The sequence below is a fragment of the Panthera uncia genome (assembly GCF_023721935.1).
Source record: "Panthera uncia isolate 11264 chromosome A1 unlocalized genomic scaffold, Puncia_PCG_1.0 HiC_scaffold_16, whole genome shotgun sequence".
In the NCBI taxonomy this organism is placed as follows: domain Eukaryota; kingdom Metazoa; phylum Chordata; class Mammalia; order Carnivora; family Felidae; genus Panthera; species Panthera uncia.
Window position 1 is genome coordinate 6,909,838 of NW_026057576.1, and position 144,179 is coordinate 7,054,016.

General features: G+C 44.5%; 3 protein-coding genes and 1 pseudogene across 5 annotated transcripts in view; 2 read left to right on the forward strand and 2 right to left on the reverse strand.

Moving 5' to 3' along the window:
- Nucleotides 1–29,928: 29,928 nt before the first annotated feature.
- LNX2 (ligand of numb-protein X 2) lies at nucleotides 29,929–110,019 on the reverse strand. 3 transcript variants are annotated; one of them, XM_049647368.1, is made up of 10 exons: nucleotides 109,937–110,019; nucleotides 66,931–67,443; nucleotides 56,190–56,437; nucleotides 54,800–54,999; nucleotides 49,155–49,523; nucleotides 45,193–45,333; nucleotides 41,658–41,835; nucleotides 38,375–38,606; nucleotides 34,704–34,862; nucleotides 29,929–32,887 (listed from the first exon to the last, which is right to left on the reverse strand). In XM_049647368.1, exons 2-10 carry the CDS (start codon nucleotides 67,335–67,337, stop codon nucleotides 32,752–32,754), a joined length of 2,070 nt encoding a protein of 689 aa, XP_049503325.1. In that variant the 5' UTR covers nucleotides 67,338–67,443; nucleotides 109,937–110,019; the 3' UTR covers nucleotides 29,929–32,751. The 3 variants fall into 3 exon arrangements, with proteins under 3 accessions (XP_049503325.1, XP_049503326.1, XP_049503327.1); XM_049647369.1 differs by lacking the exon at nucleotides 109,937–110,019 and adding an exon at nucleotides 109,589–109,674; XM_049647370.1 differs by lacking the exon at nucleotides 45,193–45,333.
- LOC125934231 (uncharacterized) lies at nucleotides 57,540–57,643 on the reverse strand (annotated as a pseudogene).
- A 1,518-nt stretch (nucleotides 110,020–111,537) lies between the features above and the next one.
- LOC125934078 (protein POLR1D-like) overlaps nucleotides 111,538–144,179 on the forward strand; it is a 48,662-nt gene continuing 16,020 nt past the window's right edge. The window contains exons 1-2 of the mRNA XM_049647385.1: nucleotides 111,538–111,621; nucleotides 140,317–140,391. Coding sequence (XP_049503342.1) covers nucleotides 111,596–111,621; nucleotides 140,317–140,391 — 101 coding nt within the window. The 5' untranslated portion in view covers nucleotides 111,538–111,595. The remainder of the gene's footprint in view (nucleotides 111,622–140,316; nucleotides 140,392–144,179) is intronic.
- Nucleotides 111,539–113,159, forward strand: POLR1D (RNA polymerase I and III subunit D). Its single transcript, XM_049647386.1, has 2 exons — nucleotides 111,539–111,621; nucleotides 112,585–113,159. The coding sequence occupies exons 1-2, from the start codon at nucleotides 111,596–111,598 to the stop codon at nucleotides 112,958–112,960; spliced, it is 402 nt and encodes a 133-aa protein (XP_049503343.1). The 5' UTR covers nucleotides 111,539–111,595; the 3' UTR covers nucleotides 112,961–113,159.

The following is a 144,179-nucleotide window of genomic DNA, read 5'->3' on the forward strand; positions in this document are numbered from 1 at the left end:
AAATGTACTCCTGAGTGTCTGCCCAGGCCCTTCAAACCTTGGGGAGGGATGGAGGATAATGTACTAATAATGTGATGTATCAGAGGGGCAATTCATAAAATATTTATCCTAAAGCAGAAAATGTGTCTGTCTGCCTTGTTCATTTATGAAATAATAGTTTGGGGGAATTAGGTACCAGCTAAATCCCTTAGTCAATGTGGTTGATTTCACCCAGAGTCCATTAGACTAGGTTATGTATCTGCTAAGGAAGACGCAGCCTGTCAGTGATGCATAATGGATCATGAAAGATAAATGGAATTAGGCAATTGAATAATTAGAGTAGTGCCCACTGGAGAGGCTCTAAGTAAAGGGCTGCCCGGATTTCCATTAGAAACCTCCATTTCCATGGTTAGAAATCCATCTGGGAAAATTTGGCTGGTGCTGAAAGTTAGCGCCTGGTGGGGGAATGAAGGGGAAAGAATCTACCCCGGGGGGCATGCTGGCACCCAAGAGCCAATGTTGGGTGATTCCGGAAGGACTTGAGCCCTGCACCCTCCCCCGACTACACTGAGTCTCCCAAGCGCCACATTTGATGGAATCGAGCATTTCCCTGGACAGGTTGAGATCTGATCTGCTCCTCTGTCCTCAAGCTCGGAGCACTCAGCGATGCCTGCGGGGAAGGCTGCGCCGTGAAGGGTGTACCCTCAGATTGTGCAGTATACAACCTGCACAACTGCTCAGGCCACCTTTCAAGGGCCACATCTCTTAACACAGCACACAGCACCTGGCGATCGGAAGCTGCTTACCGGTGTCTGATAAGTGAACAAACGAACTACTGTGACCTTCACTGAGTCCAATGAGAAGCAAGAGAAGGTAAATTGCAAACGAAGTTGGCCCCCGGCTCGACCGAGGGTGCAGCTTTCTACAGATGCATTAGGAGAAGAGAATCAAGCCTCTGGGCCGGTTTTACGAAAGCCAGGATGCATTTCCTCACTCTGCAAGTGTGCACTGAGCAGCTACCTTGTGCACAAGCATCGAAGCGCCTGTTTGAACTCCACAGGATCTAGCTCTGTCCTGAACACCGCTGCTGGACAGAAAAAAGGTTTCTGTTAAAGGGGTCACTGCACGGAGTGGGAAAGGCAAAGTCGCCCGAGTCCGAGCGTGGCGTAACCTTGGGCAACGCTGAACGCCTTGAAGCCCGTGTTTTGTGGAACAAAGCCTGTGCGGCTTTCTTTCGTGAACGCGTATCTTACCAATCATCACACCCATCTCAAGTCCGTCGCCTTGGCCCTATTTGACAGGGGAGGGGAGCGTGACTTCAGAGTGCTCGGGAGTTTGCTCTAATTCGACGGCTGGTGGCTAGTGACACGGGCAGGGCTCAAACTCCGGTCTGCCCAGCACACGGGCCCTGGGACAGAAGGCTTGGCTCTTCCTGCACAGGAGGGAGGGCTCGACACGCCAGGAACACGCTGGCCACACGCACGTGGACACAGTCTCCCATGCACGTCCCTGCCTTGTAGAGCTACCCCGGGGGACAGACACTCCTGAGGAGATTCTGCCGGGGCAGCTGTGTGACGAGGCATAGCTCCAAGGAGCACGTCCTGCTCCCGGCTTCCTGGGAGGGCCGGATGCCCCCCGCCTGCTATCCCAGTATTTGCTTTATAGATATGTATAGATATGTTTGCCCAGAATGTTCCTTCTGCGGGCCGCCCCCTCCGCCAGGAAACATGGGATCCCCGAACCTGTGGAAGCCTCCTCACTCCCCACCTGTCGCTCGCACACCTCCTCTCCTCCACACCAAGCCCATTCGGCCTGATTTCGGAGGCTTGTGCTCTTCCCTCTGTCATTGCCCCGGTGCCTCCCTCCCGTATCCCCCCAATCCGGGGCTCCTGCAAAGTCTCCCCACTGGTGTCTCTGCCCCAGCTTCACCCTTCGTTCTGTTTTCCACACTCCGTCCCCTCAAAAAAAACTTGCTCAAATGCAAAGCGCATGATTTGTTCTTTCGAACCTTTTTTTGCGCACCTGCTCCCTGCCAGACATTGTGCTCGAGACGACGCGGGGGAGAAGCAGGCGGAGTGCCTGCCCTCCCGGTGCTTTCAGTCTGGGGGGAGAGGACAGACGTCGTAGTGGTGACGGATTTCACAAGCGAGAAGTGCCCTGAGCCACGCTCTTGTCCGGGAGCCGGGAGCCAGCTGCGGCTCTGCTCCGTTCGAGCCCGAACTGCTTCCACGACAGTCCAGAGGCTTCGCCATCCGGCTCCCGCCTACATTAGCGGGGCTCATGGGCTCCCATCCGTCACTTGTGTCCTTTGCACTCCCCCCACACCGCGTGTCACCATTCCCCGAAGACACCAGGCTCTTCCGAGTTTCTGAGCTCAGGTATGCCCTTTGCCGCCAGGAAAGTCACTACTCCTTTTATTTCACCTGTCGCGAAATACACCTAACGTATAGCTGACCATCTTCAAGCTTTTTAAGCGTACAGTTCAAGAGTGCTAAACACACCCCCGTTGTTGTGCAGCCAAACGCCAGAAATCTTTTCCTCCCGCGAACCTGAAACTCTGTGTCCGTTAGACCACACCCCTACTCCCCTCTCCCCGCAGCCCTTGGCCGCCACCATTGGGCTTTCCGTCTCTGTGAACTTGACTCCTTGAGGTACCTCGTGTCGGTGGAAATCATACGGTATTTGTCATTTGATGCCTGGCTTATTTCTCGAAGTATGATGTCCTCATGGCTTATTCACGGTGTAGGCAGTGTTGGCATTTTCCTTCATTTTAAGACTGAATAACATTGCGTTGTACGGATATACCTTAGTTTGTTTATCCGTTCGTCTGTGGACCCTCGCGCTCCTTCTGCCTCTTGGATATTGTGCATGATGTTGCTATGAATGTGGGTGTACAAATACCTCTTCAAGAACCTGCTTTCGATCGTTTTGGGTATATACCCAGCAGTAGCATTGCCGGATCTGGTTGTATTTCTATTTTCAATTTTTTGAAGAAATTCCACACTGCTTTCCATACGGCTGCACCATTTTAGATTTCTACCAGCAGTGCGCAATGGTCCCAATCTTTCCGCATCCTTACCAATGCTTGCTATTTTCTGTTTGTTTGGGTTTTTCTTGATAGTGGCCATCCTAACGGGTAGGCGGTTGTATCTCACTGTGCTTCTACTCATCTTTTAAGACCTAGCTTAAACCTCTTCTCTCCTGCCAAAATTTCTCTAATTTCCCCAAACAGAGTTAGCATCCTGTGTGCATCGTGACCCCTTTTCCCCACTCTTTACGCTTTAGGAGACTCGGTATTTATTTGCGTATCTGTGTCCCCTGCAGCATTTGAGTTCCTAGACGGTGGTCCTGTTCGGTCAGTGAGGTGTCCTTAGCTCCCGGCTCACGATAGGTACTTCACAAATGTTTGGTGAATTAAAAGAAAGTTCTGTCATTCATATTTAGCTTAACATCGTTCTCGATTTACTAGCTGTACTTGTTGTAGAGCTGTGACTTACCTAAATGGTGCAGGTCTGAAGTGTGCAGCTCAGTGAAATGCAAGTTTATACTCGTGTAACGACAATCCGGGTTAAGACAGAACATTTCCAGGACCCTAAGAATCCCTTTGGGTCTCCTACCAAACACCCACTCCCCAAAGTGACTCTGTAGCCTTTTTTTAACCACCAGTTGCCTTGCCCGTTCTTGCACGTCATATAAATGCAATCACACAGTAGTTATTCTTCAGAGTCTTACTTCTTTCTTTTCACCGGGTATCCGGAGATGCACCCACGTTACTGCATATGTCCGTGATTCATTCCTTTTTCTTGCTGAGTGGTATCTCATCGTCTGAATACGTTACAGTTCACTTAACCATTTCCCCGCTGAGGGACATTTGCGTGGTTTCCAGCTTTTGGTTATCGTGATTAAAGCTGTTAAGGATATTCCTGGCCGCTGCAAATAAAGAGGCTGTGTCCCGTACATGTCTTCGGAGGGATAGAAGCCTTTCATTTTTTGCTGGGTCACGTTCTACGCGCCTGTGTGGCTTGAGCAGTTAGTACCAAACGGTTTTTCACAGCGGGTGAATGAATCTGCGCCCTCACTGAACAATGTGTGAGAGTTCCAGGTGCTCCCTGGCCTCACCCACACTTGATATTGTCAGTCTTCTGATTTCAGGCGTTCGGGTGGTTGAGGAGAGCTTCTTCGTGATCTTTTACCTGATTTCAACGTTTTTTTTTTTTTTATTTTTTTATTTTTGGGACAGAGAGAGACAGAGCATGAACGGGGGAGGGGCAGAGAGAGAGGGAGACACAGAATCGGAAACAGGCTCCAGGCTCCGAGCCATCAGCCCAGAGCCTGACGCGGGGCTCGAACTCACGGACCGCGAGATCGTGACCTGGCTGAAGTCGGACGCTTAACCGACTGCGCCACCCAGGCGCCCCTTTTTACCTGATTTCAAATGTTTCCTCTGCAGCAAAATTTTATTTTTACACAGATATTTTAAAATGTATGCCTCGCGGTTTTTTCCTTTTATTGTCAATGTATTTACTTCCTTCTGCGTTCGAGATAGGTATTTAATTTTTTTTTTTTTTTAAGCAGGGCTTTTCAAACATAAAGATTTGAGCAGTTAGGGTAAAGCTCAGTCTTTGTAATGTGAGGGGAGCGGGGGGGGGGGGGGGTCGGGAGGGCTGACCCAAGTCTGTGCCTTGACCCTGTGACCCCGTGAACCCGTGACCCCGGGTCTGCGACTTCAGCTGCTTTCCAGCTTTGGGCAAGTTCATACAGGCTCTTGGTAACTCAGTTTCTTCATCCATGCAATTGGAATAATCATAGAACATGCCTCATGACGTCGTTAAGTAAATTCTTGCTTAGAATAACCCCTGGCACAGAGTTAATACTCGTTAAATAGTAGAGGTAATTGTCACTCAGTTTCTTCAGTGACGCTTGTTAAAAGTTATTTCCTTTCCCATTTTTTTCTTGTTCCAGGTTAATCCCGGGAATAGCTCTCGTGAAATTTAGGATACACCTGGAAGCTATGCTTCATTTTCTTGACTATTTTTTCTTGTTCTTTTTTTTTTTAAACATATATTTTTTTATGTTTTATTTATTTATTTTTAAGTTAAAAAAAATTTTTTTAATGTTTATTTATTTTTGAGAGAGACAGAGACAGAACGTGAGTGGGTTGGGGCAGAGAGAGAGGGAGGCACAGAATCTGAAGCAGGCTCCAGGCTCTGAGCTGTCAGCACAGAGCCCGGCGAGGGCTCGAACTCAGGAACCGTGAGATCATGACCTGAGCCGAAGTCGGACACTTAACCGACCGAGCCACCCAGGTGCCCCTATTTTTCCCTGTTCTTAAGCCAATGTCAGACATCCCTATTGATTATCATTTGATAATATATTTTATAATGATCTGCGAAGTGAGTTCTCCTGATCTGTTTTATTCTCTTCCCCCAGTGCAGTACTCTCGCCTATTTATTTATCTGTCCACGTGGATTATTAGTATAATTTTTGTGAAAATCTTAGTTTTTGAGCTCTATCTCTAATGAACTGAAGAAGTTTTCTGAGCTTTACCATTCCAAATCTTACTAGCCTGAAACAGAGCCCCAACTCCCAAATTTCAATTCTTCCTTTATTTCTCTGATAAGAATTCTATAATTTTCTTCAACAGATCTTATACCAGGTTGCTTCCCAAGCACATTTTTTACAGCTTCGGTGAATGGAACTTCTTCATTCACTCTGTTTTCTGTTTTGTCCCTCGTGCATGAGAAAGTGATGGATTTTGTGGATTCGTGTTATGCACATGCCTTTTGGGGACCCACTGATTATCCCCAGTAATTTTCTGTTTGGGGACAGAGATCGCAAATGTCAGTGGGAAGAACGTGGGCCCGGAAGCAGATGGGCCACGCTGTAGGTACATCTTGTCTCGTGATCTGTGTGGGACACTTTGGGCAAACTGCCGTCTTCCCGGAGCCCCAGCGCCTTCACTGGTGATAATACCATGCGGTAATAATCCTCGGGAGGGCTCGTGCTGGAATTCTAGAAACTTCTTTCTTTCTTAACGATCGTAGGAGCTGGGGCGCCTGGTGGCTCCATTGGTTAAGCGTCTGACTCTTGGTTTTGGCTTAGGTCGTGATCTCACTGTTTGTGAGATCCAGTCCTGTAGGGGGCTCTGTGCTGACAGAGAGGAGTCTGGGACTCCCTCTCCCCGCAACCCCCCCACCCCACTCTCTGCCCCTGCCCCGCTCACGCCTGCACCCCGCCCACCTCCTCTCTCTCAAAACCTCTTATGAGCCACTGGCTATATACTCAAAAGAATTGAAAGCAGGGTCACGGAGAGCTCTTTGTAAGCCCGCGTGCATAGCAGCCCTATTCACATCAGCCGAGAGGTGGAAACAACCCAAGTGTCCACAGATGAACGGAGAAGCAAACTGTGGCACATCCATTCAATGGAACGGTACTCAGACTTCGAAAGGAGTGAAGTTCTTGACATGTTCTATAACATGGGTGAACCCGGAGGACATCATGCTAAGTGAAATAAGCCAATCACAGACAAATCCTGTATGATGCCACTTATGTGAGGTACCTACGGCAGTCAGACTCATAGAGGCAAAAAGTGGAAAGGTGGCTGCCAAGGGCTGAGGGAGGCAGAATGGACAACTGTTGTTGGATAGGGACAGAGTTGCAGTTTGGCAAGATGGAAAGTTCTGGATAGGGATGTTGGCAACGGTTGCACAACCATGTGAGTATACTTAATGCCAGTGAAAACTCTACACTCAAAGACGGTGAATATGGTCAATTTCATCTGTTTTATCACAATTTAAAAAATAATTATATTTTAGGGGCACCTGGGGGGCTCAGTCGATGAAGCGTCTGTCTCTTGATATCGGCTCAGGTCATGATCTCGTGGCAGTGGGACTGAGCCCCGGGTCAGGCTCTGTGCTGAGTGTGGAAACTGCTTGGGATGCTCTCTATCCCCCTCTCTCTACCTCTCCCTCTCAAAATAAATAAATAAATAAACATCTGGCGTGTCTGGGTGGCTCAGTTTGTTAAGTGTCTGACTTCGGCTCAGGTGAGGATCTCACCGTTTGCGGGTTCGAACCCCGCGTCGGGCTCTGTGCTGACAGCTCAGAGCCTGGAGCCCGCTTTGGATTCTGTGTTTCCCTTTCTCTCTGCCCCTCCCCTGCTTGTGCTCTGTATGTTTCTCTCTCTCAAAAAGGAACATTAAACACTTAAAAACAAATAAACATTAAAAAAATAATTACGTTTTCAAAACATTCAAGATGGAGTTGGCATTCCGGAAACACCCTTAGCAGGTGGGAATTATCGGTGCAAACGAAACGTACACCATGTGCCCAAAACCGCTAGGGTTCAAAGGCACTGAGAAATGCTGCATTGTACGTGTTTTGTATCTCTTGGCATGCAGTAAAGGGAATCGTATTTGCTCCCTTCTTTTTGTAAAATCTTTTAAAAATGTTTATTTAGTCTTGAGAGAGAGAGAGAGAGAGAGACAGAATGTGAGCCGGGGAAAGGCAGAGAGAGAGAGGGAGACACAGGATCCGAAGCAGGCTCCAGGCTCCGAGCTGTCGGCACAGAGCCCCACGCGGGGCTCGAACTCAGGAACTGTGACATCATGACCCGAGCTGAAGTGAGACGCTCAACCGACTGAGCCATCCAGGGGCCCCTGATTTGCTCCTTTCTCAAGTTAGCATGTTGGAGGGAGAATGAGTCCTTCCACAATCTCCATGGGTGGTTGTGGGGGTAGGAACTGCACAGCTGCAAACGCAGAATAATCTTGCAAGTCTAGCAAAATTGACAGGGAGGGTCTAGTGAGGCTTGGTGCTAATTCTGTAATCATTATTTTATTTAATACTCGTAGCCACCCATGAGGTAAGAATTATTCCAGTTTTCCCAGCAGGAAAACTGAGGCTTAGGGAGGTCAGAGAAGAGAGAAGAAGCAGGAGATTTTGCCGTTCCTGCCAATAAGCTTCTTCACTCCCTAGGGGAGCCGGGGTGGTTATTTCTGGGTGAATTTTTGTATTTTTCCAAAGAGGAGAGACGGGGTTCTTGTCTCCCAGGTTCGGGTGGACAGATGCCACTGAAGAGGCCGGGTGGACTTGGCGTGGGTCACATGTTTTCTCATGAAGCAACCGCTAAGGTCGGTGGAGGTGAAGCAAGATGTGAGCTCCTTAAATCAAACACACACCTTGTCTTGTTCCTGATTTTAAGGGACATGTGTCTTTTCTGCCACCGTTAAAAAGCAAGAGTGACAAAAGAAAAAAAAAAAACAGATCAACTGAACTTCATCACGGTGAAAATCTTGTGCTTTACTATAAAAAAAAAAATAAGAAGGCAACCCATAGAATAGAGGACAGATAGTTGCAAATCATACATCTGATAAGGCACTTTTTTCCAGAATATATAAAGAACGTTCACAACTCCACAATGAAAAGACACACAACCCGATTTAAAAATGGGCAAAGGATTTGAATACACGTTTGTCTGAGAAAGGTATACAAATGGCCAATAAACACATAAAAAGGTGTTCAGCACCTGGGTATAGCTCACTCTGTTGAGTCGGTTGACTCTTTTTTTCCCCTAATTTTTAAAAATGTTTATTTATTTTTGAGAAAGAAAGAGAGACACGGAGTGTGAGTGGGGGAGGGGCAGAGAGAGGGAGACACAAAATCGGAAGCAGGTTCCAGGCTCTGAGCTGTCAGCACAGAGCCCGAGGCGGGGTTAGAACTTACCAACGGTGAGATCATGACCTGAGTCAAAGTGGGACACTCAACCAGACTGAGCCACCTAGGTACCCTGAGTCGGTTGACTCTTGATTTTGGCTCAGGTGATGATCTCACGGTTGGTGGGTTCAAACCCTGCACTGGGCTCCGTGTCGATATCTCGGAGCCTGCTTGGGATTCTCTCTCCTGCTCTCTCTGCCCCTCCCCTGCTTGTGCTTTCTTTCTCTCTCTCTCAAAATAAATAAATAAATTATATATATATATATAAGTTTATATATATATTATATATTATAAGTTTATGTATATATAGTTTATATATAAGCTATATATATAACCTTATATATATAAAACCTTATATATATATATATGTATATATATATATATATATAAACATTATATATAGAGAGAGAGAGAAAAACAGTTTGACAGTTTGTCTAGAAGTTAAACACGGAATTGCCATATGACCCAGCAATTATACTCCTGAGTATGCATCCAGAAGAATTGAACGCACATGTTTATACAAAAATTTGTACATGAAGGTTCATAGCATTCTTCATAACAGCTAAAGTGGAAACCATCTAATGGCCATCAACTGACGACCAGATAAACAAAGTATAGGATGTCCCTACAGTGGAATATTATTCAGCTATAAAAAGGAATAATGTACTGATACATGCTAAATGTAGATGAACCTTGAAAATGTAATGTTAAGTGCAAGGATCCAGTCATAAGAGACTGCATGTTGCAGGATTCCAGTTATACGAAGTGTCCAGGATAGGCAAATCCTTAGAGATAGAAAGTAAATTAGTTGTCTGGGGAAGGAGAATTAGGGATTGATTGTTCATAGGTACAGGGGCTCTCTTCGGGGTGATGAAAACGTTCTGGATTTAGTGGTGATGGTTGCACAACTTTGTGAACGCACTAAATGGGACACTTTAAAAGGACAACTTCTACGATTTGTGAGTTTCCTCAATGTAAAGAATTAAAAAAAAACCCAGTGGGACTTCTATGCAATAGCAATAAACTTAGAAAATGTAATATAAACATATATTATTTACGATAACAGCAAAAGCATCAAATGTGTAGGTATAAATCTAACATCAAATTTCTTTCTTTTTAGAGAAAAAATTAAAAGCCATTGAAACATTTATTTATTACAAAAAAGGAAGACTTGGAGCATATTTTACAAGACCAAAATCAATGTAGAGAACAAGAAGTTCACGGATAGAAGATACTGACATTGTAAATGTAATATTGCGAAGACGTCAGTTCTCTCTGAGTAATTTCAGTGCAATTCCAATCCAAATCCCAACAGGCTTATTTAAGGAATAAGGATTATTCAAGGAATTTAGCAAGCTGAATCTAAAATTTTATGTAAGGGTAAAGAACCAAGAATAGACAAGGAATTCTTAAAGAAGAAAAAAGCGGAGGGACTTTCATATTACATATAAAGTCTCGTTATGCAGCTATTATTATAGGAGGGAAAATGAAATTGGGTCTCTGTCTGACATGATGCACAAAGATGGGTTCTGACAGAAGAAAGACTAATGTGAAAAGCAAAACCTAAATATAGAAGAAAATCATCATGATGTAGACACAAGGAAGAACTTCTTAAGCAAGTTCCCCAAAGTACTAATTATAAATGAAACAAGCAACTACATTACAATTAAAGATTCTATTCATCAAAAGACGAGATAAAGGGAATTAAGATAACTTACATGAAATGCACAGTGGTATCCTGGATTGGCTCCTGAAACAGCAAAAAGATATTGCTGGAAAAACTGGTGAAATCTGAAGAAAGTCTAGAGGTTAGTTAATAGTAACAGATACCAATGTTGGTTTCTTGGTTATGACAAAGGCACCTTGGGGGTGTAAGATGTCAACACTGGGGAGAACTGAGCGATGAGTAGGTGGTAATTCTCTGTACTATCTTTGCAACTCGTTTGTAAATCTATATTATTCCAAATTAAATGTTTATTTTGAGAGAGAGAGAGAGCCCATGCATGTGTGTGTGTGTGTGTGTGTGTGCGCACACACAAGTGGGAGAGGGGCAGAGAGAGAGGGAGAGAGAGAATCCCAACCAGGCTCCACATTCAGCGCAGAGCCTGACACGGGGCTCGATCCCATGAAGCATGAGCATGGCCTGAGCTGAAATCAAGAGTGGGACACTTAACTGAATGAGCCTCCCTGGTGCCCCCAAAATAGAGAGTTTATTCATAAGCTGGGAATTGGTTTTTTAGAATATATGTAATCAATTAAGAATTATTTTTAAAGAACAATAAAAAGTCGATAAGAAATAGTCATACCAGGGCACTTGGGTGGTTCAGTTGGTCGAGCGTCCGGCTTCGGCTCAGGTCATGATCTATCAGTTTGTGAGTTTGAGCCCCGCGTCAGGCTCTGTGCCGACAGCTCGGAGCCTGGAGCCTGCTTCGGAGCCTGGTGTCTCCTTCTCTCTCTGCCCTTCCCCCACTTGTGTTCTGTCTGTCTCTATCAAAAATAAATAAATGTAAAAAAAATTAAAAAAAAGAAGAGTATTCACAGTAGCACAGTTCAGGGTAGACAAAAACTCGTAACAACTGCAATGTCCATCGTGGGAGAATGGGTAAGTATATCATGATGAGATTACCCAGTGGAATATTATACAGCAGTGAAAATGGATGACTGTTAGCAACATGCAAAAGTAAGGATGAGTCTTAAAAGAAATGTGAATCAAAAGAAGTCTCAGAAAAGCCAACGTAGAGTATAATACTTTATAGAGTTCAAATTAAGCAAAACGAAGCCTCATGTTATAAAACTACAGATAAAAAAGCAAGGAGTTGATAAAGAGAAAATTTCGAAAAGTGGTTATCCCAGGGTTGAGGATGAGGCACGGGGGTGCATTCATGGAGGGACCTTCTTGTTCTTGTGACCTTGGTGACCTTCTTGGTGACCTTGGTGACCTTCTCGTTCTCAGGCCAGGTGGTGGGTTCATGGTGTTCATTGTATTATTATGCCTCAATCTTATAGGTATTATTTTGTTTCTATTACATATTCTAGAATCTTTAAAAACTGAAAGATAGGTTAAAAAACAAGTCACAGGCAGAGTAAGCATGTTTCCAAAATTTATGAGAGCATTTAAAAAAATTTTTTTAATGTTTATTTAGTTTTGAGAGACAGGGGGTGGGGTAGGGGCAGAGAGAGAGGGAGACGCAGAATCCGAAGCAGGTCCCAGACCCCGAGCTGTCGGCACAGAGCCCGATGTGGGACTCGAGCCCGCGAACCGTGAGATCGTGACCCGAGCCCAAGTCGGACGCTCAACCGACTGAGCCACCCAGGCGTCCTGAGAGCATTTTCTTTTTTTAAAGCTCTAGTCTTGCTGGAGGAAAATGGAATCTTTGAAGGTTTTCAAGAGACAGTGGGAGCATCCACATGCCTTCTCAGCTGGAATTTATGCCAAAACTGGAGCAAAGGCTGCTGGCCTCCGCTTGTCCAGAGGGCGTGGGGGGGTGAATTACACGTGCGATGCGGCTCAGGTCCCCAGCAGACCTCCACTAAGCGTCCACAGGGCGGGGGGACCCCGCCCCGCCCACGAGGAGCTTACAGCAAGTAGGGGGGCGTTGCTGCGCTGAGAAGGGATCCCAGAGGGCCCCAAATGATCTGCTGGGAACACAAGCAGAGCCTGTCATGCCCTGCGCTTACTTGCTCCAAGGGCTGCCCCTGAGCCCGGGGGTGAAGCTCCACCTGGTTTCGCGCAGGAGCCTCCCTCCTCTGGTCCCAGCCCTTCGCAGCCGCAGGTGGCCGCACGGTTCTCCCGGCCACTCTCTTACCGAGGTCCTTGCCTTCTGGAACATACCTGAGCTTTTCCGCACTCTCTCTGGACTGTCTCCAGCCATTTGCTCTCACCCACCGAGGCCCACGGACCCACGCAGTCTCCTCAAAGAAGCGTCCTGCGGACCCTGGGCTCCAGTAACCCCTGGCTGCAGGCGTCTGTGGAGCCCCGTACCCCCTCAGCTCCGGGGTGACGGCGTCAGTCTCGTTCACCCCGGGAACGGCAGCCGCGCCCCTCGAGGTTTGCCGGATTGGCCGCGTGTATCGCAAGCGTCCCGTGCAGATCACAGAGGAGGAAGCGACCATTTGGGCGCGGAGGGAGGAGACAGAAGGCGTTCGGGATCCAGGGTCACGTCCGTGACTTGCATCAGCTCCCAGTTCCTGGGCTTTGGCTGCACCGCCGGGTGTCCCCAGTGGGCGGGCTGAGTCTCCCTCAGGTGCTGGGGAGCCACGGGCTCAGTTCTCCAGCTCCCTGTCTGTGCCGCTGGGAGGTGGGAGCCGTCGTGGGCTCCGTGCTTCCCTGGTTCCGGCACAAGGTCACCCCACCCAAGGCGGTCTTCCGGTCTGGAAGAGACTCTGCGTCAGCCTGGGAGGGCTACCGGCCACCCTGTGCCCAAATTGCAGGGCGCCGTCAACCCCACCCCGGGGCTGGAGTTTCTCCTCTTAGCCCAGTCAGGCCTGGCCTGTTCACAGTGGCAAGTCCCCGGCTGCAAAACCCATCTGGTGCAGAGATCTCCTTGCTCAGGAAGAAAAGGGACACAGGTGCGTGGGAAGTCCGCAAACTCCGTAGCTCAGCACCTGCAAATATGAGAGAAAGACCAGTCGTGGCAATGCCTTTGGGCGTGGTCTTTTTGAAATTCATCAAGGGGCACATTCATGGTCTGTGCATTTTTACTGTACGTACGTTATGTTTACATTTTTTGAAGTTTATTTTGTGTGTGAGAGAGAGGGCGTGAGCAGGGGAGGGGCAGAGAGAGAGGGAGAGAGAGAATCCCAAGCAGGCTCCTCGTTATCACCACGGAGACCGACCTGGAGCTTGAACCCAGGAACCGTGAGATCACCACCTGAGCTGAAACCAAGAGTCAGACGCTTGACTGACCCAGGTGCCCCGGTCATGTTTACATTTTTGGAATGTTAGGAAAACGTCATGGGCAATTGCTAATCCCCTTTCTAACTTAAAACACGTTTAAGAAGTTGGATCCGGGCACGGTCTGGCTGAAGGTCCTAGACTTCACTGTTGCTGAGGGCTGATGGGCTCCTGTGGTTGAGCCACAGGCTGGCACCTTCCTTGCTCACGGCCAGGAGACATTCTCCCTCCGGGGAGGGGCCCACTCCCCAGTCAGTGGCAAAAGCAAAGAAGCTTGACCTTTTTCTGTCAACCCCAGGCCAAGGAACGAAGTGTGAAGAGGGTCCCAAAGCCCTTCCGTGCGTGTCTTTGTCCAGCATCGAGTCTTTCAAGCTCTGGAAAACGTTCGTTGTTGGGTAAAACGAGTAAGGAGGTTCCTGCATGTGGACCGCCTGTCCATCCACGCGCATTCTCTCAGAGGCCCCTCCGGTCCTTGGGACTGTTTTGTAGCGCCCAACTGAGCTGAATCACCGTGCTTACGCTGCTTTAAAATCGGAGGACGAGCGAGTGCCAGAGCCGCGTGGTTTCCTGGAGAACATTCTGCCTGAGAAACTATCATGGACATTAGTCTGAATCTCAAGCAGCGTTGAGTTGGAGCCGGGTCCTACCAGCCCCCAACAGCCACCGCTGCATTCAGTGACACCACGTTGATGGCCTGAAAGTGGCCGCAATGGGAGTGTTCAGACCAGGGGGCAGCGGGAGACGCTCCCCATCAGGACTTCCCCTCGGCTCCCCCACCGGACGCAGTTTAGCGGCACAGCACTGGCAAGTCGAGTTCGATGTGTGAGTCAGAAATCGGTGAGCCTTGGTGGGTTGCCACTGGCTTGCTTTTAAAGCAAGCTGTGGCTCCGGAAGCTGTCGCACGGACGCGTCCTCACGGGGCGCTCGGAAGGCGGTGTTCTCTGGGTGTCTGTTTCAGCGAAGTAACAGGAGACACGCTGGCCCAGAACTGGAGGACAGTTTGCAGGCTGTCACGAGAGACTCTTTGCTCAGTCACGCTGGCACAGTCTGCCGGCCACCCAGAGCCCCAGGTGAGGGAGGGGAGCATTGCTATGGGGAGACAGCCAGGCAGACTCCCCAAGACGACCCGGCATCCCCAGAGTGCTTGTGGGTGTCACTTGCCGACCTCCGTCAGGGGCAAACAGCAGGTGACCTTCTACCGGGAGGAAATCCCATCATGCCTTTGGCCACAAAGCTTTCCACAATCCTGGTTTGGCTCGTGGGATTCCAACACCGGACCTTGAAGCAGGTGCCGTTACCGGGCAAGGAAACAGGCTGAGTGTGGAAAATGGCTGCCACAGTGTAGAAAATGGCTGCCACAGGTCACATCTGGCTCCAGATTCCCCTTTTCCAGCTCCACACCATGCCCAGCCCGTCTGGGGCTCTGCTCATGTTTCCCCCTGAGCAGCAGCAATGCTTACAACGTGGGACCAACCGCAGTGCAGGGAAAGGAGGGCAGGTAACCGGCCCTGTGGCAAGGAGACAGCGATGGTCGTGACCGAAATGGTGGCTGTTCCTCTGAACCCCCAACAAGGCTCCCCGCCCTGCAGGAGCCGAAATCAGGCTGGAGGAGAAGCCTCTTCACTAAGGAGGGAAGCACGCTTGATTTCCTTTCCTTTTTTAAAAATCATTTACTGCGATCTATCGTTTTCCCCTATGCCTTGCCATCATCCCATTTCTTATCTGTCAGCCTGCGTGGTGGGCACACTGAGAAGGTGGGGACAGCACTGGACTGGGGTTGGGCGATGGTCCTGGCTCTGCCCAAGTCTGGAAAGTCTTCACCTGCCACTTCCGGGACTCGGACACGTCCGTGATCCACAACTCCCCACCCTCTCCTATCCTCTGCCCACTGTCCCTCACTGGGGAGCAGACCGTGTGGCTCAACGCCCTGTCGCTATTAGCCAAGTTCCATTAATAAAGGCAACTCCGGCCCAGAAAGTGCAGAGGGACCCCACCGTAGGGACTGTCAGCACAGCAATGTGCTCTGTAGAATACGGCTATTCTCTATAGCCCTATTCTATACCATTCCAGGGACGGTCCCTACAACCGTCCCCGGAATTGTGCTTTGAGCCGACTGTCAGAAGTACCCTACAACAGCTGCCTCGGTTCTCTGCATGCTTTTCTCAGTCAGACCTACCCTCCTTCTAGAAAGAAAGGGGGCAGGAGGAAAAGCCTTTACCCTTGTTGATATGACCTCCAACACCAATGGCGCTCCAACACTCTTTCCTCAAACATCCGCCACCAGAGACGTCGCTGCAAGCCCCGGTGCTACCCCAAGGGGACTTGATGGAGAGACTTGGTCCCTGAAAACACCTCTCGGTCCCAGTGGCACCAGCCAGCATCTCAGAGTTGGAAGGGTCCTCAGATGTCACCTCATCCAGCTTCTCTCCCAGCGCAGGACCCCTCCCTATATCCCCCTGGTCTGCAGAGGAAACTTTCCCGAGATCGGGTTATATGCTGAAACGCGTGGAATTGTAAGGAACTCGCCCTCCCTCACCCTGAGTCCGTCCCACCTCCCTGTGATTCCCAGTGGCAGCACCAGTTCGGCCCCCCGGAGACGCAGAACACGTCTGCTCGCTTCCAGACAGGCAGTCTTGCAAATTTAGGAAGACAGCAGGTGTGTGCCCTGGGTTATTCGCGGGTGAACATCTCCAGTTTCCTCAATCATACGTCAGATGACACGGTTTTCAGAGCGGCCTTCTGGACACGGTCCAGATCCCACAAGGACTGGACGCCATGTGCCTAGGACAAAGGACCACGGGGGCCACTCCCTCCCTTTCTGTAGACGCGGCTCCAACGGGCTTACTACAGCTGGAAACTGCACAAGAAGCAAGTGGCCTGTTAATTCATACGGGATTTGTGGCTGCCTAGAATTTCCAACCTCGCCCCCATCTTGACGCAGTTCATTACTTGAAGTGAAATGAAGCATTTTACCTCTTAAAAGCTTATCCGTTCCCCATCAGCGCATCGGGATCTTTTTCTTGTCCTGATATCTGGTCATCTAACCTATAAGCCACCCCCCCCCCTCCAGATTTGTGCCGTTTTGAGGTAAAAAGTCACCTAGGCTTCCCCCAAAGATAGAACCCTGACTTGCGACATGACAGTCTCTTCTCCCTTGACGCTGAAGCGGTGAAAATTGGTTAATATCATTTTCCAACCGCGTCTTAACAGCTCTGAGCGTAACAGCATGAATTCCACATCTCAGAAATCTTTTTTTTTTTTTCTTTTAAATCACTTGCCATGGAGACTGTGCTGGCAGACCATTTCACCCTTAGTTCGGAGGGGCGGGGGAGTTCTTACTAAGGTGTTTGTACTGGGCCGAACGCCCACGGCGTGTGCAATGTCCGTAACTGCCTCTGACTTTTCCAGAATCTTCTACTAGGTTCTAGGTGTAATGTTTCTATGTGGCTCATCCTCTTCCTAGTGTTTCGTGGGTGAGTGACACAAGGAGTGATGGGAATGTGAACGCACGCAGCGTGCAACGTCACAAGGAGACACAACTGTGCCTTCCACAGTTGAATTTGAGTGAGGAGAGGCGGAGAGGGGTCTTCGCCTCTTGTGCGTCTTTCTTAGCAATTGTTTATGTTCGTTTCGTTCTTATCCCTCTTAGTTTTCTTGTAACCGCCAGCGCCCTGACTCGTCTAATTGTGAACTTTCTCCCTAGGCCTACATCTTATGAAGATGAGACCTGTGCCCCCCACCCCTTCCCTCCACCGAAGCAGGTCGGTTTGGATTTGGTGGGAAGGAGTCAAAATCGAACGTCCGGAGCCGAAGCGTCCCTAAAGTCCCTTCTCAGCGACAGGACCAGGCATGGAGGTAGGAACAGAGATGGACGGAGGGAGGGTGCAGACGCCGGCGTCCTGAGCCTATGTGTCCACTGCAGGTGTCTCGAATGGGGAGGGACTGCCTGGCCGGAGGAGGTACACCAGGCAAATTACTTAATTCTACATCTACAAAATGGGAACGAGAATACTCACTTTGCAGGGTTTGGTTTGCTCTGGGTCGGTCGGCCAGACTCCACTTCTCTCTCTCCTTTTCCAGCTCAGTGTCTGTGGAGGACGCTCAAGTTGGCTGAACATGTTTCTTGGTTGTCAAACAAGGGGACCCGTCTTGGTGCAAGGTCTCTGGCGGGGCTAACTACCACGTGCTAGATTATTTACCTGAGTCCGGCTTTCAGGGGAGTAACACACAGACTGAGGTGCGGTTAATCATTCGCTAAATAGCTTAGTTTTCATTTCAGAGAAACACCCACTGCTCAGAGTGCATATGAGAAAGGTTTGCATCGTATGAATTATTTTCCCATTTGAAACCCAGAATCTCGCTCAAATGGCTTTCCAACCCATATTGTACTGAAGTATCCTGTTTGTTCCATTAACTATTCACAGAGTCAACCGGGGAACCGTTGTTATTAATTTCAATGGAAAGCTAAAATGCAGTTCATTTTCTATAATTGCAGGCCCACGGTCTAAAGAGCCAGCAAAAGCTTTTAATCTGAGGCATTTTTAGAGGAGTATGATCAGAATTACATTGAACATCTTTTGAAGGTACATAATTATCAAAACCTCAATAACACTGACATTCAAAGAGCCCTATACCGTAGAGGCTCAACTCACATACGGTGCACGGGCAAGCTGGGTCCCTGTTGGTTACTCATGATGGAGAAACGCCCGTGGGAAGGTCGACGATGTCTTCGCACGTTGCTTTTCTGGTGTATTCAAGCTATGTGAGCTCCTCATACCACACGGGAGGGGACATACCCACCCACCCCCCTTCTATCCGTAAGACGAAGTTCCCAGCTTCAGAGAGCCCTCGCTGGGCAGGGGGCTGCAAACACGGGGGAGGAAGGGAGGGTGGGCACTCCCTCCAGCCACCAGAGGGCGTGAGAAGGCGACACAGTTAATCCTGGGATGCTGATGCTCGGCGGCTTCAGAACCCTAAACCGGTGCCTCCACTTGCTGCTGTCCCCCAGACTACTCAGGAGTCACACGTTTGGTCAAGGCTGTTGGTCACAATTCCATCCTGTTGGTCATCCTGTTGGTCACAATTCCATGAGGATGGGGCCCCACACCTTCTCTTGCCCCTATCGAGAAGGCAGTACCGGAAAGAAGGGGAGGGACCCCGAGCAGCCACCGTGAGCCACCTCTGCCCCCAGGCAACTCAAACACCATCACCACCACGACGATGGGTGGCCCAGAGGCTGTGGGAGACCAGGTGCAGGAGAGACGTCCGCTTCCATTCGAAACTGAAAACCACTGTACAAACGCACCCGCCAGCCCTCGCTGCTGAGCGAGGGGAATACAGGGCTGAAAGAGGCGCATCAGCCCTGTTTCGGGTCAGCACAGACACTTTAAAAAATTTTTTTTTAATGTTTATTTATTTTTGAGACAGAGAGGGAGCACGAGCAGGGGAGGGGCAGAGAGAGAGGGAGACACAGAATGGGAAGCAGGCTCCGGGCTCCCAGCTGTCAGCACAGAGCCCGATGCGGGGCTCGAACTCGTGAACCGTGAGACTATGACCTGAGCCCAAGTGGGACTGAGCCACCCAGGCGCCCCAGCCTTAGTCTGTGAATCAGACTAAGGAACCTGGGCTTTATTCAGAGGGCCATGGGGAGCCAGAGTGGTTCTAGAGCAGGAGGGTGACATGGTCAGATGCCCGATCGAGGAGGCTCGCCCCGGGCCTTTGTTGTCACCACAGCTGGATGGGGCAGAGGGCACAGCTTAACCACCGCGATGCTGGGAGTTCGTGAAACAAACATGCACGCCCCACGGGTGCCCCTTGCTCGTTGCCCCGTCCCTAGGGGGCCACCCTCGGCAGTCTCTTTCGATGGCGGGGAGGAAAAAATTAGAATTCTATTCGTTTTTTCCTAAAACAAACAAAAACTTTGCAAGTAGTTAAAACACTGATGGGTGCTGGCACCCTCATCCACTCCTTATGGCAAGCTCACAGGTCGTGTGGTTGGCCAGAAAAGCCAGTAAAAAGAGAGGGTGGTCCTCCAAGAAGGGTGTCGGGGGGAACCCTCACAGCTCCACTCATTTTCAGTTGTGCTGTGACTCATCGCAGTTTGTGTGGGTCTGGTTAAGTGGACGTAGGATTCTATTATTTGAGGTTAGCTGTACTGAACCTTGAAGAAACGGACGGGTGGCTTTAAAGAGATCACTGCGAAGAAACGGCAGATTGACAACATCAGTACCGAAACCAGACGTGGACACACAGTGACAGCGGAGACCCCTGCTTCTCCGGGGCGAACCCTCATCATCCAGCCGGCAGGGAAGGCAGCCGGGCCCTCAGGCCACCTGGCGGTCCCGGGCCACCAGCATTTATTTTCGAAAAGCCAACAAATCCGTCATTTCAAGAGAAAGATGCCTTAACGATCAGTGGGAACAGAATTCTTTTTCTTTTAATGTTTACTTACTTATTTTGAGAGAGAAAGGGCGTGCGTGTGCACCTGTATGCGGGCGAGCGGGAGAGGGGCAGAGAGAGAGCGAGAGCGAGCGAGCGAGCGAGCGAGAGAATCCCAAGCAGGCTCCTGGCTGTCAGTGCAGGGTTCCATCTTGCGAACTGTGAGATCGTGACCTGAGCAGAAATCAAGAGTCGGATGCCTACCCGACTGAGCCACCCAGGCACCCCAAATTCTTTTTTTTTTTTCCCCTAGAAGAAACATATGCTACTGACACAGCCTTTTGAAAATGGGATGTTTGGAAATGTCTTCCTGTTAGGGCGTTTTTGTTGGCGAAAGAAAGGTTAGATTTACAGTTGTAAACTTCAAAAACTCTCACACTCTACTCTTTGAGTGGAAGCAGAATTTTCTAATGACTCTTGATCTCGGGGTGGTGAGTCTGAGTCCCATCTGGGGCACGAGGTTACTTTAAAAAATTAAAGTAAAAAATAAATAAATGCTTCAGTGGGAGAAAACATTTTTTATACTTTTAATAAACTAAAGCCATTTACGTGTTTCTTTCTTGTTTTTCTTCTATTTTCCCATTCTGTCTTACAACAAGTGTCTGTATTAGTTGAGTCATATCTATATTAATAGACGGATGTCCGTATATTGATGGGGTGAATCATCCTAACTCTTTCCTGAGTGGGGGGTGCACCCTCTTAAAAGTCTGGAGAAACCTGCTCTGATGAGCAAGCACGGTTTGTGTCCCTTGTGGTCTCCCTCCCGCAGGCCTGCCTGACCCCGGGGCACAGCAGCCCCAGAGAAGTGTTATGCAGGATACCCCCTCTCCCCAACCTCCGCCCCCCTGCTCTCCTTTGCGTGGCAGGGAGAATCTTGGGTGCCTGTCTGGGATCAGCGAGGAGTGCTCTCAGGTAGGGAGGAACTTGGCCATTTTTGCATGGAGAAGGTTGTCCTGGACACAGATAGCCGGGAAGACGCGTGAAGGCGAATGGGACACGCAGGGCCACGAGGGATGAGCCGTTGGCACAGCCCCTCCATTCGGCACATCACAGGAAGACGAAGGGGGGAGGAGGGGGTCGGGGGTCAGTGGGAGCAAGTGTGGGAAGGGCAGGGAGGCCACGGCTGCAAAAGGGGACCTGGATGGCACGCCTCTCTCAGCAGGTGCATCACCTGCAAAGGCTGGGGCGCCGATCTGTGCCTTCCCTGGGGCAGCCACCTTGGAGGACTGAGCAACAGCAGAGCCTTGGCCCAGCCTCAGTTTCTCCAAGGACTTTCGCCCAGGTGAGGCTTCCACAAGCGAGAACATATGGTACAAGAAAGAAAGAAAGAAAGAAAGAAAGAAAGAACATAAAAAGAGAAGCAAAGCCCAGATGGGGCGCTAACGTGGGCCTTCCCTGGGGGCGGGGCCTGAGGAGCCTGAGAGCTGGAGGGAGCCCTGGGGGTGGTGTAAGAGGAGCACCTCGGGCGGGGGAAGTGAGTGCCCCACCCCCCAGGGCTGGGGTGGGGGGATCCGATATGAGAGAGAAGAGAGAAGGATGGAAATCAAGGAACCAGGGGCTCCGCGTGTCCCCGGGGTGGGGGTGGGGGGGGAGCGGAAGTACACAGTCAGACCCTTGAAATTCAGCCACAAACGAAAACCCAGCCAAAGCGCAACAGAAAAGAGCTGTGGGAAAGAGATCCAAGAGACAAAGAGGGTGTGGTTCAAAGCCGTGTGGTTTTCGGGCTGGGGAAGCAAACAAGAAACAGAAGGAGCAAAGAAAGCCAGGACGAGAGCGGAGGAAATGAGAATGGGCACAAGACAGAGACAGAGAGGAAGGGCTGGGGGGTGGGGGGCAGCGGGTGGGAAACCCTGGCTGGGGATTCTTTCTCATTAGCTGGGGGCTTTGCTTAGACTGAGCTGTGTCAGTCTCTCCCTCGTGCATCCACAGACCTCCCCGCCCATGCGAGGCCTTGTGGGGGTGCCAGCGGCCAAGACCGGCACTGACCCTGACCGCAGTGGGGTCTACGCAGGTGGGCTAAGCAGGGGGTCTGCCCATTCCTGGCGGGATCACCCTGAACCTTGCCGGAGAAAGCCATGCTTCTTAGAGCCCCGCAGGCCCGGCGCCCGGGGAACCCAGACCTGCAGGAGGGCGGCCGGGCTGGTGGCACCTTTGGAGAACGGGCATTTTTGTCAACGATACGTGATGTTTCTAAGAAGTCCTTTCTTCTGAACGATAGGAAATCCCGTCCATTAGATTACATGAAAATAATCACGCGCCGAATACGGTTCTTATCGTCAAGTAACTGGGACAGATCGTACATTCTTCCCAGGGGGGCAGGAACCGGCCGGGGAGAAGCTGATTGATTCCACTCAGGGCCCGACCCCCCGGGTCTCCGGTTCAGTCTTCCCCTTGTCGCCCGGCCACGTCAGATGTCAGGTGGTGACAAGGGCAACGTGACCAACGGGGAGGCAGGTGTCAGACAGGAAGACAAAGGCAAAGGCAGGGTCAGAAGAGACATTTCTGCTCCCTGGTGGGTGCTTGCACCCCAAATCCCAGGGGTCACCCCCTGCTCTGGGATCCGGCGTGGCCCCTCTGTGCCTCAGTTGTGGAACCGGCTGCGGTATTCACCTTGAAAGCCTGGGAGGAGTGAGCGGACACACATGTGAATAATGCTTGGCATAGGCTCGACTTTCCATAAATGTTAGTTGTAATTTCACTCAACCGCAGAAACCAAAGAAACCGTTTCGGGTTGAGACGCTGTAGTTACCGGAGTTCTCTGAATCCCTTACTGAATTTCAATGTCAAGTTCTCAGCCTACGGTCTCTGAGTCCTCAAGTGCACTTGAGAAATGCTGCCGAGATATGTAATTCCGGATCCAAGAGCGGGAACTGAGACGGCCCCTCTGATGCAGTTCCCTGTTTAGAAATTAAAATGGAAGCTTGAAAGTAAATAGCTCGGATGAGAGGATGGCTGGAATAAGCCGGTATGCTATTATGAACCAAGAATGTCCGTCTTTTTCAAAGTCAAGGGTAAGGGTAAACCAGCACACAGATTGTAAACAGTCTGCAACCTTGCAGAGTGCCTACTCGGTAGAAATGTTAACTCCTGGTCCCTCCAAAGGCCCAACAGGGGACAGTGACGTTATTCCCTTTCATCGGAGTCGGACACCGTAAACCTCCCAAGGGACAGGGCTGGCCTACTCGTTTCCGTTGTTCGTTGAGTGAAGATGGCCTGTTGCAAAGCACCCCTCCTGGGAAAGGCAGCTTACGGAGGAGGAAGGCAGTCCTTTCCCCAGCTTCCCACACAAGCCGTGTGACCAGGGCACCGATGGAGCGTGCTGAGGGTAGGGTCCGGGCGGAGGCGGCGGGTGGGGACGCTGGGCTGCGGGCTCTGGTTTCTGGTGCGTAGTTTGCCGTTTGCCAGTTACGTGCAAGCGGGGAAGTCCCTTCTTAACCTCAGTTTTTCTTCATCTGTCAAACGGGAGCCGTCTACGTATACCTGATACGTCTCCTAAGGTTGTCATGAGGCTCGAATGACAAATTGCTAGTCAACGCCACACGTGGGAAAGTAAAGTGCTGCTGTCGGAACGTAGTTAGACGATCTGTTAGACAACAACACCGGTGCTGTTGACGGTGGCCATCTGTCCCCTGCACAGAGAAAAGGTAGCAAATTTGCCTGAAAGGGCACCACAGTAGATAAGCGGCAATAAACAAACCACATTCTCGTGCCTCCTGTAAGAGGCTCGTACCGACGTCAGGCCACGGAGGCCTGGCTCGTGATGGCCTTTTTTTTCCCACTTCCTCGCTGTTTTGTTGGTTTCTCGCGATTGTTACCCCCTGCGGAACCCGTTCTCTTGTCTTTTTTTCTTTTTCCCTTTCTTTTTTTGAGACAGGGTGCCAGCAGGGGAGGGGCAGAGAGAGAGAGAGAGAGAGATTGGGAGAGAGGGAATCTGAAGTGGCCTCCGGGCTGGCAGCTCAGAGCCCGACGTGGGGCTAGAACCCACAGAACCGTGAGATGGTGACCTGGGCCGAAGCTGGCCGCTTCACCGACGGAGCCACCCGGGCGCCCCGGAATCCATGGTCTTCAGAGTCACCCACGGTGTGATCCAGGGGTCCTCCCCAGCCCTCCTCTGTGGCTTCTGACACTGAGCTGGAACCGGCAAGCGTCGCACCACACCTCGGGCCGCCAGGCGCGTGGGAGGCTGAACGGCCAGACCCCCAAGGAGCTCGCGGCCACCGAGGGGCACGGCCGGGGCAGGCTGCGGTTGGGGGTGGACGGCAGTGTCAGAAAAGCAAGTGCAGCAGAGGGGCAGACGGGGCCGGGAGTGGCAGGGGAGCCAAGGACTTGGAAGAGCGGGGCGGGGGAGCCCGGCCGCCGCTGGCACCGGGGCTGGGCCGGGAAGGACTAGCAGGGCTTAGCCTGGCCGGGACCAGGCATTCCTGGAGGGGTGGCACAGCATGAGCGGCAGCCCGGCCTCGGGAAAGCTGGGGACCGTGCCTGGGGAAACTGAGTCACTTACGCGATTAAGGCGCGCGACCCAACCTGCCGACGGGTGCACCGTGTTGGGGAAAACACGCGCGATGTTGAGAGCAGACAGAAGCTTGGGTGCAGAGGAAGCTCTGAAAGCAGGGAGCTCCCTCACTCTCGATAACCCCGGGCGGGTGTAGCCGGCATCTCTGTGTCCACACGGCACTACAGCCCGTGGAGCACGATGGGTCAGCCGCTTTACGTGCACAGTCTCTACAGCGTGCAGCCCCCTAGCGAGGTAAGCATCTTCTCGTTTGCTAGATGAGAAAACTGAGGATCTGAGGTGCAATGCAGTCTTCGGGGCTCTGACGCCAATAAGTGGCAAACACAGACCCGGCCTGTTGGGTTCTATCCACTGTGACCCAGCAGGCCTCCCTCTAAATTAGTAGCATGTGTGCCCCGGGGTGCTGGGGGCTCAGTCGATTAAGCATCCCCGACTTCAGCTCAGGTCACGATCTCGCGGCCCGTGAGTTCGAGCCCCGCGTCGGGCTCCGGGCTGACAGCTCGGAGCCCGGAGCCTGCTTCGGATCCTGTGTCTCCCTCTCTCTCTGCCCCTCCCCTGCTCGTGCTCTGTCTCTCTGTCTCACAAATAAACGTTAAAAAAAATGAAAAAATAAATTCGTATCACGTGCGCCCCAGCAGGTATCAGTGCTTTTGTCGCAGAGCCTCGGGAAGAGAGGGGCGGAGGTCCGGCCAGCACGCCCAGGGCCCATCACGCCGGCACAGCCGTCCTAGGTGAGTGATCACCACCAAATGTGACCCGATGGTCTCTAAACAACCGACACGGAGCACAGAGCTGTGTGTCTCCTGTCACACCTCCCCGGAGAGGTCCTCCCTGACCACCTCCCTCCTACGGCTCGTTTCTGTCTTCCTTTCACCTGGGTTTTTTCTCTTCACAGCATTTATCGCCGTCTAACAGTATATCGTTTCTTCATTTTATTGTTCATTCTTCCCCTCCTTAGAATGTAAGCTGAGGGAGAGCCAACAAGTTTGTCTTGGTAACTGATGGATCCCGAGCATGGAAAACAGTGCCTGGCCTGTAGCACATGCTAAATAAACATTCCCTGAGCAAGAGGGAAAAAAAGTATCAGTATTTCACGCATCGTGCCGGCCTGATATTCATTTAGATATTAGAGATAACAAACGAAGAGATCTTCCCCCTCTGCCAGGCTTCTGCAGTCCAGCTGGGAGGAAAGGCAGGGACAAAATGTCACCCAAAGCAATGGTTGACAATTACACTGTCAATTAATTGACAATTACACTGTCAATTAATTGTCAATTACATTGACAATTACAAATGGAGTAGTGAGGTCCCAGTGGTGGAAGCATTCAAGCAGGGGCTGGAGAGGAGACAGAAGCGATCCCCATATCAGAAAAACCTGGATAAGGGCTTTCCGACTCTAAGGTTCCATGATTTGGGGTCGTTGGGGGAAAAGGCTCTAGGGTGTGGGTACTTGCGTGATACAGGGACATGGTATCCTTTGGGATGACTTACAGGTGAGAGGAGAAGAGAACTCATTTTCCTTAAACATTCACTAACTCCTCAGGGTGAGCTTTGCTGCTGTGGGCGCCCACCTCTGTGCCCGGCCCTCACCCTACATCAGCGCGGGCTGGGACCCCCGGGGGCAGGAGGATAGCCCGCACTGTCAAGGGCCAGGCAAGACCCGGAGGGTTGCACGGAAGGGAGGGTGCAAATCTGCAAAACCGCTCTGGGGTGCCCTTCCCTGGGAGGTCTGGCAGTGGGAGGGTCGCCGTCCCGGGTTGTGACTCAACCCATCCCATGATCGGAGACGTTCTGGCAGCGTTGTGGGTGAGACAAGATTTTCTCTCTTTCCTTTTTTTTTTTTTTTTTTATGTTTATTTATTTTGAGAGAGAGAGAGAGAGACAGAGACAGAGAGAGTGCGAGCAGGGGAGGGGCAGAGAGAGAGAGAGAGGAAGAGAGAGAATCCCAAGCAGCCTCCTGACCGTCAGCACAGATCCCAGCGGAGGTCACGATCTCCCAGCTCGTGAACTGACTCATGACCCGAGCCGAAATCATGAACCGACCGAGCCCCCCAGGGCGCCCCCGGACGTCCTTTATTTTTGACAGCTGCCTCCACTCTCAGAACCCCGACACCGACCGGACAGCTGTCGCGTCTCTACATGGCAGCCTCAGCGATAGACATTTCTCACCTGACCTCTTGAACCGGTGATCGCTTTTTGGGCGATTCAAGGAGGGGTTGCTACTGGATTCACCGTTAAAACTGCAGACTTTTGAGGAACAAGGTGAGGCCCCGTAGAAGTTTGCAAAACAGCCCCGCCTCAAAGCATCATGTGCAGGGGAGTCACCGGAGCGCAGATGGAAATCCTGCAGCACCCCGCACGCCGCCACCCTTCCCCTGGCTGGAGGCCTGCCCTCTGCCGCGGGCGGGGAGGTGCTAGAAAGGGCTCGTCTTTTACTCCCGTGATCTTACATTTTACCATTTCTACCCTTGGGCGTTTCGCAGCCGGTGGGCGCTGGGTTCACATGTCCAACTTTACTTCTAAAGAGCTTTTGCGTGGCCAGAGAAATCAACTGCTCGCCTAGTTGAACGGAGATTTGCGCTGTGCCGTGGCAAGAGCTTTCCAGCAAGGCCCCCCCGGGGCGTTGAAACCTTTCCTTCCGCAGGCCGAGAAGAGAGACTTAAGAGAACAGGCGCTCACTTCGTGACTCGTTCGCCTGGGCCTGGGTAGGAGTTCCCTCTGCTGTGCGACCTACCTGCGCGGTCTTATCGCCAAAGACGGGTAAACAGAGGGAGGCCCGAAGGACGAAAAGGTGCAACCCGGTGTTGCAAAGAAGTGATCCGGAGCCCGTCTGTGCGTCATGCACACGGTAGGTGCTGGGTGAATTCTCGTGTCGATGGCTGCACGGGAGAGAGCCCCGTCGGGCCCTGGGACGTGCACGGGCGTTCTGCAGGTGCTTAAGGCAACTCGGAAAGAGTACACCCCAACATGCAGCGGGGCTACCCCACTTGCCCTTTTTAAATGTTGATGCAAGACGCTTAGTCTTTATAGAAAGTGCCACGTTCACTGCAGCTCGGAGCTTTCACATTCCCAACTGGTTCCCTCGGAATCGATGGGTCCTGAAACGCAGGGGGGCTTCGGGTGTGATGCACGAGCCAAGTACCGTTAGGAGCTGAAAGTCAGGTTTGTTGACTTCAGATTTAAATCAGCCGCTTATCGCAGGCTTCAACCATTTGAGGAGTCCTAAAGCAACGGCCCGCTTTCCTGTACAAGGGACCGGAAACCCGGTTCGGAAGCAAGAGCGAACAGAATTTGCAGACCGCGTTGTCTTTCCGCGAGGAAGTGCGCCGGCTCGTTTGGAGCGCGCGGCCCCCCGCTGTTTGAAAGTCTGCTCATATGCACAGTATCCTGAGGGAACAACCCTTCTCGATCTTCGACATTCCCTTCTTCCCACCCAGGTGGCCTCCCTAAGCAGCACCAGAGACCCCTCATTTCCCCGACCAGCTCAAAAATAATTGGAGGATGGAATTCCCCACACCTTAAATGTGGGCCGTGCATAGTGACTTCTGTCCAACGACTGCGGTATAGACAGAAGGGCAAACAACTTTCCTGGAGAAGAACCTGACGAACACTGCTCTTAGGCCAGGTGGGCAAGGTCAACACCAACAGCCACAAGTCACGCTGACAGTATGCAGCGTCGCTAGGCCATGAGAGAATGGCCCTTGACCTTGGCCATCTTCCTCCCGCAGACGCACAGCCCCCGTCTAATCACGAGAAAGCCACGCAGGCATGTTCCAATGGGGGGCGTCTTACAGTGTCCCTGGCGGGTGCGTGACACCGTCCAGATCCTCAGGAGCAAGGAAAGTCTGAGAAAACGGCACAGCCGGGGGGAGCCCCAGGAGGCATAACTAGATGTCGTGTGGCGTCCTGGAAGGGATCCTGGGACAGAGAAAGGACACAAGGCCTACATGCTCCGTCTAGAGAACCCTGGGCTCTCCTGAAGGTATAGAATCTCTGATTTCTAGTGTCTAATTTTAAAGGTTGCTACAGGCAGGGGTAATCAAGCACCTACCTGGCAAGTTTTTCTTCTTCCTCGCACATATCCGTGGCCACGAAAGTATAATTTAACAAAACCTTTCAGAAGAGCAAAAAGTGACTGCCCCTGGAGGTTGGTAAGGATTTCCCACAAGGAGGTGATGCCATGAGAGCCAGGTCAGCCTGCGGAGGCACGGGCGTGGTGGTGATGGTGTATAAAGGAGGCAAGGAGTCGGGGAAGCGAGGTGAGCGGCGGGCAGGGGGCGGGGCGGGAAGGGGCTTTCCTGCCCCGCCAAGCTGCTGTGACCTTTCCCTGCAGATCCCTAACCAGGGCAGTGACCAAAATTAGGGTTTAGAACAACAGCTACCGGTAAGAGTTCAGACCGGAGAGAGCGGGGGGTAGGGAAGCGCACGAGAAAACGGATGTCCCGTGTTGCAGAAGCGACGTTAGGGGCCCTCAGTCCCCAGACAGCGCGGGCTGCAGACCCAGGGTGTGGGCGCACTCAGAACCGCAAGGTGGCTCTTGCAACTGTGAGGGTGGTTAGGTCAGAGCCACAACAGAAGCAAATACGGAGGCCTGCTGAGATGCACCCTCACGAGGAGGGCAATTCTCTTGAAAGCGGGGAGGAGGAGCCAGAGAAAGCTAGAGATGGCAGCATCCAAGCGACGCCTCCCGACATGGGACACTGCGGCCACGCACACAAGGGATCGCATCACAGGGCTGCAATAGGGAGCCCTCGGAAGCAGGACCTGGGGGCGTGGGGAGCCCGCCGGAGCCACAGAGGGTAAATGGGACCACAGAGCCATCCAGAAAACCTGATTAGGGGTCAGACCGCACGGCCCTTGATCTGAACTTAATTTACCGGGAAATCGGGAGCAGTTTTCTTTGATTACAATTTTTTCTTCTTTAATGCAGGTAATGAGCAAAGCCCTTGGAAGGCCGGGAAGCAGGTCAGGCCCACCTGGTCCGGGAAGTGCTGTGATAGAGGCGACAGGCACAGCCACGTAGTAATCTCCAATTTTCTGATAACCACGTTAAAGCAAAGTAAAAAGGGGCGCCTGGGTGGATCAGTCGGGTGAGCGTCCAACTCTGGATCTCAGCTCAGATCATGATCTCAGGGTTCCTGGGATCGAGCCCCGTGTGGGACTCTGTGCTGACGGTGTGGAGTCGGCTCGGGATTCTCTCCCCCCACTCTCTGCCCCTCCCCTGCTTGTGTTTGCACATGCTCATGCTCTCTCTCCAAATAAATTTCAAAAAAGCAAAAATAAACTGGTGAAATCAATTTTAGGGTAAGGGGAGGGGGACTTGGAGGAAGGCAGTCGAAAGGTACAAACTTCCAGTTACGAGATAAAGAAGTCCTAAGGGGTGCTTGGGTGGCTCAGTGGGTTTAGCGGTGACATGTGTCACTTAGGCTCAGGTCATGATCTCGAGGCTCGCGAGCTCGAGCCCCACGCCGGGCTCTGTGCTGACAGCTCAGAGTCTGCTTCAGATTCCGTGTCTCCCTCTCTCTGTCTCTCTCTCAAAAATAAACAAACATTTAAAAAAAGTCCCAGGGATGTTATGTGCACCACGACAACTACAGCTAACGCTGTGTGATATACAAGAAAACGGTCAAGAAAGTAGATCCTGAGAGTTCTCATCCCGAGGGGAAATTTCTGTCTTTTCTTTTTACGGTGTCGGTGAGAGAAGACGGAGGTTAGCTGAACCTCTTGCGGTGACCCCCTCACAGTGTATGTAAACCCAAACCATCATGCCGTATGCCTTCAACGTACACAGAGATGTATGTTCTTTCTCAATAAGACCGGAAAAAATGCATAGAAAAAGATGGGCAGGCAACCCACCAACAATAAAAGTTAAAAAAAATACTGTATTTTCTATCAGCCTGTGTATCCAAGGTATTATCATTTTGATACGTGGCCCAGTCGCTGTTCAGGGATTCAGTAGCCGCACGTATTGGGCAACACAGATCTGGAGATACCGTGTGGGCAAAATGTCCAACGATCAGCAGGGATCAATCAACGTGTTGTGCCTACAGGAGTAAGAATCAGAAGGTGGACTCGTAACTCTGAGGTTCGGAGCTCGGGGCGCGGTGACGGCAACAGGGGTGCCGTGAACACATACAAGGACGCCATACGGAGTCACTATCTGCTGCTCCAGAAAAGAGACGATGTCACTGTCATGGAAAGGATGACTTTTATTTCCATCCTGGATGATTATCACACCATTATTTAAACACGTTTGAGAAATCCTGAAATAATTTAAACCGAAGGCACAGAACAAATCAAAATATTTGAACTATTTACGCTTAAAATGAGAAAATTCAAATATCTCAACAGTAACAATAAATTACGAACAAGTTTCCATCACCAAATGTCATTCTGACCAAAAGCCATCGTGTTTTGTAATCAAACCAAATTGGCTTCAGCCGAGGCCGAGATTTCCGTGATAAAAATAACGTTGAAAAAAAGTGCCTTCTTCCAAAATACTCATCATACCCCCAGGTTCAAGGTAAGTATTTTATGTATAACAAAGTAGCCATTAGGATATTTGTTGATGGATGGTCGCTCCCCAAGCAATGATGCATTCTTACAAAATGTTTAAAAAAATAGCCAAGTAGGATATAAAATTCTATCTGGGGAGCAGGAAAAACAAACCCAACAAACAGACCTGTTCCATGTCGATTAGAATATCAAAGCACGTCAATACCAAATTGCTTCAAAAGCCAATCATCACATAACAGTAATATACTGTATGGAGCATTCCACTGTATCTTGGTTATATGTTGACCATACACAGTGTAGCTAAGGGGTTGAACAAATCGGTAGCAATTATTGTTGCCTTTTCTTATTTATCCAAAAGAGATCGGCTTAAAAAAATCACTAAAAAGCTACCAGGAATAACCAGGGACATGCTACAGCCACAATAAAGCCCTAGCAATGCAACTGCTAGCTTGAAGATCAAGTGGTCATGCTCATAATATACTGTAGTATTTTCGAAATACATTCTCTGATAAACAATACCATTTATTACGGAGGTCACTTGTAAATGAGCTCAGATTCTGAACTAGGTTCCTAAGTGAAACTTTTTTCAAGTATGCATAATATTAGCAAGGTAAAGATATTTCTTATCTTACTCGCTTCTCTATGGGTTCTTCCAAAGGACAACCACGTGGAGTGAAGGACGAACAAAACGGGCTGGTCGTAGTTTTCAGAAACATTTAGGAAAAACAAGAGATAGCCTAGTGATCAAGGACGGACTGAAAGATAATAAGCATCTAAAACCTACTATTTTCGATAAAAATCCAGGACTTTTCAGGCTTTTTCTTGAAATGGTTAAGTTCACGAGAAATAATGGGGGGAAAAAAATAAGGGTTTCTAAAACACTCAAGGCTCGTCTCAGAATGAAATAAAGCTAGGGTACCTTCTACACTGAGTTGTGATATATGTGAATGCGTATTGAATAGCAATACGGTTTTATCTTTATCTACTTTAACTGCATCAATCACAGAAAGCATGTCCAGTCAAGACTGCTGACAAGGACAATACAAACGCTAGAAAATGAGTTTTAGCAAAACACGCTCCAAAATTTTCCTGCGTAACAAACCGTTCCTTTGGAGATGAATCTCGAATGCCTTTGCACTTCTTTAAGTAAGTGCTGCTTTTACCGTCTCCAGCACGGAACTGTAATTAACCTCCCAACCTCCTGTGTCCCTGGAAAACGTGATCTTTTATTATCTAGCATTCTAACTATTGGTACATTATTTTGGAGAAAGCTCTTTAGTAGCGTCAGACTTCTGTCTTCATCATCTATGAGTACTAGGAGATTAAAGTAGAAGTAACATACGTCAGAAAAATCACTTTATAAACGGTAGGAAGTTTTGAAATGTTGGCACCGAAGGGAAAAAAATGGGGGAGGGGTACCATCCCCAGGGATCCGTTCGTGGCACCGTGGCGACAGCGCAGCAAATGCTACTGCCACTGGCTTCCCTGATCCCAGTCTTGGGGCTCGTGGACCCAAGGAACTACCACCAGTCCTCCGATGCAGCTGGCCGGGTCACAGTTTGGGAAGACTTCATCGGTCATGTTAGGTCACATTCTGACGACGGAGGGTCTGAGTTCTAAGCACAGGAACTTGTTACAAGGGCTAGTGAGCAAAGCCCAGACAAGGAAGGGGCCTGACTCGAAACCGATTTCGGAACCTACACCAGGCTGCCAGGCCAGCAGATAACTGTCAGAGTGACTTTGTTCCTCTGCTCCTTCAACATGGGAACTAGCGCAGAATGGCTCATGCCCACAGTCGACAGGCCGTTGACCGCCACGATCATATCTCCACATCTGGGCAAAGAGAAACAGAAGCGGACCGTTAACTATTTTCATGGGATCAGAAAACGTTAGTCTGAGATTTCTTAAGCGTGAAATTCACAGCTTCGCGTAGCCATTCGCTGTCAACGGTGAGCGCATGTGATCTACCTTGCAAAACACCCGGGGCCGTTTTTCAGCCTAGATTGGCCTGCCCCTGCCAATCAAGGACACTTGTACGCCCACCGCTCCCGTAGCCGCTGGGTGGCTTTGAGGGCGAGCAGAGTAATTTTCGCCTAAGCTTAAGCAAAATGTAATTCGGAGAGTAAACGTGCTGCCCCGTTAAGAAATACTAACTAATGCACCCGAGGGGATGGCTTATTATTTTAACTGTCCTCTTTCCTCATTCTTAGAGTGCATACGTCCCAGGGTTCAATCGCGTCGAGAGTAAGACGGACACCTCCTTTTCTTTCAGCTGCCGCCAGCTGCCGATGCTTACTGTCCTCTGACAGGGTCATCACAAATGGACGACAAATCCGAAGGCCTCTGTATCCTTTATGATTTTCCCTCTTTAGTCTGTAGCACCAACAGGCCAGCTTATTGTTAGCTACCTCAGTAGCAGGTGGAAAGTAAACTTCTGAGACCCAGACTGGTGGAGTCACCTAGCGAAGAGGATGGTCAATTCACGTTGCCCCTCCTCCTTCTGCCTAAAATACGGATGTTCCCCCCATCTCTGTCAGCACAAGCCTGATCAAGAGCATCCTGATCCTGACAACTTTTCGCCAGATCACGTGAATGGCACTTTCTCACTGTGAGCCATGTGTGCACACCCTGTCTAGTATGTCACCACTTACTTTTTAAGAGCCCACCCTCCCCTCAAAAACTAAGCACGACGAGCTTCGTTACCCGTCTCCTCTCAGTCCGTAGGATCTCTTGACGTAACCCCTCCTTCTTCTCCCAGCACCTGAGCTTTGAAAAAGGAAAGAGGCTGCGCGAGGCCGGCTGAGGACTTCCAGAGGGTTCCCAGCCAAGGCCCTGGAGACACGGTCCTGGGCGCGAACCGCAGTCAACCGCTTCCAGCTGCTTGACTGTGGGCAAGTTTCTTTCTCCTTCCAGTGCTTAAGTTATCTCGTGTATCAAACGGAAATAGCAACAACAACACTGACCTCCCGGGGCTGTTCAGAAGGTTCCATAATACCATCGCAAGCACTCAGCACTGTGCCTGGCACACGGTAAGCTATCATACATTCATTCGTCAAATATTTACCGAGACCCTACTGTATACACGAGGCACTGTTGTCGCAGCCAGGAATATAACGATAGAGGCAACCGAGTCCCTCCCACCCCCCCTCACGGAGCTTGCATAAATATAATGTTAGGTGGACATAAGTGCTGTGGAGAAAAACAGAGTCATCTAATGACAGGACTGGACCTAAGGGGCAATGTGTGGAATGACTGTTCATTGCTAGCTGTCCTACCACAGTGTGTCTCATCAGATGACTCAGGTTTGGCTCCTGTCATTAGATTCGCATCACAGAGCTATCGGAGGCAAGACGGTAAAGCGATGCTTCAGTCTAGATCTGGTCTGGCCAACGGTTGCCGTAAAGGGCCAGTTAGTAAACAAATATCTTAGTCTTTGCGAACCACACGGTCTCTGTCCCAGTGACTCATCGCCACCGCCGTGGCTCAGGGGCAACCACGGAGGACGCGCGAACCCGCGAACGCAGCCACGTCCCGCTAAAGCTTTATTTACGACAACAGCCCACGGGCTGGGTTGGGAGTTGACCCCTGGTCACGATGGCGCCCATCTCAGTAAAGCTGAATCACATGATCAGACATAATGAAGACTCACTTTAATCTTCCATCATAATAAGCAGGGGTTCCCAAGACAATGGTTTTAATGAAGAAAGGCTGGTTGGTGTGGTTCTCTTCATAGCCACCAACGATACTAAAGCCCCAGCTTCCCAAGTAGCTTCTTCGTAAAACTATGTCATGGCAGCTGTGAAGGGCGCTGTAATAAACAGAAAGATCAGGAAAAAATTAACGTGGAGGCTTTTATGCCCTGCTCACCTCTGCTGTAACTAACTCCACAGCATGTTATGCTGTCACTGCCTGGGAAGTAAGACGGGCTGCTTTATTTCCTTCCGGATACGTTATGCCGACAACCCGTTTTCTAGAGAGTCCTAGGTGGACTGGAGTTTCTCCCACTTTTCTCGGTCTTCTTTTCCCAGGTGAAGATACCAGACCTGCCCACACACACAAGCACGCAGGCATGCACGCACAAACACACCTGGTTACAAGTGGCACCGTAGACATTTGTGTAAAATGGTTCTGTGCCTGTATTTGCTCACTGCACTGTCAACAACGTCCTCGGTGCTGACATCCATTTGTACCCACACAATCTGTGTCTAGAAAAAAGTGGTACAGAAGAGGTCTGGTACCCCTGATCTCGGCACTCAAATGAAAGAAGTGAGCATTGTGTGAGTTCCCCAAAAAGACAGAAAACGTTCTTTTTAATGTATGTGAAGAGTTATTTGTTGTTCTTTCCTCCTTCACTTAAGATGCATTTTAAGGGAGGCTCTGAAAAAATAGGGAACTCAAAATAGGGAAAAAAAAAACAACAAAAAACATCTCCCGCCAGCCCCCACCTTTTTTTTTTTTTTTTTTTTAAACCAGGGACCCTGAGATGCTCCAGACTGTCTGTCTGGAGGATAGGGCACTTCAGAGTTCTATGGATCTGGGAATAAGCAGTGAATAAAAACGTAAAAGTAGAAAAAAACTCCACCTAAATGACACAGAAAAAAAATCTCTCTTTAAGAAACAAATATCTTGGGGCGCCTGGGCAGCTCAGTCGGTAAAGCGTCTGACCAGCTCAGGTCACGATCTCCCGGTTTGAGTTTGAGTCCCGCATCGGGCTCAGAACCAGGAGCCTGCTTCGGATTCTGTGTCTCCCTCTCTCTCTCTGTCCCTTCCCCGCTCACACTCTGTCTCTTGCTCCCTCTCAGAAATAAATGAACGTTAAAAAAAAATTAAACAAACAAAAAAAAAGTATCTTTCCTTTTTTTTTTTTTTTTGATCATAAATACCTCTTTATTAGAAGTATCTTTCCTTTTTAGATAAAATTGAATATAAAGTCCTCTAAGGCAAGGCTTCCTGTTTTTAATCTATTAAAAACAGTTCTTAATAAAGCCGATTCTGCATGTGATATATGAAATGCAAGAACTTTTAATCTGGTCTAGTTTCTTAGCTCACCAATAAGAAAGGGCTTTTAAAAAGGCTTCTAAGATACAGCAGGGTCCCCATGCATTGGCCTGGTAGCCTAAGGGGAACGTAGGTCACTTTCATTATTCCGAATCTCCCGCAAAAAAATGATGACAACAACACAAAACAAATCCTTCTGTCTGGTGTGCAGATGTCCGGGGCACTCCTAGCACATTGCAGTGGGGGAGCCTCCCTTGTCAGAAGCAGAGCGCTTAAAGGGGCCGCCCGCACCCAGAGTAGTGGCCCTTCTGCCACGTGCTTGGGAGTACAGGTTTGCGCACAACAGAGACCCCCCAAGACTCTGCAGAATAGTGACCTCCTCCTGACAGATAACTCTTTTGATACAGGTGGACCCCAAAACAGACTTTATCGTGCTGTGTATTTTTCACCTGAAATTTTCATTACTCTTCGTGGTACCCCGGAAGATGCTCGGAACACAAGGGGGGAAGTGCGGACCCCAGAACTAGGCCGGGGAAGCAGGTAAGGAAAACGGAGAGGAGCACCAGGGCAGTACGAGTGGCTCTCCGGCGCAGTGCGGGTCTCCGCCTGTCCACCCGCAGTGGTGTGGACCAGCTCGGCCACCGCACAGCAGGAGAAGACACCTGCTCACCCACTGGTGCGTGAAGGGGCCTTCCCGACTTGCTAGGTCCAAAGTGACAGGGCTGAGTATTTAGCAAGATAAACGAGCTGAAACCTCACAATTTAGACAGCGTGTCTTCGGCAACCATTCCAACTGACCCCTACAGGCCCCTGAGACATGAATTCTATTGGTTGTAGGCCTTTTTAGTCTTTTTCAACCAAGAGGACAAGTCGGGAAGTTAGGTTACCGATGAATTTCAACCATCCTTGTGCTTTCTGGTGTCACGTGAAAGTACGTTTTTTTAAATAAATCATACAGCACTATACAAATGCTAGTTATTAAAAATTAAATCCACACGGTGCTAGATGGCTCAGAAACTGGCGTTCTTATTGTTTATTTTTATTGTAAAAAAGCAGTCATTTTCATACTTGGCTCAGAGTCCAAATATGTCATCACAGTTCAGTTTTAGGATTCTTCTATATATTAGGAATCTAAAGTGATCTGGGAACAAAGACAGTAATATGCATTCTCCCTATCTCAGTACCCAATTAAACGAGCATCATCAGGGGGCTGCAAATGCTTTCGTGACCAGACACGGACCCCCTGCAGCATGCCCTGACGGCGACAATCAGGAAGCAGCGAACTCTTCACTGAGGTGGCAAGGCACGCCTACTCTTGAACCCCAACAGTGTGGCTTAAAGACTCTCACGTCCAGCAAAAACGGAGTTTTACACCTGGCCTTTTTAGGGAGCTAAAAGGATTAAGAGAGGGATTTCAGAAAAGCTTCTGGAATAGGGAAAGGCCCCACACTTTGACCTGGTTTTTCTGGTGAAAAATGCACACGAAGTCTAAGCATGTATCAGAATGCATGGTGGGAAATGACTGCTTTTCTAAAGCAAGAGGCTGAACATCCAAATCTCATGGCTGGTCCACTTACGAACCTTAGTAGGAATGGACAGATGGCTTTATTCATTTTTTTAAAAAATTTTTATTTACTTTGAGAGGAAGAAAGAGAAAGAGGGAGAGCGTGTGCATGAGCAGGGGAGAGGCAGAGAGAGGGAGAGAGAGAATCCCAAGCAGGCTCCATGCTGTCTGTGCACAGCCTGTCATGGGGCTTGATCCCATGAAGCACGAGATCATGACCTGGGCTGACATCAAGAGTCAGACACTCAGCCAACTGAGCCACCCAGGTGCCCCTATTCATTTTTATTTGTATGTATGTATGTATGTATGTATGTATTTATGTTTATTTATTTTTGAGAAAGAAAGAGACAGAGGACAAGGGGGAGGGGCAGAGAGAGAGGGAATACACAGAATCCCAAGCAGGCTCCAGACTCTGAGTTGTCAGCACAGAGCCCAAGGCACGGCTCAAACTCACGAACCATGAGATCATGACCTGAGCTGAAACCAAGAGTCAGACCCATAACCAACTGAGCCTCCCAGATGCACCTATTATTTTTATAAATAGATTGATTAAGTCTTTTTAGCCTAGTTCTTATTATTAAATTTACCTTTTAGAATATAATAACCTGAGAAAAATTACCATTTTCTGTTGTAACTTGATTTGCTATTGCAAATCGGACTAAAACCTTTTCGTTCCCTGGATGAGTGAATTTATGGTGTTACACACTGACAGTGGCTGTAAGTATGATTACTCCATAAGGGTCAAAAGCGGTCAGTACCTTGGAAGCCCAAGCCACATGACCCATGACGGGGACCAATTGGCGTCATACTCATTCTCGCTGAAGGTGCTCAGCTGCTCTTCCGTGGTCTGGGTTGCCTCCTCAACAACCTGGACCTCAAGTGCTTTCAGGACAACAGCAGAGGACGCGGCACTGGCTTTCAGCATGGCCACAGCCTCACTGTGACTTAGATTGGTCAGATCAATGCCATTGATATTCAGCAATATATCGCCTGTTCAAATGAAGAAACAAGAAAAATGAGACAAGCCAGCGAGTGACTATCTTCCTGTACATCCTGTTATTTGTAAATTAATCAACAAAGGGTGGTTCCAATAACTCACATGAGGTAAAAGACCATTTTCTTACTTCTCTGTAATTTTTATGATCCTGAAGAAAAATCCAATTCATGGAGAACATTCCAGAACAACGCAAAACTTTAAGATAGTGTCATAATATGTAGGAAAAGGTGTGGATCGAGGCACTGTGATTCAACTGGAGGTCCAAATCATTAGACTTAGTTTTGCCAGGTACAGGCCCTGGGCGCATTTATTTCTCTTCTTTGAGCTTTAGTGACTTCTATAGTTCTTTTCTATTAGAAAATTATTTGATCCTTTGCTCTTAGAAATGAATTTTTAGGGGTGCCTGGGAGGCTCCGTCGGTTGAGCGGCTGACTTCGGCTCAGGTCATGATCTTGTGGTCCGTGAGTTCGAGCCCCACGTCGGGCTCTGTGCTGACAGCTCAGAGCCTGCAGCCTGTTTTAGATTCTGTGTCTCCCTCTCTCTCTGACCCTCCCCGGTTCATGCTCTGTCTCTCTCTGTCTCAAAAATAAATGTTAAAAAAAAAATTTTTTTTTAAAGAAATGAATTTTTAATATATTCTATTTTACAGTTACACTGTTTTATACATAAAGATAGCCCTACAACGTTTGTTTAGTGTGCTCATATCAGAATACGTAAAGAGAAGATATCTTTGGGCCTACACAAAGAAACGAAACTTGTGATTTGAACATCTTCTCTTGCTTGAGGAATAAAAAAAAAAAGTGTCTGTTGCCTTGCCATAATATAATAAAAAAAGGGTAATGAGGATTACATAAAAAGGTTAGGAAGGAAAAGATTAGTTTTGTAGGTACCAAGAAAGCCTATGGAAAATCCTCCTCTCCCAATTCATCATTTATTTTTCAGATTATTGAAGCAAACATTCTTACTGCAGAAAACTTAGAAAACATGAAATAAACAGAAGGAAATAAAATTACCTCAAATTCCATAATTGGGCAAATAACATTTTTTAAAAAACAACAGCAGCCTTATTAACGTGTAATTCACATACCACTCATTTCACTCATTTTCAAGTACGCAATTTTATGGTTCTTAGCATAATCACATTGTTGTGTAACCAGCACACATTATTTTTGGACCCCTCCCCTGAGAACCCTGTATTCATGAGCAATCATTTCCCTCTCCAGTTCTGAGCAACCACTAATCTATTTTGTGTCTCTATAGATTTGCCTGTTCTGGAAATTTCCTATAAATGCAACCACACGTAGTCTTTTGTGACTGGCTTCTTTCACTTAGCATAACGTTTTCAAGGTTCATCCATATAGGAGCTTGTGTCAATACTACATTCCTTTTTATGGCCAAATAACATCCATTGCAATGGATGTACCACATTCTGTTGATCCATCCATCAGCTGGTGTTCACTTGGGTGTTTCTACTTTTTGACCATTATGAAAAATCCTGCCATGAACCTTTATGTACAAATTTCTGTGGGGGAACGTATGTTTTCATCTCTCCAGGAATGGAACTGCTGGGTCAGGAGGTACCCCTGTTTTTAACTTTGAGGAGCTGCTAAACTGTTTTCCAAAACATTCCCACTGGCAACGTCTGAGAGTTTCAATTTCTCCACATCTTTGCCAATATTTGTTACTGTCTTTTTTATTCTATTCATCCTACTGGGTAGGGAGTGGTTTTGATGTGCATTTTCCTAACGTCAACTGACATGGAGTATCCTTTCATTGGATTTATGGCTGTTTGTGTATCTTCTTTGGAGAAATGTCTATTCAGATCCTTTGCTCATTTAAAAACGGGGTTATGTGTCTTTTTTATTATTGAATTGTAAGAGATCTTTATGTCCTCCAGACAGGAGTCTGTGGTCACATACATGATTTGCAAATATATTCTTCCATCCTGTGCATTTCACCTTCACTATCTTTTTGCTTTCTTGGCGGCATCCTTGGCAGCATAAAAATTTGTAATTTTGATGAAATCCAGTTATCTATTTTTGGGGGGGGATTTACAAAAATTTTTTTTATGTTTATTTATTTTTGAGAGACAGAGAGATAGACTGTGAGTGGGGGAGGGCCAGAGAGAGAGGGAGACACAGAATCCGAAGCAGGCTCCAGGCTCTGAACTGTCAGCACAGAGCCTGACACGGGGCTTGAATTCACGAACCACGAGGTCATGACCTGAGCCGAAGTTGGATGTTTAACCGATTGAGCCACCGGGCGCCCCCCAGTTTATCTATTTTTATTATGTTGCTTGTGTTTTGGTGTCCTATCTGAGAAAACCACTGACTAATCCATTACTTAATCCAAGGTCAAGAAGATTCATGCTTGTGTCTTCTTCTAAAAAGTCTTAGTTCTTACTTTTAGGTTTTAGATCCACTATAAGTTAATTTTCATGTATGGTGTGAGGTAGGGATCCAACTTCATTCTTGGAAAAATAGCTATTAAGACTCACTTTCCCAAATGAACAAACCAAGTGTATGAAGAATGCTATTTTTACCACCACCATCCCTACCTCTATAAATTATACGGTACTGATGAAAGGTGGGGTACGGAGTGTGAAATTATAAATGAATTAATCCCTAAAACTATGTCTTTTTATTAAGAATGTCTCCCACTTCACCTCTTCTGTGAGACCCCTCCCACATGGGTATTTTACTACATAAACAATATTTGTTATTTTAGTGAGACAGTCCTTCATAGGATCCAATCTGCCATCATGTGAGAAGTGTTCAATCTTTCAGAGGGTCTTTTCCAACATAAAATAATCCAACTGAGTTAACTGTTGGAAAATAATGGAAACATCATCAAACTTCAGCAAATTTCCTTCACATTAGGCATTTTCTAACCTTATAATAAGAGAGGCTTTATATGGAAGGGACATTTTAAAGGATTCAAAGAAGTCATGTTTAATGGAAAATATCATAGATATGTGTTATTTTTTAAAACACGTGTTGAATTCAGGGAGAAGATGTAGTGTAACTGTTCAGACCCTCTCTCACCTCTCTTGATTCGGCCATCACGTGCAAGGCAGCCATGAGGTGGCACACTGGTCACAAAGATGGGCAGTTCGCCACTCTTACTTCCTCTGCCTCCAGCTACTGTCATCCCAAGGGACTCGTGGGGTTCCTTCTTTACAGTGATGTGTTTTTCTTGGCATGTAACACACTGGGCAAGATCCTAAAACACGAGAAAAATTTACTGGATAATAAAATAATATATAGCTGAAGAAAAGACAGCGTAAACTAAAGGAAAAAATACTGTGGCAATTATAAAGTCTTTTTTAAAATCACCTGCTATAGAAGTAACACACAGTTCTTCATGGTATAAACACTACAGTGAACACTGGGGATCACAAGGTCAAACTTTGGACTGCTGTATTTTCATCCGACTATTTATGGGACAGAAAACACTCAGGACTGTGACATACGGAAGTCAAAGTAAAATAAACACATCATTTGTATAATTATCTTGGCCTCCAAGATATGATCAATTCCATAAAAGTAAATAATGCGTTGGAGTTTTAAGATTCTGAAGACAAGCCAATGAATTTTATTTCCATCTCTCTCCTGTATTCTTTGAAGGAAAAGTAGAGTAGTACAAAAGTAAAGTGTGGGCTTCATTAATTGCCAGAAATAAGCCACAGACCTATCTTCTGATTCTTACTCATAGGATTATGAAAATGCTCAATCAGGAAGCAGGTGCAAATTGATGTTCAAAACCTTCATGAAAAGCTAAAAGGATATGAAATAACTGAATTTTTTGAAAAAGTTAATAAAGAGAAATAAATTCCCAGCAAACTGTGTTCTCAGGAAAAAGCAATTTTTACTGACATTTATTACTGCTACTTATGAGTGAGTCACTCCTAGAAGAAAGGGAGAATTTAAAACAAGACTTTTCTTTTGAATTAGAACTCAATCAAAAACAAGGTGTACGTATGCAACATTAATATTAAAATAGCAATAGTAACCAACACCTATTGAAGATTTACTGTGGGTAAAGCTAATGGCGTTACACGCATTATTTTATTTTAATCTTCACAATGATCTTGAACATGAATACTATTGTTGGCCCCATTTTACAGATGAGGGAACAACCTTAGAGAGGTCAGGTAACTTGCCCCAAATTATACAGCTGTAGGTGGCCACACCGGGATTTGAACTGATGCAAGCACATGTATATTGATTATATGCACCCACGCTACAAGGGTACTATACTATCAAGTGTAATAATGGAAACTAATGTTTCAAAAGATTCCTAACACTTATCAACTATAGGAGAAATTGTAATAATAAGATAAGTGTTAACATGACTAACAATATCAATGAGAGAACGGTATGAATTATATTTATAGAACTGTAACGTTTCTGTAGAGCTGACAGGTGCGTATTTGTTAATCAAGCCCTGGGTTCCGGGTCCATCTGTTCTTCTCTGGTCCTGGAATCCACTCTTGAAATTTCAAATTTTTTTTTTTTTTTAAATCTTTATTCACTGTTGAGAGAGACAGCATGAGCAGGGGAGGGGCAGAGAGGGAGGCACAGAATCCGAAGCAGGCTCCAGGTTCCGAGCTGTCGGCACAGAGCCCGATGCAGGGCTCGAACCCACGAGTCGCGAGATCATGACCTGAGCCGAAGTTGGACGCTCAACCAACTGAGCCACCCATGCGCCCCTTGAAATTTTATTAAGGGAACTACTTGAAGTAACAGCCGAGCGTTCCTAGAAAATTTTGACCTTGTGGGAAACCTGTAAATGCCTCATGGCGGTATCCTACCATATGAAATCTATGTCAGCATCTTCAAACCTGGGCAAGAGCCAGTTTATTAGGAAGACAACCCAGATAAAGTCAGCCTTGAGTGTATTTATGTGAGAAGTTCCGGCCGTCAGATATTTAATCAATTAAAGGTGGTTGTTTTATTCCTCTTTGTGGCTGAGATGCATGCATTTTAGGCAAACTTCCCAGATTATATTGGTATGCTTCATGAAACTTCGAAGGGCTTGGCACCACATGAATGTTTATTCAAGCAGCTATGTAGACTCGTGTGCACTTTAATTTTTCACAACAATTATTCTCTGAACAGGTTGTTCTGGTGAATTTCCGTCTGTGTCCCTAGGACACCTTTATTTTTCTAAATCAGGATTTGACAACACAAATGCTGTGCATTAGTAGTAAATTGTTAAACTAATGCTTAAGAGGTATTTCATGTGGTTGTTCCCACCAATCAGGTTTGTAGAGGACCTAGAATAAGAATTAATTCAGCATTACTATGAAAAACACAGCCACATAAAATTAAAGAATAAGAATTAGTAGAGTTAAGAGGAAAAAAAAAATATATATATATATATATAATTTGTAAAGCAAGGATCGGCTATATGAACACTTCCTTTTCAAATTCCTATTTGAAACAGTAACTCCTTTTCATAGCCATCATTGTGAGAGCAAAGCTATAGGTTTCCTGCACACATTTCATTTTCTGTTCAGAAATGAGAACAAGTCTGTGGTTGTAATTTCTTATAGGTATTAACTGAACCAAAGACCAGGGACAAGTCTGTACTTCAGCTCAGAGAACCAGATAAACCTGATGGGCCAAAAATACTCATGCCTTTAAGCGATGCTTTCTTGGGGCGCCTGTGACATTCCAGAGGTACTCTCTCAAGTTGTACTTCCATTAAGAAGCCACTTTAAGCTAACTCTGAGCTTCCAAGGTCACTCGCCTTAAGTAAAATTAAACTGCTTCACTCAATAAAAACTTATTTATTGGTCTGCTTAAAAACTATAGGAAGTTTCCTATATGCTATTTCGCACAGTTGCAAAACATCATTGTTTTAAAAATCCTGGCCTACTGGAAGTTGGGTTCAAATGAAAGATCAAACGAGGTAAATAAAACTGAGAATGCGGTAAAGTACCACTGTTTTATGCCTACAACTAAGGTGGGACAGTCTCCAAATTCTTCAGCACAGATAAATGACCTAGGAGTATTATAAACCCAGTGAAATATTAAAGAAGAAGCAAAAAGCTCAACATATGGGAATTTAAAATGAGTTAGGGAAGTATTCCTGGAAGCTATAACATAAAAAGAAATGTACTATGCACGTGGCTATCAGAATGTACGATTTACGTTTAATATTCACAGACCCAGTTCTGTTGTAGACAACCTGCCCAATGGCTAAGTATAGACTTGTCAATCATTGTCTTCATTATGCTTTTTCAATCACATAACCGACTGTTACATTTAAATGAGCAAACCAAGACGGATCCCACTTTCAAGCAGGAGCAAACAAATACAGGTTTTTCTAGAAGATCAAACACTTCTCATCAGTCACCTGGCAGAAGGACCTTCTTACTAAGAAACCATCCCTACTGGCTGAGGAACTGAGACTACAGAGTGACTCTCAAGGTAGCCAAACACACACTTCACATCCCAAACATCTGTATTCGCCGTTCCCAACAGAATAACAGCCCTCATTTAGAGCTTACCAGATGGCAACCATGATCCTCTGAGGGGAGGTGAATGAAAACACACAAACACAACGCCTCACCTTATGTGAGCTGGGTCGGTTGTGGTACAGCGGCTGTGCGTGATGCTGGCTGCTACTCTGAGCTCCTGCGTCTCGGACAGGATTACCAGGCTGGGATTTCCCTGGTCTAGCAATTGTTAAATCCACCCTCTCTCCACTAGCCTGGAGAAAACACACATACACAACCACCAGTCATTAATGATGCTTCTCATTTAAAAAATTGAAGGCAGTGTAATTTTCAATACACTCATCATCACTGTGCCGGAGCCTCGCCTGAGTGGTGACTGCAGGCACCTGCTGGTGGGGAGGAAGGGAATTCATCTCAGGAACCAGTATTTTAAGCCTTCTGCAGTTAAAACACCTACATGCAGACCTCTTGGGCAGGCCCTCCCCGACCCTGGAAATACCAAGGAAATAAGCAAGGCAAAGCAGGCAAGCTGCCCATGTTCTGATCTCCCCATGATTTCTTGAAGGGTAACCCCTTCAACATTGGCCTTGGCATTGAGAGGGAGAGCGCAAAGGAAACAAAAGAAAAGAAAAGAAAAGAAAAGAAAAGAAAAGAAAAGAAAAGAAAAGAAAGGAAAAGAAAGGAAAAGAAAAGGAAGAGCTGATTCAAAACTGAATCAGAAGGCAGGTGACTTTTGAAATAAATTCCAGGGTGGCTACTTTGAGAGTAATAACCAATGGAACTTTGCACAGCTTTGTCTCTGCTTGCCACAGATTTGAGTGAAAAATAGGACATCAGCTCAAACAGTTCTGAAAAGAGTAACAAAGGTCCCGTAAAACAAGATTAGTATTTACATACACTGGATACTGTATTATTCATAGTATTTATAGTATTTATATACATCGTATACTGTGTCACACATATAGGTCACACAGATATATATGTCACACACATACACACACACATACATTTAAATGTTACATTCAATTACTTTAGAGGTTCATGACTATCACCTTGAATTTAGAGGTCCATTATTTATATTTATATATGCGTATTTCAAACACAGATTCACATCTATTATATTTGTTAAAGCTATTTTTATCTTTGCTTTTAAACGTACAGGCCTGAGCTATGTGATGCTGATTCTTGGTCATGACCACAAGTTCCCAAGTTCACTATTATTCCCTTGGGGAAATCTGACAGCCTGCTTTCAAGGGGCTGCGGTGGAAAGCAGGGCCCTCCCCCATCATTATAGTCAGCAATGTTAACAAGTCACTCCATTTTCAGTTATTAAATTGGGAAAATGAGTGATAACCAATTTTAAGGCCCTACTACAAATCATTTGCTTATTCAAGCATCTCAGTAAACTAAATAGTTTCAGAGGAGTTCTTCAAAAGAACCAAAAGAACAACACTTCACAGGGGGCCAGAGTCTGGGGGCTGGATCTACAGGATAAATGCCAAAGTAGAATGTTTAGAATCCTGATATTTAAGATTCTGACACTTCAGGTGTGACGAGTGAAAAGCCCCTTTGTGATTTCATTTCAACGTACAGAATTGTTTTCTTTACTGTGTTAACACTTGCAACCACCGAACACAATCGGTATTTCACCTTTACTGGAAAACGCAAACCCACTAACAGAAACAAATCCTTGATCTTTCTTGATTGCTTGAAAGACGACTCTGGGCGTGTGATGGAAGTGGACATACAGGCTTTAAACGATGGACCAACATTTAGGTTTAGGCTACTTTTAAATAGACCGCACACCTAATACCTCAGGGTTTCAAACACAGCAAAAGAATTCTGTTAAAGTCAAGATTTTTAAAAATGCAGGATCGCAAAACGACAATACCTATAATTCACAAATAAGTGGCATGCCTTGTGGCTAGGAATATGTATTGGGGAAGTTTAGCAAAATCTCTTAAACTTGAAAACAAGAAAAGTCAAAGTCTTTCAATGGGAATGATTAAATACGTTTTAGTAGGACATGCCTACTACCCAGTTATGTGATGATGAGTCTATTTTCAGGGTAAGAAGTCTACAACCTACTGTGGACATCAAGGGTGGCAAACTCAGAATTTGCAAGATGAGCACATAGGTTAAGTATCTATGTAAAATGTCCCTATTGATCCGTGGACGCATACATAAAAATGTTTGGAATGATCTTCTCTAAAATATTAATGTTGCTATCTACGGGTCTTCAGATTGAATGTGATTTTAACTTCCTTCTTTATTTTCCGTATTTTGTCTTCATTAGTCTCCTTCTTAGACATGGAGCACATGCTAGTCTCATAATCGAAAACAGTAAGATTTATCAGTTTTTTCATAAAGAAACAACTTGAGCAACTTCAGTTTTCTACGGTTTGAGGAGAATTATGGTGCAAAATACGACACAACTATCTATGTGGATTATAAAACTCCAGATATCATATGTCACCAGGAAAAATTTCAAATGTCTTTTCTACCCGTGCACCTATTTTTCTCACGTTTTGGTTAGAAATTTCGTGAGGCCCACCTACTTAGGCATTAGGACATTTGCCGGAAATATACAGTCATCCCAGCTCCTTCCATCTTGTGGACCTGACTTCTCACTTCATAAAAGCCCACGCGATTCTCCTGTTTCCTTTAACAAGCCCCATGAGTGTGTGAACCACCTTCTTCTTCTCCCCTCTCCCTGCCAGCAGTCCCTCCCCTGCCCCCCCGGACAACTCGTGCTCACCGGTGCACCAGCTGGATGGCACCCACAGGGGAAGGTACCACTGCTGCCTCTGATTGGATGACATTTTAAGGGATCCAATTTTTTTTAAACTTCAAGTCTGTGACGGAAGACCCATTCCCAAATCTCCCTCCTACTGCAGTATTTTGGTTCCTGTGCGTGTGTGTTCTTGACGTGACACTGAACCAAACATTTGTGAAAAGGAGTAAATTACATGGGATTGAAACTTGGGTGTTCTTACACAGGAGCTTAAATTGTCATTGTCACTTGCTTCTGTGTACTGTACGCATTTCTCAGTGACTGTCAACCCGCTTTAATTCCTGACGCCCGATCATATTAATGCTTGGCTTCCTGTATGTAAGAGGGTTTTCTGGTGCTCACTTAAAAAAAATCAACAACAACAACACATTTTTGTGTCACCCTTATCACTGCAGGGGAGACCCACATAGTCAGATGCTATGGCAGCTTGTAGAACCGGAAGATCTGCTCTGGATGACTTTCTACTTTATAGGTCTTAATGCTCTTATTGAAAATGTGTTTTTTCTCTAATAATAACTATCTTTACTTACTTCACAGAGATACTGTGAGAACACAAGTGATGATGTGTTTGAAATGCTTTGAATTCCTTTAAAAAAAGGGCACTATAGAGATGAGTTATTCTTTTTGTTTTTTAATGTTTATTTATTTTTGAGGCGGGGGGGAGGGAGGCGAGGAGGGGCTGAGAGAGAGGGGGACACAGGATCTGAAGCAGGCTCCAGGCTCCGAGCTGTCAGCACAGAGCCCGACGTGGGGCTCGAACCCACGAACCCTGAGATTACAACCTGCGCCAAAATCGGATGCTTAACTGACCGAGCCACCCCGACGCCCCTGGATTAGAGTTACTCTTAATAAAAAAAGTATTTTCCCCCCATTTGTATGGAGCCTGAAGCACAGAGGGGGAGTGCGGAGAGCGTGTAAGTCACACTTGGAATCACAGCTCCTTCCAGCTTTACTTTTCTCACCTGTTAAATGTGCACAGCTTCATCTGTCGTGTCTGGGACTGGGGGGAGCCCAGGGAGCAAATGAGAAACCCATGTGAAGCTGTAGAGCCTTCACTCTATAAAGAGCCAGCTACATGTTCGCAGGGATATAGTTTTCTAGAAAGGACTCTATCGGTAAGGAAGTTCAACTAGTGTGCGTTTTGCATTTTGAAGGATTTAGGGAGCCGTGCTTGATTTCCCCATGAAGCATCAAATATCCCCTGGATTCTCATGCTATGAAAACAAACACTGACATAAGGTAATCAGGGCCCAACAACCGGGATGACCGTCCGGCGCGTACCTGAATGATCTGGGCGGCAAGCTCGGGGGTCCCGTGCTTCAGGTCATGTCCGTTGATGGCAAGCACTCGGTCGCTGCTGCTCAGCCTTCCGTCCTGCGCGGCCAGCCCCCCCTCCAACAGGTCGAGAATAAACACGCCTGGCTCATCCGTCCTTCGCACGAGTTTAATGCCGAGCTGCTCACCAGAGTCCCGTTTGTGAAGGACCACGGGGAAGACCTCTTCCCGCGGAGAGCTACCGTCAGAGTGGCCGTGTGTTCGGTTCCCGAAGCGCCTCTCCCGCAGCACGGTGAGTTGCAGGGTGCTGCAGGGCTGGGAGAGGACGGCTCTGGCATAGTTGTGGGATACATTGCTGATGTTACAGTTGTTGACCTGGAAGAAAGAATTGGGACCAAAGCGTGACGATCTTTTCTCAACTTGTAGGAATGTTCACATACTGCTTCCCAAAGAAACTAACATTGCGAAAATGATATACAGTCACTGTTCACAAAGAAAGGCACCCCCAAGATGTTTTAAAATACATTTCCTGGGGCGTGTGGGTGGCTCAGTCAGGTAAGCGTCCGACTCTTGATTGGCTCAGGTCACGATCTCACGGTGTGTGAGTTCCAGCCCCTCGTCGGGCTCTGTGCTGACAGCCTGGAGCCTGCTTGGGATTCTCTGTCTCCCCCTCTCTCAAAAATACATAAACATTAAAAAAATATACACGGTTCCTAAACTTAACTTACAATGACTAGCACCAAGTAGAGAAGAGTAGTTGGGAACACGGGCTTCAATGACAGTCTTGAATTAGAGTCCTTGGTCCTGTCATGTACAAGCCGAATGTCACCAGGGAAATTACAGAACTTCTGTGAGTGTGTTTCCTCTCCCGTGAGATGTGTTCACTATCTCCTTCACACTTCAGAGATCAGGAGGGCAATGTGCGGACAGCAGCAGCATAAGGCAAGTGCTAATGAAATAATACTAGCTCTAATGGGACAGAAATTGAAGTTTAACTGGATTGAATTTGCTTTTCCAAATGAAACACACGTAAGCTACAAAAACGAAACCGAGCGTTATTTTAAGGAAAGTGACACATTCCAGGGTCACAATCCTATTCCAGATCAGTGATTTCTATCTTGTTTTATTTTTTTAAAAGCTTTTTATTTATTTTTGAGAGAGACAGAGCATTAATGTGGGAGGGCAGAGAGAGAGGGAGACACAGAACTGGAAGCAGGCTCCAGGCTCTGAGCCGTCAGCACAGAGCCCGACGCGGGGCTCGAACTCACGGATCGCGAGACCATGACCTGAGCCAAAGTCGGAAGCTCAACTGACTGAACCACCCAGGCGCCCCCCGCCCCCTCTTTTTAAAAAAATTTTTTTCCTAATGTTTATTTAGAGACAGAGAGAGACAGAGCATGAGCAGGGGAGGGGCAGAGAGAGAGGGAGACACAGAATCCGAAGCAGGCTCCAGGTTCCGAGCTGTCAGCACAGAGCCCGACGCGGGGCTCGAACTCACGAGCTGTGAGATCATGACCTGAGCTGGAGTTGGACGCTCAACTGACTGAGCCACCCAGGGGCCCCAGTGATCTCTATTTTAAGGAAGAGCAGGTCAATTATAGTTTCACTCTAAGTCTTCAGCTTAGCCCGCAAGTTAAGCTTAGCTTAACATCTAATACAACAAGCATAACTCAGTACTCACAGAACATTTATTAAACTTTAATCTTGAAATGAGGATAGTGAATCATTGGACATGTAGCCTTACAGAGAAAATATACTCAGCTTCAATTATTCGCCAGAATATTGTCAGAAGAAGGGGTTGGCACCATTCTTGACACTTATCACAATCAGAATTCCTCTCTTCATCTGTCTGAAACAACCACGAGGGGGAAATCAACACCTATGAGCCTCGGTCATGTGGCAGGCTCCGGGTTAGGTGTTTGTGATCACCCAAACCCTTCAATCTTTTCCACGTGAATCTATGTCACAAAAGGCCCTCCCCGCTCCTATCCACCTAGGGTTTATAGTTTTGAGCACTAGTAACTTGAATTTTGTTGATTTGGGCCTACTGATACCTTTTAAAATGCAGGCATTAAAGATCATACATGTCACACAGACTTGCTATTCTCCCAAGTTTGCAACATTTGTGCATTTGGTAGCCATGCAAAGCCTTGATTAAAAGGTTGAATAATAGAGGGTCAAGAACAGAACTTCAAGGCAGCTTCTAAAAAGCCAGCCTGAAGTGGATTTGCTAGTCAAATGTAGTTTGTAACAATGTGGTCAACACATGACTATAATCATTTTTCTTCAAAACCAGAAGTGAATAAATTGCTGACAATTCAGATCATACTGAAAACACCTACTCTTAATAACGTTCTAAAATATATATTATTTTTAATAGTGATATTGAGATCATTTATAACAGTATTTTTTCTCCAAACTGCTCAAAATTCTGCACAGCAAATGGCCCTAAGGGTATATGGTTCTCCTTTTCAAAGAAGCTATTTAAGAGAATAATGTGTGTGCGTGTGTGTGTGTGTGTGCGTGTGTGCACGCGTGTGCTGGAAAACCAAAGCCACACACTGTCACTGCATATGGTTTGCGGAACTAAAAGCGCAGGCCAGCTAGCTCTTTGGTCTGGAAACAGACCATTGTATTGATTCTAAGGTATTTTCAAATCGGCTCATACTCTACTATTTATGCAGCTTGTACAAAGTGTAAGACGACCAGGTAGTAAAAAAAATACCAAGTAGCCTTCTTTCCAAGTGTTCACTTTTGAACGATCATAAATACTTCTCCATATCTGGGCAGGTGGTGTGGTTTTACTCAGTGAGTCTGACAAGCCAGTTAAAGGCCAATGAGAAGTCAGGGCCCACAACAGAAGAGACTCTTTGTGAATTCACTAATCAGGTTATTTGCTCATACTTTTCGTTTCTCTTCTTTTCTTTCTTTCTTTCTTTCAAATATAATTTATTGTCAAATTGGCTAACATACAGCGCATACAGTGTGCTCTTGGTTTTAGGGGAAGATTCCCGTGCTTCATCGCTTACATACGTGTATCACTACATTTGAAATCACTAAACTGGATTTAACTAAACTTGAAACTAAACTAAACTTGAAATCACTAAACTGGATTTAAGATTGCCATTATTAGAGTTGTTAGTACGTATGCCTCCATAAACAACAATAACGCACTGGAATTTCTACAATGCGGATTTACAGCCTTGAGTTAATCCCCAAAATTACAGCCAATAATTTCAGAGAATTAGATTTGTTACTTGAGGTATACAGACTCAGTTGTGTTATTAAACGAATCTCCAGAGCAGAACGGTAAAAAGCCTACAGATGAAATATATTAGCGAGCAAAACCTGAAAGCTATTTAACCTCAATTACATTCCAAGAAATGCAAATACGAACAAAGCATTTGTCTTTACCTTTAAGATATAGAGAAAGAATGAGAAATGTATAAAAAGGTTAATACCGGCACATTGCTGGCAGCAAAGAACAACATACAAAAATAAATGTACACTTAATTATAGCTAGAAAGGCCAGAAGAGGGGAAAAAGAAAGAACACTATGTAAGCTGCAGGAAAGGGCAGTCTGGCTCTCCTGGTCTTGACCGCCAAGGTATCAGAATGCCAGGGGCGATGCACCTGGGGAACCGGCCACAAGATTTCCTCCGTGGAACAGCGGACCAGGAGCTGGGAAGGAAGGAAGGCAGGTAAGGTGTCCACAGAGCTGTGCCAACCTCATGCCACCAGAGCACTGACATCATAAAATGACAGCAAATACAGTAAGACAGTAAGTAGCTGGCTATGGCAGGATCAGAAAATGGATTTTACATAAGCTGGATTAGTTATGCTTCCTGTATTCTCCTATTCCCTCTTAGGATTTGGTAAAAAACAAAACGCGAGAACTTCAGTCTGTGTCAGCCAGGTGAACGGCAAAGAAGGAGGGGTGTGGGGCCCGACTGGTAAAGTGTCAATGATATATTGTAAGACGCAGCATCCAGACGGGAGTGGAAACCGAAGCCAGGAACCCCCAGGAAAGGGCAATCCTCGCTGCTCTGGGAGCCCATTTTGTCTTTTTCCCCATCTGGACGTTTCTTTTCAAGAGCTAAAAATCCTAGCCTTTCAAAGTTTTGCTTTAATAAAGCAGACAGCTATTCCTGCTAGGATATTATATCTAAATCCACACTTTTATTGATTCAGCAAGCATTTCCTGGGCACTTATTTTTTTATTTTTTATTTTATTTCTTATATATATATATATTTTTTTTTTAATGCTTATTCATTTTTGAGAAAGAGAGAGAGAGCATGAGCAGGGGAGGAGCAGAGAGAGAGGGAGACACAGAATCTGAAACAGGCTCCAGGATCTGAGCTGTCAGCACAGAGCCCGAAGCGGGGCTCGAACTCACAAACTGTGAGATCATGACCCGAGCTGAAGCCGGACGCAAAACCGACTGAGCCACCCAGGCGCCCCTCGTGGGCCCTTATTACATGCACGGCATTATGGGTACATATCCACAGATCTGTACTATGTGTACAATCAAGGTGGCTGCAGTCACCAGAGAAAGACAGTACACTGAAATAATTTTCTGTGATTGATTATGTGTTAAGCGGTGAAGAGAAAAGCAAGGAAATGTCAGCGCTTAAAGTAAAAAGAGGTCTGGGGTCGTGCCAGATTTCAGAGCAGGCAGTGGGGAGGCCAGGGTGTTGATTCCACTAGAGTAGATGAGAAGCACTGAGGGGACAGACCGGAGAGGTGGCAGGGAAAATGGAAGTGAGGGGTGGAGACCCACAGACCACGGTGAAGGACTGAACGGTGACACTGAGGAGGCAAAAGTCCTTGAGCTTGGGTTCCCAAGAGGCACCTTTTCTCATTCATGACTACTTCTTCTCTCTCCTATATATCCATTCTTTTAGCTTCAAGTATCATGGACACTTGTATGGGTCATATATCCAGGCCAATGTTCACAGAAACTCCAGTCCTGTGCAGTAGGATTCTGACCATCTCCACACCCTCAGTGTCAACAAACCCTCTACTACAAGAACGTCTCGTCCCAAGCCAGATCTTCTGCGGGAGTAGCTGTTTCTCCTCAAAGAGAAGAGCGGAGAAGCGAGCATCGAGGCCTAGTGTGGAGTCAGGCTGTTTGCTGAGGAGAGCGCATTTGGGAGCCAACAAGAGACCGCCCTCTCTGAATTCTATCTTGAGTCCACAGTATAAATTCTAAGCATCTAGTGTTGCACGGTCTGTCTTTTCTAGATCACAGTAATCAGCGTAGAGAAGGATAAATCAGACAAGGAAGGTAACTGATGGACGGTATAATGGACTAGGGATAAAGCCAATGGGACAAGAGAATTTCAGCAGTGAGGGTGGCCCTGAGATAGCCAAGCATGGAGTCCGAGCCAGGAAGAACCCAGCTGGCCCACAGAGGACAGGCACAGAGTCACCCGCGGGACCGAATTTAAGGTAGGGAGAAAAAAAAAAATACGTTCCACGCGTGCGGGGAAATAGGAAAAATTACAGATAAATTCCGATCTGTTGTGCATATAAGAGCAGTGAAGCTTACCTTTGTAGATTTCAGGTTCCACAGTGTCAGTTTTCTAAGCTTGAAATTTATGAATAAGAGCGAAGCGATGCAAGTTCACAAAATAATTAAAATTGATACCTGAAGAATCTGGTCTCCAGCAAGGAGTCTCCCGTCTCTGGCGATTATCCCGTCCCGGTAGACTTCCTGGATAACAATGTTAATCAGTGGGGTTTCATTGCCACCCACAATGCTCATTCCTAACTGAATATAAGGATGAGATCGGTGAATTTCAATCGTGGTAATTTCGCCTTCCGGTAAACTAAGTGGTTGTTGTAAAGCTGCCAGGTTAAAAACGAGAAAGAGAAAAATAGATGGAAAGAAAAACGTTTTATATTTTGATTATCTTCAGGTAAGTAAGTTATCATCTATCATAAGTGATCACCTTATGTTAATAGATGATTAATGGCAAGGCAGTATTACTGGATAAGAAAAAGAATGACAGAAAACGTCTACACGTTAAGAGGATCAAAACACTTTCTCTTGGAAAGGTGATCAGTAAATAATCAATAAATAACTGCTATGAATCAGATTACTAGGGATGACACAGTGATCTGATAAAGAAATATACAGACAATGTCGTCTTGTCCTAATTGATCAGAGAAAGTTTGAACCATGAAACAACTATAAACAATGCAAGGCAGTACATTAAAAAAACAAACAAACAACAAACAATTACATCAACCTCTAAGAACAGGAGGGTCTTGAATTGAGCGTTAGGAGATGAAAAATGTGTTATAACCATGGTAGGGAAAATTTGAATTAGTAGCAAAATTTAGAATTTTCCTTAGAGAAAATCATATTTAGACATAAAGGCATAGGGCCAACCATCAAGATACGCTCAAGATCTTGGACTGCAGGCTTTCTATTTCCTGGTGGGCTATCAAGACAGATCAGGGGCTGCGACCCGAGGACAGCGATAGTAAGAAGCATGGCCTTGGAGGCAGATGTGTCCCTGGCCATTTTGTGGCTGTCCAACTTTGACCAATTAATCTTTCAAGACTCAGGCTCCTTCCTCACCATTAAAAGAAAAAAAAAATCTTGGAATAATGGTATAGTTAATCAGTTAATCTATGTAAAGTGCTTGGCACAGAATAAGCACTTAAGTTGAGGTGTCATTTGTGTCGTTCTTGATGCTGTGGATTTCTTAGTCAAGAAGCGACAGCCTTTGAAACACACAAACAGTAAGGAGCATGTTAACGACGAGGAAGACCATGGGCTACAACAGAAGAGGCACGGGGAAGGACAAGCGTCCCCGGGGTGAGATTCATGTTCCGTTTCTCACCTGCCAACTGTCGGAATTACACACTTAAAGCGTGAATATGTGGTATGTGAATCATGTCTCAATAAAATTACTTTTTGAAGAGGAAGAACAACACATGTCGGGAACGTAAACAGCGAGGAGTGGGAAGGAAGGAAAGGTCTGATTTGAAAAGACGTGAAAAATGGAAGGAAGTTGAACGGCACATACTGTCAGCAGCCGCGTTCTCCTCGAAGGCGGGGTTGTCCAGGCCAGGCTCCTCGGTCCATGAGAGAAGGCACGCTGGCATACAGTTCCGCTCGGTAGGCGCCGTGCCCGACCCTGAGCAGTCCGCCTCGGGGGATAAAGTACCCGGAGGGCCTATTGTAGTGGGTCCGTTCTCACTCTCAGTCTCTGTCTGAGTTCTACCAGTTTTCCTCCTCTCTAGGGCAAGTCTCCGATGAGCAGCTCCAGGACATCTAGAAAGAGAGCAATAGGCGGTTTCCAGACGATTCGAAAGGACAAAAGTGATCCACAGCTGGCACCACAGCAACAGGAGAGCGATGGCTTCTTTGCGAAACTTACTTCGACGTCATCCGCAAGCGGTATGTGATTCTGGTGTTAATCTCTGCGCAAACGAAGTCCTTACCGCTCCACACAGCAAATTTAAAAGAAGGCACTGGCGCAAAGCCCGGTCCCGTGTGTATCTCAAAAGAACACTTCAGTAAAGAGACTGCATTCAGATATACACGGGTACCAGAAATACGTACCCCAGTATGGTTGGCACTAAGCTGCAAATATTATTCTGCAACTCTGATCACAGGACCCTTTCCCGCAGCTTAAATGGCCTAACCACAGGGCAGAAACAGCAACCCTCTTCCGCAATGTGCCCTGGCACCCCGACGGGGACCCTGAGAGGCACTCCGCCTCTCCACCGTCACGGCCAACGTCACACCCTCACTTACTGGCAAAGGCCCGACAACTTTTGACGGACACGGAAGGAGAGGAAAACACGTGTGGCTCTTAAACTTAGAACGACGATAGTGGCATCACAGAGATCTTAAGTGGGCTGAAGAGTAGACGCCAAGCGCTTGGGAAACTTGCACAGGCACCAAGAAATGAGAACAGTTGTCTTCCTTGTTTTTGCTTAGGGAAGCAAACAAAGAGGGCAGCCAGATGCTTGTTTAAACACTGAAATATGGTCTCTAGATACGGACATCAGAACGCCAGCTCTTGTGCATCTGACATCCTGACCGGACAAAGTGACTAATCATGGCCAGACTGGAAGAGCAGGAGAAAAGAGGATGGAGAGCCCGACACATGCCCCTGGCCCCTAACACGGCTCCACGGACACCGCTGAGGCTGCATGTGGTGCACGCGGTGGCTGGTGGTCTTACGACGAGGGCGACAGACTTCGTTCAGTGACAGTATTTTTAAAAACCTAAAATTTCAACAAAACTCAAACACTGGGCTAAATTCAACTAAAACTGAAAGCTACCTCTTAACTGTAAAAGCAATACATTTCTCCTCACACATGAAAGAGAAGTCGTAGGTTTCCAAGTTCTTGAAAAGGACCTTTACAGAGTTTCTTCCTTCGCCTTTCATTATGTGCTTTCTTTTCACCTGTGTTAAACCGGTAAGAACAGATACTGCCCTTGACCTTAGCCAAAAGGCCGAGAAGTGATTCTCTTCACCTTTGTTAAGGAAGGGGACAACTGATTTTCCCTTCTGCGTTGTTGTGCAGCACTCCAGAAAATGATCCTGCAAGGGCCTGATGAAACGTTTGGAAAACTCTATCACTGAGAAAAAGGACTGTCGTCAAGTAAGCAAGTTTAATGAGAAATGCCTTTTAAAAATATTTCATTCAATAAAAAAAAAACAAAACTGAGACCGTAAAACACACTTGAGACTAAAAATGCAGGTAAAGATTGAATTCCCCGAATATAAATCACGCATTGCAATCTACATGGGCGACAGCTGCTTTTCAATGGGGGAAATGGACGAGGCACAGGAAGCGGGAAGGAAGCATAAGCAGAAGGTGCATGGCTGGGAAAGAGCCTAGCTGACGGTTATAAAATCCTACACACCAAGTAACTCTAAAGCCTCTCCTATCTTACGCAAGAATAAATTTAAATAGGGAAAACTGAAAGTGTTCAAGAGGTAAAGATAGGTCCACCCACATCCCAATCGGTCAGTAACTGGCTAAGAGGGCTAACACTCACAGGGCTTGCAGGGGAAAGAGGAGAGGGAGAGACCATTCAAAACCTGTGCTCCTCACTGGAGGGCTGATGGCAGGGGGCGGAGAGCTCCCGGCGTCTGGGTCGGGGCGGGAATTGACAGCACACTGTCCCCGGCAAGAACTTCAAGGCTGCAAACTTTCCAGCCTTGAAAGGGGCCCTGGTGGGGTCTGTGAGGCCTAAGAAACCAGTCAACGACTCACAGTATGAGGACTCTGACTGCAGTGACCGATCTTGTTTTTACAACTGCACCTTTGGGTAAAAAGCCCAGAACACCACCAAAGGAGTCAAAACTAGAAACACCAAAACCTCCAGAAAGGGGCTCCCGAAAGAAGACATCCACCACAAGAGGAAACCCCCGCAAAGGCTGGCTTTAGACGACGCGCTCTGCCGGAGAGACTGGGAGCCACACTGGCCCTGTCGGTGAAGGAACTCTAACAGTTGATATGGAGGCGGCTCAAGGTAAAGGCAGAGAAAAACGTGGCAACAGCGAAACGGAAACCGGGGCTAAGTCTCCCCGTATCTCCAAATGCCGTGTAGCCGGTGACGATTCAGATCTGGGAAAGACGACCGAGGGAGAGGATTTTCGGGTGTTCCGGGGAGAAGAAGAGCAGCGTGGGAAGTTGTGGCTCAAGAGACGAGGGTACGCAGTGATGGGGGCAGTGCTAAGGACTCTGGACTGGACAAGGGAGTCTGAGGACGATTCTGATTGCAGGGACAGGGAGGGTAGGACGGAGATTTCCTGATGGGAAAGGTAAAGTTCAAGAAATAAAAAAAAAAAAAAAAAAAAAAAAAGGAGAAGAAACCTAAATCCAAGTGCAACGCTTTGGAGGCCGCCAGGAAAACATAACAAATACGCAGCCCGTCAACTGGAAGCGAAAAACCTAGGTGGGTCCCACCAGCGGTGGACAGACTACGGAGTAGCAGCAGCAGGGGCCCAGGGGCACGAGTGTCCGCTAAGTGTCCAAATCAGTCCCCATCTTGGCTTGTCCAGAGCAGCGGGAGTTAAACCTCTGCACCCAAATGGCGCTCGTAGCCAAGTGTGGTAGTAAAGGAACGTCTGATTAAGAGAATCAGTGTTTAAAGTGTTTATGTGTGATGCGTGTTTCTATTTAAGGAAGGTACTAGGGGCGCCTGGGTGGCTCAGTCGGTTAAGCGTCCCGACTTCAGCTCAGGTCATGATCTCATGGTTTCATGGTTCCTGAGTTCGAGCCCCACGTCGGGCTCTGTGCCGACAGCTCGGAGCCTGGAGCCTGCTTTGGATCCCGTGTCTCCCTCTCTCTCTGCCCCTCCCCCACTCATGCTCTGTCTCTGTCTCTCAAAATTGAATACATGTTAAAAAATTTTTTTTAAAAAAGGAAGGTATTAGAATATATAAAGGAATCCTTTAACATCATATAAATTATCTTCACCCATTCTGTGATGATGCTCTTTGAAGCTATTTAGGGCTTTGCTAAGAGGTTTATTTTCAAGAACTATCTGTAATGTCATTTCCTGCTGAAGAACATGTTCTGTTTTTCTTACATATAATAAGTCATCGCCATTAAGTGGCTGTCAGTTGGACATGGAGGACATCCACATTACAGGCCGTTTTTTCTAGTAACACGATGTTCCTTTTCAGCTTTGTCTGATTTATGGCCCCTTACCACCTAAACTGTTCAGAGTTTGCCTGGCAAAAGGAAATATTCCCAGTTTTTCCAGAAGACATTTCTGACATCTTACTGAAGTTACACTGTCAATTTTGTTCCAAAGATGTTTCATCGTTTAGCCAAATATTTTTACAGAAAGAATTCAGAACTATTCTACACATTAAAATGGTTGCTCTAAATGGCATAGGTCTCCTACTTAGAAGTAGATGTTCTTTGTACAGCAAATAGACTTTAGTGACATTTTATAAAGCTCTCATTGTCAAAACCTTTAATGAAAGTGAAAAGGTTTTGATACGCTCTTTTCCTTGACACTGATGCATCCATCTGTCTGTTTCATGATTAAATGAATCTTGCAAAAAGAAAAAAGCCTCAATATAATTTAAATAAGGATTGAAGTAGACACATCATGTTCTCCAATCACAATTAATTAAAAATGGATCAAAGACTATCATAAAAGTCTTAGAAGACAACAGGTGTAAATCTTTGTGACCCTGCATTAGGCAGTGATTTCCTGGCTATGACACCAAAAGCATAAGCAAATAAAGAAAACACAGAGCAACTGGACTTCATAAAGATTAAACCTGTTTGGGGGCGCCTGGGTGGCTCAGTCAGTTAAGCATCTGACTTCAGCTCGGGTCACGATCTCGCAGTCCATGAGTTCGAGCCCCGCGTTGGGCTCTGGGCTGATGGCTCAGAGCCTGGAGCCTGCTTCCAATTCTGTGTCTCCCTCTCTCTCTGCCCCTCCCCCGTTCATGCTCTGTCTCTCTCTGTCTCAAAAATAAATAAACGTTTAAAAAAAAAAAAAAAAGGTTAAACCTGTTTGTCCTTCAAAGGGCACAGGAAAGTGAAGGGACACCCAACAGAACAAAAGAAAACATTTGCAAATCGTATATTTGATAATGGTCTAGTATACAGAATATGTATTTATATACAGAATATAAATATATACATATATATACACAAACATATGTACATATGTGTGCGTCACACTGTATATATGCTTACAACTTACAAAAAGACAAACAATCCATTATAGGAATGGACTAATGATGTTGAGCATTTATTCATGTGCTTACTAGCCATTTAAATAATCTTCTTTGGAAAAATATCTGTTCAAATTCTTTGCCCATTTAAAATTGTGGATTCCTTGCCTTTTTGTTGAGTTGTAAAAATTCTTCATTCTGGATACTCTCATCAGCTATATGATTTGCAAATATGTATCCGCTTTTCATATTACACATAAGAGAAGAATGCCGGTGAAGAGTCTGCCAAACAGGAACTTCCCTCTAAGTTAAACTGTGAACTTAACAGAGCAACCTGGCCTCAACCCACCTGTACCTCTAAAGGCTTTGAAACCATCTGATGAACTAGAAAAGCTCTCGGCATGGAAAAAAGACTTCTTTAAACGTTTTCTCTCGATTGTACTAACCTTTTACAATAATATTAAACTATAAGCTTTAAGAGGAAACAAGGGTTTGGAACTTTGCCACAGACGAGGACACAAATGCTCAATTTAACAACAACAAAAAATTGACATGTACAATTACCATCAGGTATAATGCTAAATTATTGAGGGTGAGGCGGGGAAGAGGGGTAGAGAAGGAGAGAGGTAAGGTTTTATAGTTGATATTGGTGGGCAGAATTGCACAAAGTAATTACAAAATGTTATATACTTAATGGAGAATATTTCTTAAGAGCTTTATTTTTCCATTCAAAGACGAGCACTTTCCCATGTCTTTAGAAATTCTTCATTGTTTTACTAATATATAATCACTTAATAACTAGTAATTTTAGTAAAGAACAAATTCACCTTTCATAAATATCTACTTTTAGCGATAGAAGAAAATATCAGCTGTTCTCAAATTGAGGCAGATTTCTTAAGAGCAGAATTTTATTCAAACAGGGAAGTTAATTTTAAACTCAAAATTACCAGATTTATGCAAACTACTCCGAATGCCATATTTCTATTAATAATTAAGAGATTTCCAAATCCTGGGTGGCTCAGTTGGTTAAGTGTCTGACTCTTGGTTTCGGCTCAGGTCATGATCTCATGGTTTGTGAGCTTGAGCCCCACATCAGGCTCTGTGCTGACAGCTCAGAGCTTGCTTGGGATTCTCTCTCTCTCTCTCTCTCTCTCTCTCTCTCTCTCTCTCAAAAATAAATTGATTAAAAAAAACGAGAGATTTCCAAATCCTAAAAAGCTTACAAAGACATATGATAGTCATGTAGCTTTTATACAATGGATCACTGTTGCTGATGCTGAAATGCTGAATTTTAATGAAACCTGTCAATTGCTATCAAATGAGTGAGACTGTGTGCAGAGATGCCACAGTCAGAATAATCACACTCTGTGGCTCAATGTATCACTCGTTTGCCTGTCTGTGTGGGTTTTAAAACACAGCTGTAAATGTCCGAAGTGAAGCCCAGGGTGGACTGCTTCAAACAGAGTGACAGCAAAAGGGATGCTATGTGACTTCAAGGCTGGTTCCTACACGGCCATGCAGCTTCTTCTGCCTTACTTACTGGAACACTGAGTGCCACGTAAGAACTTTCAATCCCGGAGGCCAGCAGGCTGGAGAGGCCACCTGCAGGCTCGCCTCGCTGAGCCTGTGTCTTCACAGTTACCTCCGTCAGCGTCCCAGACACGTGAATGAAGATCTCCAGTTCCAGATGCTACAGTCCTGGCTTTCAGCTCTTCTCTGCTGTGGCCCGGATGTCACATAACAGGGAGAGGTCACCCTGCTGTGCTCTGTCTGAATCCCTGACCCACAGAATCCACGAGCAGAATCAAATGCTTATGTCATTATATTTGGGGCGGGTTAGTTTCTCAGCAATGGGTACTCAGAAAACAGATTAACAATTTCATTGGAAAAACATTAGCTTGAGGGTCAGTTTGGGGCAAGGGAATGCAAAGACCAGGAAAGACGTGGGGCTGTGCTTAAAAGAATTTACGACCTAGCATTAGATTCTAACTTGCTATCAGCTTGAGGAGACTACTTAACATCAACATTTTTAATTGAGGAATTAGAAGAAGGTAGGGCTGTTCAACATATATCTGTTCAAATGGGGTATAAAAATTATATTTTAGGGGCGTCTGGGTGGCTCAATAGGTTAAGCATCTGACTTCAGCTCAGGTCACCATCTCATGGTTTGAGAGTTTGAGCCCCGCTTCAGATCCTCTGTCTCCCCCCTCTCTCTGCCTGTCCCCTGCTTGCATTCTCCCCCCCTCTCTCTCAAAATAAACAAACATTAAAAAAAGTATATTTTAGGGGCACCTGGGTGGCTCAGTTGGTTAAGCGTCCGACTCTTGATCTTGGCTCACGTCATGATCTCACGGTTCATGAGATCAAGTCCCACATCAGGTTCTGTGCTGACAGTTTGGAGCCTGCTTAGGATTCTCTCTCTCTCCCTCTCTCTCTGCCCCTACCTAGCTGGCTCTCTCTCTCTCTCTCTCTCTCTCTCTCTCTCTTTCAAAAAATAAAGTTTAAGGGGCGCCTGGGTGGCTCAGTTGGTTAAGCAGCCGACTTCGGCTCAGGTCATGATCTCGCGGTCCATGAGTTCGAGCCCCGCGTCGGGCTCTGTGCTGACTGCTCAGAGCCTGGAGCCTGTTTCAGATTCTGTGTCTCCCTCTCTCTGACCCTCTCCCGTTCATGCTCTGTCTCTCTCTGTCTCAAAAATAAATAAACCTTAAAAAAATAAAAAAATTTAAAAAATAAAGTTTAAAAAAATTATATTTTATACTTTATCTTTTTATTTTTGATAATCAGCAGTCACTCTTAGCTGTTTATGTCAAGCAAATCATTCACCTTTTCCAGTGTATCGTTCACTACACGGGCCTAAGATGCTTTGGAAATGATTAAATGTGTAGCTCAAATATTAACAAGCTTACTTGGAAAATGGAACTTTCAACTGGACATAACTGCTTAGCCTTTATCAGCTCACAAACGAAAGGACAGTTTGCAATTCCCATAAACTGCTTGATCCAAAATACTAATGATACTTCGACTACATACCAAATTCTTGTGGGCATTTTAGTTAAGTGAATGTTCCTAAAAATTTGTGCAATGTCATTGCTCTCAAAATAATTAGTATCAAACTGAGACTTTGTTCAGTTCTTCTAACATCCTATGACTGATGTCCACAAGAGCCTCAAGACAAACCTGTTACCCTAAAAACAGTAATCCAACTGAGAGAAATACGATAAGCCTAAAATATTCCTCAACCTCCGCAGTAAGCACACCCAACCCAGAATCCCATATTCAAAAGTTTGGCGTCGATTTGCACAGGGTCTCTGCTGTTGTGCTCCGATTCTACCCCTGCTGGGGGCGGAGGACACACAGAACCCTAAGGCCACCTGCACTTTCGAAAGTCTCTGTATCCACCCCCGCCCCCCCACTTTTTCTTGCCTCTTCCTAGACAATACAGCTTCGATGTGAACAATTTTTCTGTAAATCTTCATGTTTCAGACATATTAGTAACATGTAGTTCTTTCTTTCTTTTTAAAAAATTCTTAATTTTATTTATTGTCCAAATTTACGTCCCAGTTAGTCAGCACATGGTGCAACAATGATTTCAGTAGATTCCTTAGTGCCCCTTCCCCATTTAGCCCATCCCCCCTCCCACAACCCCTCCGGCAACCCTCAGTTTGTTCTCCGTATTTATGAGTCTCTTCTGTTTTGTCCCCCTGCCTGTTTTTATATTATTTTTGTTTCCCTTCCCTTACGTTCATCTGTTTTGTCTCTTAGAGTCCTCATATGAGTGAAGTCATATGATTTTTGTCTTTCTCTGACTAATTTCACTTAGCATAATACCGTCCAGTTCCATCCACATAGTTGCAAATGGCAAGATTTCATTCTTTTTGATTGCCAAGTAATACTCCATTGTATATATATATGCCACATCTTCTTTATACATTCATCCCTCGATGGACGTCTGGGCTCTTTCCATACTTTGGCTATTGTCGATAGTGCTGCTATAAACACGGGGGTGCATGTGTCCCTTCGAAACAGGACACCTGTATCCCGTGGATAAATGCCTAGTAGTGCAATTGCTGGGTCAAAGGATAGTTCTATTGTTAGTTTTTTCAGAAACCTCCATACTCTTTTCCAGTATGTTTTCCATACTGTTTTCCACTGGTGGCTGCACCAACTGGCATTCCCACCAACAGTGCAAAAGAGTTCCCCTTTTTCCACATCCTCGCCAATATCTGCTGTTTCCTGAGTTGTTAATTTTAGCCATTCTGACAGGCGTGAGGTGGAATCTCATGGTGGTTGTGATTTGTATTTCCTGGATGATGAGTAATGTTGAGCATTTTTTCATGTGTTGACTGGCCATCTCGATGTCTTCTTTGGCAAAGTGTCTATTCATGTCTTTTGCCCATTTCTTCACTGGATTATTTGTTCCTTGGGTGTTGAGTTTGGTAAGTTCTCTATAGGTTTTGGATACCAACCCTTTATCTGATATGTCGTTTGCAAATATCTTCTCCCATTGCATCGGTTGCCTTTTAGTTTTGCTGACTGTTTCCTTCGCTGTGCAGAAGCTTTCTATTTTGATGGGGTCCCAGTAGCATTTTGTTCTTTCTCATGTATCTTAACTATTTCTAATGAGTGCCCTCATTTTACAACACCGATGCGTATGAGCAGAATGACCACATATACTCATGTCTATAGGAGGCTTTTACTACCATGTGGTGGTAGAGAACCTGGTCTGACCTGTGGTAAAGTCAGCATGGTGTATTAGAGTGGGAAAGAAGAATATTAGAAGGTTAGGCTAACTTACCATACCATTAACTAGCTCTAAATCTTTGGGACTCGGTTTCCTGATTTATTAAAGTGAGGGGATTAGATTAGATAATCTCCAGTCCTGATTTTAGGTGGGAGTATAAAGATGAGCTGTTCCATACCAGACTTGCACGATTATTTGTAAACCTCTCATGTGTTGTACCGTGAAGTTTTCCACGGCAATCACAGCTCTATACTTTACAAGTGGCTTAACTCTGAAACCTATAAATCAGTACATTTATTTCTGTCATAGTATGTGATTCTACATACGTAAGACAAAAGAGATGTATTTTAACCCTTCCTAAGGGTATAAGTAATTTTTTTAAATTTGTTTTTAATGTTTATTTATTATTTTTGAGAGGGCGGGAGAGAGAGAGAGAGAGAGACAGACAGACAGACAGATAGCGTGAGCAGAGGAGGGGCAGAAAGAGAGGGAGACACAGAATCCAAAGCGTGGCTCTGAGCTGTCATCATAGAGCCCGACGCAGGGCTTGGACTCACGAACCGTGAGATCATGACCTGAGCCAAAATCAAGAGTCGGACGCTCAACCGACCGAGCCACCCAGGCGCCCCAGGGTATATAAATAATTTTAAAGATCAAGTCTTTTATCAAAGCCAAATTCTAAAACCCACTAAATAATCAGCAAACTACTTAACCTTTTAAAAAGCTTTATAAGAACAAAAATCCCCACTAAATGGTTTAAAGTTTCTAACCCCTAGTCCTTATTCGATCTAGTTCTTGAATACAGATCTTTAGAAGACGTGGGCAAATAAAATCACACTCATTTCCATGTTGCAACAAAATTACCATTTGTACTGTCTGCATCACATCCCAAGGAGTTGATGGAGTTGATGCACTATGGTAGTTTTAACCCTTCCCTACTGTAATTAGTCTCTGATGCGTTGAGCTCTGCACAGTGTTGCAGTGAGCACGGCTTCATATACAATTTTTTCCTTCTTCTGAGTTATTTTCTTAGGATAATAAGCTCCCTTCACGGTTTTTGAAGCAAACTGCCAAACCGCCTCGGGAAAAGTCTGTCACTGTATCTTGCCACCCATGTGAACGTAACAGCCTCACATTATACCAGCAAAACGTGAGCAGGCACTTCTTCCCTCTAGTTTTTGTATCCACGTCTCTGATAAACCAGCATATGAAATGCCATCCCACACCACCTACGTTTTGCCTCTCTTGACTTGTCCCTGTACTTCCCGATGCCGTGGTGCTCCTTCTGACGTTTCTCTTTGTTGGAGCAACCTGGGGCCAAAACCTAGACCTCCTTCTCTTTCCTTCGCGGCTTTCGCTTACCTGTTTTTAAGGTGTGCCTGCAGATCACAGCGCTGCATCACATCTTGGCACACTGAAGAAAACGGACACAGCACTGGCAACTTGTCCAGAAGCTTGTGAACCAGAATACTAGACTTCTTACACGACTTGAAGTGCAGCCGTTTCCGGTCCAGCGGACAGAAATCCTTCTCCTGTAAGAAGTTTCTGAGGCACTTGCAGCAGAACGTGTGTCCACAGGGGGTGTCCAGTGGCTGCAGCAGAGGCTGAAGGCAGATATGGCAGACCAGGTCGTCGTCCACCTCGTTCTGGTAATTGTACAGGTGGTTCTCTCGTGTCCAGTGCTGTTGGCCGCATTCGAAGCACAGAGGGTTGAAGGAGGACGAAGAGGTCTGCTCCACGGACACCAGCTCCTCACTTGTCGTTCCCATTGTGAGTCGACCAAAGCGGTCTCTGTATCTTCATACGTTCGACTTCCGCATCAGGTGTGGTTCGCTTTCCCGGACGGCGATGTATCTGGCTCAAAGCAGGGTTTTTCTGGACAGACAGAACAAACCAAAAAAGGAATTACTATCGATCAAGGCAGGCTAAAAAGTGCCAATACTGGCTGACATCTTTCGTAAAAAAGTAAAGTAAAATAAAACAAAACAAAAATAACTACATCGGGTGATAAATTAGCCATGAAAACCCAACAAGGAAATTAACGAATTTGCCAGCTGGCGAAGAGTGACTTGTGTTGCCCAGTTCTCGGTGAAAACAGAACTTGTGATTAAAAGCAAAGATGCCACCTACGGTGACACATAAGAAAAACTCCGTCTGTTTTACGGACTGAAATCCTCCAGTACTGCACTGCTCAGTGGTAGTTTCTAAAGCCACTTAATCTACGCAGTATGATAATGATGCAAAGTGAGGTATACCGCGCAATGCATTTGCATGTCTCAGCCATGGTTCTTCGCTTCTGGTTTTATGCACTTGCCAGGCAATACCACAGGCTGCCTTTGCAACGTTGTCTCAAAGATAATTCGGTGCCTGTTTAAAAAACGACCTTTGCCCTGCACTGTTTAGAAAATACGGATTTCAAAATACGTACGATTTGAATATTCTCTCCCTGTAGCACAGTTTATAGAAATATAGGACCGCGCGGCATACATAAAGAGCATCTGGGCAAACTCCATAAAGTGCAATACTCTTTTATGCCATTAGAGGAAGAGGCCCACTGTAATTCAATTAGATAACATGTGTTATAAATTACGATTCCACCTCCTATTATTCCACACTTCGATTTGTTCTTGCTTTCTCAAAGCAGCATTATGTGTGTGTGTGTGTGTGTGTGTGTGTGTGTGTGTGTGTCTCCTCTCCAGCCTTAAGACTCTCATGACGGCCTCTCCCGTTTAGTGCGAGGCTAGTTAAGGAATGCTCCCCTCCCCCTCCCCAGCAGCACCCGGGGGTTAAAAATCAACCCCAAAGGCAGCAGCTGTCTATATTCATCTTCTGTAAGTATTTACAGCCTCCAGTATGTGCCAAACACTGAACAAGGAGACGGGAGAGGTAGAGAGAGGACGGTTAAGAAAACTCGTTATTAAAATTCAGTATACTCTAAGAAAGCATCATAAGCATCCTAAGAATGCTGTTACGCGAATACGGAGAGAGATGAATTAGGTGGCATCTAACTCAAGTTTGGCTTTAGAGCCGGAAATACTTTCCAAAGGGGGAGAACGTGCGCTCTGAGTCGGGACAGGGCATGTCAGCCAGACACAGCCGGGCAAGAGCCTCTCTGCAGTCTCAGGGGCTTCTGAGCACAAGACACGCTTGAGGAGTACGCGGCAGATCAAAATATCCGAGGCCCGACACACTCAGGGCGGGGGAATCACAAAGCTCGGGTCTCCCCGCCCTAAGAACAGAGAGGGTAGGACACCACGTTAATGCTCCCGACATTTGTTTCAATGATGAAATTCTCCTCCCATCACACTTAGGTACTTACTATTTTATTTATTTGGAGTATTTACTAGAGAGACAACATTAACATTTCAACCAAGGTGACAAGAACGGCCATAAATTATGAACGGATGGGACAGGATTCAGAGGGGAGGACTGATCTGCGATCAACTGTTTGTTTTTAAAAATTACTTGACAAAATAACAACAGCAGCAGCCTGTGATCTAGCCTCGTATCAGTACCAACATGAAGAGAGCAAATGCTTCTTGTAACTCACGAGGCTGGTTCTTTACCCTCTGGGCATCATAACTGGTTAAACGTCAGTGCAGGTCTGTGAGATTAAGGGGAGAAACATCATTTGTCCCAGGCAGACAGACCGGGTACCCTACTACAGAATGTACCCAGACTCTTACTCCTGACCCAATTAGCAAGAAAATTCACATATCCTTGGCTCTTCTTTCTTTGTGATAGTGTTTATTCTAATTTTTCTCTTCCTCGGGAAAATATACTGCAATTCTAGCCTCCCACATAATGACTAAGGAAGCATCTCTCTTCAGACTATTATGTTTTAGCTATTTTCTAAGTCTCTACATGACTTTTCGTTCTTTGATTATTTATCACACAATCTTTTCATGTGGAAAAATAACACGTTCCCATTTGAAATACCAAATAACAGCATTATCTCCACCCCCGAAATACCTCTGCTACCATGAAACAAATATTAAGTGAAAAATTATCATGTGGAGATCACTAACATGTGGTCAGCATAGAAATACTGATTAAAGAACTGTGAGGCTGTATAGCATAAGCAGTTAAGGGCACATACTCAAGCCGGTCCGTGAGGGTTCAAATCTTCACTCTCGTCACTTACTAGCTTTGTGACCTTCCCAAATGTCTCTGTGTCTGCTTCCTTCTCAGATGGAAAATGGGGGTAATAATAGTGCCTATTTCAAAGGGCTGATAGAATAAATAAGTGTGTGTGTGTGTGTGTGTGTGTGTGTGTGTGTACAACAGAGCCTGGCACATAATAGGTGCTATATATTAGCTATTATTACTATCATTAAAGAAACAAAAGTTCAGACAGATTTTATGATTTGCAAAAGCCAAACAACTTATAATTACTTGGTGAGAGATAAGGGAGATAAATCTAGTTCTTTCTCGCTTCAAAATAACCCAAAAGCAAATTAAGTAATTATAAGAAAGAAGGGAGGCATTTCATGAAAGCCTTAGTGTATGAATTTTGTAAGGACAAAGGCAGCCTGATCCTGTCTTTCCAACCCCTAATCCCATCCCTCTACTCCCAACCCGGGCAGATGACTTCATTCCTTCTTTGTGTGCAAATCCACTCCAACACCTTATGTACCACTTCTCACACTAACCTATGAGGTCCTTAAGAGCTGGACCTCCCACGGAGGGGCTCAGTAAATGCTCAAAGACCACACAAGTGACAATTTGCTTGAGCACTCTGGCTACATCTAGGTGGCCAGAAGCACATGTATGTTTATAGGAGGATATGTCTGTGTTTACATATACTTTTGATTTCAGATATTCTGTGAGCACAATCTGAAGTATTAAAATATGTTAAATAAATAATAGTCTTAAATATCGTTCATAATACAAAGATAAAATGTAGTATAATGTGTATCTTTACAAAACTATGTCATCTGTTTAGCTAATATTCCAGGAAGAGTAAAGAGACAGAAGCTATTAAATCGGCTGGGAATATTACAACACATTTTAAATAATAATCTTGAAAAACAGGCAGTACAATGGAAAGGGGGTGAGAAGGCAGTATTTTCTACCTGATTCCAGTTACAAGTAACAGGCTTGCTCTTCCTGCTGAGACAAGTATATCCTGGTGCATCACAGATACTCTCGGAAGAGCTATGGTTTTTCTTAGTCAATTTGCAAACTCCAAAACTGTGTATTATTCAGATTTCTCCTGAGGTTATTTTTAACTCAGACTGAAGGAATCCTCGGGGTCCCTAACCTAGGAGATCCAGCCCAGGGAAAAGACAATGAGCTAAGGATTACCAGCACAGTATGGTTGGATGGGAAACTCCTATGGCTCCTTTGACTCATCAGCGCCGAGAGGCTCAGACTCTCCTTACGTGTCCTTCGGGCAAACTCCTACTTAGACGCTACCTGCTCTGTCGAATCCCTTCAGCCTCCTTCCTGGTCTCGGGGACATCTCCCTTCCCTTACGACCTTGCTGCTCTTTACACATACCTTCATTTCAGCAATTACAACATTTGCCTTCTTGTTTATCTGTCTTCTCAGCTCTCTGAGGGTAAAGATAGTATCTTCTTTATCTCTTGTATTCCCCATTCTTGGCACATATTATGCACTAAAAAAAAAATTTGTTCTCAGGCTCATGCTTGAGCCTGAAATGTTCAAGAGTCCTAAAATGTATAATATTGCTATATAAATATATAGGAGAAAACCTTGCACGTTTTTTTATTCACGGCACTGCAAAGCAGTCAACATACTGGACCCTGCTCTGTGACTACAGAGAATAAGACATTACTTCCTTTAGCCTTTAAAAGTCTGAGAATTTTAAAAAGTTATTTTCTTACCTGATGCTATCAACACAAGAAACTTTTCTTTTTTAAAATTTTTTAAATGTTTATTTATTTTTGAGAGAGAAAGAGCAGGGGAGGGGCAGAGAGAGACGGAGACATAGAACCCGAAGCAGGCTGGCAGCACAGAGCCCGATGCGGGGCTCGAACTCATGAACTGTGAGATCGTGACCTGAGCCGAAGTTGGACGCTCAACAGACTGAGCCGCCCAGGCGCCCCTGAAACTTTTCTTATTGTATATGTTACGGACCAGTTTTGACAACCGCCTTCGTACAAGGCAGTGGATGTCAAACTTTTACACCTAAGAAACCCTTTACCCACTCTGGACAAGTCTGGTGGTTTCTTAAAGAACTAACGTGCAGCTACTGTTCAGCTTTTTCCAGAGAAATGAAAACTTACATTCACTCGTTAGCCTGTGCATATTTATTTGCAATGGCCCCCAACTAGAAACAACCCAGACATCCTTCACCGGGTGGGTGGGTAAACAACCATGGTACATCTGTACTACAGAACAGTTCTCAGCAATAAAAAAGAATGAATTATGATTGCTACACACAACCTGGAATTATCTCCAAAGAATGATGCGGAGTGAAAAAAGCCAGTCCCGAAAGGCTGCATGCATTATTCCACTTAGATAATATTCTTGAAATGACAACGCAGTTAACTAAAATCGTGAAATATTCATTTGTTAATAAAACAACAAACCCGTTACCTGTCGAGATTCTTATGAAAAATAACATTTCTTTTTCCAAAACAAAAAATACAGTGAGAAGAGCGGCCGTTGTTGTTCACCTCTGCAAACCTGGAGTCTCAAATCTGTTTCTGTTCTCAATCTGTTGTGAGATCACATGCATCCTCTGGAATCTCCGTTAGACACTCACCAGAGAATGATGGTGGAAAAGGCAGATAATGTTTTAGCATCGCTGGGGAAACAGTTTTGACCTCGTGGGCCCAATGGAAGAGAGTAAGGGATCCCGGGTCACACTGTGAGAACGAGTACAGAGCACTGACGGGTTCTGACAGTCTTCTTTCACAAGAAGTACCAGTCAATAACCAGCACGACTTTCAACGAAGACACAAACGCAAAAAGGTAAATTGTTGAGATGAGCCTGCACTGGGGGCGTCTGTCTTTCCTGGAATAAAGTTCCTTTCCCAGAGCCTTTTCCTACTGCAAGAAGCAGGTCTTGTTTAGCTGTACAGAAACGCTTAGCATACTCTATGACAGCCTTACATAAATCCTGTTCTTAAATTAATCGAAACTTATTTCCTATTCCGTGTCGCCAGGAAAACGACCAAAGAGCAGTTTCCAACAATTCCACATACACGATTCTCTCGTTTTTCTATATAAAGCTGTAATTCAGCACACTTAGCTATTCGTCTCTCTCTTCCTGTGGTATTTGAAAAACCATTTTAAAATTCTTAAGATGCAAAATATAAATTAAAAAATAAAACATAAAGTTCTCAAGGTGCCACTTGTAGTTATATGTACCCTATTTAATAATCCAGAAAAGTAATAAGGTGAGCAGAAAATGCTAGAAGCTATGAAACTTAGGCTCTAAGCTCTACGCCAGCTGGGTAACTAGGTCACTACGTAATTAGTTCTTTCATTCACCAAATGTTTATCCAACGTCTACTATTTGTTAGTATATCATATGTATTCCGAAGCCTTGGCTTCCTGCGTATAAACTGTCAGCTTCTCCTAAATACTAATTGATCTCTCTCTCTCTCACACACACATGCACGGAGTTAAACGTAGACCTAAAATTCTTGTGATTCTTTTTTCATATATAACCAAATACTTAGTGATAGGTCATAGTTACCTTTTAGTCCACACATTTGTTATTGCTTCTGTTAATTTCAGTATCTTATCCTGTGAAATGGAGGTTAAATTGTGGCTAGCAGAGAATGAACAAGTCTCAAATGTCCGTCTACCTTTAGTCTTCTAATTTTGAACCGTTAAGCTATACTGACAAACTTTCAAATGCGAAAAAAAAGATAAAGGCCAAAACCAAACTGCATTACCTTCCCATTTCCTCCAGGCCCAGATAGTGATACTAAAGCTGTATTTTATTTTATTTTTAATGTTTATTTATTTTTGAGAGAGAGAGAGAGAGAGAGAGCGAGCAGGGGAGGCACAGAGAGAGAGGGAGACACAGACTCCGAAGCAGGCTCCAGGCTCCGAGCCGTCAGCGCAGAGCCCGATGCGGGGCTTGAACCCACGAACCGCGAGACTGTGACCTGAGCCAAAGTTGGAGGTTTAACCAACTGAGCCACCCAGACGCCCCCGAAAGCTGTATTTTAGAAAGTCCTACTAAATTATGTTACCTTAGAGTAGTTTAAAAACAGAATTGATATAAAACTATTTTGAAAAAGAAACTTACCATATGGAATGCTAAACGTGTCCGGACGGCTAAGTATCCAGACAAACCTCTGCCAGTAACGAAAGACCTCTGTGGAAAGAACTTTATTCCAGGGAAGATAGACTCCTGCAACACGTGGGCTCTTCCCACCTGCACTCCTTACCAGCCAGCTGAGTTGGGGCAATGTCTAACATCTTGGTGTCACAAGTTCCCAAGTGTTGCACATACCTGAACGATGCAGGGTAGGTGGTGAGAGGGAGCCACCGTTTTTACTGGTTCGGTTTTATCTCAGACTTGACCTGCTGGGTACCATTTAGATGCTTCTTTCTATTACCTTCAAAGGCAAGTGTCCTGATTTTATTAAATTAAATCATCTGTGCTCTTCTAAAGGATGAAAACTTTCAAACATTTAACTTCCTGCACAGTAAAATGCAGAAAACACTTGTTTTCAAGCGACTGATAAATTCTTAACTTGAAGGTCTTTTCAAAAATGCCTAGCTTCAGTGATCGTGGATCGCAACTTCTCCACTCACTCTCAATTACCCAAGGGAGTGAAAAGCATCAGAAGAGTCCGGAGTTAGAGTTTGCAGCGTTTGAGGTCTGGGTTCAAAATCTGGCCCTCTCACTCACTCAGTAGCAACGTGACGCCGTGACGTGCACAGCACTTACACGTCTATAAATCTCAGGCTCCTAGTGTGTAAAACAGCGATGGTATTTTGCTTACAACATAGGATGACTGTGAAGCTAAAAATGTTACGACAGCCAGAAAGAGAAAGCAAGTATGACAGGGAAGGCACAGCGCTGGGAGGAGCGTGGCTTTCTAGGTGGAGCCATCAGCCAAAAAGCTCACTGTGAAGGTGGCACTTCAGTTAAAACCAAAAGGAAGTAACTGGAAGGCCACGCAGGTATCTGGTATAAAGACGCCTGTTCCAGACGAATGCAATAAATAGTAAGCATAAAGGCCCGGAGGGGAGAACGTGCCAGGCGTGTTCAGTGAACAGTAAAGAGGCCAGCGTGGAAGACATGAACAAGGCAGACAGAAGAAAACGGGTCAGAATGGTAACTGGGGCTAACTACATCTTGCGGGCTTATGGTACAACTTCGGCTTTTACTCTAAGTACCTCCACAGGATCGCTGTGGCTGCTATGCTGAGAAGAGGCCAAAGGTAGAAGCAGTTAGGAGCCTACTGAAACCGTCTAAGCAAGAGATGACTGTTGTAAGAACCAGGCGGACATGACTGAGATAATGAGAAGTGACTCCGTTCTGGACGTATTCTGAAGACAGACCGATATGATTTGCCAAAGAATAAGATGAGCGTGTGGGCTGATATGGGGGGGGGGGGGGGAGGAGGGCAAAGGGGGGGGGTAGAGGTCAAAAATGATTCCAAGGTGTCTGGTCTGAACTGGAAAAAGAGAATGAACGTCACTGAGATGCAAGTCTGTAAGAGGGTAGCTTTAATGGCTATACTCACGTTTGAACATCTTAAGTTTGATATGGCTATCAGATCTCCAAGTGGAGACTCTGAGTAGGCAGCTAACTACACCGCCCGGCTCAAGAGGGAGGACTGGGCCGGCGATACAAATTTAGGAAGCATCAGTGTATGGAAAGCCATCAGACAGGAAAAGATCCCCAAAGGAGAGTGGATGAGTGGTAAGTGGCAACGAAGTCAGCAGACTGAGTCCTAGGACATTCCAGTACTATGAAGAATGGGAGATAAGGGGGGGACCAAACTGAAGGGGAGTGGCTGTCAGGGTAGGAAGGAAATCAGGAAAGCATGGTGTTCAGAAACCAAATAAACCAAGTGCTTCAAGGAGGAGGGAAGAATTGACTGTGTTAAATCCTGCCGGCAAGTAAAATAAGATTAGGACTGAGTAAGCCTTGGATTTAGCAACACGGAATTCACCAGTGACCTTGATCCAGAGTTTTGGTGGAATGAGCGCAAAAGCTTCCTGGAAAGAGTTCAAGAGAAAATTGGAAGAGAGCAATTAGAACACAGACAGTTCTTTTCAGAAATTGTGCCAAATGGAAAAGGGGGAAAATCTTGAATCCTGGGACGAACTGGAAGACTATCCGAGGTGATAATACGTCCTGCTCCTTAACCAAACCTCCATATGTACCAGTTTATTACTGTATTTACACACAGCCTTAACTCCTTGCTCCTTGCAACAGACCTCCTCCTTCCCGATCTGCAGATGAACTTCCCTCTACCTGGGCTCCATATCCCATACCTTTGTCAACCTTTGTCAGTTTTCTCCTCTCTCTCCCACCTCTAACTCTCTCCCCTCCCCATAAAGGCAGTTCACGTCTCCACAGTTTTAAACGTGAAAACGGGAGATCTGTCGACTATTACCGCTTCCCCCACCTTCATTTCACCCCCAGTATTTCTGGAATGTGAGACCATGAGGGCAATCTCCAATTTTTTACACAAAGAGCTTCCAATCTCCACCAGCCCAAGACTGCTTTTGCGGTCTGAAGTGTCTAACTGCCAGACCTCCTGATCACTTCTCAGGGCCAGCTTCCGCTTTACCTCTCTGTAATTTACTAATTCCTCTCCTTGAAACTCCTTGCTCCCTGGACTTAAATTATACCAGTCTGTTCTGGTCCTCATCCAATGTACCACTGTTTTGTGACAGCCTTGCAGTTATTTCCTTTAGGCAAATGCTAAGAAAGTGAGGTTGCCAGGCCCAGTGAAAAAGTTTCTGATTTATGTTACTAAACTGCCCTCCCAGAGAGCCAACAAAATTCTGGCTCCTACCAGCAATGTATAAGCATGCTAACTTCTCTCAAACTGTTCTAATCCTGGTTAATTTTATTCTTTTTTAATTTTTTTTTTTTTTAACGTTTATTCATTTTAGACACAGAGAGAGACAGCATGAATGAGGGAAGGTCAGAGAGAGAGGGAGACACAGAATCTGAAACAGGCTCCAGGCTCTGAGCTCTCAGCACAGAGCCCAATGTGGGGCTCAAACTCACGGACCGCGAGATCATGACCTGAGCCGTAGTCGGTCGCCCAACCGACTGAGCCACCCAGGCGCCCCAATTTTATTCTTTTTAATATTTATAAATCTGACCATTGAAAATACAAGTGTAACATCTCATTTTTCCTTTAATTTGCATCTCTTTGGCTGTAGCTAACTTCATATGATTATCAGCCTTAATTGTCTTGTGAGGGGCTCTATATCCTTGGCCCCATTTTTTTTCTATTGAATTTTAGTCTCTTTCCTGATATGAACTCCATATATTAAGATAAAAGCTATTTATCAGATCATAATTTCTTTTCCCAGGCATCCCGTGGGCCTGTGTGCCCACTGACATAAAGAAGTTGTCCATTTTCATGCAAACGAATACATTTTTCCCTTTAAACATCCTTCCACTACTCTTACCCTTCCTCCATGATAAGATGAGATAAAGATATGCCTCTATTTTCTTTATTTGTATAGTTTTTAATAAAATGGCTACCATTTGTTCTGAATACACTCTGAGAACAGATCTACCTTTATTTTTCTCCCAAGTTATTAAATAATTGTCTCAGTTCCTGTGTATCTGACTCACACTTATGTTCAAAACCCATGTCATTATTTCCCTCTAAATGATCCTATTACCACACTTCCTAATGGCACTTCTAGACGCCCAGTACCCTTTAACTAGAACCAGAGAATCCTGTTTCTCTCCCTCTCTGCCTCATTTTCCACCCCCCAGTCACCAAGTTCCCACCGATTTCCCCCTCCAGAACATGGGACTTGTGCGTTCTCTACCCTCCATCCCCACCACTCCTCCCAGAGTAGGCCACATGGCTTGTCGCACCTGTCGTCTTACTAATCCCTCGACAGGGATCCCAGTCCCGTTCCTCCTCAACTATCCACCCTTTACAGCACCAGCATCCCCACGACGGTGATCTTCTTTTCTTCACACCCTTCTGTAGGCTCCGACTGCTACCACAAAGCGAAAGCCAAATTCTTCAGCTACCGAAACCTTCTACATCTGCCTCCTTTCACGTTTCACCTCCTGACACGATTCTACACATTCCACCCTCTGGCTGCGCCAAACTACTTACAACTTCCTGACCTCAGCAAGTCCTCTCTCCACTTGGAAGGCCCTCTCCTGCCTTGCTGAGCTGCAGAGCCCCTGTCCACTTAATGGCCAGTTCAAGTGAACCCTCTGCTACAAGGCTCTTTTCTCATCCACCCAAACAAAATCACTCGTCCTGTCCCTTACGCCGCCATTTTATTATGACTTCATTCGCTCCTCACCGCTGTGGTAAAAGCAGCCACTTGCCGGCATGCGTCTGCCCTACAGGACCTCCCTGAAAGGTCAAGTACCGTGTCCTGCATCGCACCTGCCTGCACGCGGTTAAGAACAATCTCAGGACTGAGAGAGAGAATGCTTTCACCTGCCTCACCAAATCTGGACTCCACCTCTAGCGTTTTTATTCCTACTGCCTCTGCTCTAAATCAGGTCCCTGTTACTACTGTAATCATACCTCCTGTGTCTCATTTCACTTCCCCATCACAAAAGGTGATTTCATAGCGGACGAGGATTCTATCGTTTCTCTCCAGGAAAAAAAAAAAAATCTCTTTATAGAAGAAAGGCCTAGTGCCTTAACAGGGTATGTCTGACTCTTATTGCCACCCCTAAGCCTCCAAACTCTGTGTTCTAGGCAGAAGCTTCTTCAAACCCCTCACTGAACACGTATGTCATACCACTATGCGTCCAGGGACTGCTAGTTTGTCTCTCTTCTCTGACAGGATCTTCCAGCCTCTCTCCTTCCTTTCTCTCCCTGACCTCCACCTCGCCTCACCTACTCCGTCCCGCTGCACCCCCAACATCACACTCCCCTTACTCGTCCCGCCAATTTCCTAAGCCTCTGCCCTGTTACGTTACAGACTTCCTTATCTTCTTAAATGGAAAATACTAGCCATTAATGTTTACCCAATGATTCATTAATATACATACCCGTGATTCTTCCACAAAGAGCTCTCCGACCGTCTCAACTGCCACTTCCCTTAAATGTTTGTCACCTGTTACTTCTCTCTCACACACATACCCACACTCGTAGTTTGTGGCTACTAATCTGCTCTCGGTTGGGCATTCACATACCCCCACTCATTAGGAACCATATGTGAAAAGCAGCCAGGCCTGGCGAGGCTTGGGAAAAAACCACCACAAGGTACGTGGCTTCAGTGAAGCCATCTGGACACAAACGGTTATGGTTCCAGTGAAATAAATCACTCTATCCAAATGTAGAAGTGGGTCGTTCATAAACCAAAATGCCAACATTTAAAGGTATCATTGAAACGTAAGTGCCAAACAGATCAGGCATAAGGGATCAGGTTTTTACTTGTTAGGTAAGCCTCTCACTCTGGATTTTATATATACACATATATACTTTTATATATATTATCTGGAGTACATACTCTAGATTTTATATATACACACATATACCTTTATATATATTATCTGGATTACATACTCTGGATTTTATACATACACACATATACCTTTATATATATTATCTGGATTACATACATACGTACATCCCTTTGGTGGTGTTTGCCCTGACAGCATTACCATGTGTCTCCTCAAATTACTCCTGTAACATTTTACACTTTACAGATATACAGGTTAGTTGTACTTGTAAATTTTACCTAGGAGATTTAGCATTTTCAGATACAATCTGGGGCGAGGAATTACAGGGAGATGAAAAAAATCAAATCATACTGCAGAATAGGGTTACTTCTGGGAATTTTCTTTAAATCTATTCTTAAATATGAGATGTAGATTCCTGCTCAGTTTCTCAAAGACTCACAGTTTTTGAACTCGTCCTTAAATATTGGGCTTTTTTGCCCTCTAGCTAAACATTATGAAAAGCTTTTAAAAAGTGGTAATAATTACCATTAGATATTTCAGTGGTTTTATTAATATCGAAAGACATTTTAGACAGAGACAATCTAAAAAACAAGAGATTTCACAATTCTTTTTTTTATTATTAAAAAAATTTTTTTTTAACGTTTATTTATTTTTGAGAGAGACAGAACGTGAGTGGGGGAGGGAAGGAGACACAGAATCCGAAGCAGGCTCCAGGCTCTGAGCTGTCAGCACAGAGCCCGACGCGGGGCTCGAACCTATGAGCTGTGAGATCATGACCTGAGCTGAAGTCGGATGCTTAACCAACTGAGCCACCCAGGTGCCCCAAGATTTCACAATTCTTAATGGTTCCTATATCCTAGCCCTAAATAACACCCCCAGAAAAATCTAATGGTTCTGTTGAAAACAAAAACTTAAAATTTAGAATTACACACACACATACACACGCTACAATTTGACAGTCATTTTCTACTCCAGCATTTTATATTGTTGCTTCTTTCTTCAAATTTATTATAATTTTTTACTTTAAAAATATCTGTTGCTTAGTAGTCTAATATGGGAATCTACCCCATTTCTAGAAGCTATTTGATTTAATCTGAGTTAATCTATAAACTATTCTATACACACATACATAAATACTAACACTTTCAGAAAAGAAACCCAGAAAGTTGGATAGATGTTCGGTATAAGCTAATACAAAATAAATTAAGCAGAACAATATTTTTACACAATTACGGAGCCGAGCCTTCTGTCTTTTCCCTTGATGTACTACATATATTCAGAGTTCATCGTAACACCTTAGAAATGTTTCTTCACTTTTAAGAATGCCTATAGTGTTTTGACCAGTAGGAAACCCAGTTTAGGAAATACGAAAAATAACCGTATTTCCTAAGGTTTTTAGTTAAGAAATAGAGAAATTTAAAAATTATACTTCCCTTTAACAATTTTTAAATGAATTCACATAACAAGCAATTATAAAGTGGTCAATAAGCACCTTATATTTATAGCATTTCTTGTTATTAAGTACATCAACATATGGCATAAACAGCTCAGTACCATATGCTTATTACTTCTTCTGGATGCTGTGTCCTTCTAGCTACATTTTGGCAGTAGTTGGAGAAGTACAATAATGCACTTGAAAAGCATTGTGTTGTGTTGTACATATTATGTATACGGGGGAGTGAAATATTAATCATATAACAACTTGTAGTCTTAGTACAATTACATTAAGGATATGTACATTGTTTTTAAAGTAGATGAAATGCTATGAACTACTCAAACGTAAACAGCAAATATTGTCTGTAGTGTGCTAATTAATCATTGAAAAGGGCAGTAGAGGAGTCAGTCTTCACACCATATAATTCACAAATGCCCCAGACTCCTAATATCAAATTTCAAAGTTAAAGGAGAAATGAAAAAGATATAAAAATGATATTTCTGAGTATATTAACTTCTGATGAGAAAAGGAGTTAATATAAATTAATTATTGATTTTAAAAGTATTCTCCCTCAAACACTATCATCTTCTAACTACCTAATCTGCTCAGGCAATTGTCTTTTTTTTTGGGGGGGGGGGTTGGGGGGAGAGACTAAATACGTTTATCATTTAAAAATATCTACTTAAAAATGTTTAAGCCACACATTACACTAATTTACATCAGTTAATTATAAATCATTGTTAAACTGGTCAAATAAAAAAAAAGTAGCTACATTAGACTTAATATATTTATCCTTTAATTTAAAACATAACATCCAGAACGTTAAAAGCAGTGATGGGGACCACAAGTGACTACTTTCTAAAGTTTTCTAAAACGGCCATGTATAACTTATAAAAATCAAGTTCACTTGTTTATTTAAGAAGGCATAGTCTTCAAATTAATAGAATAGTGTGCAAAATTGATAAATGAAGGGAAAGAAAGAAAATAAGAGTACCTACATAGGAATGAGGCATGTGAGGACAGGTATCCTTAGCTTCTTAGCAAATTTGCAGGTTTCCTACAATTCAATGGTGGGAACGTGACATGGGCACAGCATTAAGATCTTCAGGATCTCTTAGCGTTATTATTCCCTTCCATATGCTAAATATAAGTGTCGAGATTACACTTTCTTGAAAGTGGAAGATTTCAGTACCCTATCCCCATGAGGCCTTAAAAGGGAGCTAGTTAGACCAAGAGGATTCCAGAGGATTCCAGGGGCGACTGGGAGTCTGTCAGTTAAGCATCTGGCTCTTGATTTCAGGTCAGGTCAGGATCCCAGGGGTGTGGGATTGAGCCCCATGTTAGCTTTGTGCTGAGTGTGGAGCCTGCTTGGGATTCATTCATTCTCTCTCTCTCTCTCTCTCTCTCTCTCTCTCTCTCTCTCTCCCCCTCTCCCTCTCACACGTGCTTTCTCTCTCCCTCTCTCCCAAAAAAAATAAAAAAAAAAAAAAAAAAAAAAAAAAAAAGAGGATTCCAGAGGAAAGGGGTTAAATAAAACAGCAACTTCCTGTTACAGGAAATCCCCATGTCCATAAATGCACTCACTGGGAGACTACCACCCCAAAGAAGCCAGACATGTGAATTTGAACAGGGCCTATCCCTCCATGCCTCCCAGGATAAATAACTGAAGCCTCAGAATTCCACCAAACACCAGTGAAAATTAATAAAGGGAAAGCTCACTAAGTAGAGTGAGGAGGCCAAAAGTAGGAGCCATACCACTCACTGGTCAATTACAGGAAGAACCGTCAATTACAGACTACAACAGAAGAATCCTTAACAGGAAAGACTCATCAACTACAGGCCCCAACAGGAAAAGATGGACACCGCATCTCCTACAAGGAATCAGCTACTCCAGCAAGTCAGCCAATGAGAAACCATCATCACCCTGAACTCTAGCTTTTCTCCAAGGGACTTTTGTTCAAAACAACCCCTCCCAACTTCCTCCTCCTTCTCCATACAATAACGTTCCTCTCCTTTGTGGGGCTTGCCTATTGTTTTGCCAAAGCTTGTATGTCCTGAATTAAAATTCTCTGCTATTTCTGAATAAACCCATTTTTGCTGTTTTATTTTTAAGGTTAACACATATGAGAGTACAAAAAAGAGCTCATTCAGTTGTATCTCAGCTTTTTACATGAAAGGGACTCATTAGCCTGTGGAATTCTATCTGTAACGTCCCTAAGACCAAAGGGTCTTATTTTGACCCTCTCCATCCCAATGAAGAGCCTACCAGTCAAACAGTTGTTAATCAACTCAAAACAAGTAAGCACCATTATTCTATGCCCCTATAATCCTATACTTCACCAACTAACTTTTCAGCCTCTTTACATCTCAGATACAACTGCAACCATCTACTGTTACTATTTTTGGACCATTCTAATCCACTTAGCACCTATCCCAATCTGCTCACCACCAGAGATCCAATGACTCATAATTAATTTAATTCCTCCCCATTCCTCCATTTCAAATACAGGTTTCCCCCACTATTTGGACGTGGAGCATTCCAACGCAATCTTCTGTACGTAGAAATGGCATAAAGCAAAAAAGCGATCACCATTAGTTTATGTGGAAAAAATGGGGGCCATTCCTGTACCCCCAAATAACTTCTCTTAGGCTTTTCTGATACCTTAGGACACATCTTGCCGACAGATGCACAAATTAAACCGAGACAAAGCACAGAGGCTCACACAGTTCAGAGCTGTGGTGGCTTGACGGCAAGATGTTGAGTGCAGCTCTCTAGGAAGGGGTGTAGGGCCACTCTGGCTAATCCAGATGTGCGCTGTCCCTGGTAATTGCTCATGCAAAACAAACACTGAGTGCTATTTTCTTCACCTTTCTTTCTTCCTTCCTTCCTTCCTTTCTTTTTTTGTAAAAGTAAAAATCCTCTTTGGATTTCTTTTGGTTAGTGAAAACAAGTACTCTTGAAGTCCTTTGTCAAAGCAAAATGGCGGAACATGAACTTTTGAAGAGCGGGGAAACCTGTCATTTTGCCTGCGAAACTACTGTTATTAATAAAATATACACATATATAAACTTACTCATGAGAGCTTCAGTTAAGCATGAGAGAGCCCGTTTTCCAAACGTAAAGGTGTTATTCCATGTCTATTTTATGCCATGTTAAATAATTCTACCCATACACAGAACACAAGGAAATTTATGGCTTTTGAGAAATGCATTCATCTTTTCAAAATATTACCTGAAGATATTGCTTCTGAATGGATCTAGAATTTTATGGCCACAGATATTATTCTGCAGCCTTTAATTTAATTTTTAATTACATTATTTACATTAATCTTTAATGTATTAAATTATATCTAACAAATATTTACTGAGTGCCTGCTATGTGCTGGGCTGTGTACGAGGCAAATAAAGCTGAGTACGTAATCCACAATTCTATTGATCGAACACATTTAAGTCTCCATTTTCAACCTATATATTTCACAATAGTTTTTAAGAGAACAAATTTGATCAAAACTGGAAATAACAACAAACGAAAAGTTCAGTTGTATTTGTGGCTCTTGGCAGATAAAATGTTCTCAATGCACATTCTCTTCATTTTAATTCATTTCATTAGAATGTGAAAAGCAGAGGCACACATTAAATGCCCATAAAAGGAAAACTCTTGGCTTAGAGAACAGTCTTAAAGGTAAAAAATCCATTACATAAATATATTTTCAACTAACTATGATTTATATAATTATTTGTACTTATAGATTGTGAGGACGCCTTTTAATCTACATGGGTACCGAAGAATCTAGTCCACAGAGGTTACAGATTATTTAGCTAGATCAACTGTATATCTAAAAACAAATTCTAATAGAAAAGATGGTGAAAAGGAAAGGACCCGCTGGAGGGATGTTAAGCTCACAGGCAGCTCCAGAACCTTAGATCAATGGTATTTCATAAACTTTATTTTCTTAGTCTTTTCTCTCCTCATCTCTGTCCTTCCCTTCCTCTATTTCCATATCACATTCTCTACCCTTACCTGTCTTTTCTTTTTCCAACAAAATCTAAGGAAAATAAATCGACAAAGTGATTTGTATCCAATTTATGAAAATTAATATATTACTTTGTTCTGAGGACATCTGCACGTAACAGAAGACAAAATGAAACATTAAAGGAACACATCTAATTAATTTCAGGTACTTCCAAAGAAATGGATCTGAGAGGGGCTGACTTAACAAGGAGACTTTCCCAGCATACCCCCAGTATCATTATACACTGGCTAGATGCCTCTTTGCAAAGTTTAACCGGCTGGCAGGAGAGTCTCTCACAGAGGGACTCAGACCTTCCTCCCTTAAATAGGTATTTTTCCCTCAAAAGTAATCAGGCTTCTGTCAGCCTTCAGGCAAACTCTAGATGATGGCTAGAGGGAAATGATGTGAATGGGTCTGCGTGTCAGGGGAGAGGACTATGGCAGCGGGTCTGGTACAGGCAAGGGGATATGGCAATAATGTAGGAAGGCAAAACAGAAAGTGACTGCAATGGTCAAGATGAATGGTAATGAGAACTTGAACTAATGTAATGAGTAGCAACGGTCAAAAGAGGGGTGGATTTGGGCAACACTTTAGGATGTTCAAAAAAAAAAGGCGAGAAGCCGGAGGGTAAGGAGTCGGCATATCAAAACCAGCACAGACATATCAAAGAAAACAAAAGCTATACGTGAACTTTCCTTGTATTTCCCATCAAAATACAACTACACTCCCTGTAATTCAAGGTTAGCTTCTCAGTCATAAATATAAGAGTTTCCTGATATTGCCCAAAGCCCAAATATAATGACCTATTTAATATTTTACTCTGTTAATTACCTTCTGTTGAGGAAGAAAACGTCTTTCAAGATTTACCAAAAATGCCCATCATCAGGAGGAGGTGGAGTCTTAGGCTGTCACCTTCTGCTTGGAACAACAAGGCACCGGGCTAGACAATCAGCAAGCTTGTTCCGGCTCAAACATTTCAGCACAGCCCTGGGTAGGGATTGGGGGGTGGGGGGTGGGGCAGTGGGACAGGGTAGTGTGGAAGAAGGAAGTTTCGCCACTGTTGAAAACTAAAACACAAAACCACCATGGTAAACACCTAGGGCCCGCCCTGCCTGAAATTCAAGGCCCAATATGCTACAGAAAAGCACAGTTTAGCCAGAAAAAGATTGAGAGGTAGTCAACTAAAATGAGAACAAGTGAAAAGAACTAGAACACGGGGACAGGACAAAATAATTAGGACTTTTTGTGGTTAAACAACAGGGACAGGACTGATGTCATGAAGAGACAAATAGTGTAAATTAAACAGGGATTAACTCATGAGAGCAATTTTGACATAGAAAAAAGCAATGACGGACGAGATCATCGTATTAGCTGATATTCATCAAGTGTTTACTTTGTGTCAGACATGGTATTAACCGAGATGGGGAGTGAACAGATTTAATCCTCAGGAGTCTGGTATCATCATTAGCAGCAGCAACCTCATTTTTCAGATGAAGAAGCTGAAAATAAGAAATATTCAGTAACTTGCCCAAGATGCCAAAGTGAGTAATTGAATATGATTCAAAGCAGGCAGTCTGATTCCAGAGCTTTAATTTTTAAAGGATATACACTTAAAATAAATACGTGGAGGTTGCACAAACCAAAATATGTACATACTCATCTACATAGATACAGATATACACACACACACATGTATGTGCATATAGATAAATGGATGATAGACTCACAGGGAAATTATTTATCTTCTGTTGTTAGTTAGCATTATGGACACTAATGGCCAGAAGACAATACATACTGTTACTTGTATAAGGGCCAAAATGCTAGATGGGCCTCATTTTTTATTCTCACAAGAATGTCTCAGAATTTTAAAAAAATTCGTTTTTATTGTTACTGTGATAAGATGGGGTCTTTAAAAATCAACATTCCTTTTTACATCCGCACAATTCAAGTGACTTTTTGCTTCATCATTCCGATATCAAAATCAACTTGAATGAACATAAAACTCAATTAGCATCTCAATTTTTGAGCTGTCCATCCATATCGAACAGCTTCTTGGAAAACATTCACTTATATTTACCATGGGGCATAAAAGTTTTACAAAGTTCTGAATGTAACCTTCGTATATAAAAGGATATATAGGGGTGCCTGGGTGGCTCGGTCGGTTAAGCGTCCGACTTCGGCTCAGATCATGATCTCACGGTCCGTGAGTTCGAGCCCCACATCGGGCTCTGTGCTGACAGCTCAGAGCCCGGAGCCTGTTTCAGATTCTGTGTCTCCCTCTCTCTCTGCCCCTCCCCTGTTCATGCTCTGTCTCTCTCTGTCTCAAAAATAAATAAACGTTAAAAAAAAAATTTTTTTTAAGGATATATAAAGAAATGTTTTAACCATGCTTACAGCTTTCTTCCTGGGCCTTTAAGGTATAAAAGGAAACTTCGTGTTCTCTCCGCTGCAACGATGCTGTCATCCAAGGCCATCTACTCCTACCTCTTAAATAAATGTCTCAAGATCTGGAACCCACCTGCTTTCTTATCAGTGGCTCTGACTTGTAGAAGTAATTTTGGATGTGAATGCCTCCACCCCTGCTAGCATCCTGAATGCGATCTGAACTTCTGATTCCTGATAAGACAGGTTCACTTATGTTACAGGCACTATAATTATGTTCTAACTACGTAAAGGTGTATTAGTAAGACTTACTAACCAAGCATTCATTAGAAAAGAAAATAAGTGATAGACAGTACAATGAAAATACACAAAGTTATCTGGTAGAAACAGAACAGCGCTCATGCTTTACAACTCTTCTAGAACTCTCCAGCAAACTATTTTAATGGAAAGGAAGACCTTCAAAAGATTACTGGGGAAAAGTGAGTACGTAACAACTCTCCCCCAAATTAAATTTTTACATTTTAGATCTCAAAGTCAAGAGACGTATCTAAAAATTTAAACTTCTGCGCCTTGGTTAACAATGGTAGCAGCAAATGTCACCCACAGAGTATTACAGCAACCCCAACAATCTTGGCTGCTGTTTCCATGGAAACAGTCGACATGAAGAAAACCTAACAGTAGAACACTGGTATTTAAAAAAAGAAAACACTTGCTTTTGTTTCCCCCTATCAGTTAACTAACATAGCATATAACAGGTACCTAAATTAGGCGCTAGAAAGTTCATGATTCATTCAACAAACATTTGTTGGTCATAGGCTGCGTGCCAGGCACTGTGGCAGGGGAGAGGGTTATTGTGGAGATCTAAACAGGCCTTGCCCTCACAGGTCTTAGTCCAGTACAAAGATTACTTAATTAGCCAATGGCACAAGTATATATAAAACAGTAAGAATACATGATATATTGTTAGAAGCGCCTAACAAGGAAGTTCAAAGTAAAGCTTCCCTGGGAATGTGATGCTTTAGGTGATACTTGAGGAAGGTCAACTAAAGACAGCTCAGTAGAAAGCACAAGGAAAAGGTGGGAAGTCTGCAGGGGTAAGAGTAATTCACCAAGGGCTAGGGACAATGTTAAGGATTTGGATGTTTATAAACAAAAAGATATGGAAGGGTTCTAAGAAGGACAATAATAAGATGAGGTTTGTATTTCAAAAACTTATTCTGGATATGTTGTGAAACAAGAATTAAGGGGAAATTTGAAAGAATGCAGGGAGCCCAGTTAAAAAGCCATAAGAGTAATAATCTAAGAGAAGAAAAGAGAACTTGAACTATAGGACACCAGTAGTGTAGAAAGAGCATGATTATCAGGCAGATAAGGAGCGAAGAGACTCCCACATTATATTATACCTACAAGATTCAGCTACAGAGAAAGAAAGAAAAGAAAGAAAGAAAGAAAGAAAGAAAGAGAAAGAAAGAAAGAGAAAGCAAAAAAGAAAGAGAAAGAAAGAAAGAGAAAGAAAGAAAGAGAAAGAAAGAAAGAAAGAAAGAAAGAAAGAAAGAAAGAAAGAAGGAAGTTTTACAAAGTTCTGAATGTAACCTTCACAAAAGGAAAAAGCCACAAAAGGAAAGCCTTCTGGGCGGAGGGCGGGGGGGGGGGGGGGGGGGGGGGGGGGGGGTAGGTGTTGTCCTTCACAGCATGATAAACACATACCTGGTTGTTTCGAAGACACCATAACAGGATGAAGATCAAACCCAAGATCATTTCTATCAAAATTGGGTCCTCCCCTGGAGAACGGGCTCTAGTACCCACCATACAGGCACATAAGCCAGAAACTCAGAAGTCACCTTTGACAGTGCCCTCTCCCTCACCTCCCACACCTAATCTAGTATAAAGTTTGACTGATTTTACTCTGTAGACTTCTGCTTCGACTTCACTATCCAACTTTCATTTCTTACCACAGTTCTCATCAATTTCACTTCTCTACTCCACAGATTTCCTATCAGTTCCTTTAAAGTGTCATGCCCCTATTTAACTTAGGACCTTTGCAAATATCACCTGCCCAGAATATTCTTTCCCACTATCCTCTCCTAGCTCCTTCTTGTCTTTTAAAATGTGATGTCTAAAAAAATAAAAAAAAAAATGTTCCGTATGGCACCCACGACTAGGACCAGGACAGGCCCCCTGTTACCTGGTCGTGTAACATTTCCTTCTTAGTACTTATCACGGTAATTACTTAACTGTATGATTATTTAATGCCTCCCCCACCAGACTGGAAGTTCTGTGAGTACTGGGCCTGTGTTCTGTTCAGCATCATAGCCTTAGCGCCAAACACACCGCCTAGCACCCAGGGGATGATCAATATTTTTTAAAACCGATCATTAATTCAACATTACTGATAAGGTATCTGGCGTATATAGAGGAGAGAAAGAATGGAGGCTAAAAATGTCTGCTACTTGAACTTATTCTCCAGCACCACTCTGAGCGTTAAAGCCTTATCACACTGGTCATTTTGTATGGCCCTACTGATTCAATATCTTTAGGGAGGAATCCAGCCAGAGATATCCTTAGTATCATTCCCGGGTCACAAATGTCCATTCGGAGACCATCAAATGCATGGTTTATTTTCATCTAAGAATATTACCTTATGGCCTCACTTCCTCCTCAAACAACCTGGAAGTCTTAAAGTCCTAGGACTAAAGTATTCCCTCATAACCCTCTTTCTTACTATTACCGCATGCTGGACACTATACTAATTGCTTTACAAACGTCATTTCATTTACTCTTTTCAACAAACCCTCTGAAACGGAGGAAGCAGTTACCACCACCATTTTATCGATGAGAAAAATGAGGATCAGAGGGGTTAAAGCAAGTAGGCTGTAAGTGACTCTGATGGGATTCAAACCCTGGTCCAACCAGGTTCAAAGCCCATGTTCTGTGGTACCTGAAGTTAGGGAACTTTTCACCACTCCCTCCCTCTTCCCCATCGTTAAAGTTAAAAACAAAAAGGCATTATATAAGCAACATGCAATAAAAATCCTAGAGAAACCACAAGATTTATGATAATCTATCTGAAGACATTGCCACTCAGTCCCACTCTTTGTTTAAAAAAAAAATTTTTTTTTTAATTAAAAAAAAAAGGAGAACTGTGACAGTAACCCCAAAGAAAGACAATCGTATTAATGAGCTAAAATGTACTTCTCTGTACCGACTCCTCGAATAAGGCTACAATTTAGCATAATTAACTATCTATCTATCTATAGATATCTATCTATATCTATCTACCTAGATAGATAGATATAGATATATATGTAAATATCACCAAAACAAAGAGAAACAAAGTTTATATGATAACAAATGCATGAAACAAGTCGTAAAAAGTTCCATCAATCAATATTTTCCTAACAATTTATTATGAAAATTTTCTAAGTTAGGTGTCTGTATATTCATAATGTTTCTGAGAAATGCATACATTCATGTAACACAAACCCCTATTAAGATATAGGGATGGGGCGCCTGGGTGGCTCAGTCGGTTAAGCATCCAACTTCGGCTCAGGTCATGATCTCACGGTCCATGAGTTCGAGCCCCGCGTGGGGCTCTGCGCTGACAGCTCAGAGCCTGGAGCCTGCTTCCGATTCTGTGTCTCCCTCTCTCTCTGTTCCTCCCCCACTTGCACTGTGTCTCTTTCTTCTCTCAAAAATACAGATTAAAAAAATATTAAAAAAGAAAGATATAGGGGCACCTGGGTGGCTTAGTCAGTGAAGTGTCCGACTCTTGATTTCAGTGCAGGTCATGATTCCGAGGTGGTGGGATCGAGTCCCACGCAGGGCTCCGTGCTAGGTGTGGAGGCTGCTTAAGATTCTCTCTCTCCCCCTCTGTCCCTTCCCTACTTGTTCTCTTCCTCTCTCTCAAAAGAAAAAGATACAGAACATAATTACCACCCCAGAAAGTTCCCTCATGTCCCTTTCCCAACCACTGCCCTAATTTTTTTTTCCACAACAGATTAGTTTTGCTTCTTCTAGAACAGGATATGAATGGGAACACAGAGTATGTACTCTCTCGTGTAAGGCTACTTTTACTCAGCATCCGTGTTGCGGTGCACGTTAGGTAGCAGTCTGTCTCTTTTCATCGCTCAGCAATATGCCACCGTATCGTGTAGCTTATTGGTGGACAACTGGGCTGTTTCCGGTTTTGGGTGACAATGAATAAAAGCATCTATTAATATTCTTGTACAAACCTTTCTAGGAACATACGTTTGGGTGGGCCACAGGATAGGCGTATGCTTAGTTTAATTTAAAAACACATACGCACACACAAAAACTGCCAGATCTTCCCCAAAGTGGTTGTACCATTTTAGGTTCCCACCAAGAACACGGGAGTTTTGGCTGCTCCATATCTTTGCCAACATTTGATACTGTCAATTTTTTTTAATGTTAGCCACTGTGTTATATGTCATTAGTTAATACTTGACTTTTGAGTTGCAACTGTTCCTAAGATTGTTATAGCACAAAAATAACTAAGAGGTACATAAAATGTAGGGCGATATTAAGCAAAGTTACACTATAATTTTATAGGTAACTTTCATATCAACTCTTTCTACTTTCCAGAAATTACATGATGGAAAGCATACTTGCTTCTTTAAAAAAATCATTTACTTTTTTATTTTAACTTCAGGATAGTTAACACAGTGTTATATTAGTTTCCGGTGTATAATATAATGATTCAACAATTCTACACATTATTCAGTGGTCATTGTGATCGTGTCCTCTTAATCCCCTTCACCTGTTTCACCCATTCCCCCACCTACCTCCCCTCTGTAACCATCAGTTTGTTCTCTGTATTTAGGAGTCTGCTTTTTGGTTTGTCTCTTTTCTCTGTTTTATTTCTTAAATCCCACAAAGGAGTGAAATCATACGGTGTTTGTCTTTGACTGACTGACTTATTTCACTTAGCACTATACCCTCTAGATCCATCCATGTTGTTGCAAATGGCAAGATTTTGTTCTTTTTAATGACTAATATTCCATTGTATGTATCCACCATATCTTTATCCATTTATCTATCGGTGGACATTTGGGTTGCTCCCATAATTTGGCTATTGTAAATAATGCTGCAATAAACATAGGGGTGCATATATCTTTTCAAATGAGTGTTTTCCTATTCTTTGGGTAAATACCCAGCAGAAAATATACTTTCATTTAGTGTCTTAGGAAACAATCATGTTGTCAAATATTAGCACTTTTACTTAGGAAACTGGTGTCAAAATATTAACTTTCCTTTCTGTTCATCTCCTACTACTTGATAACATCAACAGTTTTTGGCTCACTTAACAATCCATAATTTAGGATTAATACTATGAACGCAAACACATTTGTTAAACAGAGTATTGCCAAAGTCTCCCTTTCAGACATAATTCCTGGGACTCCTGAGTGGCTCAGTCAGTTGAGCGTCCGACTCTGGCTCAGGTCATGATCTTGTGGTTCATGGGTTCGAGCTCCACGCTGGGCTCTATGCTGACACCTCAGGCCTGGAACCTGCTTCAGATTCTGTGCCTCCCTCCCTCTCTGTCCCTCCCCCACTCGCGCTCTGTCTCTGTGTCTGTCTCTCTCTCTCTCTCTCTCAAAAAATAAACATATAAAAAAGTTTTTAATATAATTCCTATTTTCTATGACTGAAAGAATTTCTTCGCCTGTCCCAACATATTTTCATTTTGGAACTGTGGTTAATATCTTTCAATTAAGTTCTAGGGGGACATGAAGAGCATCTGATGCCACCGCTTAAAATGAAAACAAAAACGCAACTGTGCCACTGGTACAACTGCATATTCTGAATTAGCTTGTAAAGCAGCAAGACTGTCCTAGAAACAAGAGCAAATCACCACTTGGATATGTTATGACCACTTCCCATAGCATATGCCCACGCAAGTGATGCCATTACAGAACTTATCACTTAGTATTCCTCCACCAAAAGGCTGATGTCCTGATGCAATTTTAATACACACATCTTCTTGGTATCGCCCTGCCAAACACAGATTTGCTTCTGTTTTCTGCAATCGTTTCCTTACTAAAAACATATATATTGATAAAAAGAAAAAAAAAACTCCACAGCACAGTTAACATGCTGTTGGCATGCGATGCAATGGTGCAGACAAGGAGAGCAAGCGTGGCCGCGGAGCCTTAGGCAGAGCAGAGTCAGCTGCACACGCTGTGCAAATGCCCTTCAGCGAACAAGTGCTCTACGTGGCCACCCTAAACTGAATGTGTTCTGCAAAATGAAGTGCTTTTCTCAATTCTGGTCGCTCTCTCTCCTCTTTATTTCAACAGGTTTCATCCTCATGACTGCAAAAGATACACATGGTAACAGTGCTGAAAATGCAGGATAAATATCTCCCTAACTTGCAACGAAAGCTTTGCTATACAGGCTGAGGCACTTTCAAGGAAATAAGAAACAAGAGGGTAAGGAGGAATTAGGGCATGTCCTGGGGACTATGAAAAATGTCATCAACTTCACTCATCATACGTTTCACTGGAGATTAGGAAGACTGTCCGACAATTATAAATGGGCACCAGAGCAAGCATGTATATATTTGGTAGAGGGATTACACCTATTTTTTTTTACTCTTGTCCACTTTCCAGGTTTTCTATGAATGTCTATTATCAAATGTTCTATTTTTTAATTATTTTAATATAAACGTGGAAAAAACTCTAAAATTCCACAAATAAAGTTTTTTAAAAATAGAAAAAAGAAAAAGAAAACCTAAGGCTCAAAGGGTCACTATGGAGAAAAATTTAAGTGGGGTGCCTGGGTGGGTGGCTCAGTTAGTTAGGTGTCCAACTCTTGGTTTCGGTTCAGGTCATGATCATGAGTTTGAGCCTTGTGTCTGGCTCACAGCCTGGAGCCTGCTTGGGACTCACTCTCCCCCTCTGTCTCTGCCCCTCCCCTGCTTGTGTGTGGGTGCATGCACTCTCTCTCTCTCAAAATAAATAAACTTTAAAAAAAAGGAACATTGTTTAAGCTATAAGAAGTGAATCTTTTTTGCAGTAACCCATTTTCTTATGCTTGTACCTAAACTGCATTTATTCGTTTGTTTATTTATTTATTTATTTACTTATTTATTTATGAGAGAGTGTGCATGTGCACATGGGGGAGGGAAAGAGAGAGAGGGAGAGAGAGAGTTCCAAGCAGGTTCCACACTGCCAGCCAGGAGCCTGACGAGGGGCTCAAACTCATGAACCGTGACATGATGATCTGAGTTGAAACCAAGAGCCCAACACTTAAGTAATTGAACCATGAAGGAGTCCCCTAAATTGCCATTTTGTAAATAAAATTTTAATGGGGGGGGCAATTCCTTGTCCAAAAACATCATACAAAATAAATACACAACCCATGCAGGGAAACATCTCACTCGGTACCTATTATTACAAGAAAGATTTGATAAAACAGTAAAATCAGAATCCTTACTGATAGCCCATGACAAACATCAAGGGAAATACACTTTCTAGTAGCCAATCTCTGCAAAGAAGCAATTACTAGCTCCCAAGAAACAAAAGTCCAAGACCAGATGGTTTGGTAAATTCTACCAAACATTTGAAGAAAAATTAATGCCAGTCTCCTCAAACTCTTCCAAAAAAACAGAAGAGGACAGAACACTTCCAAACTCATTTGATAAAGCAAGTATTACCCTGCTACCAAAACCAGACAATGTCACTGCAAGACAATTATAGGACAATAACCCCAATAAACATAGATGCAAAAATCCTCAATAAAATATTAGCAAACCAAATCAAACAACACATTAAAAGAATCCTATGTCATAATCAAATGGGATTTATTCCAGGAATGCAAGGACGGTTGAACTCCACTAATCAATCAGTGTGACAGACCATATCAACAAAATGAAGGGTAAAAACCACACAATCCTCTCAATAGATACAGAAAAAGCATTTGACAAAATTCAGCATCCACTTATGATAAAAACTCTCAATAAAGGGGACACAGAGAGAACGTACTTCAACATAACAAAAGCCATACATGACAAGTCCACAGCTAACATCATACTCAACAGTAAAAAGCTGAAAGCTTTTCCTCTAAAATCAGAAACAAGACAAGGATGCCCATTCTTGCCACTTTTATTCAATGCAGTATTGCAAGTCCTGGCCAGAGCAATTAGGCAAGAAAAAAAAAAAGGCATCCAAATTGGAAGTGAAGAAGTTAAACTGTCATTATATACAGACGACATGATATTTTATATATACAATTTTAAAGACTCCACCAGAAAACTGTCAGAACAAGCAAAATCAATCAAGTTGCAGGATACAAAATCAATATTCAAAAATCTGTTTTGTTCCTATATACTAATAATGAATTATCAAGGAGACATCAAGAAAACAATCCCATTTAAATCAGAAAAAAAAAATACTTAGGAATATATCTAACCAAGAAGATAAGACCTGTATATAACTAAAACTGTAAGAAAATGATGAAAAAAACTGAACACACAAATAAATGAAAAAATATTCAATGCTGGTGGATTAGTAGAATATTGTCAAAATTGACACAGGGCTCAATCTCACAACCCTGGGATCATGAACCTGAGCCAAAATCAAGAGCCAGAGACATTCAACCAACTGAGCCACCCAGGTGCCCCTCTAATATCATATTCTAACTGAACTCAAGGAAAAGACCATCTTTCCCCTTCCCCTTTGTAGAATAAAATGGATGTACTCAACACTTCTCAAAATGAAAGATACTCTAAGAGTGCCCACTACAAACATTAATATAGTAACGGTACAATCTGCAGAATTGATGAACACTGTAAAATGCACCGAGACATTTCTGACTGGCAAGCAGATTTGTTAAACAACTATTAATTCAGCATAATTTATACTACAATATAGTAAAATCTTGGATTGCAATAACTTGTTCGGTAAGTGTTCCACAAGATGAGCAAACTTTTTTTTAAATTTTTTTTTAATGTTTATTTTTGAGAGAGAGAGGGAGACAGAGTGTGAGTGGGGAAGGGGCAGAAAGAGAGGGAGACACAGAATCTGAAGCAGGCTCCAGGCTCCGAGCTGTCAGCAGAGCTCAATGAAGGGCTCAAACCCACAAACCGCGAGATCAAGACCTGAGCCGAAGTCAGACACTTACTCGACTGAGCCACCCAGGCGCCCCGACGAGCAAACATTTCTAATAAACTTTAACTTGATAAACAAGCGACGTCTTGCAATACGAGTAGTACATGACGCCGGATGTCACGTGATCACAACTGCACCAATGGTTCTTCTCTTTCTTGCTGCGGGACTGTGGGGGATCACCTCCCGTGCTTGGAGGCTCGGTCTCAGGCCGTGGTGCTTGGCAGAAATCAGTGATTTTTCAGAACATCGGAAGGTGCCCACAACTGGCACTAGAGTATTTTTTGTCCCTTCAAAGCACCTATGGACGGCCCTCTGCTTTTCCAGGCAAGAGAAGGCTTAGGGATGCTTAGCTCCATTTCTAGGTGAGGCTGCCTGCAGACGTAGACCCTTTCCTCTGTGCCTTATTGCCAATTACATTATATACAGTGTATGACAAGAGTGTATGAATTCTGTACTGTACTCAACATCCATGCGAGCATAGACAACGGCCCCGTGCAGAAAAAGATTCCAGGGAGCCAACAGATAGCGGTGATTCCGGTAGTGATAGTCAAAGTCGTCCTACACAATAACCCTCCTCTCTCTTGTGTCCCTCATACCAGCCATGAAGGTTTTCAAAGGTAAGTGCAGGTTAATTTATTTTTCTTTATATTTTGTATTCTTTATTATTTTATGTTATATCAGTATTGTAATCATTTTTACATGAATATATATGGGTTGTGGAATTAATCATCTAAGTTTCCATGATTTCTTATGGGGAAATTCGCTTTGATATATAAGTGCTTTGGATTACAAGCAGGTTTCTGGAACAAATTATGCTCACAAACCAAGGTTTTACTGTATTCCCTAATAACCAAGCTTTTCAGCAAAATTTAAAGTGAACTAAATAGATATTTTTTCCATGGTTGCATATCTATATTTGTCAGGTCAAAGGAACCTAGTAAATGTTCCATTTTCCCTTAAGTTATCATCAAGATGACTAAATTTTTATTATGTTCAGCTATCCCTTTAAAAAAGAGTAAACAACAGGGTCATGATTTATAGTTTTAAAAAAGGCCAAATTGGGCACCTCGGTGGCTCAGTTGATTAAGTACCTAGGTCTTGATCTCAGGATCATGAGTTCAAGCCCTGGTTTGGGCTCCATGCAAAACAAAATAAAAAAGGCCAAATAACCCTTTATATATATCCATCCATCCATCCATCCATCCAACTGAGAAAAATCCCTGCATGGTAATAACTGTTCTTCAAGAGATAAAGACTTTTTTAAGGTAATACAATTCAGGTGAGATCACCAAACACATTAAAAACAGAATTTCAAAAAGAAGGGCAGATTAAAACAAATTTTGAGCTAATTTAAATCAAGGTACAGAGCAGTATGTGTCTAAAAAGATCTGTCCATATAGATACATACATGAGTTTATATGCACAAAATATGTCTAGAGGGATATACAAAAAAGTAACAGTAGTCAACTCTGAAGGAATTAAGTGGCTGGGGCACAGGAGTAGGAGTGAGGCTTGTTTTTCATGAAGTACCTATTTGTTCAGACTGACTGTTTTTTAAGGTTATTTATTTATTTATTTATTTCTAAGGAATCTCTACAACCAATGAAGAGCTCGAACTCCCAACCCCCAGATCAAGACTCACATGCTCTTTCCACTGAGCCAGCCGGGTGCTCCCAGGCAGACTGACTTTCATGTGTGTGGTTGTATACGAAGGCAGAAGCATGTACAGAAGGAAATAAAGTAGAAGCAGAACGTGGCCCAGCTTGGTTCTTACATACATGATGAAATTAAAAGGCAAAGTAAGCAAACACAACATCGTCGACAAAAATGATGATTTTTATGGGGCACTAAAAATGAAGTATTGTGCCCAAGATGCTTTTTCTTCACTGCCTCATCTCCGTGTTTCAAAAATAAGTAAGTAAAACACAAACCTAAATATTAAGTATTGTATTTATCTGCAAAGTGAGTTCATACCATAAAAATGGGAGACACGCAGTTACCACATAATAAAAATAGAATTTTATTGCAAGACACATAGACATATAATTATTCTGTTCAAACTCATTGAAACGTCCAGTGTTGTAATACGTGTCTAAGAATCAATTCAACATCCAACTGTAACAACACCCACAAAGACAGACACATTTGTGTTTTCTTGTATTTACTTCCACTATTGCTGCTTAAGGGAAATCTGCCGTGGCCTTCTTTGTTTCTAAAAATGCACCGCAACGTCAACTGATGAGTCATGAGTCACATTCCAAATTCTTATGTACCAGAGAAAGCAGGGCACAAAAGTCTTACACATCAATTGTAAAGATACTTGGTCACTATGTTATCAATCAAAAGTTCTTTATGAGGTAACACAGATGATGGTTTTCTGAAGAGACAGGAGCAGCTTTATGATAAAACTGCAAATTCCGTAAGGATTGATAAAAATCATTTGCCCTTGTTCCCTCCTAATAACTGGTCGGGTTTGTTTTTGTGAATTCAGAACATACAAAGAGTAAGCGCTGGGAGATACTGACAGGTACAAACCGTACAAACGCTCAGCTTCGTGAAGACCCAAGTGATCTGAGAAACGATTTTCCAGATGTCTTGCTTCTGACCTCTAAAGTCCTTCCTACTTTTGCTATTTGGCAATTTCACTGGGTGGAAATGTCCAGGGAAGGAAAAGGCCAAGGGCAAGAAGCCGGGATGCCACCGTTTGGTCTGTTTCTCTTTGCGAGTATTAGTGACGTTTTCCTGATGGAGAAGACAAACTAATGGCGGGGAGGAGATGTGACAACCAGCTGCGGATCTTAGTCACCTGTGTACCAGGCCACTGAGAGCAGGCCACACCACCTTGTTTTCTTCTTGGCGTTTGTCATGATTCTTTTCCTTAAGCTGCTTACCTGTTTATTGTTTCTCTCTCCTCCTGCCCCCACAGCACGTAAACTCCTTAAGAACAGGGACCCCACTCGTCTTGTTCACTGGTATATGGTCACCATCCGGAACACTGCCTGGCACCCAATAGGCATTCGATAAATATCCAGGGAGGGCAGGGGAAATACACAATCATTACTTAACTATCTCAGGACCGGCACAATCACAAAAACGCTGAAACTATTTTTTCACTCGAGACTATCCTTCGCCTATAATGAATGAATAATAGTAATAATTGCTAACTATCGCCTTGCCACAAAACTCTCTATACTTAAGTTTTACTACTTAGATATCATATTTGTATCAAAATATAGTAACTGTAGTAAAACTATAATCTGACTAGTCTTAACTTCTCAGAGCAAGAACTTTTATAATTCACTTTCATATCCCAAATATCTAGAATGGTACACAAGTAACAGAATAGATATTCAACTATTTGAATAAAGGATTTTAAAAGAATTGTAACTGGTGGCATTACTAGCCATTTTCTATTTTCTTTGCATAGTATAGGAATTCCTAAATTTTCCATATTTGGCATTTCTGTAATTATAAAAAAAAATACAGTGTTAGAAAAGGAAACCGTATGTACCCTTATGCCCCCATGTCCTAATGTATGCAACAAGGCAAATCGAATAGATGTACTGTTTGCTTCCTAGGAGTTATCAGATTTAAAAATGTTCTTTAAAACAGACATATCACCACTTTTAACATGAATTAGAATTTTTTTTAATTAAAAAAATTTTTTTAACATTAACTCATTTTTAAGAAACAGAGAGAGACAGAGCATGAGTGTGGGAGGGCAGAGAGAGAGGGAGACACAGAATCTGAAGCAGGCTCCAGTCTCTGAGCTGTCAGCACAGAGCCAGATGCGGGGCTCGAACCCACAAACTGTGAGATCATGACCTGAGCCAAAGTGGGGTGCTTAACCAACTGAGCCACACAGGCACCCCAGAATTTTTTAAATTTTTAAAGTTTTAATTTTTATTTTTTTTGAAGCTCATTTATTTATTTTGAGAGAGAGAGAGAGAGAGAGAGAGAGAGAGAGAATGAGAATCCCAAGCAGGTTCCACACTGCCAGCACAGAGCCTGATGTGGGGCTCAAACTCACAAACCATGAAGTTGGACGCTTAACCTACTGAGCCACCCAGGCTCCCCTAGAAATCTTATTTTTAAAAACAATAAGCTTTATCTTCCAGAAAGATATCCTTTCATAAACCCTAGTGTACTTTAAGAGCAATTTCTTTTTTATTAACAGAACGATTTTCTTTTCAAAAGGTTCAAGTAACCAGAAGAGTAATTTTTTATGGAGACATAAAGAATGGTGTACTATGAATAAACATTTTAAGAACTACTTAATAATCTACTTTGCTTTCTCTAGCACCAAGTTTGATTTATTGCCTCTGGCAAACCCAAACTATAAATAAAGAAAATTCAGTCACATAGTCACACTTAGAAAGACTAAAATCAGACTGAACAACTTCATAGCACATAAACTCTTTACAATAAAAAAAAAACTTAACACAATATACTTTAGTTGAAAGTTAACTTTGATGTTTAACAGATTTTCTCATCCTTCTGTATCGTGCAAAATAGAGTCACTGAATTTTTTTTTAGTCCTTTCTGAAAAAAGCTACCAGAGGATTAAAAAACATCCAGACTCACAGCATAAATCCTGAAAGCTTTCTTAATGCTATATACCTCTCAAAGGTGGAAAACATTATTCAAATGTGTTGACAAATGTACTCAATATCTGGAAAAAGAAAAGGTCAGAAACCTAGAAAAATTCTTTTTAATTTTTAACAAACTCTGAAATTAGTCTATTGAAGTCTCAGTGTATCTCATCTATAATGAAAGCACAAAGCCTAAAATTAGAAAAATTAATGAGGGTAATAAATATTTCATATGAGATCTAATTGTTATGGATACTTTGGAAATCTTATTAAACGGCTCTGACAGAATGGCCTGACGAGGTAGGCTCAGCACCTACTGACCACAAGCATCGCACATTTGTAATAAAGAGACAGAGGATGCAATCACCTGCATTCGGATACTTGGTTTCTTCCCAGGCATTTTACCTTTTACTACAGCTAGTCCTAGACTACTGATCGTTTCCATACTGGTGACTCAATATGACACTACCATGTGAGAACCGTCTCCTGGCCTAATTACTCACATCAATCCCCCCCCATATATTAAATTCAATTTAACATATGGAATTAAAACGATTCCATATATTTCAGACCTTTTCCTCTTGTTTCCATGCGCAAAGTCTCAGAAGTATGTTCAAAATAGTTTGTTTGGACCCTTATCTTATACCATATCCAAAAACTGATTCAGGTGGATTAAAGGCCTAAAATTACAAAGCCCCTCGAAGAAAACAGGAGGAAAGCTTCAGGACAGTGGATTCGGCACGGATTTCTTGAATACAACACCAAAATTATAGCAACAAAAGCAAAAACGGACAAATGGGACACAGAATCACATTTGTCACATCAAAGGACACAATAATGAAGTGAAAAAGCAACCTAAAACAGGGGAAATATCTGCAAATAGCATATCTGATAAGTGGCTAACACCCAGAATTATAAACAACTACTACAAATCAACAAAAATCAAACAGTCCAATTAAAAAATGGGCCAATGGGTGGGAGGGAGGGGAAGGTGGGTGATAGGTATTGAGGAGGGCACCTTTTGGGATGAGCACTGGGTGTTGTATGGAAACCAATTTGACAATAAATTTCATATATTGAAAAATTAAAAAAATTAAAAAAAAACCAACTACTCTCCAAATATACATCATTCATTAAAAAAAAAAAAAAAAAAAAAAATGGGCCAAGGACTTGAACAGACATTTCTCCAAAGATGAGCTACAAATGGCCAACAACATAACGAGCGGATGCTCAACGTCGCTAATTATCGCTAATTACCAGAGAAATGCAAATCAAAACCACAATGAGTTGTCACTTCATGCCTGGTAGGATGGCTATAATCAAAAAAACAAAACAAAACAGAATAACAAGTGTTGGTGAGGATGTGGAGAAACTGGAACCCTTACATACTATTGGGGAGACGGTAAAATGGCACAGCCTCTATGGAAAACAGTCTAGAGTTCTAAAGAAATTAAAAATAGAATGACCTCATGATCCAGCCATCCCGCTTCTGGTATTTAAAGAATCAGATTCCTAAAGAATTGAGGGCAGGGTGTCAAAAAGGTATTTGCACACCCATGTTCAATGCAGCGCTATTCACGACAGCCAAGAGATAGCGGCCAGCCAAATATCCATCAACAGAGGGAGGCACAATGTTATTAATATTACACCATCTTAAAAAGAAGGAAATTCTGTCACATGCCGTAACACAGACGAACCTTCAGATCCTTACACTAGGTGAAATAAACCAGTCGCAGAAAGACAAATACTGTAGGATTCCACCTCTATGCAGTATCTAAAGTATCCAAATCCACAGAAACCGGGGGGGGGGGGGGGGGGGGGGGGGGGAAGGAGGAAACAGGGGCTGTTGTCTAGTGGGTATAGTTTTAGTTTTGCAAGATGGAAAAGTTCCAGACCTCTGTTGGTACAACAGTATGAAGATACTTAACACTGCTGTGGTACTGTGCACTTGAAAATGGTTAAGGGGGCAAATCTTAGGTTCTGTTATTTTTTGCCGCAAGAAAAACTGAAGCAGTATAAAACACTCTTGTTAAATTATTATTTTGATAAGATTCCTTTTACTCTAGCCCCTGAAAATTTAGGGTCTGCATTGAGATATGCTACTTACAAGGGTAAAATATAACCAGATTCCAAATACTTAATAGGAAAAGAAGTCAAATATCTTACTTTTATGTTGACCACATGTTAATACATTTTTAAAAATATTGTTTTAAATAAAATATAACATCAAACAACAAAAAACATTTTGTTATTCTTTTTTTTAAATGTTTATTTATTTTTGAGAGACAGAGAGAGACAGAGTGTGAATGGGGGTGGGGGAGGGGCAGAGAGAGAGAGACACACAGAATCTGAAGAGGCTCCAGGCTCCGAGCCGTCAGCACAGAGCCCGACGCAGGGCTTGAACTCACAAGCCGTGAGATCACGACCTGAGCCGAAGCTGGACGCTTAACCGACTGAGCCACCCGGGCGCCCCAAAATATTTTGTTATTCTGCAAGAAGAATAACTCGAAGGGGATGTCAGTGGAGCTCTGTTTTAAAGGTTTCAGACTAGAGCGTATTTAAGCTGATATGGAAAAGCCGGCAGGGGGAAAGGGATTAAACACAGAAGGGAGTTAACCAAAGACAGCCTCTCCTGAGAAGGACTTTGAAGGATGGGATCAAGAACACGTGTGGAAAAGCCAGCCTCCCACAGATCTGAGACTTACGTACATCAGCTGGGAAGGGGAAGGACAGAAACCTGAGAGATCAAACCAGATCGTTTATGAGGTGGCCAGACTACTTGCAGACTGCAGAAGTGGGGCTTGGACAAAAGGGTTGGTCAATGAGGAAGGTCTGGAACAACCCATGAGGGATGAAGAACGGAGTCCTTACTTAGGGCCAACAAGGCCTACGTGATCCGGCCTTGCCTCCCTCCCTGGCCTCATCTCAGGCCTCTCTCTCCTAGCTCTCTCGTCCGTCTTCTCGTCCTCCTTCAAAGGGCTGTCTGTCCACCTCTGACTGCTTCTTTTGAGGAGGGTTTACCTGTGTAACACCTACTCAGCCAGGTATCTGTTCAGACACGAATTCCTCGGGGACCGTTTCCGGAACATCGAGCTCCCCAGAGCCTGGTTCCCCTCATTTTATCCCCAGAAGACACCTTACAGCAGAGCTACCCGACAGAAACAGGGTGTGAGCCACACGGGTCATTTTAAATGTTCTTGTAGCCACATTAAAAAAAAAAAACAGAAAGAAAAAAAGAACAAGTGAATGAATTATTTTAATATTCTAGTTAACGCAATACACCCAGAATATTATCACCTTATCTCGACATGTAAGCAATATAAAAGCTAGAGATATTTCACCTTAAGCGGAGGCTAAGTCTCCAGAATCTGGTGTGTGCCTCACACAGCAAATCTCCATTTAGACTGGCCACACGGGCTAGTGACCACAGTATCGGACAACATAGCCCTACACTCTTCCTCCAAAGCGCTTAGCGTACTTTGTCACCGCAGCGAGTGCCATCACTTGATGAATGTGCATCTCCTCTGGAAGGTAAGCGACGAGGGAACATTCTCAGCTCAGTGTCCGAGAACTCAGTCGGTGCCAAATAAACACAACTGACCGGGGGGGGGGGGGGGGGGGGGGGGGGGGGGGGGGTCCGAGAGCCAGTCACCTGCATGGAGAGCCTAGCCTTTCATTGGTGTTACCAAAGCAACTCAGGGAGAGAAGGCAGAGCGAATGGAACTGGGACATGATCTGGCAGGCACAGCACAAAAACAAGTTCAAGAGAGGCAGAGGTGGCATTGAAAGCATATTCCAGGTGCTTAACAAGGGACTCCAAACTGGACAGAGAAGACCTCCAGGCCAACAGATGTTAATACAACGGGGTATGGGAGGTGGGGCGGAACGAAGAGACTGGCAAGCGGTCTCTGCGAAGAGGAAGGGCACTGTAGTATAGAGTGTGGGTGTGAGAAAGCTGGAAGGAGAGGAGAGAAGCTGTGGTCAGAGAACAGGATATATACACTTAAGATTTCTAACGTGGCAAGTTTGGAATAATGTTAAAATACAGTAGAAGTGAAGGTCACTGGCGCTGAGCGAAGGTACTAGAAGTCAAAGGTATCAGACACCCTGCTTGGGATGATTAATAACTTGACTGAATGTCTTTTAAGATTTTAAGTTGTACAAGGGCAGAGATGATCTTCTGTGGCCCATACAGCCCAGTGCTGATCACATCAAGTATGCTTATCTGAATACAGTCGAAAGTCAAAGTTCAAACGTTAAAATCATGTGAAAGAAAAGTGGCAACGGTCACACAGCAAAGATAAATGTGAAGGACTCCAATTTATTTGCTCAATAATTATGTAGTTTGACTGAACAGTGTTAAGAACTCTGATGATCACTAACTTTTTAGATTGGTAGCCAAACTCCCAATTTGGAGGTACAAGAGGGTGGCGGAAAGGATATAAATTATTTCCCAGACTTACTTTTGTCTATAAAACAAAGTAATAGCCAACTGAGCCTTTAGAAGCTTTATTGTAGCCACTTTATTGTAGTGACTTTATTTTACATGAGATATAGGTCCTCATAACTTGGATATACACATTTTTTACAATGGTTCCTATTATACACTTGCCCTATTAGGGCAATTTGTTATTTTAAAAGAACTCTAAGAGGAAAAATTAAAACCTCATTTGTTTTACATATGGAAGTTGGTATGCTTTTTAAGTGGACACGTGATTGTTTATTGTATTTTACATATAGTAAACAAATATATATGCTACATATACACTTGTATATATATTGCATATCGTTTTTACTTGCCTAGTGCCTATCTTCAGCATTTTTTTTTCTCTTTCTTGTTTTTCCTACCCCAATTTTGAAAAAAAAATTTTTTCCCACACATAACTTCTCCACTGAGGGATTCTGGTTGTCAGAAATAATAGCCTAAATCTTGAGGCTGGAAAGATAAAGGTGTAAGCTATGCTTAAACCCTCTCTGCCCACAAGACTCTTATCTTTTCAGCTTTTCTAATTAAGACTTCCGGAGTTCAGCTAATAACCAAGAGAGGACAAAGTTATGACACAGCTATTTCGGTTCAACTCTGAACCAAGCAATAACCCTGCGAAAGTCTGTCCCTCCCTCCCACACTTCACAACTAATCAAAGTAAAATGTGAAAGAGGAAGGACTCATGTCAATAATTACAGCAGTAGGTACTAAAATCACTGAATCAGAAGAGCCATACATTCTGTTAAGAGTTGCCCCATCTTCCCGTGGGTACATGAACCGCTTCAAGCTTCCTTGCTGGCTCAACTCCCTCTTTTGTTTTCCTTCTGACCAATGATTGTTCCAAAGGTTCAGAGAAATCTGTGAGCCAAGACATTTCAAAGCCAACGGATCTATTTCATTCATTCATGCATACATTACTGTTTATGATTCTGAGCGCTTAGGAAATGCTCAATAAGCCAAACAGACGGGATCCTTGCTCATCTGAAGCATACTTTCTAAAGAACAGAACCTACAACGCCTGCCTCTTTAAAAACATACTAACTCGGTGACAATTATTGTGATGTATATCATGAGCACTTGCTTTTTAAAAAATTTCCCTCAATAAATTTTTGTTAGACTAATACACAAAACAGTTATTTCTTTGAATTCCACCAGTGAAAAAACTTACATAATCACAGATTTTTCTGCTGTTTTGCACTTTCTGAGGAAAAGAGGCATAGGAGAGGAAAACTAAAAGGGATTTTCTTTGTAAATTTCCCAGGCCCTGTAACAGGGTCATTTTAGGCCTAGCAAAATCTTCTACAACAATAATTCAACATTCAATATATACATATGTGTACATATACATGCATATGTAAAATACATGTGTGTGTATATACGTATATTTTGCAAGTCAAATTATACACACACACACACACATTTTTTTTCAATCAACACTGCTTCCTGAGGGGAACCTATGAAACAAGTCCTTTGATTCTTCTAGAAACCTTGTTGGACTTTGATATAGGAAGGTGGGCCTTGAATGAACTTTAGCCCCATAAACAAAGAAAAGTTAAAAGACACTGCATAATAAAAAAGATTTTAATTTGGGGGGGGCGATTAGAAAAGAAAGAGGAGGGAGAGAAGGACACAGAGCCAACCAGAGTATAAGAGACCGGAGTTCCCCTGTGACTGTGGCCAAAATGCATTTTAAGAATAGAGATGCCTGGGGCGCCTAGGTGGCTCAGTGGGTTAAGCGTCTGACTTGACCTCTGGTCAAGATCTCGAGTTTAGTGAGTTTGAACCCCGTACTGGGCTCCGTGCTGACAGTTCAGAGCCTGGAGCCTGCTTCGGATTGTGTCTGCCTCTCCCCAATTCGCTTGCTAGCTCTCTCTCTCTCTCTCTCTCTCTCTCTCTCTCTCTCACATACACACAAACTGAATAAACATAAAAATAATTAAAGAAAAAAAAGGATAGAGATGCCTAATACACAGTATCCACACTCCTGGCACCGCCGTGTTATAAATGCCTCCCTTTTCCCCAAATCTTCCAAAAAGCTAACCACACCCACAAAGGATTTGTGTCAACTCTTTCTCTTTTCCATTCTTTTCCTAGCTCCTGTCCAGCACATCTATCCAACATCTTCATGACAGATATCTCAACCGTTCATTAGCACCTCACTGGACTGGCCTAAAACTAGCTATCTTCTCTTCCCCATTTCTACCAGCAGTTGCTTTTAACTGCTCCTTCTCGTATCTCCCAACATTCCGAAACAAGCTCATTCGTGTCATCATCGCTAAAGGAACAACTAATATTTATTGAGTACTTGTAACATGCTAGGTAGTCTGCCAAGGGCATTACGTGCGTAATTTCACTTGATCCTCAAACCCTACTAGACAGGTACTGTGATCATTTCCTAAATGTTAGGAAACCAAAGCTCAGGATGGGAATTCTACAGGGTAAGCAATGGACTTCAACTCTTGCGTCCACTCCACGGCCAGCTTAACCAGTACACTCCAATGACTCAAGTCAAAAGACCTAGGAATCCTCTCTTATTAATCACATCTAGTCACTTACCTAATCCAACCAAATAAACCTCCTCAACACCATGATAGCTCTTCCTCTGCTCCACTGCCTTCAGAGTAACAGCTAGCTAGCATCTACCAAATCCTCACTACGTGCCAAGCACTGTTCTAAGTAATATACGTGTTTTTTTCCCCTTTTATCCCCCAAACCCTATGAAATGAAAAACCTAAAAAAGAAAGGGGTTACGGGGTGAGTGACAGAACCAGATTCAAACCCAGGCAATGCGAACTGAGAAGCCCTGAGCCCTTAACCCCTAGAGTGTAACGGTTCCCTCTTTGTCTCCCATGTGGACCCCCACCATCCTCCAGACGGCTGCAGATATCTTTCTGGAATACAAATGTTATCAACACGTTCTCCTACTTAAAATTAGCAGCTCTGTATCACTGAGGGGATCAAGTCCAACTTTCTTAATTTGGCATATAGAACCCTTTATGTCTCTGTTCAAGTCAGTTCAACAAGTGCTTGAGTGCCTACTGTAATCAAGGCAAAGTGCTGAGTCGTCTGAAAGGAGTAATATACCAACCCCTGACTACTACCCCAGCCCCAAACGTTGCGTTCCTCAGCCAGAGACTCCCTGTGGATCTCATAAAGCAACACCCTACATGTTAGTCTCTTTGCCTGGAATGTACCAGGCAAAATTCCTCAGCAACGTGAAGGAGAAGTGCCTAGATGAGGCCTTCCCTAGCAAACCTCAGTCAGAAATGCTCCCTTTTGTAAGTCCCCACAGCACTGTGTTCAAAATATAGTGGAACAGGTATGGATCGACTTCCAAATAAGACCGTGATCACCTTCAGGGAAAGAACTGACCCCGGCCATCAATGTCTAGCAGGCAGTAGGCACTCTATCATGTGCTGAACGAATAAAGAATGAAAATGTTCCAACCTGATGAGGAGAGAGGAACAAGACACCGAACTAGGAACCTTAATACACAAGGGGGCCAAATTAAAAGTAGTGTTAATGTACTTCAGTTCTGATTTGGCCTACATTTTACCCCTCTGGGAAAACCCACATGTGGGACTTCAAGCTAAAGAGGCAAAACTTCTGTTTTCCAAGGCTCAACAAAGCTTTGACTGGCCAAAACAGATACTAGATCAAAGTCCATTTTCTAAAGGACTGTGAAGGTGGGAATCAAATCTGTCAGAAGAAAATAAATTGATCTACTGAGATCCAACTTCATCAGTGCTGCGTCACAGTAGGTGCAAGAAAAAAAAAAAAATCAAAACCTGTCCTGGGACGAAGGCCAATTGACAAATAAGTCCTACCGCTTGAGAGAACGTGAAATTCTTAAAGTGAAGGCAGTCCCCATAAAGCGGAGTTCACAACTGTCTTCTGCCACTGCTTTACGCTCAACTTCTGGTTTCTATAATTTAAAGAGAAGCATCTATACAGTTAAGCCCATGCCCGAGTGTACTGTAGCTCCTGGCAGATACGAACGTCTTGATTCCTAATGTTAATTGCAAACTGAAACATCACAAGAAACACTGCGTTCGTCAAAAGTCCTTCGCCTGAAACATATGGCATAAAGCTTTGAAAGCGAGTGATGTCTTTCCTGAACGGTGCTTTGTGTGCAACTGCTTCCAAATGGAGATCCACATTTTGAAACTACCCCCTCGGAGACGTGTGATGTCCCACCCGCTCCAGCCTCAAGGGAAAGGTGAGAATTCGTAGGCAACAGGCTGGGACGGTGGGTATCTCTCCCTATTCCTTTCCCGGAGAACAAGATCCAAAGCAAGGCAGTTAGTGCCACTCTCATTTACAGCGCGCGCGCGCACACGCGCGCACACACACACACACACACACACACACACACACACACACGAAATAAGAAACTCATGCCCACCTCTCCCCTCCTGAAAACAGCAAACGACGCGAGGATCAGCAACACTGTGGCCGGAACCACCAAACGCCAACAGCCGGGGGCCTCCCGCCTCTCCCAGGCGCCTGGCCGGCGGCGGGCGCCCGGCGCAGGACAACCCGTCCCCTCCTCCCCGGACGAGCGCGGCCAGCCCCACAGCGGGTCCGGGTCCACGTCTCCCGCAGCCCGGGCGAGCCAGGAGCAGAGCCGCGGAGGTCGGCCGCCTCGCCCGGCGCGGCGCTGCCCCGCACCCCGCCGCCGCCCGCACCTGAGGCGGCTGCCCGGGACCCGCGACAGGGCGCGGGGCCAGGCGGGCAGGGCAAAGTTACTCACTGGGAAAGCGCGGCCGCCCGGGGCGCGCGCCGGCTCCTGACGCCGCAGCCCAGCGCCAGCTCCGCTCTCCGCGGCCCGCCGAGGGAGCCGGGAGCCAGTCGGCCTCCGCTACGCGGGGAACCGCCGCCGCCACGGCCGCCACCGCGGATTTCCTGGCAAGAAGCAAACTCTGGCCAAGACTTCACTTCTCAACCGCCCCTGCTGCCTTCCCGGGGGCGAGCGCCGGGGCCGAGCGGCCCAACCCGACACGCGCCTGGGCCAATGGGCGGCAGCGTAGGGCGGGGAGGAGGCGGGCCAGAGAGAAACTCCGCTTATCCCAGAGCTCGGGAGGCGGGCCAGGCCGGGGCCGTCACTCCCGGGTTAGAGTGAGCCCACTCCGCCCTCGCCGCTGGCCCTCCCCCCACCCGGTCTCGGCTGTCCCCGCCGCTCGCCTGATCCCCCAGCTGAAGACACGCTCAAGAAGTGCCTCTGCGCTCACCGCGGACCGCCGCGAGGAGAGTGGAACGGCTGGGGGGAGGCAGTGAGCATCTAGGGGAATCGGGTTGGGGGCAGGAGAACAGGTGGCGCAGGAAAGCAGAAATATAGGTGTGTCGGGGGTGAGAGGACTCTGGGGTAAGGTGGTAGGGACAGGGGGGCTGACCGGGCCGAGAAAGGCGAGGGGAGTAGGAGATCGAAGAAGGGAGAAGGGTTTTTGGCGAAGAAGAACACCCGCGGAGAAGAGAGAGAGGAGAGGTACAAAGGAAAAAGGAGGGCGGGGAGCGAGTCTGGGTGGTGAAAGGTTGCCGAGGCAGAGGCAGGAGAGCACCTGGGAACAAAGGTAAGAGGGAGGTTCTGCAGGTGAAGGAGGTTTATGAAGCTAAAAGGGTAAAAGGAAAAGGAAGTGCAAAGCAAAGGAGGGCGTACGTATTCCAAGTGTGGGAAAGATCCTAAGCGAGAAAGGGCGGGGGCAGGGGGGAGAAGAGCAGTTTTCCTTCCAAACTCTCCTCTACGAACGCTTGTCCTTTGACCCATTTGAGGTGTGCAGCCGCAAGGTCCCGGATGACGCAAACTCAGACTTAAACCCATCCTATTCTGTTGTAAAATTCATCAAGGTGTATCGATCAACTATAGTTTAAACCTGCCATCCCATGAACACCACCCCCCTACCCCCTTCTGGCTTGGGGTCCCGCCAGGGAGTAACACGGGTGGAGCGGCAAATCTTAAAGGCCCGATTCCGCCCTAAGAAGGAAGGTGATTTGGGGGCCGACAGGTAAGGCCCCGCCCCCTTCGCCATCACCTGGGGTAAGGTGCCGAGGGCTGAACCCAAGCGCCCACGGGCGGTTCTCGGCCTCGAGAGGGGACGGGAGCCCGACCCCACCTCTCCGCGCTGGCTCAGCGGACAGACTAAGCTCCGGGAACTCCAGGTGAGCAACTCGGACCTCGCTACCGCCCTCCTCGCGCCGGGGGCGGGGCCTGTGGGCGGGGCCTCCGGGCGGAACGTACACGCCCCGCCCAGCGGCTGGGCAGTGCCGCGCCGCTGCGGCTCCTCCTCCCTCCTTCCGTCTTCGGCTCCTTCCGTCGGTGGTTCCTTCCTTCCTGCTCCGCCTGCACGTTTCGCGACATGGGTTAGAGCCTCCGATCCAGCAGCACCACCTGAGGATCCCGGAAGCCGCCCCCGCGATGGAAGAAGACCAGGAGTTGGAGAGGTAACGGCCGTGGAGGCGGGTGGGCAGTGGGGGGGGGGGGGGGGGGGGGGGGAGGAGCGGGCCGCGCCCTGCGCCCCGAGCGGGTGGCGGAGGGGCCGGTGGTCGGTCGGGGCCTCCGCCTCCACGGCCCGACCAGACAGCGAGCGCCTGGCTGGGAGGACAGGGGAGGGGAGAGAAGTGGGCGCCTGAGCGGGGAGAGGGGGCCCCGACTGGGAAGAGAGGGGAAGACACATGGATGTTTTGGAGTAGAAACGCTCAGTACCACTAGATGTCCTGGAGGGAGCACAAGTTGTGAGGCCGGACTTAAGTCCCCACATTGCCCCACCCCCAGTTAAAACAGCGAGAGTAAATAAAGCTAACGTTAGATCGCGCACCAGGCCACTGTTCTCCGAGTGCTGCTATTGGTGCGTTCAGTCAGGCCTAAGCCCCTGTAACTGCGGTCCAAATTACTCTGTGCGCTCAGTTCTCTTCCTCCCTCCTGCTTGATTTACATATCCCGGAATTTCCATTCTAGTTAATCTCCTGAAAATGGAAACCATAGTGGGGCCTGCACGATGGTAATCTACAGTCTGTTTTTAAAAAGATCTATGTTTTTCTACGCCTTTAAACATTTCTACGCCTTTTCATTCCCTAGCAGAGCCCACCCTGTTGTAATCTTATCCCTTCCTTATGACTGTGCCAAAAGAAGATTTTAACAAACATTTGTGTGTTAAGGGGACTCCCCTGTGGCCATGTGGACGGTCCGATGGGGTGGGGAAAAAACCGGAGGCAATAATTACATACTTACTGATAGACTATGTGGAGGCAGGAAAATAAGGGGCTAATCCTAACAGTTCTGTGTAATTGGAGTGCATTAGAGTATAATGTGTTGCCAGTGTGATACAGTAAATGCAAAAAAAAAAAAAAGCTAGTTACAAAACCATATTCAGTATGATCTCATTTTTATAAAAAATATGTGTGTAGAAAAATATCTGGATTGAAGACCTCAATGGCTGAAGGCGAGAGGAAGACAGCCCTGGAAATGGTCCAGGCAGCTGGAACAGATAGACACTGTGTGACATTTGTATTGCACGAGGAGGACCATACCCTAGGAAATTCTCTTCGTTACATGATCATGAAGAACCCGGAAGTGGAATTTTGTGGTTACACTACAACCCATCCTTCAGAGAGCAAAATTAATTTACGCATTCAGACTCGAGGTACTCTTCCAGCTGTGGAGCCATTTCAGAGAGGCTTGAATGAGCTCATGAATGTCTGCCAGCATGTGCTTGACAAGTTTGAGGCCAGCATAAAGGAATATAAGGATCAAAAAGCAAGCAGAAAGGAGTCCACATTCTAGTCCCTCACGCACTATACAGGGAGGACTGTCCTCTAGGATATTGTCTTCGTGATCTGGCAAAAAACCCAGAAATAGAAGTTTGTGATCACGACCCGATGTGTCTTCAGCAAGGCGTGCTTCTAGCTCTTACCCATTACAGCTGTTGGAATCCCCGCAAGAACCTTTGTATTCATCTAATAAATTCCCTCTTTCATTTAAACTAATTTGAGTGGTTTCTGTTGCTTCGTCTGGAAGATTGGCTCTTTCAGGGTTGTTTGTTTTTCTTTTAATTGAGTCAGCAGTGAAAGTAAGCTATGAGAAAATTACAGGCCTTGAAAGGACTTTGATCAAGGGAATTCAAAAGAATATGCAATATGCATTCATGGCTGTGATTGGGGGAGAAGGAGAGATGCGGTGGAGCCTGACCCCAGCTAGACTGGGATTGGTTTAAAAAAAAAAAGGTGGAAATGGGAGGAGGGTTTAGCTTCTTGTTGGATACTTTTTAGTAATTCATGGGAGAATTGCATTCTTTGCTATGACTTAGGTCGGGCAAGGGGCAAGGGTGGGGAATAATTTGAAAGAATTGTGAGAATTATGGTTTCACAGGAAGGTTAGGTAAGATCTAGCACGATCTTTGTGGCAGCATTTATAGGATAGATACCAGTTTACTGCTTTAATTTCAGGACACTAATAAAATATTTTGTCGGAAATGATCTAAGTAGGTCAAGAGAGTTTATATTATAAAAGGAGGAAACTGGAGTGACCAGATAACATTTTCAGTCCTTAGGTGGGTATCTAGGTATAGCCCAAGGTTACATTAAGGATGGGGAGAAGGAAATTCCATGTTGGGAAAATGATTTTTTTTTTTTTAACTTATTAGCGAACCGCTTCTAAGCTGTCCTGTTAATCTCATCAACCTCGTCTCATACCTGTCCTACCCCACCTTGACTCTTCATTCACCCTAAATCTCTGGCAGCCTTTGAACCTGAGCACCCCGCCCCCAGCACTCTTTGCTTTGGGGCCTTTGTTTTTGCTGTCCCGTCTTCCTGGAACACTTTTACCCTGCCGTACTCTAGGAGAGAACTTAACATGTCCGACTCCGTACCCTAGTTTGGGTAGTTGTGTGTGCCTTCATTATACTCTTGGGTTTCCCGGTCTTGGATTTACTAGGCTGTTGTTAGCGTTTTTGCTGTCTGCCCACTGTACTGGCTTGCAGCACAATGCCTGATAGACAATTAGACGTTTAGAAATTCCGACAATTAGACATTTCGAATTTCTAATCTTGGTAAGGAAGTCAGGGAAGCTCCTCCAGAGATTACAGGAAGAGGAGGGGCTAGCTGCAAAAAACGAGAGAATGCATTCTGGTGGAATAGCTGTGCATAGGTCCTGAAGCAGAAAGCTGGCGGTCTGAGGAATTAAAAGTATTGAAAGATTTGCTGCTCGGTAGCATGGTAAGCAAGGAGGAGAAAGAAGGGCCTACGCTATGGATTTGGTAGGAAGGAGAGCTGGGGTGGTAAGGGGTTTGGGTTTTAAGTACAATGGGAATGACATCTGAATACTTTGATGACTGTAGAGGAGTGAGTTGTAGAGAGGCCAGAGTAGAAGCAGAGAAGCTGTAAGAGTGTCATTGGCCTGGAAGGGCAGCAAGCTAGCAATGGACAAGAGAGGGTTGATTTGAAATACACTTGAGAGCTGAACCTCAGGAATCGGATGTGGAAGGTGAGAAAACATGACCTCCGTCTAAGTTTGGGGCCAAATTACTGAAATGGGAAGCTTAAGGGGAGACATAGGTTGGAAAGTGGAAAAGGTAACTGGAATCAAAAATTCCATTGTGAACGTGGTAGACGGTAGATATGTGAGTTGGAGGCCCTGAAAGATATTTAAGCTAGAGACTTTGTGAGTTCTTCAGATCATGCCACCAGGGTTGTGGGATCGAGCCCTGCATTGGACTCTGTGCTGAGCGTGGAGCCTGCTTAAGATTCTCTCTCTCTCTCTCTCTCTCTCTCTCTCCCTCCCTCCCTCCCTCCCTCCCCCCCTCCCTCTCTCTTCTCTGACTCACTCAAATTTTAAAAAAGTGAGTTGTTGCCATAAAAATGATGTATGTATGTATTTCTATGGAGAAACTGGAGTCTGATAAAAGAAGTGGGCCCAAGACCAAGCTCTGGGCAAGCTCAGTACTAAAGATTGGGTATAAAAGTAGCAGCCAGTGAGGTATAGAAAGTAGAGTCGTGGAAGCCAGTGCTTTCAAAGAGGGAAAAAATGGCATTGAATGAGTCACATGAGGACAGAAAAGTGCTGATTGACATTAACAGGTTGTTGGGCACTAGGCGTATTAGTTTAGTGCCTAACAGGGCTACACGTTAGCACTCACTATATCGGAAAAGGACTTAGTTTGGGTTTTCCAATCAAGCAAGTACACTGTAGGGCACTGACGAGCTGAATGTTACTGGGAGCGGGGATGAGGGAAGGTCAAAGTCATAGGGCCAGGATAGTGTTCTCCTAGAGTGATCCAGAAGAGATTCTGGAAAGCCAATGTCACTGCAAGGAAATTAGCCCTTGAAGATGCAGGGAACGTCTAAGAGGATAGGTGAGAATCAAAAACGTTTGCCTCTGAGTAGTCCTATGGGGATGGGAAACAGGGTTATTTAACTGAAGTGTAATACCTCTGAACCAAGACCTCCAGGAGATGAAAGCAAGGCTTAATTAGTGGACATAGAGGTGTAGGATGATGATCATAGACTGAAGTAATTAATAGCAGTACATGTGGGAAATGCCCTCACGTGACTACCTCCATATCACGTGGCTTCGTTGCTCCGAAGATTTATCATCACTGATCTTGCGGCTTGCGATCTTGAATCTGCTTAGAGTGGCCGTAAATGCACAGGTTGATGCAAAACAGCTTTAGAAAGGCAGATGGGTGGAAGGAAAAGACTGAGGGCAGGACTGGAGGGGTAACCAAGAGTCGGGTACGAGTGGGAACAATCTGCATAAAGTCTGTGGCATCTGACAGAAGATTGAATTGGTCCTTAAAAGGGTAAGGGAGATAAACAGGAGTCAAATATATTTATATATAAACTGCGAAAAAATAACTTGATCCGTACCTCTGATTTGCTAATAGCTTTTCACTGAAACGAATATTAATGATTTAAAATCAGAAATCTCGTTCAGCTGTAAAGCACTGTGCCTTTTAAAGAGCCAATCATTAAATAAAGTGATTACATACCAAAGGCTTTTAATAAATAATAATTTGAGTACTTACACAGCACTTTCTATTTTCAAAGCACTTTACAAACTAATTATTTATAAATTGCATATAGCTGTAACATCTAAGTGCTCTAATTAGTTGGTATAACACACAGGTGCCTACAAAGTCTCTAGGGATAAAAAAAGAAAAAAGTGTACATAAAAAGCGGACCGTTTAGTGCCATTCTGACCAAAGAGTGTCTTGCATTTCTAGAAATATGAGACCATATCGAGTTCTATGGCCCACCATTCCCCACCCTTCTTTTTGTTTCCTTGAAACATTAAAATTATAGATAGTCCCCAGATCACTAGACAAGAATCTTTTTGTCGGCATAATCTTCTGTAACATCCCTTAGACTGGACTCCTAGGAAGTATACCCAAATCGACCAGTGTGTGCTTTCAAATACTTATAAAGACCCCAAATCCAGCCTTTTGTGCTTAGATTCTTGGGGGGTTATTTGTTGTTCTCTATTTGGAACTTTATAAATTATCCGGGTACAGTTATTGTGCGATTTGCAATTTTTTAATGAATTCTTTCCATATCTAAATTATCGGGGTCCGTATTGTACAGCAGATACGGACCTAGTAGGGGCACAGCCCTAAGAAATGGTGGAGTCTGTCCTAAAAAGCCTGATGTGGTTTGGAGAGGGCAGACAGAGTTATACACATGAAAAAGGAAACAAATTGCGTTTACGATGAAGTGCTTTAACGTGCAGTGCAGAGTATTATGTGCTGAACACAGACCGGAATGGGAGAGAGATGCTCCTGAAACAAGGATTGTTCCATGAGCATCCACTCTGCCAGCCACCATCCCGGGCACTGCGGATGGCAAACAAGACAGCCATAGCCTGCCTTCCAGCACCTCATGGGGGATTGAAGGTGGCAGACCTGAAAAATAAATAAGAGTGTTCCAGGATAAGTCGTTTTCTCTTTGTCAGTATAAAGGGGCCATTAAAGATTCCTAAGCTTGGGGACACCCCCAGAGTTGTGTTGTGTTTTGTTTCATCCCATGCCTGTGCAGAATGGATGAGCGGAAGAAAACATTGTAAGACAGTGCATTAGGCGGCATTTATGTAATGTAAGGAGAGCATAAGTGTAGGAATGGAGATAGGAGGATAGGAAAACTGCTAAGAAAGAAGGAAAATACTTGGAGACAGATTGTGTATAGCGGTAAAGGTAAACTAAAGATTGCAAATGGCCCCATTTCCGTGTCTTTTACCCCTTTGTTTTTCTCCCACTCCCTCACAACCAAAACCAGTATGGCGGGATTTATCATCTCCGCTCCTCCCCAACTTGTCCTTGCTTACAGAAGTCAGTGGGCACCTCGCCCTTACCTCGTTTCCTCGCTCATGTCGGAATTCACATCTTTAACAAGGCTGAGAACCCAGGGCTACAGGTGACAAGATTGGGGGTGGGGAGAGGAGGTCAGGGCACTGAGCGGAGTGGCTCTTGCTGCTGCTGGCCCTCAACAAGTTGCTCTCCTCAAAGGGAACCTTCCTGTCTTCCTTCCTTCTTTCCTTCCTTCCTTCCTTCCTTTCTTTCTTTATTTTTCATTCATTCATTCATTCCATAAATATTATTGAGCACATACTATATGCATGCACAGTTTAGGTAGTAGGGATATAGCAGGGAACAAACTGACCCACAAGCAGTTTATTTTTTAACAGCGGATACATAAAATAAATACGTGATGTGACTTAAGGTAGTGGTATAAATGGAAAAAGAAGGATAGGGATGGGAAGGGTGAGAGAGTGAGTAGCTAGTGAAGGCCTTTCAGAGAAGGTGACGTTTGAGCAGAGAAATAAAAGAGACCAAGGATAAATGAGACTGTACCCAGAATTTTCTAAAAACTGAGATGATTCAGCAGTGAAAAAGCTAAATTATGAACCTCTTTAAAGGAATAAACTTCTCCGCATTGTGTGTTTGTGTGTGTGTGTGTGTGTGTGTGTGTGTAGTTTTTATCCGTGTCTAAAATTATATCACTTATATGTGCATGTACTTATATAGTAAAGAATAATTATAGGAAAGAATATTCAGTTACTGGGACAGTAGGATATTGTAAAAGTTTTAGATTGGCTAATACATATACATTTAGATATGTATATGTATTAGGGGAATTTATTTTAATGGGCCCTTTTTCCTTTGTGTGTGTGTGTGTGTGTGTGTGTGTGTGTGTAAGTATATCTTAGGAGGAGAAACTGATGTGCTCGGGATCCTGAATATCTTTTAGCGGATGAATTAAGAGGTTGCATTTTTGGAATCATACCGCCTGGGTCTTGGCCTTGGCCCAAAGATTCTTTAACTATGTGGCCTTGGACAAGTTATTTGACCTCTTTCTGTCTGAGTTTCCTCATCTGTAACATTGAGATAACAATAACACTTGCCATATAGAAATATAACTATTAATTTAGATAATCTATCGAAAGTGCTTAGGGCATATCTGGCCCATAGAGTATGCTGTCAATCAGCGTTAGTTACTAATGTTATTATAATACCAGTAACGTGTCAAACAAGCTGATTTCACTCATTTCTTCCAGGTGACAACTTAAAAGCAAAAAATTGCTGTTATTTTTGTTTCCTCTAGCCCAGGGCAGCACTATAATACAAATTTGTGGAGCCCTGTATGGAAGGTTATCAGTCTGCTAAAGCCATTGCTTTCAAGAAAGATATTTTAAAGCAGCATTCCTATTTATAGAATACAGATAAAAAGCGAAGAGAAATTGTGTTTCTCCTCTTTTCACAAAGAAATTAAGACGGGGCATCCATAATCTTTTCTAAGCTTCAAGACAGAGGTTAACAAGCCAGAAGGGAAGCACGTTCTATAGCAGATCTGGTTTGGTATGAGGTATCTGAATAAGAAACCAGGCTAAGCATAAAATTGCTTGAAATAGGATATATTGATATTGTACCCAATAATACAAACCCTCAGTAGGTTCCCTGTTTGTTATGTAAGGCATTTAACGTATGTCAAAGAGAAAAGCTACCTGTGTGCTTTTCTCAGTTTGCCATGCGGACTTGAGTCCAACCGCAAAAATGGTGTAGATGATGCCTCAACCAATTCTATTAAAAGAGCTCCACAAGAAAATCAAACCTCCTAGAGCGTCTAGCAGATGGAGACTGCACCGTTGGCTTAAACAACATCTTGGGGTTTGGGTTGGGTTTTTCTGTTTGTTTTTGTTTTTGATCCTCTTTCAAGAGTGAAAGAGGCTTTCTTTCTAGAGGCCTCCTTCCAAAATAGTACTGTGTGGAAGGGTAAGAACCCTGAAGTGGGAGGCCTGGTTTAAATCTTGGCTCTACCATTTTCTAACTTGTGAATGCAGGAAAGTGTCTTAAGATTCCTGACCCCCCGTTTCCTTATCTGTAAAATTGACTAATGCTAATACCAACCTTATAGGGTTGTTGTGAAGAATGAATGAAATACGGCACTCAGCACGGTTCCTAGTATACTTAAATACTCAAATACTAGCGATTACTATTACTGTTCTATTGGTTATTGTTTAAGCCAATTAGTGGTGATTCGAATAGTGGCCTTCCTCCTATTGGTTATGTCTCATTATCTGTGACAGACCTCACTGGCCTTCTCACTTCTTTCCTTATCCGCCTTGCTTCTTTCTGTGTCAGAGCCTTGGCACTTGCCCCCTATTTTCCTACACTGTCTTCCCTTAAGTCTTCCCATGGCCTATCCCTTTTCAAGGTAATTTCCTTAGAGAATCATCCTTGACCAATGTATTACTTACCCGATGCTGCGTAACAAATTGTCCTAAAACTTCGTGCTGAGAACTAAAACCATGTCTCAGTGTCCGTGGGTCAGGGATCTGGCTGGAGCTTAACTGGACGAACCCGACTCACAGGCTGCAGTCGCCTGGAGGCCGGAATGGGGGGTGACTGACCTCCAAGCTCACTCACCTGAGGCTGCCTCCTGCCGTGGCCTCTTCCCCCAGAGCAGGGGAGGGGCCAGGAAGTAGCGTGCGAACCCAAGATGGAAGCCGCAGTCTTTTTATACCCTAATCCTGGAAGTGACATTCGTCATTTCTGCCCCATTCTCTTTGTTAGAAGTGAGTCTGTTAAGTCCAGCCCACGCTGAAGGTGGGATTATACAAGAGTGTGAAAATCAGGAGGGGGAGAGCCTTAGGACAATCCTTACCCACCACTGCCTTCTCTAGAACAGCAAGAGCACCTACAGACCAACCTCCGTCGTTTCTACCCACTGACCTTGCTTCATCTCTGCATGGTCCTCCTCACCAGCTCACGTCGTACTGTGTATTTACCTGTTTGTTGTCTAACTCCACTTGCATACAGGCTCCCTGAGGGCAACGGCTTTGTCCCTCTTTGCCTTTGGGTCCCCAGCACTTGAAACCATGGCAGGCCCGTGTACGCATTCGTTAATATTCAGTAAACGAATGGCCCCGAATGATTGAATGTCAGCACCCGTATGACTGGCGCAACAGGGAGGAAAGGGAAAACTGCAGAGAAAAACTGAGGGTTTGTAATGGCATTATTTTGTACACTCGTCCACTGACACACACTCAGAGAAGCCACCACAGTAACAAGCCTCAGGAAAAAAAATTCTTGGGCTGCTTGGCCGGCTCAGTTGGTAGAGCATGCGACTCTTGATCTCAGGGTCTTGAGTTCAAGCCCCACGTTGGGCGGAGAGATTACTTAAAAGAAAAAAAGAAAAATTCCTGAGTGAGGCAAGAAAGCATGCCTGTCCTGTGGCTTCAATGGGAGGAAGAGCTGAGGTGATTGGCATCTTAGCCTAAGTAATAAATAAGGGCGGTTGTGCGTTATAATCTATTTCATTAATGTCTTCTCTCCATCCCCAAGAGCTTTGATCCTACCATCCCTTAACCACCTTTAGCTCATGCTTCAGTTCTCTTTTGTCCTATTGGTCTGAAAGAAAAGGCAGCATGTATCCCACTTGAAGGGGATCAAAGGACATTTTTATTTTGTAGCAGCAGCAGTATGGAAGGGCGACATCAATTATCCTTGGGATCTTGTGTCCACAGAATTCTAATGGGGTCAAAGTCGTAGGATTTTTGTTTTGGATACTATGAGATGGAATGCAAAGGATTTGAGTCTAAGGGATCCTGTTCTGGCAATACTATATCCTTTTCCTGATCGGTTTGTCTAATGAATCTATGCCTTTATTACAAATAGGATTGCTTTGGCAAGATACAAAATATGTGCATTTTTTTCTACCATTTTAAGTCCTGCTATGTTCTAGATACTAAGGATGCAAAGTGCATCTCATTTGGTTCCTGACCTATGTATTACTGAACTCTTGAAAGAAAGGTATCGTTTCTTCTAATTCTTACACCTTGTTTAAAATTGTGGCCCCTTCTCCAACACTCTTACCCTCGGCATTCTCTTTGTATTGGCACTTAATGTCTTATAAAACATATAGAATTTACCTATTGATTGCATTTATTCTATATTGTCTATTCCTCCCCCACATTCCCCAAGTACCGCCACTACAACATAAGCTCCACGAAGCACAGGTTTGGTCTGACTGCTCACTGGTGTGTCTACAGACCCTGGCCCATAGTAGATGCTCAAAAACTGTTTGTCAAATGCATAAATAGAAGATTGACTCTGTATTTTTCTTCAATGAATATTCTAAGAGCTTAATTTTTAGTTTGAAAGGTTAAAATATCCTATGACCTTTGGGACTGTCAGGGAGAAGATGCAGATCTAGGAGTTCATTTAGGCAAAAGACGCTCGTGATCGTTTCGGGCAAAGCTAGAGTTCCAAAGGGGTAGCCTGCACAGTGAGAACCAAGCCGATCTTACCAAGTAGATATACCAGGTGGCAGGTGGGTCCGCAGAGCTCACCTAAAAAAACCCCAAACAACTGATTGTGTTATACATGGCTAAGAAGGTAGGGCTTTGGTTCTGGAAGGCCACATGTGCAAGTGGGTGGCTCTCACGTTATCGCGAACTGACCCTCAAGGCAGCCACGATTGGTTTTGTGAACACCTGCCCTACCTTTCATACCTATGGCATGGTCTCAGGTTTGGGGAGTTCACAAATGAACGCTATTTCAAAAAATAAACTCTAGGGTGAATTAATGCAGGGTTGCTTACGTTTTGTTTTGCCATCGCAAATGGACTTCTCCTTTGCTTTGATGGAAATGTGTCGGGAACCCCAGTCTTTATAGGCCTGATAGAGCACGAAGGCTTCCAGTGTGTGTTTTCCAACAGCAGCGCGCAATGAACTCAGTTCAGTTCCGACACGCTCTACCCGAAACAGGGTCTGATCTCACTGGTTTGGGACTTCCTCCCACAGACTGTGCGCCCCGCCGCTTCTCAGTTAGATCGCCAATCATGAGTCCAGACCATCGCCTGCGCTTCTGACCTACGGGCTGTCATCCCTATAAACCCCTACTTGGGTTCAACTACTTTGCTAGCGCAGCTCACAGAACTCAGAGAAACATTTACTTAGGTTTGCCAGTTTGTTATAAAGGATACAGATGAACAGCTAGAGGAAGAGGTATGTAGTATAAGGTGTGTGGGCCGGGCGGGGGATTTCCATGCCTTCTCCCTCCTCGCATCTCCACATGTTCACCAATCCAGAAGCTCTTTGAACCCTGTCCTTTTGGGTATTCACAGAGACTCCATTCGTCAGCCTTTGGTGACTGAGCTTAATCTCCAGCTCCTCTCCCTGCCCCAGAAGGCTGGGGGTGGGCTAGCCAGCCCCCATCTTTAGAAAGCCTAGGAGCTCATCATGACAAAAGATACCTTTCTTGCCCTCAACATTTAGGAAATTCCAAGGGTTTTAGAAGTTCTGTTCTAGGAACAGATAAAGACCAAATATTTATTTCTTATAAATCAGAAAATCACAAGGCCAAAAACAAAGAATAAATGGGACATTCTAAAATTGGACGTCTGGTGTGCCTTTTTTTTTTTAAATCACATTAGCTCCACAATAAGATGAGCAGACTCTGGCAGTTTTTCCTTGGATCCTCGTGAACATTTGGTCCACAGCTCTTAATTTCTACACCACCATTCCTGCTAAGTTATATGGGATCTCAGAATCCATTTTAATTGGAGCTTAGACTGCAAGTTAAGGATCACACATCGTGGAGATTCTGCAACTAAAATTATTATCCTGGTTGGCTTGCTTACTCTGTTCTGCATACTTACGCATAAATTCTGGGGCTTGGAATACTTAGCGGGATTTTTATTAAAAAATGATTACTCTAAAATATAAAATGTAAGCATCAATTACCATTTCATTCCCTGAAAACGAAGAATAAAGAGTGTCACCATCATGTTCTTTGTGTGTCAGAGTAAATGCAGTGGAGTCACACTCTGCATCAGATGTTATCATCGAAGCCTTCCGGACTTGGTTCTACAAATCGCTACCTGTGGTTGGTTGGTTGGCTTCTTTATTGACACAGTGAAGATCGTTCTTTGTTCTTAAGTGGATGGAGGAAATCGGAGATTCTGGGGCCTTCTGATTAGACGCTGTGCTGAAAATGTCTGTCTTGAAGTGCCACAGGCGTTCACCGCGGCTGCCCAGACTTGCAGCTTGTGAGCCAAGGGTTCCCTTTTTGTTTTCGTGTTCTAATAAATTGGTCCCCACCTGAGAGCAGTGTGCTTCAGAACAAGCCAGGACACGAGGAAGCCAACTGGGCTTCTCCCTAGCCAGAAGCAGATGGCCAAACAGACACATAACTGTGACCGTAAAGTAAGAAGACCGATTTGCCTAGCCACATGGGAAAACCAGTTTACTCCTCCTTCAAGGTAGAGAGTTTTTCCCATTTATAGAAGAGGAAACCGAGGCCTGGAGAAGTAAGCAGCCCAAGGGTATATGGGTAGTAAGTGGGTCTGACCCAGGACAGCCTGACTCCTTAGGCTCAGCTTCTTACGTCCGTAATGTTGCCTGTGTTAACCTCCCTCAGGTACATATGAAGATAACAAAGCTTTGTGAGAACCTATGCTCCAGAGTTGGACTCGAGACACAAAACTGTCTTGTTTTGTCTTGTTTATTTCCAAGTGCTTGTTTATTTCCCAGTCCAGGCTGCAACATGATGGAAATGAGGCTGATCTGAACCATGAAAAGAGTCAAAGAGTTAGTCTCTGGTTAAGAATCCAGATACAGGTTTACTGATACTTGGTTTGTGAAAGTACCGTTTCCCATATTATTAAACTTCATTGGCATTATCTTTACGTTCTAGTCGTTTAATCCCTGTTGTACCAAAGCAGCACTTCCTCGTCCTGAAAATGTAGAAAACATCTTCACAGACGCAGGAAAATAAGGGTGTGTGTTAATTGACGGGGCTCTGGAGGTGGAGTCAGAAAGGTCTGGGGGAGACTCAGGTGTACCCTTTACTGGTTGACCTTGGATGAGTCAGACTTCTTAATTAAGCCTTAGTTGCCTAACAGAAAGGGAACAATAACTTCAAGGGTTCTTCTGAGGCTCCACGAGATAATGTATTATGCTGTTAATTGCTATACACATTATAGATACTATTATATAATACTTTTGTGTTTTAGTTAACACATAACTATCAATACTTTATAACCACTTTTTAAATTTATTTTTTTTTTAAATTTTTACTTATTTCAGGAGCAGATTTCTTCAAATAATGTCTTACATTTGTTCACTGCTTTATAGTTACAAAGTAACTATATATATGATTGTATTTGATCCCCGTAAGAACTCTGAAAGAACAGAAGTATCTTTATTTTACAGATAAGGTAACCAAGATCACAAGACCACCGAGCTAGTAAGTGGCAGGACTGGGGCACATCCTTTTCTTTACAGTGTTCTAGTGGCTTTGTCATTTTCCTAAGGAGACTTGAACATGTCCTCGGTTCAGATCTAGAAAGTAAGAACTGCATAATCCCTCTCTGAAAAGCACCAAGAGATGGCATAGGGAATGTTTACAGAGCAATTAATTCATAACTCTACTCGATCTGGATTTTTCAGGTAGGAAACTCTGCTCTGAAGCTTGAATTATCCTGAACGTGTGTTCTTATGTTGCACACGTTCACCGGGATGTTAACCTGTCCGCCCGTCTTGCCTGGAGCAGACCTAGTTCGAGAATGAACGCAGTGAACTCTTTGAAAAGCTGAAGAACCCAGACCAGACCACTGGCTTTCTTTTTGTACATACAAGATAGGGGGCTTTCGTAGAATTCGTTTCTGATCATGTGTTTCATGGGTCGTTGGCCCTTTGAAGTAGTTCTCTTCTGACTGGTTCTCCGCCCGTCTCCCTGTTAGCCCTTTAAAATCTCACTCGGTTTCACCGAAGGACTTGGTTAGCTCTGCCAAGTGCACACAAAATTTCCTCTGGCTGTAGAAAGATAGAATTTCCTTGGGGCACCCAGGTGGCTCAGGTGGTTAAGCATCTGACTGTTGATCTCAGCTCAGGTCATGATCTCGCAGTTCATGTGTTCGAGCCCTGCCTCAGGCTCCGTGCTGGCGGTTCGGAGCCTGCTTGGGATTCATTCCCTCTCCCCCTCCCCACCCCACCCCCCCCACACTGTGTGTGTCTCTCTCTCAAAGTAAATAAATAATTTCCTTTATTATTTGGACCAATAAGTAATATCATCAAAACAGAATAATACACAGGATTAAAAACATGAACATTCTGGAAGCTTTTCTTCACAGAATATAAATTAAAGAAGGAGATACTGAGATTGAAAAATGTTTTGCCAAATTCAAATCCCTAGGTGAACTACATTGCCCCTCCCAAGAAAGATCAAAACAAAGAAAGCCCTTTATGCTTTCTCATATTTTTTCATTCCTTACGGTGCATCTGTGAGCTAGGGCTTAGTCTCATTTTATGGAGAGAAACACACTCAGGGAAGGTGTATGATTTGCCCAAGAACACCCAGTTGGCTAGTGGAGTGGGCTCCCACTGCACCCCACCGGTTGCCAACATAAAACATGGGTTTGCATATTAAAAGGTTTTGATCTATCAAAACCTTTGAAGTGAATAATTTAGGTAATTTTATGTAGGTTTTCGGTTTTATATGATTGAGCAATCATAGTAAATTACTTGAAGAGACATTTGCCAGGCCGAGGGAGTTCTAGTTTTACCACTCCTGAATTCAGCCAGGACCAAGTTTCCCATCAGCCATTGCTGGGTGGGGTTTGCTTCTTGTGTGTGTTTTACAACACGATTATAGACACGCAGTAGCACCGGGATCGTGTTAGTGCCGCTCTTTGCAGAATTGTTCTCTAAAGGCAATGACCCTGGGCTAAAATATCCTAATTGTAGTCTGTCCCCTGGTAATCCCTACCAGGATGATGGAAAAATGCCATCTTAGGTTGGGGGGGAGGGTGAGAAATACTGAGAATTTTGTTAAATTTTCCAATAAAAGAAAAAAACTTTAGTTTTAGGCAAGTTGTTAACCTCTCTAAGCCATAATTTCCTTGGCTTTAAATAATAAAATTAGACTCTTAACATTTGGGAAACTTTTACTTTACGTTCTCATAACATATTATTATATTTAAAGGTTCCTTAGGGGCGCCTGGATGGCTTAGTGGGTTAAGCGTCCAACTCTTGGTTTCGGCTCAGGTCATGATCTCACAGCCTCGTGGGTTCGAGCCCCTACCTTGGACTCTGCCTGGGCAGTGCAGATCCTGCTTGGGATTCTTTGTCTCCCTCTCGCTCTCTCTCTGCCCCTCCCCGGCTCGTGCTGTCTGTCTCTCCATCTCGGTTTCTCTCCTTCCATATTATAGTAAAAAGACCCCTGTAAATACTTGGAATTGAGGCCTCTCCGGAAATGCTGCTGAGGAATTGATATAGGAGTTTAGCATACGGTCCACTTCCTATCAAGCAAATGCTAAGGGAGAATTGTGAACTTGGGGCTTTGATTGCATCAAGTGAGATGTGAAATTCTGGTTCTGAGCTTTTCAACGTTTTTTGTTTTTTTGTTTTTTTTTTTTTTTTTTTTTAATTTTTTTTATTTTTGGGACAGAGAGAGACAGAGCATGAACGGGGGAGGGGCAGAGAGAGAGGGAGACACAGAATCGGAAACAGGCTCCAGGCTCCGAGCCATCAGCCCAGAGCCTGACTCGGGGCTCGAACTCACGGACCGCGAGATCGTGACCTGGCTGAAGTCGGACGCTTAACCGACTGCGCCACCCAGGCGCCCCTGGTTCTGAGCTTTTCTACTGAAAACACAGTGCCCTTTTCTACAAGCCCACGAGTACATCAGACATCGGGAACGGGCCAAATTATGCTGTTTGGGTAATCGGCACGTTAATATCTCTCAGGATTGCGCCCCTCCATCTCCGTTGGATACCTATTCCATTTTTAACACAGTCCTAACCTCTTCATTAGCCCCGCTTCATCCGGTTAAACCACAGCTGTTTCTCCGTCCTGAAGGGTGGATTGTATTTCAGTCACAGACACAGTGACTCTCGTAGGTGCAGCTCCGTAAAAGCACGGCAGCGGTAAAGGGACAGGCCAAGTCCGCTTTTCAGTTTTTTGACATTTAGCAGAATGCATCGTGAAACACTTCCTCCAGACCGTGCTTTCCTATTTCCCTTTGCATTGCACCAGGACCCGGCAGCTCCTGGCAGCCACAAGGGAAGCCTCTCTGGGGGCTTTAGAAGGACATGTAAGACCTTGTTTGCACAGTTGCGCCGTTTGGACCGACTTGTTTGGGTGAGCCATCGAGGTTGAGTACCTTGAACCTCTTACAAAGGTTTACCTCAGAGGGACGCCACTCCCAAGGGTAGGTTCGCGTGTGTGCCCACCTGCTTAATTAGTTCCTTTCACCGCTACCTTAGTACGGAATTTTTCCCCCCAGTACACTCGTATGCAGAGTAACCAAGGATTTTTTCAATTGGAGCGTGGGCTGGAAGATGGCCTTGTTCTACTTCGATTCATTGTCACATAAGTTGGCACCTGAAAGGCAGCCTGAAACTTCAAACGCTGGAGGGTTTATAGAGTCCGGGACGTACTGCTTGGTTTCAGTGAATTATTTTTATGTGAGATTCTTGTACTTAATTACTGATGTAGAAAATGCTGTCTGTGTGTAGACGTACACAGGAACTCTGTGCCAGTTTTGTAGGGGAAACTGCTACATCTCTCAAAGCACTCTTTGATACCCAGTGCGAAAGCCAAGGGAACATGGGGCGGTCAAGATGAGGCCCGGGGCTGGCAGTGCACGCGGCCTGAGGAAAGCACGCCTCGCCCGGGGGTTCCCCCCTCTTCAACGCGCCCTCCATCTTCTCGGGCCTCTCTAGGCCTGACTCTGCCTTGCGCTGAGCACCCCGGGGTGGTCACTGAGCCTGTGTCGATGGCTGTGAAGCATAGGCTTTCTCCTCCTCTCACCTCCTGGTGCATCGCTGGACTTCTAAGAATTAGACGTCTCAGTATGTCTTCTTCCCGTTCAGTTCCTAAAAAGCGCCTGATTCCCTGGATGACAGGTCAGTTTTTTATCGTGAGATGGCTGCTCCAAGAGAAGAGTTTCTAAGGTGGGTTTTCAAAGGAAAGCACCTTTTTAAAGAGCATGAAACGACCAGGAAGTCCTACACATTCTGGAACTTTCTGTCTTCATGTTTTTCCGTTCCTTGGCTCTTGGCCCCTAAGTATGCTTCCTAATCCTAGAAGGGGGCAGTTTACTGCGGCCTTGACACCCCTGAGGGAAGTAGCTTCCGCCGGCTGACCAGACTTTCTGCTGACTAGGCCGTCCTCGGGGCTGAGATCCAGGGGCTCAGAAGCCTTGTGCAGGACAGTCTGCAGAGAACTGCAGGTCGCTTGTGTTGCAGCGGAGCTCCCTGGATTCAGACAGTGATTTACAGACCACGCTCTTGGTGAGGTGGCTTTTCTGGAATGCCGTGTATTATCAAAGGTCGGCGTGCCCAACGCCAGCCCTCCCTGAAGAGAGCTATGCAGACAGACTTTAGAGGCTTTATGCTGTGATTTTTTCCTTTGTACACTGTTGTGATTTTTTTTTTTCTTTTTTGTATTTTGAATGGCTGTTTGATGAGAGTGAGTTTTATTTTATATTTCGGCTTCTGTAGCGTCCTGCCAGGTTTTCCTTTCCTTTACCAAATTTAAGCAGCTGCCATATTAGCTTTTCTTGGCTCTCTCATTGGCTCCCTTCTATAGCCATCTTTCTAGACGTTAAGCACTTTTTTTCCTTGCAGTTTTCCTTTCGTCAGTTTTGTTCTTCAATGCGTCCGTTCTCTTAAGGAGATAACAAAATGCTTTCATTGATTGAGATTGCTCACAAATAACTTTGACTTGAGATTCTCTGTCTGGGTTTATTTCTCGCTAGTAATATTTCAGGAGAGCATGCGTGTATCTTTGAACTTAACCTTTGCCCCATCAAAGAGATATGCTGCCGTTCCTGGAATGGTAGAATTCATGGGCTTTTCTCTTTAGAGTTTATTCCTTTCTAAGTTCATCCTCGTACAGAGCGTACGAGAAGGTTGACACCGACCCGTTCATCATTTTAGTATCTTACTGGGAAATATTTTACCGGGGGTGTCCCCACCCCCACCCCCACAAAGTTTTTTTAGTAAGAGATGCTTTTCTTCGTAGTATATAAAATTTACCAGGGCTTATGTAATCAGATCTCACAGTAGAAACTGAAAATGGACCCCTGTATTTTCTGCAGGTGGCTCCTGCATCAGGATTGAAGAATAAATATGGTAAAAGATACTTAACTACTTTGAAAATGAGGTCATTTCATTTTGAAGCCATTCCTGTGATGAGGTGTCTTATGAACTGAGCCATAAGGCTTCCCTCTAAGAGTCAGCCCACATATTCCCTATTAACTGAAGCGGTCATCTCTCTATAATAACTACCCACCCTCAGAAGTCAACTATAATGGGAGCTGTGGAGATTGGAGAATATCAAAGTCCAGGTGAAGGGCCCGGCGTGTTACCTTCACCACAACAGTTCTTGTCAGAAGTACAAATCAATACAGTAAAATGTTGCTGTCTTCCCTCAAATGCCTCTCTCTCACTAGACTGAGCTTCTCGAGGGTTGGGAACACACCTTCAAGTACAGCGATGTAAGGGTTAACCAAGATCCTGGGCCCCAGAGTTCACCCCCCAGCCCCATCCTTTACTGGCTCTTGTGGCTTTTTTCCTTATTTTCTCCTTACCTCTCCATCAGTAAACCAGTAGTTAGACACTGGGGTTGTGAGGCTTAGGTGTAAGATACGTGGCATAAGATACGTGGCATGTAGCCACTGTTGCCATTAGCTTTCATCACCGCCCCAGAGGTGCATATTACATGCTAAATTATATCAACGTGCGAAGGAGGCTTGCCTTGAACCTGGGCAGGAAGACAGCCCCATAGATCACAGGCACACACAGGCCCCGCCGTCACTAGGTGTGTGAATCGCACTCAGCGCAATTCGTACCCCAAGAACCCCCCCCCCCCCCCCCCCCGTGTTCTGAGCTGTATCGTCGAATGAAAGGAAACCATTGAATACGTGGAAATCCGCGGGTCGCACCACTGTTGACTCTGAAGCAGAACCTGCTTTCGCCTACAGGAGGGATTTGAGCTACGGAAGTGGTTGGACAGAAAAGACGTGTGAACCTGTCGAACCTTCTCACCACAAAAGCAGATTATACCGTAAGAAAATTCCCTCGTCGCGCCGAGCTTCCATTTTCCCGCTTGTCTGAGGATTTCAGTGCATGGGTCTGCAGGTTCTCGTGACTCAGCATAGTACTAGGCTCGGGGTAGATGTGGGGGCTGAATAACATCGGGAATTTAAGTCATAATACTTGGCACATATGTAAATGTGCAGGTGGATACAGAGCGTATGAGAAGTCGTTGACACCGACTCGTTCATCATTTTAGTATTTTACCGGGAAATTTTACAACATCCCAAACTTAGGTTTTCAGTTTTTGACATTTAAGGTAATTAACCTTTTGGCAGATATATTAAAATTTTACCCACATTAAATGCAGCTATATATTTTTTAATACTTTAGATTACTAGAACATAATAGAATCTAATTTATATTCAGAGAACACAATTCATGTAAAAATCTGGATTTTACCAGTAGAGTGATTTTGCCAAAATCAAGGCGAGAAAATACATTTTAGACTATAAATACATAATGTATGAATGATGTGTGTCTTTATTTCTGTACCCAGCCAAATATTACCAACTCATAAACAATTATCAATGTGTGCAGTAAGTTAATACTGTCATCTCTGGTATTTTGCCTTCAGTCATTTAAAAAAATAGCTTTGCGCATTTTTAAAATTGTTTTATTATAATGAAGGTGTATTTATCACAGGAGGAATGAACATATGTTATTGAATGGTTTTTAGTTTATTTTATAACCTGTAAATATTTAGGAGTGTCGTCTGTGCGACTTTATCTGTCCCTCGGTGGGCCTCAGAGAAAGGAGTGGGAATACCCATTGCTATGGAGCAAGCAGGCAGATCAGGGAAGTCTTGCAGAGAAGGTAACATGCGATCTGAATGGTGACCAGGATGTGTCCGGAGTGCAGAACAGAACAGTTTGGACGGGGAGCGTGGCCCGAGCAAAGCCGTACCGTGCCCGTAACGGCAGATAGAGTGCTGCAGTTGGGCTGGCCGTGTGGGGCACGGGACGTCTGGTGAGGCCTCGCAGGGACGGTCCAGCCCCCCCCCCCCCCCGCCCCCCACCGCGACATCCCAGGATCGCAGTGTCAGCGTGCTCAGACTCCAGCCCTGAGGACTTTTATTTCAAAGCGCAGTCGGGGTCTCCGCTAAGCGATGGGGTTTAGAGAGCGGTAACAGACAAATGAAACGGGCTTTTCCCGTTCTCCGAAGGACGCAAAAGAATGGCATCAGAAGCCAAACAAAGGTCATTCGTTTCTGGTGGCACACAAAGGGCAAAGTGTTTTCTAGAAGTGACCGCTGGCTGAGACTTTCAGGCAGCCCCAGAGGGGGGAAGACCTCCATCCTGGTGGGAAAAATTCCAGCCGTGCTGCATTCTGACAGCTGCCTCTGCGTCCCCAGTCCTTGGCTGCGGTTTCCCACTCGGACCTGATGCACGACGCCACCCAGGCTGTGGCGCTTGGGCGCTGCTCTTCACGCCCGGCCCCCGCGGGACACGGCCCAAGGAGCCGCGTGGCTCGCCGCGGCCCAAGGTGGCCGCCAGTTCCCTTCATCACGTTTCTTTGCTCCGTGACGCACGGTCTCACTGCTTTGTCTTCACCGTCCTTGTCCCGCCGCTTCTGCCTCCCCCGTCACCTCCTCTTCCTGCTACAGATACAGCGTTTTTACTGGTAAATCCTTGCATTGTTGTCCTGTCCCACTCACACCCAGAACCCATTCTTTCCCCAGAACTGACTGAGTACCCACCATGTGCCAGACAGACATGGGGGAAACTGGGATGACAAAAGACAAGTTCCCTGACCTCTAGGAGTTTAGTCAAGCAAAAAGCACCTCTCCTATGTCTTGTGCTTCTCATCGGAACACTTGGAACCAAATAAACTACTTTATCCTCATGGCAACCTTGTGGGGTTACGATCATCAAAGTAAAAAGCAATCCACATCTTTGATTTTTCCCAGCGTTGCTTGACCTACCACTTTCTTATTTTTTGGTCCACGTTGGCATGAAATCACCAAGTTTCATTAATCCTGCATTCAAATTCATGCTCCCCCATTGACCTTTGGTATTTTATCGGCATAAGGGTTTTTGGTGTTGTTTTTTTTTTTTTAATGTCTGTTTATTTTTGAGCGACAGAGAGACAGAACGTGAGCAGGGAAAGGGCAGAGAGAGAGGGAGACACAGAATCCCAAGCAGGCTCCAGGCTCCGAGCTGTCGGCACAGAGCCGGACGCGGGGCTCGAACTCACAAACCGTGAGATCATGACCTGAGCCGAAGTCGGACGCTTAACCAGCTGAGCCACCCAGGCACCCCAGACATAAGTTGTTTTTAAAAATTAAGCAGCTTTTCTCAGAACTCTCCCTGTTATATTGCAAATAAAGATATATTGAGGTTCCTTCCCCACATTCCCCTAAGTAATTTTTATTTCTGATGTACACATACAGATGTTTATTTGATATACAGTCCCTCATATAAGCCTCTACAGGGAAGGGCCTTGATCACTGTATAAATCATCTCACAGAGCATGTACTCGATAGAGGTTGGCCACATTTAACATGATCTACAGAATTAACTTCCTCAGCCTCCATCTTTTGTCTACCAACAATTCTTTTCATTTCCCCAGATGATCTCAACGTTCCTATTGAGTTTTATCTTCAAAAACCTTCTCCACAGTTTGAATTTTCTTACCTTTCTTGACAGCTGATAGGGGAACCCGCCCAATGTGGTTTTCTGAGATTAAATGAGTTTGGCCTGAATTTCTTCCTCTATATCTATAATCAAATCACTGAATAATACAGAACCCCCAGTTTTTCCTCTGGCTTCTGCCAATCCACATGGTCACTCAACTAACTGCTAATTACTGCTGACTGATCATGAGCCTGTAGACCGCTGTTTGCAGATGTCCAGCAGTGATCCGAGTCCTCTGTCTCTGGTTTTGTTTTTTTGTTTTTTTTTATCAGAATGTTCTATGGTCTGACATCAAATCCTTACTGAAGATTAAGTAAATTGTTCCGTTTCTTTCTTCAAAACTTACCACTCCGTGGGAAGACCTTGAGATTGCTATAGTCAAGTTTCTTTTGAATTTTACCCAGTACCCTGAGCATGAACTGGGGGCCTTCAGCAGTGATAATTAGCTGGGCCTGTCAGGTGTGTGTTAGTCACCGGCGGCCAATGGCAGTTCACTCGTTTGTGCCAGTTTCCTAAATCTGTGTGTTTATCGTACAGCCACGCCTGTTTGAACACAAGACCTTCGGGGTAGTCCTCCACGACGTAATTGCCTTTTTTGAACTGCCTTTCCCATCCATCATGCAACAGCTACTACACGGTTAGTTGATCAAAGGCACCTTTTTCGTTGTTAATCGTTTTTATTGGACTGTAATTGTACATACAGAAAAGTGCACAAATCATAAGTTTACAGCTTGGTAAACAGTCATAAAGTGAGTGCACCTAGATCACGAAACAACATTAGCAGCACCAAAGAAGCCACCTTATACTCTCCCAGGACTTGTGGAGCTAAAGAAGCCACCCTCGTGAGCTAATCACGTCCTGGTCCCATCACACCGGGAATCAGGGTATCAGAGTATGAATTTGGGGGAACACACACATGTTCAGTCTGTAGCACTTTCCTTCAGCATTTCTCCAGACACAGTGTAATGCAGATCCAGAGGCCTGGCTCTGTCTTTTTTTTGAACAATTAATTGATGGTTAGCTTTTCTGATTTTATTCCTCGAAAGATCTCATTTTCTTATGTTCTTACCTACTTTGCCTCTCAGTTTCCTTTTCAAAAATTTTTTTTAATGTTTTCTTTATTTTTGAGAGAGAGAAAGAGAGAGACGAAGTATGAACGGGGAGGGGCAGAGAGGAAGGAGACACAGAATCCAAAGCAGGCTCCAGGCTCTGAGCTGTCAGCACAGAGGCGGACGTCGGGCTCGAACTCACAAACCGTGAGATCATGACCTGAGCCGAAGTCAGACGTTGGACTGAGCCATCCAGGTGCCCCAGTGTCCCTCAATTTCTATTGTTTCATTTCAGTTGCCTTGGTTTTCTTGCCACCCTTTCTATAGGGTAGACTTAACTCTTAGATTGATTTATGTGAGGAAAAAGAAACATAGACCCAGATAACTCAAAACTAATTTGTTGACTTTGGGCTTTAAGATGATTTTGCACCAGATTTGCATTCCCGCTTGGGTTTTACTTAAGCTGCTCTTATCATCAGTTTACATTCCTTAAGCATGTACCAGCTGGCTCATGGAATGAATAGGCAGGCCCGAGGAAGCTAAGCTGGGATGGAAAACCGGGTGTAGATGATACCCACGTGGATTGTTGAAAATTGATTTTAGTTTGTTCCCGTGCCCAGAAAACTGTCTGCTTAATGAGCTGGCTTTCTTGGACTTCTTGTTCACATTGAATTTTATATTCTAATAGAATGAATTTGTCTTACAAAGAAAACTTGGCGATGTTAAGAATCTAAGTATAAAAAGTACCCAGAACTAAACGTGTGTCTGAATAAATTATTTACTTGCTCGGGTTCTCTGTGTACTTAGTTCTGCCATATTCTCCTGCTGTTTGCTTTTCCCGTATTTTAAGGCAGCTTTCACTTACGTGTCATCATCTCATTAAATAACTATCTTGTTTCCTGAGGTTGCTGTTTCATCATCATCTCTGATGATTTAAGCCTCTGTGATCACATTCAACAGAAGCTGGCTCAACTGTTTCCTTACCCCAGAATTTGTCAGCAAGAGTCTCAGGAAAAACCGAAGGCTACAGTCAGCAGTGAGGCAAACTACCCGACTTCCTAGTCTTTTCCCTTTGAGTTTGAAGATGATGTTGTTATTTCAGGGCAACAGACGTGACTGCTAGGGACTTTTCTTTGCCTATTTGGAAGGAAAGCCCAGGCAGGAGAATTTGGGGGTGGGAGGTAGCACATGCTCAACATTCCTAGGGCGAAATAGTGCGCGGTCCTTCCTTCCTCCGCCTCTTCTCCAAGTAAGTGCCCAGACTCCCCACCCACCTCCCCCAGGATCAGTAGCAGGGGCCGTCTCGGGCACGTTAGGCAGCGTGACACTTCCCCCACCTGTAAACTAGTTGCTGTAACTATGTCGTCGTGTTCAGATGGGACAGCACCTGGCCAAAGGCAAAGCTCCACGCCAACGCCAACGCCAACGCCAGCTGTTGTTAAACCAATTACAGCAAGCTGGCCACACCCCAGCCCTGGCAGTGGGGTCCCGCCTCCCAAGCTGGCTGGGGACTGAGTGTGGCCCACGGGGAATTCCTTCTGCCCCAGCAGCCTTTCTCATGCTTACAGCTGCTTTTCTCTTTGACCGCGGTTGTAAATCAGATCTCCGAGAAATCGGGGCAGATGAAGTTCATGACGGTGCCGGAAATGGTTTTACATGAAGTCAAAACTGTAGAAAAATCAGGGTCCGCCTCTCGAAGGTGCCTAGAATGTGCCCTCGGGATCTCTGCACGGTTCTGGACGGAGTATTGTTTCCCGAACACGTATGGCATCTCAACCGTGTTCTGACCCAGATAGGCTTTTGTGGGTTGGTCCAAGAGAGCCAGGCAAACATTTTAACCTGGGTTTTTTGGGAAAATGCATTCTCGTTTATTTGCAGCTGATAACACGGTTTGTTCATAATGGGGGAACGGCCCAAACAGGCCTTTTCCCTGAAGATTTTTAACTTTCTGTTGTCAGGAGGAGAGGGCACACATGGGTGGGTCTAAGTATGATGATCAGCTGTTTTTAATTTAGAAACTAGCACACTTGGGGCGCCTGGGTGGCTGAGTCCGCCAGGCCTCCGACTTCCACTCAGGTCATGATCTGGAAACTTGAGAGTTCCAGCGCCTCTCTGCTGTCCGCGTGCAGCTGCTTGGGATTCTCCGTCTTCCTCTCTCTCTGCCCCTCCTGCTTTCGCTCGCGCTCTCTCTCAAAAATAAATATACGTAAAATATACACGTATTTTTATATATTATGTATATAAAGCGTATACGTAATATGTAATACAAAAATGTATTTCAAAAAATAAATATTTTTTAAATATTTTTTTTTTTAAATACAGTACCGCACTTACCGATAGGAAGGGGCAGGAGGCGTATTTGGAATATGTTTACCTTTTCAGTTTTTAACTTACATATATTAAGGTGAAAAAGGATCTTTGGAGCTAGATAGGATACATTTTTCATGAAATACTGGATGAGACAAAGCCCTCAGATCACATCAATAGGATGTATTATTATTATTATTATTATTATTAAAGAGATGGAAGAAATACTGTGTAGGGGTCAAGGGCAGGCTACCCCAAGATGGGCCACTTTGGCATAAAGATGATCTCAAGTTAAAAGTAATCGAAACCCATGGGGCACCTGGGTGGCTTGGTCGGTTAAGCGTCCGACTTCGGCTCAGGTCACGATCTCGCGGTCGGTGGGTTCGAGCCCCGCGTCGGGCTCTGTGCTGACAGCTCAGAGCCTGGAGCCTGTTTCAGATTCTGTGTCTCCCTCTCTCTGTGACCCTCCCCCGTTCATGCTCTGTCTCTCTCTGTCTCAAAAATAAATAAACGTTAAAAAAAATTAAAAAAAAAAAAGTAATCGAAACCCAGCAGACACAGAAAAAGCTCTCGGACTCCCCTCAACTGCCTAACTCTGGACAAACTGGAAAGGATTTTCCACATCCCTCCTCTCACCTTCCTGCTAATAGCCTTCCTCCCCTTGGTATCCTCAGGCCCTATCCCTCCCATGTGAACTTCATGTTGCCTCACTGTCTTTGAAATTTTATGTCTGTGTGGATTCCCCTTATGTGTGGTATTAAATTCAATATTTTTCCTACTAACGTGTCTCGTGTCAATTTGATTCTAAGTCCAGCTAGAAGGACCATAGGGCAGAGGAGGGTCTTCCCCACCGACAGATGCTACGTGGTAATCAGATGCACTTAACTATTCATGACGCCATGAGGCTCAACTGTGAAACACAATCTTGACTGAGCAAGTGAGTCCGGGGGGTGAGAGGGCGCACAAGGTGGTCAGTGTTTCGTTCTTCACGGACCCGGTCAAGTGGGCTCTCGAGGGTGGAGCAGAAAGTGTCGAGCTGCTGAGTGAACTGAAAAGGCAGTTTTTAAAAGCCATCCCTGGGGCGCCTGGGTGGCGCAGTCGGTTAAGCGTCCGACTTCAGCCAGGTCACGATCTCGCGGTCCGTGAGTTCGAGCCCCGCGTCGGGCTCTGGGCTGACGGCTCGGAGCCTGGAGCCTGTTTCCGATTCTGTGTCTCCCTCTCTCTGCCCCTCCCCCGTTCATGCTCTGTCTCTCTCTGTACCAAAAATAAATTTAAAAAAAGTTGAAAAAAAAAATTTAAAAAAAATAAATAAATAAAATAAAAACCATCCCTATTGGTGAGCGTTTATTAAAAATGTAAATGATACAAAACTAGGTAGATGTGTTTTTTGAAGGTCAAGAGGGTGGCAAAATAGTTTCCCGGCACCCTAAGAGAAATATGGTGATAAATACCAGGATAAACAGAATTTCTTTTTTTTTTAAGGGTCGAAATGGATTTTTTTAGTGGGTGGAGAAGGTTGAGGCAAGAGGGCTGCTGTATTTTAAGTTTTTAAATAATACTTGTTTTTTTTTAAGCCGTGTGCCTGCTTCGGTAAAATAAGCATCATAAAATATTCACAGAATATTAACACCGTTTGAGGGTTATGTAAAGTACTACAACAGTATAGTTAAGTATTTTTATAGAGAATCGGTGTATAATGACCAGTTTCCAAATTTTGTGATCAGGTGTATAGTTCTGTCTTTGAACTGTATCTGTGTCCAACTTTATCCCTCTCTTTTCTTTCACTTTACCGCTTACATATTGTAAATAATATTAAAGTCAGGGATGATCATCTCCCTATTTTACTACCCATAGCACCTTCTACAGTGTCTTAAGAGTAATGTCTCAGCATGAATAGACACTTTTCCAAAGAAGAGTCCAGATGGCCAACAGACACAGGGAAAGATGCTGAACATCATTCATCATCAGGGAAACACAAATCGAAACCACAATGAAATACCACCTCATACTGATCTCAGTGGCTAAAATGAACAACTCAAGAAACTACAGACGCTGGCGAGGATGTGGAGAAACGGGAACCCTCTTGTACTGTTGGTGGGAATGCAAACTGGTGCAGCCGCCCTGGAAAACAGTGTGGAGGTTCCTCAAAACACTAACAATAGAATTACCCTACAACCCAGCAATAGCACTGCTAGGAATTTATCCAAGGGATACAGGTGCGCTGATTCTTAGGGGCACACGCACCCCAATGTTGATAGCGGCGCTATCAACAATAGTCAAATTATGGAAAGAGCCCGTGTGCCCATCAACCTGATGAATCGATAAAGAAGATTTGTACGTATATATACAATGGAATACTACTCGGCAATGAGAAAGAATGAAACCCTGCCATTTGCAGCAACGTGGATGGAACTGAAGGGTACTACGCTAAGTGAAATAAGTCAGAGAAAGACGGATACCGTATGTTTTCACTCATATGTGGAACTTGAGAAACTTAACAGAAGACCATGGGGGAAGGGAAGGAAAAAAATTATTTACAGAGAGGGAGGCGAACCATAAGAGACTCTTAAATACAGAGAACAAACTGAGGGTTGATGGGGGTGGAGGGGCGTGGAGAATGGATGCTGGGCATTGAGGAGGGCACTTGTTAGGATGAGCACTGGGCATTGTATGTAAGTGATGTATCACAGGAGTCTACTCCTGAAGCCAAGAGCACACTGTATATACTGTGTGTGAGCCAACTTGACAGTAAATTATATATATATATGTATATAATTATAATATATATAATATATTTATATATAAGTTAAAAATAAAAAGAGTAATGTCTCAGAATATGATAAGTATGTTTTCTGGTTTTTTTTTTCAAAATCTTGCTAAAAGTGCACAAATAATACAGATTCACTCTAGAAAAAATAGAAAATACAGAAAGCAAACAAAAAAAATTAAAATCACCCAGACACTCCTCTTACCATCTTGATAACACCCGTCCAAATGTTTTCCTGGGTAATATATACATGCAAAGAAATCTGAAATAAAAATTATCCAATATACACTATACCCATTTTCTTAGGATAAAGTAGAGTTTTTAGGTCAGCAGGTATGTCTTCTTTTGAAGGCTGTTTGTCATGTTGCCAAATTGTCCTAAAGAAGTGTTCTATCAGTTTCAGTCCCCATTAGTCGAGCAAAGAGTACTCCTTTCTCTACTCTCTTACTAACTAATGGGTAGAAATATATTTATCAGAGTTGAGTTCATTAGTATTTCTTAGAATAAGAGTGCATTTGAACATTTTAAATACAGATACAGCTTGTCATTTTGTCTTTAATTTTCAGTGTGTTTCCCTTTCATATACAAAGTTTCTTTTTTTAATTTTTACCTGCTCAAAACTGTCAGCCATGTTTTGTTTTTTTTTTTTAATCTAAAAAAACTTCTCCCCCGTTTTGGCATTCTATGTTTCAAAAGCTGTTCTTTCCACAAGATCATATATGTGGAATAAACTGATTTTTAAGAATTCAGTCGTGTGACTACCTCTCAACTCTATTTTTCTCCCCATCAGGAAAGCAATTGAAGAATTGCTTAAAGAGGCAAAACGTGGCAAAACGAGAGCAGAAACGATGGGACCTATGGGTTGGTAAGTTCTTGAGTGATCTTCCTTAAAACAGAACAGTAGCAAAGAGAAAGTCTCGGCTGGAGATGTGGATACGTAAATCTGTAGCCGGTGAAAGGAATGTAAAACTGTGGCTGTAGAGGAAATCCCCCAGAGGCGAGCAGGAGAGTGGGAGCCCTGTTGAGGGCCAGCTCTGGGGACTCTGCGACCCTGAGGAAGAGGGCTGGGGGTATGGAGGGAGAGCATCTGTGAAGGCTCCGTCATCCCTTTAGATCCCAAATCCCTGGTGGATATGTAGATCTTCTGCCCAAAGGCGCCGTGCGAGAGTAATGTTGTATCAGTGTTCATTGTTTAAGGATCTCTGTTTTGTTTTGTTTTTTTTTGTTTCTTTTTATTTATTTTGAGAGAGAGAGCAGGGGAAGAGCAGAGAGAGAGGGAGACAGAATCCCAAGTGGGCTCTGTAGGGCTCAATCCCGTCAGCTGAACCGTGAGATCATGGCCTGGGCTGAAATCAAGAGTGTGACGCTTAACCGACTGAGCCACCCAGGCGCCCCAAGGATCTCTGTTTTAATTCTAGCCCTTGGCAAATTGAAATTTATTTTTTAAATTCTACTCGTAAGTATTTCGACTATGTGACAGTTCGGCTGGGTAGAACTTAAGTTGCCTTTGCAGTTTCCATACAAAATAGAGCTTTAAAACTTAAAGTTTAGAAACAAAAGGGGCGCCTGGGTGGCGCAGTCGGTTAAGCGTCCGACTTCAGCCAGGTCACGATCTCGCGGTCCGTGAGTTCGAGCCCCGCGTCAGGCTCTGGGCTGATGGCTCGGAGCCTGGAGCCTGTTTCCGATTCTGTGTCTACCTCTCTCTGCGCCCCTCCCCCGTTCATGCTCTGTCTCTCTCTGTCCCAAAAATAAATTTAAAAACGTTGAAAAAAAAAAATTTTTAAAAAAAGAAACAAAAGAGGAATTTACCCTTAAGAATTTAGTCCTAAGCATTTTTAAGCTTCACTTTAGCAGTAACATAGGCATTCATGTGTTAAATATGCTGAGTTTAGATCTTTTATCTAGAATTTAAAATCCGCAACAATGGAGGATTGTGGGTGATTCAGAGTCGAATCTAAAAATGAGGAGAAAAACTAGGCTTCAGAACACACCTCATTCTGTAGATTTGACTCTTAGAACCATGCACGTGATTTACGTAAAATGTAAAAGTTAAGTAAATAAAGGGAAAAGTCAATCCTTAAAAATCAAGCAAAATAAAACAAATAGACCTAAAAAGCCATTTAGTGAATGACTTAGCCGCACATAAAGGAACTACTGTGCGTGATCTGAAATGTGACTACATTTTGAAAAGAACTACCAGGAAATCTTAAATTGTTTTCCATCATCATGTTGTCAAAAATTTGATGATGTTATTCAGAAAATACTATGTAACAGGATAAAGCAAATATTTACCTGCTCTAAATACCAAGATGTCCAGCGTCAAAGGGGTGCAAATGTAAAATCAAAGTAAAAAACCTATAATCCTAAATTCGAATTGGAAATATCAGTACAAAGCCATGCTTTAGAGAGATACCTGACTGCAGATCTGAAGCAGTGTCTGGGCTTCACCAAACTGCAAGTTAGAGGTCACAGTCACCAAGACTGCCCTCCCTTCTTACACCACCTGCAAATTCAGGGAGTTCCCAACGTACCCTCAGCTTCCTTAAGTCACTGATGAGTCCCTACAATTCACAGAAAACTGTGAGACTCACAGTTACGGCTTACTACAGGGAAAGAACACAGATTCAGGTCAGCCAAAGTAAGGGGCATAAAGGGAATTGTCTGAGAGGGTTCCAGACATGAAGCTTCTGTTGTCCTCTCCCCATAGAGTCAGCATTAAGGTGTGACAATATGCATGGTAATATCGTCAGCAGGGAAGCTCACCCAGGCCTCGGTATGCAGAGTTTTTATTGGGATTTCATTACTTAGGCATGATTGATTGCTTGTGTGGTTGGCCTCAGTGTCCAGGGTTAACCAAGACCCCGTGACCCAAAGCTCCCGCCCAAAATCACATGGTTGGGGGTTTTTGGCAGGGCCAGCTTGCGCTCTAAGACCATCAGGCATGGCCTGCCCCATCCTAAGATCCACTCTAGACAAAGACATTTCTGTCCGGTGTGTGACATTACCTCCTAGAACTGAGATCCCCTCCCAGAAGTCCGCCCTCTCTGCGGGCAAGGTTACACCGTTACTACACAGACAGGGAATGTATACGAGGATCCGGAGAATCTTGTCATACGAGAAAGCAAAGAAACACTCGAAGACTACTGTAGTGATGGCCGAAAGACTCAGGAAACAACTTGAAATCCCTCCCGCCAGATGGGGTAATTTGATCACCAAGAAGAATAAAGCTATAAAGACCGAGATACCTCAACTGTGTTCAGATCCACAAGGCCATAATGATAATCACAACAAGAAACTTAGCGGTCCCGTTTGGAGAATGCTGTGGAACCAAATCATTGTCCATAAAATTGGCAAAGAGAGAGGAAGAATAAAACATTTATCCTGTTCCCTGTACACATTGTGCTGCGGGGTCACCAAATCATTGATGAAAGAAAACTCCCCTGTGGAACTGCAACTATTAAATGTAAAAGGACATCGTGGGGTGCCTGGGTGGTTCAGTCGGGTCGGTTTAGCGACTGACTCTTGATTTCGGCGCAGGTCATGATCCCACGGTTGGTGAGTTCGAGCCCCTCGTCGGGCTCCACTCTGTGACAGTGCTTGGGATTCTTTCTTCTTTCCCTCCCTCTCTGCCCCTCCTGGACATTCTCTCTCTCTCTCAAAACGAATAAACTTAAAAAATTTTTTTTAATATAAAAGAATGCTAGAATAAGATCACCGTTTGAATTCTTAGCAACTCAATAAGAAGACAAACAATCCAATTTAAAAATAGGCAAAAGATCTGAACAGACACATCATTGAAAATGATACAGGGTTGGCCAGTCAGCATATAAAGAGATGCTCACTGCTTCAGCGGTGTCTCTCCCTCTTTCTTTGCCCCTCCCCACACACACTCTGTGTCTCTCTCCTTCAAAAATAAACAAGCATTAAAAAAAAAGAGATGCTCAAATCATTAGTTAGGAGGAAAATGCAAATGAAAACATCAGTTAGTTACCACCACTACGGATGCACTCAAGTATCCAAAATAAAAATTAAAAAAGGCTGACAGTCCCAAATAAAGACGAGGATGTGGCACAACTAAAATGCTCACACACTGTTGGCAGAAATGTAAGATCATACAGCCATTGCGAAACATAGTTGGCAGTTTCTTATAAATACTCGCCACAGAGACTTCTTCTAACCAATTACCAGAGAATTGAAAACTTAGGCACCCACACAAATGCGCACAGTAATGTTTATGGCGCTTTTGTTCATGATGGCTCAAAACTGGAAACAACCGAGGGGCGCCTGGGTGGCTCAGTCGGTTAAGCGTCCAACTTGGGCTCAGGTCGTGATCTCATGGATCGTGAGTTCGAGCCCCGCGTCGGGCATACACAGTGTAAGATTCCATTGATGTGGCCTTCTAGAAAACCCAGAACGATAGGGACCGAAAACAGATCACTGGTTGCCAGGACATGGGGACAGAAGGAAGGGGTTAAGGGCAGACCTTGGTGGGTGACAGAAACGCGCTACGTCTTGCTTGACTTCGTACGTTGGTCAAAACTCTTAACGCTGTTTATGTAAAAGGATAAATTTTATTCTGTGTGCATTCTGTCTCATAAACCCGATTTTAAAATAAAAAGAATGGCATCATTTGCAATCCCTAAGGATGCACTG

What these genes read in the sequence shown, in the direction of transcription:
- LNX2 (XM_049647368.1), bottom strand. Translation starts at nt 67,337, where the DNA reads ATGGGAACGACAAGTGAGGAGCTGGTGTCCGTGGAGCAGACCTCTTCG. An exon ending in GGAGAACGCGGCTGCTGACA is followed by an intron (nt 55,000 to 56,189) that starts GTATGTGCCGTT and finishes TTAACCTGGCAG; the next exon opens with CTTTACAACAACCACTTAGT. An exon ending in TATTATGATGGAAGATTAAA is followed by an intron (nt 32,888 to 34,703) that starts GTGAGTCTTCAT and finishes CTCTTTGCCCAG; the next exon opens with ATGTGGAGATATGATCGTGG.
- POLR1D (XM_049647386.1), top strand. Translation starts at nt 111,596, where the DNA reads ATGGAAGAAGACCAGGAGTTGGAGAG. An exon ending in GAAGACCAGGAGTTGGAGAG is followed by an intron (nt 111,622 to 112,584) that starts GTAACGGCCGTG and finishes ATATGTGTGTAG; the next exon opens with AAAAATATCTGGATTGAAGA.